The following is a 130,059-nucleotide window of genomic DNA, read 5'->3' as shown; positions in this document are numbered from 1 at the left end:
ACCCACACCGCAAGGCAATAAAAGTCTATGGGGACTTTATACTGATGCCGTACAGCATGATTCGACAGAAGTGATGTTTTCACTGCATCTCCAACAGATCTACATTACTGCTCAGTTCTGTGTCGACGTGCAGCAGATCAGCGTCAGACCCTGCTGAGCAACACTTTTCAGGGTCTGACCAAGCTTCTGCCTCGTGGTCACAGGCGAATCAGGAAATTAAATGGCTTGCTGGCCCGGGCCATGGCATCACAGCTATTTCCTTCTCCCTGGTGCAGGAGGGGAGCGATCTTCGCTACTCCAGTTTGGCATCCCGGAATGGTAAATCCCAAGCTGCCATTACTTTTCGAGGACAGCCATCCCAGCACTCCACAAGTTTGGGGTGTAAAACGCGGCTCGTTCACTTGACTACGCCGTGGACGAGCGGGTCCACATCACCATGGACTCGTGAAGTAGCCGATTTGGGATAGGCCGCTACCTGTCCTTTACAGCGCACTGGGTGACATTGGTGGAAGGGGGTAAGGACAAGAGCGCAGCAGCCCAGTTGGTGGTGCCACCACGCGGGATCAGGGGAGATGCAGCAGGCTTCTCTGATCCCATTGCCTCCACACCCCGCAAGCAAGCAAGCCTCAGCAGCAACAGCGCCAAGCCTCAACACTGCCAAGCGCTGCTGAAATTAGCCTGGGGATGGAAAAATTTACGGCCGCCAACATCCTGGCCGCCCTCAGGCTGCAGGAGCGGAGGTGGCTGACCCCCAGAGGCCTGGAAGTGGGGTATGTGGTGGCCGATAATGGGGCCAACCTGGGGGCCGCAGTACAGCAGGGAAACATCCAGCACATCCCCTGCTTGGCCCGTGTGCTTAATTTAGTGGTGCAGCGCTTCCTGTGCACCTACCGTGGGATGTGCATTCTGCTGGATGTTGCCCAAAACGTGGTGTGCCATTTCCGCCGCTCAGCCGCTGCCTCTGCAAAATAGGTTAACCTGCAGCAGAGCCTGGACCTGCCATCATACCGACTAATTATTGGTGTCCCAACTCGCTGGAACTTAACTCTGGCGATGTGTGTTGCAGCACAGGACAGCTCTTACCAAGTACATATGTAGTGAAGAGAACCAGAAACTCCAAGTAATCATCACCGCAGCTCAGTGGACACAGATGCAGCAAGTGTGCCTGGTCCTGACTCCCTTCCTGCAGGGAACCAAGATAGCGAGCCGGGGGCGTTCATCCGTTTGTGAGTGGGTGCCCTTGGTTTGCCTGCTGGACAGGGCAATGTCTGATCTAATGGAAGAGGGGGAGGCAGCCCTGAGGCAGCTGGATCAGGAGCAGGCAGCACAATCCACCTCACAGGAGGAGAAGGACTTAGAGATAGTGGAGGAGGAGGATTTGGAGGTCCCTAACCTGAATGCTGGGTGGGAGCAGCAGAGCGCCACTGCTATTGTACGGGGGGGGGGGGGGGGGGTGGACTAAGGTGGAGGACATGCCACAGGAAACTGAGGTGGTGGACACTCTGCAGGAAGAGGACGACGAGCATGTCCTCGGGGACGAAGATGTTGTTGCCAATGCCCACGTGTTCCACATGTTGCGCTGCCTTTGCAAGGACCCCCGGGTGATCCAGATGCGTGAAAGGGAGGGCATCTGGATCACCTTGATGCTGGACCTGCGTCTGAAGGGGTAGCTGGGGGAGTTTATGTCGCCATCCACTACTGAGCAACGCACAAGGGAGTTGCAGGAAGCCCTCATGTGCAGACTCTTGCAAGCATTCCCCCTGCCAACCCAGCAACACGTGCCTGCGGCCGCCACCAGCAGCGGCAGCAGCCAGCACCCCTAGGCCTGATGAGCCTAAGTAAGAGCCCGTATGCAGTGCAGCTGCCAAGAGCAGAGGTGCCAGCAGACACAGCATCCTCCTCCAAACAGCACCAGCAGCGACTGACCAGCATGGTGTCTAACTACATGGGGACATTCAGCGGGCTTGACACGGACAGCCCTGTGGACCCCATGGAGTACTGGGTCAAGAGACTGGACATCTAGAGGGAGCTTGCCCAGTACGCCCTGGAAGTCCTGTCCTGCCCCCCTTCCAGTGTCCTCTCCGAGAGATGCTTCAGTGCGTCCGGTGGCGTGGTCACTGAGAAGCGCTCTCGGCTGTCCGACAACAATGTGGACAAATTCACCTTCCTCAAAATTAACCAGGCTTGGGTGAAAGGTGAGTTCCTGGCCCCTGCTGTTGGCCACAGGCTGACATGAAGTGGCTTTTTTTAACAATACCTGCCTTTCCAAAGCAAGGTAGAACCTGCCTGGTACTCGTAATTAGCTATATTGCTATCGATGCAAGAAAAAAAAACATTTACAAAAACCTCTCTGGGTGTCCTCCAGTGGTACCACTAGGCAGAGCCGGATTAAGACCACGACCACACAGGGCCCCAGGCAGAGCAATAAATTTCGGGCCCCCCTCCTCAGCCACCCTGTTGAAAGGATGCCCCCCCCCCCCCCCCCCCAGTATAGGTTACCCAAACCAGGAGCCCTATAGCAGCGCGTAAGGAAAATTCAGGGCTACGGTGATCGCCGTACCTGAAAATATTCATTCAAAAATCGCTCTGAAAATCGCTTCACAAAATCGCACTCACAAATTGATAGCGATTGCTATTGCGATTTTGGCGTGTACTAGTCCAGAGAGCGAAGGAGTGGAGAGAAATTGAGAATAGCCTGAGATGGAGCAGAGATCTTATCTGTATTGCAGTCCCACATCACACACTTGTCTGTAATAGGACTCCTGTCCTTGCCAGTCTCTCACACAAGTCAGAAAGCACCCCTCTTGGAGTCTAGGGACTGTCAAAAACTTTTCAACTTGTTTAACACCTTATCCACACATGCAGTCATTATAACAATGGGGAGAGACCAGAGAGATTTTTGCCCACAGACCCCCCAGGCAAGCTCTGCATCATGCTGTGTATACAGTATTTACCAACTTGCCTGTCCTCTAATTGCACTTTTATCAGCTAGCCAAGTGTTTCACATTGCCTTACAACAACAAACCTGAATACACCAGAGCTGGACCAGCCCTAACTCACTGAATGAAAGGTGGGCGTGGGGGGGGGGGGGGGAAGGAGGTGGAAGATTGGCCCCCTACCCCCCTGTAATAGATACTTTGCTCCACTCTGCTCACATTATGCAAATTGCATCATTTTTGCTGCCAGGTAATGCCACAGCATGTCATTTTAGCTGCCAGGTAATGCCACAGCATGTCAAACTAACAAGATTCACCTCTGAGCATGGCTGTGGCCACACTCAGGTATAACTCGGGTGATAGAACTAAGGGTAAATGATGATGCTATTATGGAAGAAAAATTAACTACAGATGTACCTGTAGCCTTGGCCCTGGCTAGCAAGTAGCTCTGCAGTTTGTCCAGAGTTCTCCACTAATAAAAATGTTTTGAGATAGAGATCACACAAATAACATTAGCCTGTGTCTGACAGCTAAACTAAGGAGAGGGGGGGGGGGGGGGGGGTTGGCGGGGAGAAGATCCAGGAGGAAACACTGTCTGTATGTGTCTTATGGCCCATACTCACGGGCTACAATTGTCGCCGCAACATGCGACGCACTCGTGTTGCGGCCACAGGTCGCCCATGAGTATGAGGCGTTGCACAGGCGTGCACCCCCGAACCGTCGCTCGTCGCTGATGTCGCCAGGCGATTGAACCGGCCGCAACTTCGCCGCAGGTGTCGCTAGTCCGCGTGTGTATGCGGACTAGCGGCAGCAACCCCATAGCCGGCGCACTGAGTTTCCGGTGGGGAGGAGGAACGTCGGCGACAGCTTCCGTCACGCCACTAGTCCCTCTTCCGCAGTGTGTATGCGGAGGGACGTGGCGACGAGCTGTCGCCGAACTGTCGCGCACACACTCCCGTGTGCTAGCGACATGCAGTTTTGGTTGCCCGTGAGTATGCTAATCCTTTACGCTTGCGATAATACACCAGATTGGGCTCCCGGTGTCTTCCCGTTCCCCCGTTTTTCTATCCCTCCAGTATACGTGAGTATGGGCCATTATTTTCTGTGTTACAGAGAGCATTCCTGAAGACTTTGTTTTTAACAGAACATAAAGAGTTACATCAACAGGGGCAATAAATCTTTATTGGGGCTGCCGGGGCCCCTGACCTTACACTAGATCAAAGCAACTGCCTCTGTTGCTTGGTGGATAATCCGGCTCTGCCACCAGGTTCCATTGGTACTCACTATCACCTCTGCAATTGATTATAGTGTATTTCCCTGTTTAACCACCTCGCATCCAGACCTTTTTTCACACTTATGGACTAGAGCTGTTTTGACAGTTTAGCTATGTCCTTATTTAATCAGAAATAACTTTATCCCTACTTACGACACAGAAATGAAATACACTATATATTGTTTTTTCAAGACAAACTAGGCTTTCATTGTATACCATTTTTTTCCCTCAATTTTGTTTTCTTTGAATTTCAATGGGAAAACAAAAAAAAAAATAGAAAAAAAACATTTATTTCTCAGTTTTACCAATTACAGTTTAAAAATAAAAGGTGCTACTGTAGATAAGAAACACAAATTTTGTTTGGCTATTCTTACTGCTTATCACAAAACTTAGATTATGTTCCAGTCACAATTTATGGTGAAGATATTTGATTCTGAAATAATGCTACAGAGTGTGTTTTTCACTATGAAATGAGAAAATAAAAGTATTTTTAATAGTAAAAATCAATCTCATTAGCTCAGGAAACATATATTCCCGTTCACCAATTAGTGCTGCATCAGATAGTGCCAGAAATGTGCGCAGGAGCAAGCCCAATCCTGCACAGCACTGCTTCTGCTACAAGACGTATATCTACTGACTAGTGGCTTAGATGAAGTCACAGAGGACGTATATCTACTGACTTGTGGATAAAGTGGTTAAAACCAATTATTACCAATTCATAGCCCCATTTAAAGTGTTGATTTAACTTTAAAATCCATTTTCTCAAAAACTAAAAGTTCTTTTGGAATTTTTTTTGTTTAAGTTGTAGCCCTTTATCACCTTTATAATTCATGCAATTTGGGGGATTGTAGCATGTATGGGGGCTTTAATAATAGCTTAAAGAGAAACTCCAACCTAGAATTGAACTTTACCCCAATCAGTAGCTGATACCCCCTTTTACATGAGAAATATAATGATTTTCACAAACAGACCATCAGGGGGCGCTGTGTGACTGATTTTGTGCTGAAACCCCTCCCACAAGAAGCTCTGAGTACCGCGGTACTCTGGGCAAACTGCCACAATGTAACAATGTTCACAGACAGGGAAAAGCTGCTTACAGCTGTCACTAACAGCCAAAACAGCTAGGAGCAGCTACATAACCTGCCCACAGTAAAAATGTCACCATGTAATAAATGTCAGAATGCAAATCAGGGAGAGAAAAGATTTTACAATGAGCAAACACTGACTAAATCGATTATACATAATTATGGTAAAAAAATGAAGCACTTTTTTTACTACATTATTTTCACTGGAGTTCCTCTTTAAGCGCTATTCCGTGATCACGGCCGTGATTATTAGGCGTGATTGCCTCATTCACGGAAAGAAATCTGAGTCGAATTCGTTAGTCCGTCTCAAATCTGGAAATTAATCACGCCGTTTCCGGATTTTGTCTCAATCACGGCCGAGTAGCTGAATCCGTGATGGGGGGGTATCCGAGCATCACTGCTCCTTGCTCTTCTGCCACTTGATTTACTCGTCTAGATAGCCTCGTCCACTAGGTCTCCACTGACTATTTTGCATATATATCCATTGTGAACATAATTGTATTGCCAGGAAAGATCAGGTTCTGTCTGGTGAATTAGCTATCTATCAGACTGTATGCTACATCTACCTGCAGGGTGTATTGTAGTATTGTGTTAGGTAGGAGTTTGCGACGGTTTAAGGGCTGGGCTCTGGGTCAGTCATATGGGCATACAGTCTGAACTGTGGTTATTGACCAGACAAGCCTGACAATGAGAAGATATATATGATTATAATGGCTGTAGGTGTACACCAATCTTGTTCTTGACAACATGCTGATAACTATGTATGTTAATTCGAAAGCTGCAAACCTTATTCATTGACATGCAACCACTATCTGGGGAAACTGTGCGTTCTACAGCTTTATCTCCTTTGATAAATAAAAACAATTAAACGATAAGACAGATCATGGTTGGAACTTGAAAAGGGGAGTCACTTCCCTCTTAAAGTGAACCTTAAGCCAGAAAAAAAAAATGAGTTTTACTCACCTGGGTCTTCTACCAGCCCCCTGCAGCAGTCCTGTGCCCTCGCAGACACTCACTAATCCTCTGGTCCTCCGCTGCCAGCTAGTTTCGTTTTTTGCCGACAGGCCCGTCAGGACTGGCCACGCGTAGCTTTTTCCGCATTCCCGACTGCAATCAGCGCTATTGCAGGCTGAAACACGTACAAAAATACGCGTTGCCGCATATTTATGCGTTTGTAATGAGGCAACGTGTATTTTTGTACGCATTGCGACCCGCAATAGCGCTAATTGCAGTCGGGAATGCGGAAAAAGCTACGCGTGGCCAGTCCTGGCGGACCTGTCGGCAAAAACGAAACTAGCTGGCAGCGGGGGACCAGAGGATTAGTGAGTGGCTGCGAGGGCACAGGACTGCTGCAGGGGGCTGGTACAAGCCCCAGGTGAGTAAAACTCTTTTTTTTTTTCCTGGCTTAAGTGTCCCTTTAAGGCAGCTATACACTGGTTGATTGCCACCAGATCGACCAAGAGATAGATCCCTCTCTGATCGAATCTGATCACAGAGCGATCTATTAGCTGCCTACACTGCAGACAGATTTTGAATCGATTTCACTATGATATACAGTGGAGGAAATAATTATTTGACCCCTCACTGATTTTGTAAGTTTGTCCAATGACAAAGAAATGAAAAGGCTCAGAACAGTATCATTTCAATGGTAGGTTTATTTTAACAGTGGCAGATAGCACATCAAAAGGAACATCGAAAAAATAACCTTAAATAAAAGATAGCAACTGATTTGCATTTCATTGAGTGAAATAAGTTTTTGAACCCTCTAACAATAAAAGACTTAATACTTAGTGGAAAAACCCTTGTTTGCAAGCACAGAGGTCAAACGTTTCTTGTAATTGATGACCAAGTTTGCACACATTTTAGGAGGAATGTTGGTCCACTCCTCTTTGCAGATCATCTCTAAATCCCTAAGGTTTCGAGGCTGTCTCTGTGCAACTCTGAGCTTGAGCTCCCTCCATAGGTCTTCTATTGGATTAAGGTCCGGAGACTGACTAGGCCACTCCATGACCTTAATGTGCTTCTTCTTGAGCCACTCCTTTGTTGCCTTTGCTGTATGTTTTGGGTCATTGTCGTGCTGGAACACCCATCCACGACCCATTTTCAGTTTCCTGGCAGAGGGAAGGAGGTTGTCGTTCAGGATTTCACGATACATGGCTCCGTCCATTTTCCCGTTAATGCGATTAAGTTGTCCTGTGCCCTTAGCAGAAAAACACCCCTAAAACAAAATGTTTCCACCCCCATGCTTGACGGTGGGGACGGTGTTTTGGGGGTCATAGGCAGCATTTTTCTTCCTCCAAACACAGCGAGTTGAGTTAATGCCAAAGAGCTCTATTTTGGTCTCATCAGACCACAGCACCTTCTCCCAGTCACTCACAGAATCATTCAGGTGTTCATTGGCAAACTTAAGACGGGCCTGCACATGTGCCTTCTTGAGCAGGGGGACCTTGCGAGCCCTGCATGATTTTAATCCATTGCGGTGTAATGTGTTTCCAATGGTTTTCTTGGTGACTGTGGTCCCTGCTAATTTGAGGTCATTCACTAACTCCTCCTGTGTAGTTCTAGGATGCTTTTTCACCTTTCTCAGAACCATTGACACCCCACGAGGTGAGATCTTGCGTGGAGCCCCAGAGCGAGGTCGATTGATGGTCATTTTGTGCTCCTTCCATTTTCGAACAATCGCACCAACAGTTGTCACCTTCTCTCCCAGCTTCTTGCTAATGGTTTTGTAGCCCATTCCAGCCTTGTGCAGGTCTACAATTTTGTCTCTGACATCCTTGGACAGCTCTTTGGTCTTTCCCATGTTGGAGAGTTTGGAGTCTACTTGATTGATTGATTCTGTGGACAGGTGTGTTTTATACAGGTGACTAGTTAAGACAGGTGTCCTTAATGAGGGTGACTAATTGAGTAGAAGTGTCTAACCACTCTGTGGGAGCCAGAACTCTTAATGGTTGGTAGGGGTTCAAAAACTTATTTCACTCAATGAAATGCAAATCAGTTGCTATCTTTTATTTAAGGTTATTTTTTCAATTTTCCTTTTGATGTGCTATCTGCCACTGTTAAAATAAACCTACCATTGAAATGATACTGTTCTGAGACTTTTCATTTCTTTGTCATTGGACAAACTTACAAAATCAGTGAGGGGTCAAATAATTATTTCCTCCACTGTAGATTCTCAATCTGTGGACCTGCCGCTTCCGCCTCCCCCAGCATACATTACCTGATCCGTCCGGCGCGAGTCCCCCGGTCTCCGCTGTCTCTTCTCCGCTCTGGGCTCTGGCTTCACTTTAATTCTTGTCGGGGGAAGTTTAAACCGTAGAAAGCGCTCTATTTTTTAAACTTCCCCCGACAGGAAGTACAGTGAAGCCACCCGGAGCCCAACGCCGAGAAGGGACCGCGAGGATATGCGCCAGCCGGATCAAGCAATGTACCGGTCATCGGACATTCGAACACCGCCATCGACGCACTCCCGACCCGCCGGCGAAATTTTCCGCGCTGACAGATCGATGGGATCGATTGGTTTGGGATAGAAATCGGTCGATCGGTCAGCGTTTGCGTATTGAATTCACAGCAGATTCGATCACAGTGATGACTCTGCTCTCTATTGGCGGGAAATCGAGCAAGTGTATGGGCACCTTTACAGAGCACTCTGCTCATGCTACTCTGCATGGGAAGGAGAGGTCACACCTGGCTATCTATACTGAGGGGCTACATCTGGCTACCTATAATGGGGGTGGCTACTTTTGGCACTAGGGGGCCCACTGAGGGCATTGCCTCTTGCAACCTATACTAGAGGGCTACCTATTGTTATGGCTGCCTTTACTGGCAGGCCATCTGGTTACCTATACGGGGGGAGGGGGGGCTTTGGCTACCTATACTGAGGGGGGCTACCTATACTGATTGGCTACTTCTGGGTACCTTCACTGGGGGTCACATCTGGCTATCTATAATGGAGGGTATCTACACTGGGGGCACTACTTCTGGCTAGCTATACTGGGAAGGGGGGCTATGGGGGTTACCTATACTGGGGTGCCCCTCAGGCTACCTATACTGAGGTGGGTACTTCTGGTTATCTATTCTGGGCTACCTAATACTGTCTGACTAAACAACATTTTATACAAACATATAAAAAAGATTTCTTTTTTTTATTATTTTTATTGACAGCTTGGTTTATACTGAATATTCTATGACAATCACAAAAGCATTTTCCAGAGAGTTTTTAATCAGGATGATGCCATTTATTTATCTTCTGCAACCGTCTAAAGCAAATTGGCGGGCACAGAGTGGCTCCTCCAGGACCGCCTAACGCCAAATGGCGTCAGGTCCTGGAGGCGGGGATTAGCAGGGAATGCGTTCTCTACCGAGATACAGTGCCGGGATCCGTGATCAGCCTGCCAGCCACGATTGGAGCTAGCAGGCTGTTAAAAGAACAACAACAGCTATTTACATTTGTACAGCGCTGCCATCTAGTGCAGCGCTGTACAGGGGATAGCTCCAGAGCATGGACAAGGCCCTCCAGCACCCAAGGCTGAGACACCAAAGTGCACCCCTCCATCCCTCCCACCTCAGCTGTCACACACGGATTGCTATTAGACTAAGAGGGCCACAGGGCCCACAACCTCCCCAACACCTTAATATATAGTTATCTGGCTTGCAGTCACTGCTATGTATCCCATTTTCTTATTTATTTCTGCTTCATACACAATTAGGAATGACAGCTGAATGAATTCTGCGCCCCCTCCTACACTGCGCCCTGAGGCTGGAGCCTCTCCAGCCTATGCCTCGGCCCCGCCCTGGATAGCCCTGTCACTTAGCTATCCCTCTGCTCACAATTGAAACCCTCTCATAGGCTGATGCCTATGAGAGGGTAGTGTAAAGTACGGATTGCAGTCAGGGCCAATTTTGGGGGAGGAGGGGAGGGAGGGAGGGAGAAAAAAAATAACATTAAATTAATAAAAAAACTAATTGCAGCAGCAATTAGATACCACCAACAGAAATCTCTGTTGGTGAGAAGAAAAGGAGGTAAGATTCATTTGGGTGCTAAGTTGTATGGCCATGCAATACACTGTTAAAGCTGCACAGTGCTGAATAGTAAAAAATCACCTGGTCACTAGGGGGGGGGGGGGGGGGGGGTGCATTAGTAATACCTACTGACGACTCTTACATGCTTTGTCTGCCAAAACCAACATTTTCTGTATTTTATGCAATGAAGTTATTTGAGGCAGAGGCCCTAACATAATAAAAGATCCAGGATACCAAAAATTATCACGTTTATTACGGTTTTTTTTTTTTTATCATAATCATATTAGACATAGCAAGATTCACGAAAGATAAATTTTAAGTAAAATCTAATCAATTTATACGTTCATTTATTGATTTCAGGAAACATAGAAGCCAGTAGCGCTTTACAAAATACCAAAAGAAGTCAGAAAATAATAACTTGTAATTTAAAAGCTCAGACATATTAGTATGCATTTAAAAGTACCTTGTTTTATGTGAATTGTGCAAAAGTTTTAAAACGAAATTGCCATATTTGTCAAAAGAAAAAAAGGAAAATGCCTAATGCACTAAACCATCGTTCCTCATTTACCCCTCAATGATCTGCTGTCTGCTCACTCTTCCCTCTTCCTAGTCAATCTGAAGCCATGATAGGTTATCAGTCATGGGGAGGCGTGGCTTTAGCTAGCACATTCATTCTCACCTCTTCCTGTTTATGTTGTGGAACCTGAAGTGAGAAGAATATAGAGGCTGCCATATTTATTTAATTTTAAAACAATTCCAGCTGCCTGGCTGTCCTGCTGATTGATTTGGCTGCAGTAGTGTCTGAATCATACCAGAAAGAAGCATTCATTTTTGTCAGATTTGACACGAATGTCAGAAACACCTGATCTGTTGCATGCTTGTTCAGGGTCCATGGCTAAAAGTATTAGAGGCAGAAGATCTTCAGGACTACTAGGCAACTGGTATTATCTAAAAGGAAAAAAATTTGGCAGCCTCCATATACCTCTCACTCCGGGTTCCCTTTAACTGGGATTGTATCAGACTGACTGGATCTGAGCAGGCAGATCCATGTTCTTGTAGATAAGGAAGTTTCCATTTTATGTTGCCCAACAGTTATGTTTTCTGCAAGAAATTGTATATACTTAATTAATTTAAATCCAAATAAACCCAAATTTGAACAAAGCAAATTCTCAAAGCTGCCACTTTTGCTTGCCTGCAGCTGTGCACCTATCCATACAGTGTTCCTGCCTAGTCCTTTTTGCAAGTCTTACAGATGATTTCTGCCTTCTTTTGTGAACTACAAGTCCCACCTCCTCATGTACATACATGGGTTGTACTGCAATGCAGGGATGCTACGAAATGGAGCGAAGGATGCATTTTTCTTCTTACTTTAGATGTCACATGGTCAGAATTGACAGACCAGCCCACCGGACGATTCCGGAGAGGAGACGAAGCATGTTGTACTGCAGTGGCACTCCTATTTGTCCCATGATGAACCTATTGTATATAGCACTTTTCTATACACGGTTTAATTTTATTTTTATGCTGATTGAGAATAGAATTAATTTTATACAATTGTGAGTTTAGTTAGAAAGTGTTTCTGTTAAATGCTTACAAAAAATAAGCCTGAGCTGGAGGTTTGATGATTGAACACTGGCTTTGTAGAAAGATATGAGACCCCCATATAGAATGGGTATGATAGTCTTTTCTCATTCGCTAATAGCCTGTAGCATCACACCATAGCAGAGAAGCTGCAGTATTCATGGCGGTTTCTTTTTTCTGAAGTAATCAAATCACTTTTGCCAATGATTTATCCATAATGAACGTCAACTCCCAACACAAGGTAGTGCTGCAAAATAAAGAAGGCAAATCATTATTAACTACAGAAATTGTAACTTTCAAATACAAACAATGAAAAGTTGTGTAGTCATGTTACACTCATACACTATTTAACCCTATTTACACTAGTGAATAAACCAGGACAAAAGGGTGCCGCCATTCACGGCAATGATAAAAAACCACGATTAGTTGCAAATTTGATGAGCGTAGCTTTGGGGTGGTGGCGGTGGGGGGAGTTTAAGGGTTATGCACCACAGGGGGGTGGGGATGTTTAAGGCTCCTCCCCGGGGTGGTTAAGGGTTAATAGGCACCATGGGGGGGGGGGAGGCATCGGTAGAGGGAGGGTTCTGAGTGAGAGTAGAGTTAGGTTAGGTCTTTAGTAAAATATTGGTAACCATTACCGAGATTTTACTATAGTAGCAGAAACAGGGTGAGCCAATTCTCAGCTTCAGCCTGCGGCAAAGTGGCCCGTGCTGATAATGAATGGACTCCTGAATCAATACTAACTAAAATACAATTGTGTATTTCACTTATTGGTGAAAAAGTACACTATATTCCCCTGCATATGAATCCCTGTGACATTTGAATAGGAGTTTGTTGCTTGGTTGCTGCTGTCCACACAACTGTTGCATGCAGGGTTATTATTGTAGGATGTGCAGAAAGGGGTTAGACATTATTACATTATTATCAGATCTGCAAAGAACACAAGCATTAGAATTACATTTTTAAGAATTAAAATTTAAACTTTCTATATTAGCTCAATTATGTTTTTTTGCCTAATGTGCAATCAACGTCTGAAACTGACATATAGTTTATATTGAAAGATTATCAACTCACCTGATATAGCTTCAGTACCACATTTTCCAGAGTCACATTATGCAGCGTAGGTAAGGGGTAACCCTTACGCAGGAACTCTGGGAGGGAAAAAATGTTAAAAAAACGCAAAACATTAAGGTCTACCTATATAGTTACATAGTTACATAGTTATTTTGGTTGAAAAAAGACATACGTCCATCGAGTTCAACCAGTACAAAGTACAACTCCAGCCTGCTCCCTCACATATCCCTGTTGATCCAGAGGAAGGCGAAAAAACCCTTACAAGGCATGGTCCAATTAGCCCCAAAAGGGAAAAATTCCTTCCCGACTCCAGATGGCAATCAGATAAAGTCCCTGGATCAACATCATTAGGCATTACCTAGTAATTGTAGCCATGGATGTCTTTCAACGCAAGGAAAGCATCTAAGCCCCCTTTAAATGCAGGCATAGAGTTTGCCATAACGACTTCCTGTGGCAATGCATTCCACATCTTAATCACTCTTACTGTAAAGAACTCTTTCCTAAATAAATGGCTAAAACGTTTTTCCTCCATGTGCAGATCATGTCCTCTAGTCCTTTGAGAAGGCCTTGGGACAAAAAGCTCATTCGCCAAGCTATTATATTGCCCTCTGATGTATTTATACATGTTAATTAGATCTCCTCTAAGGCGTCTTTTCTCTATACTAAATAAACCCAGTTTATCTAACCTTTCTTGGTAAGCGAGACCTTTCATCCCGCGTATCAATTTTGTTGCTCGTCTCTGCACCTGCTCTAAAATTGCAATACTTTTTTGTAATGTGGTGCCCAGAACTGAATTCCATATTCCACATGTGGCCTTACTAGAGAGTTAAACAGGGGCAATATTATGCTAGCATCTCGAGTTTTTATTTCCCTTTTAATGCATCCCAAAATTTTGTTAGCTTTAGCTGCAGCAGCTTGGCATTGAGTACAATTATTTAACTTGTTGTCGATGAGTACTCCTAAGTCCTTCTCCAAGTTTGATGTCCCCAACTGTATCCCATTTATTTTGTATGGTGCTAGACCATTGGTACGACCAAAATGCATGACTTTACACCTATGTTTATTTGATCCTCCCTCACCCACACCGCGTGTGTTAGAATGAGGGCCGGTTTAACCACCGATGCGGCCCCGGGGCAAAGGTAAGCTGGGGCCTCCATCCCCCCAGAAACATTTTATCTAGTTGGCTGTCGCTGGAGCTGCTTGCCGCCCGTCTTCATTCAACTTCCTGTGTGACCCAGGGCATCACATCATGTGTAACATGCGCTGGGTTACACAGGAAGTTGAATGAAGACGGGCGGCAAACAGCTCCAGCACAGCAGCTGGGACAGCCAGGTAAAATACAAATGCTGCTATCGTGCTGGGGTCCCGCTAGCAGGTATATTGGTCTGACAAAACAGATCAATTAGGAGGGAGGTCAGGGTTTTGGCAGCAAGGGGGGGCCCGGCGGTGCAACCACACACAGTGATGATTGTTGAGGTGGATGTTGGAGACCCCATCAGTGCTCGGGGCCCTGGGACAATTGCCCCCCTTGCCATACTGCAAGTGCCAGCCCTGGTTAGAATCTACGCCACACTTGCAGCTCTCTATCTCTGATACGACATAGATTCTACGCCATCGGTTTTCTGCATTCCGGAGCCAATAATTTGCTCGCACGGCTGCTGATTTGGCTGTCATGTGACAGCTGAGCTTCTTACTTTTGCCGAGGAGCCATATTCATTGGCTCCTTACCAGGTGATCACTGTGAGCCAATCACAGTGATCAACATCGACAGAATGAAAAAAAAAGTCTCTTTTGAGCCTGTCAGTTCAAAATGAGTTAAGAAGGCGTACATCAAAAAAGGGCGTCGGGAAAAAAGGGCGCGTGGTGTAAACGATAAGCAGTATTATCGTTTATAGAAATATTGTGTAGAATTTCGTTTACAAATAGTGTTTTAAGAATTTATAAATCATTAAATAATGTGTATGAGATCAGCAATTCTTAAAATATTAATCTTCCCTGTTTCTAAACTGAAACTTATATTTACGTTTGTTAAAAACCCTCCCTGTACCTATCCCTGACCCCTAGACCCCCTGTTGGTGCCTAAACCTAAGACCCCCCCCCCCCCCCGTTGGTGCCTAAACCTAAGACCCCCCCTGTTGGTGCCTAAACCTAAGACCCCCCTGGTGGTGCCTAAACCTAAGACCCCCCTGTTGGTGCCTAAACCTAAGACCCCCCTGTTGGTGCCTAAACCTAAGACCCCCCTGGTAGTGCCTAAACCTAAGACCCCCCTGTTGGTGCCTAAACCTAAGACCCCCCTGTTGGTGCCTAAACCTAAGACCCCCCTGTTGGTGCCTAAACCTAAGACCCCCCTGGTGGTGCCTAAACCTAAGACCCTCCTGTTGGTGCCTAAACCTAAGACCACCCTGGTGGTGCCTAAACCTAAGACCCCCTGGTGGTGCCTAAACCTAAGACCCCCTATGGATAATAATGTTTTACAAACATTAATAAATAAAAAATTTAAATAAAAAAATGTAAATAATTTTTTTGGGTGGATAATAATGTTTTAGAAATGTTTTAGAAATAGTGATTTAGTATCTTTATAAACGTTATTCGTCACGGGCTCATTTTGTAAAGTTAAATCATCACAAGCACAGTTATAAAACCTTAAAAATCTCTGGGCGCTGTTTGTAAAACGTTAATAATCTCCGGCGCCTTTTTTTCCCTGTTCGGCGCCCATTAAACGATATTTATAATGGGAGTGAATGGGGCGCCCTTTTTGTCCACTTGTCTCATGCGCCCAAATCTCCTGCTTCCGTTAAAAAGCCCCTCTAAAACTCCCCATTATACACACATGGACCTCTGAAGTTCCAGCAATAATATAACTTTGAGGTTAAAGCGAAATGAAACCCAGCAATTCTTCTTTGCTCTAAAACATTATTTACAGCATATTATATACTACCAGCATTTTTTTTTTTTTTTTGCAAGAACAGCATTCAAAGGGTTAAGCACAGGACAGAAAAGCTCATTGCCGGGAAAGCTGGACGCATCCGAACTGGAGATAATGTTATCTTGTGTTTAATTCTGCTGGGAAAGGGGGTAGCATTCACACCACTCGTCCCTTTCCCTTGCACCAGAGTAGAGGGATGCTTGTTACAGCCAATGACACCCCTATCAATCCGCCCACTTTGTACTGCAGTCTAGCCCTAAGACAATTTCAAAAAATTTGTCAGTTATGGCAGAGAAAGCCCAGTAAAATTGACTACAGCTGAGGTAGACTGAAGACCAAGATAGAGACTATGAGGGCGGCAGGGGGTCAAGGCCGGTTTCCACTACTAAAGCGATGCGAATGCTGCTACCTAGCCACATCGCATCACTTCCGCCGCCGCCCGCGTCACTTCCGCATCTCCCGATGTGGAAGCCAATGGAGGAGATGGGACGCGGCTGCGGGTGGATGCACTCTTCCATTGCCATTTATGCAGGAGAACAGAGGCGCCAAAAGGATAAAAGGAAGCTAAATGAGCTTAAAAACTAAATTCTTGGTAAATAGAGGAGGTAGTGGTGGACTTACCTCCTCCAAGTAGACACACAACGACTGTAGTAAACACAGTCAATATATTTTATTTATGAACTTCAAATATGCAACGCGTTTCGCAGGTTTGATCCCGCTTCATCAGGCAATAACAACGGAGCAATAGCATGTGTGGTCAGTAGAAGAGCCAGGCACCTCTTACACTCTTAGGAACATATTGAGGAAATGGACAACCACAGGCTCAGTTGAAGATAAGGCTCGTGTGGCCGACCAAGAAAAATCTCGGATAAACAGAAGCGAGGAATGGATAGAACAGTCTGAGTCAACCCACAGACCAGCACCAAAGACCTACAACATCATCTTGCTGCAGATGGAGTCACTGTGCATCGTTCAACCATTTAGCGCACTTTACACAAGGAGATGCTGTATGAGAGAGAGATGCAGAGGAAGCCTTTTCTCCACCCACAGCACAAGCAGAGCCACTTGAGGTATTGGGACAAGCCAGCTTCATTTTGGAATAAGGTGCTGTGGACTGATGAAACTAAAATTTAGTTATTTGGGCATTATGCACGGAGGAAAAAAGACACAGCATTCCAAGAAAAAACACCTGCTACCTACAGTAAAATATGGTGGTGGTTCCATCATGCTGAGGGGCTGTGTGGCCAGTGCAGGGACTGGGAATCTTGTCAAAGTTGAGGGAAGCACGGATTCCACTCAGTATGAGCAGATTCTGGAGTCCAATGCCAAGGAATCAGTGACAAAGCTGAAGCTGCGCCGGGGCTGGATCTTTCAACAAGACAACAACCCTAAACACTGCTCAAAATCCACTAAAGCATTCATGCAGAGGAACAAGTACAACGTTCAGGAACAAGTACAACGTTCTGGAAGTCCCCAGACCTGAATATAATTGAAAATCTGTGATGTGAGTTAAAGAGCTGTCCATGCTCGGAAGGCATTAAACCTGAATGAATTAGAGTTGTTTTGTAAAGATGAATGGTCCAAGGTACCTTCAAGCAGAATCTAGACTCTCATTGGAACCTACAAAAAGCGTTTAGAGGCTGTAATTTCTGCCCCTCACCTCGGGCTCTCCTCTCAGCGCTCCCTCCTGCAATCATTGGTGGCAGCAACAGCGGCAACAGGCTGAACCCATTACCTCCTTCTCGCCGGAGGTCTTCTGATCTCTAAGAGCTTCATGTAACTTCCTGTTTAAACAGGGCGGAACCTCGGCCGTGCGCCAATGTGGAGGTTCGGCCCGCCTCTGGTGGGCGGATCCTGGTCACAGATGGCGTCTGGCGCTCTTGGAGCCGGGGCTGGATGTCGACTTTGCCTGTCGGCGTAGGGGTGAGTGAACGGTGCCCTCATTGGCCCCTTTCTTTTCTAATAGTCCTCTATCAGGTCTGCAGGTTATACTAGGCCTTGTGATTGGTCAGATAACCCTAATCTGTGATTGGTTGTTTCATTGGTGGATGGATATAAAAGTATGTAATGTATGTTAGTGTAACGGTTGGGTGTCGTAGCTCAGATGTCTGATTATGTGGTGATCTGCAGAATCACCAATAATGCAGACGCTATACCCAATTATGTGTGATCTGGAGAATCACCAATAATACCAGTATAGCAGACAAGGAGCAAAGTGTGTAGTGATTTGGTGCAACCGTAACTTTAATGGTACAATGAGACCTCACCAGAGGGGCTGGTGAGGTATAAACAGTACACTGTCCGTGCACTAACGTACAACCTCCAGCAAGCTGGAGGAACAATACTGAAGAGGCTGAATCTCTCGAGGAGCGAGTGATTCAGAATATGCTGCAGGCAAATGAACACCCGAGGGGCTGGTGAGTCAGACTGTACTGCAGCCTGCGAGACACAGTAATACTACAATGACAGGTTACCTAACGAGCAGGTAATTAAGGCTGAACTATGGCCTAGCAGAACTGCTTCACCAGCGGAGCTGGCGTAGTTAACACCTCACCAGTGGCGAGGGCCCACTGGTGAGTAGAATGGTCAGGCAGGCAAGGTTCGGCAACAGAGAGGTAAGTATCAGTACAGGATCGTGAGACAAGAGAGTAATCGGTAATCAGGCAGAGGTTCAGCAACAGGAAAGGTACGTATCGGTACAGAATCGTGAGACAAGAGAGTAATCGGTAATCAGGAAGAGGTTCAGCAACAGGTAGGCAGATAAGCGAAAGTACAGGATCGGAAAGCATATTAGACTGTCACTTGCTTGAGAAAGGGGACATACCCCGAAACGTTGCACTTTTGTGTGACAGCCTGTAACTATGATCATTCAATAAAAGAGCATATGAATTACATGGATGGTGCCGGCTTCATCTTCTACAAAGTATCTTATCCGTATGGTCAACGGATTGCCTGGGCACATCGCAACTTATACAGGACGGAGTGCCTCCTCTTCACTTTACTTCACATTATTATTTATATTGCATTTCTAATAAACAACGCTAACGTCATTTATTTGTTCGGCTACACCTATTATTCAGCAACACAAAACCGAACCTAGCTTCTGAAGAGTCGCTACAATTGTTGATAGCTAGATAAAATAGAATGTGTTTAACCATTTTATTTGCAGGTCTAGAATCAGCCAGTCAGTGGGTTCCTCTGTCCCATTTGAACAGAGGTGGTGGCAGTTATACCCTGAAATAGTGTGTAATTTGTATTACTGTAACTCACAAGTTCCCTTTTAGTCGGTCTGCTGCCGAAGTCCCAGCGGTTTCTGCGCACCGATTGCGACCACAGATTGCATGGTCTGTGTGCTGAAGCCAATTGGAAGGCATTGAGCGGTCCGGCCACCAGGGGGCTTGTGACAGCCCCTAATATAGATAGTCAGGTATAGTTGTCCCCAGTATAGGTCAGCCAGGCATAGGCGCCCCCAGTATAGGTAGCAAGGCATAGGTGCCCCCCAGTATAGGTAAGCCATGTAAAGTTGCCTCCAGTATAGGTAAGCCAGGTAAAGGTGCCCCAGTATAGGTTAGACAGGTATTGGTGCCCCCAGTTAAGGTAGCCAGCTATAGGTTCCCCTCTGAATAGGTTGTTAGCTATAGGTGCCCCCAGTATAGGTAGCCAAGTATAGTTGCCCCCAGTATAGGTAGCCAGCTATAGGTGCCCCCAGTATAGGTAGCCTGGAAGCAAACAACAGCAGAGAGGGGGGCCTAACTCCCCCACTCCCTCCCTCCCACACTCCCACCTCCAGAATTTAGTGCTGCAGCAGCATGCGGGCAGGCAGGCAACAATTCACATCTTCCTGGTGCCGGAGCTATGCGTGTCATGTGTCTACTGTCTCCAATGCCAATCACCGTACTTCCGCTAATCAGGAAGTACAGTGAGCGGCGTTGCAGACAGAGGACCTGTGGCACGCAGAACTCCGGTGCCAGAACCAGGAAGAGGTGAGTCATTGCCTGCCAACCCGCTGCTGCATCGCTAATTTCTGGAGTGTGGAGCGAGGAAGGGGTGTCCCAGGTTAGGGAAGAGGAAGTTGGGCCCGCCTCTCCACTGCTGTGTGCCCGCAAGCTCTACCTTCCTGCACTGCTTCCGCCTCCAAGTACTAGAGGGCACACCAGGGATTTTCCCGTCTTCCCGGTGGCCCAGTCCGAGCCTGGTGGCCAGGGAGGGGGGCACGATGCCGCCTGACGTCAGGATGCCCCCTGAGGAAGTGGCATCACCTGGCATCATGGGTGGCCCGGAGCTGGCTCTACTGGAAAATTGAAGTTGCCCAGAGGTCAACCTAAACTCACACTGAAGACAAACTAAGTTCAAACTGTGCTGGAATCCATGTTAAATTGATGTTGGTTCATACATTAGGCAGACATTTGATTTCAGTTTGCTTAATACCTATATCCTAAAAAAAAAGAACATACCATTGACTTTGGGAAGGACAGATGACGAGATGAATACATTCATTGCGGACTCCATCATAGTCACCTGCAATATAGTAAGTCGGATTATTGGTGCTTTCCAGCCTTATTTATTTGCCTAATCATGGTGTATGTCATATCAAAGCAACTTTTTTGCTTTTTTATACAAACACTGGGTAAAAGGGCTGGGCTTTGCATAAAGGCATATAGACCTGCAACAATAGACTCCAGATCATTACTGACATTTATGTGAACTCATGTTTGTAGCTCCAATGTAGTCTAATTTTTTTAAAAGACTCTTTAACTTTTTAATTACACAATAGTATAAAAATTCATACGGTAAGTCTACAGAGAGAAAAATATTTTACAAGAAAGTACATAGGAGCTACAATATGGTGATGCAGCATACAAAATAAAACAATAAACCAATAAAACATTCATACAGAACATATGCCTCCTGTGGATCTTGGATCTTTGTTAATATATCCCAAATAGCTTCCATCATAGAAAGGATATTTTGCTCAAATCAATGCATATTTACATATTAAACATCCTACCTTTATCTGTTCACTATGAGGCTAACCCCCTTCATCTTCCGCATATAGGCCACCAGTGTGGGTCAGTAATAGCTCAATATCCTTAGGCATGGTACTCCTATACAAGTGGCAGCATAATACAAATTATCCTTGCTTCAGCTTAACTGGTTTTCCATAGAAGAGGAAGTAAATTGAAGAAATGCAAAGGAGAAGAGAGAAAGAAGAAGAAGAAGAAAAAAGGAGGCACCTCAAGGAGCCACCTACTTATCTGTCATAAAGCATCCTCATATATCGTAGTCCTTTCTCATGCTAGTGTCTGACGCTAATTTGTCTGTCCCGCCAAAACATTAACATATTCCCATAATCCTTTAGACTCCATCCATCCTTCCCACGTCTTCATGTGTTGCTCTTCTTTATCATGTAATAAACTTGTAATTTCCTCCATCTGCTGGACATACCTTACCTCCTGAAACCATTCTGCAGTGGACAGGGCCTGTGTTATCTTCCAATGCCTTGTTAACAAAATTCTAGCTGCATTTATTAAATGCCTTATCAGGGACTTCCCATAGGCATTGATGCTCCAAGAGTTGGAGTTTAATAGATAAAAACTTGCTTTCTCTGGTAATTTTGTTTCAGTAGTTTCCTCTCTATATTTTTTAACTCCCATCCAGAACACCCTAATATTTTTATGTCCCCTCCTCCTCCAGACGCATACGTGTCATTGAGCCACCAGTGAGCTGGGTGAAGGGTAAGCTGAATGACGGTTCACCCTGCTGCTGTTCAAATCCCAGGTGATTTTAAATACTGATCCCCCTCCGAGTTATCGCAATTTATGTAATTTGTGGTCCCCAGGCCCACGCAGTATAACATCATGTCATATTCACGCTTCTGTGTCCCGGCTATGGTGTCCTCCTTGTCTTGTCTTTCCCACAATGCAACAAGGCTGACAGACAGAAACTGTAAGGACCTAGGTCCTGACATCATACTGTGGGAGGAGTTTTACCAAATAGACCCCTCCTCTCATGGGAAAGGAGGTATCAGCTACTGATTGGGATGAAGCTCTTCTTTGCAAAAACACTGGAGAAAAGTCAAAGTGATAGAATCCTACTATCTGATGATTAGAGCGGTGGTGCATTGCTGTTTTGAATTAGTTTACTTTGAGCTGCAATGTACTCACTGAAAAAGATCCAATATCGGAGTGTTCCAGCTCAATCTGTACCCTACAAACAAAAATACCAATAGTTACTTACAGTTTTATAAAGATAAATAAATCAAAGTACAGCTAACATGAGATGGATATGGAGGCTGCCATATTTATTTTCATTTAAACAATACCAGTTGCCTGCTGCAATGCTGAGCCTCTAATACTAATAGCAATAGACCCTGGACAAACATGCGGAGTCTGACTGGATTGGCTGCATACAGTTTTTTCAGATGTGTGATTGATTAAGACACTGCAGGCAAACAGATCAGCAGGACTGCCAGGCAACTGGCATCGTTTAAAGGGAAATACATCCGGCAGCTTCGATAGCCCTCTCAGTTCAGGTGTAATTTAGGCATTTATATAATGCTGAACTATTTACATCACTGATTGTTCCTCAAATGGTCTAAAAATCTAATGTTCACACCTCAATCTACAGTCAATTATTAAAATAAGGCAATATGTTTTTAGGAGAAAAGTAGAGCCACATAAAGATTCCAGGAGAACACAGGGAACACAGATAAATTCATGCATAGACTGTCCTGAAGGGATTTGAATCCTGGACACTAGAGCTGCAAGGAATATATGCTAACTCAAAGTGATCAATCTCTCTTGCACTCTCCCCAGAGTATTTATGAAGAAGCATATGGTCAGTTTGGTCATATGATTCATTTGTAAAGCCTTGTCCACACTTTACATTGCTGTTGCACTTGCTTGGCAGGAATTGGGACTTGATTCGTTGGGCGACAGTTCATGGCCAAAGCAGTAACAGGCTAGCTACCATGGAGGGGGTGTAGGGACTACACACGGCATGTGATGGAAAATCAACACCACTCAATAATCACAGAGATATCAGTTTATTAAATACATGAAAATAAAGTGCAGATATTGTGCAAAAGTTCATACCAAAATTCATATAGGTGAAAAAAAATATCAAATAAGTCAGACAATAGTGAGACAAAATGCCAATGAAAGTGATAATGCTTTATGCATCTAAATATTGTGCATAACTAGTCTGCCATCTATGAGTTACACTTGAACACAGTTTATTGGATATAAATAGTGTCAAAAGCAAGGAGTTCAAAATAACGTATTACCCTAGGATGAAGGTGTCACACTCAGTTTACTTATTTTGGATTATTGGATTATGTTACCTATCAAGTTTCAGGTTTCCCACGATCTGACTGGAATTTACGTAAACTTCTGCAAAGATGTCGGTTGTCTGTTAACGAGATGTATTGATATCAGTAAACATGGTTAAAAGTTCAGGGACCCTTTATATGAATGCATTTATAAAGGCTCTAACTTTATTGTATGTGATGTTTCATTGAAAATGTTTTAGAATTTGCAATAACAATGCAATAGTAATATAACTAGCACAGTAGCTACCATATTTTTGGCACATAAGACACAAAAAATGGGGAGAAAAAGTCCTTGCGTCTTATATGCCAAAATACAGGGAGTCCCGAGAATTACGAATGCCTGCCGATACAAACTGCCGACCTGCCGCCAAGTCGGGGAGTCCCTGCATTGTCCCCCCCTTGTGTCTCCAGCTACCCCCTGTGGCTCCCACGCGTACATCAAAAAGAGCGTCGGGAAAAAAGGGTGCGGGGTGTAAACGATAAGCAGTAATACGGTTTATAAAAATAGTGTTGTATTTCATTTACAAATAATGTTTTACAAATGTAGAAATCATTAAATCATTAAATAATGTGTATGAAATCGCCAATTGTGAAAACGTTGTGCAATGATTCCCTATGAGAGAATTCACATCTGAGCGTTTCCATTCCGATCCGCTCGCCAAAGCGCTGCCTGCACCATTTTCCGGGTGATTTGCTTCAATGGAAGGTATAGGGAAATCGCAAAAAAGTGTTTGAAAAAGCACTTTGTATAGTGATTTCTCCAGCGCTTTCATGAATAAATACATTGTATTTATTCATTTCCGGCTGAAAGTGTTCACTTCCTGACTGATGTCGGGAAGTGAAAAAAAACGAATTGCTCTGCAAAAGTGCTTAGAAATGTGCTTTACAAAAAAATCACAACACGCAGGTAAATGCTGGGAGGCGCTGAAAAATATTGCGCACAAAAACGCAAATAAATGGTGTCAGCTATTGCGATTTATGATGTGAACAAGGCCTAATACAGGGCATGACTGACCAGCTTGAGCAGGAAGAGAGGAGCCAGGGATGAGTTTGGCAGTATGGCATAGGCTTGGACCTCCAGCACCGGTGCCAGGCTCACATTCCCAGGGGCGATATTCAGAGATGGTGCAGAAGGCGATGTTAGCATCAGCTTCATCAGCATATTTGGGTACATTTTGTTCAACTGGAAACAAACAAGCATAAAAAACATTTTCGTTAGCAAAGCAAAGATTCCACCACCCATTACATGTACAAATGTGCATTGACAATTTTACTGTATAATATTTTACTACTAATCCATATTGTGAACTAATCAAGGAGACTTTTAGACACCTACCTTGTTCATTAAATGCTCCTGTAAAGTGGCACTTTCTTCGAGCAAAGGCTAGTTGGTGGGATGTAGTGTGATGTAACATCCATCAGTAATGATGGTAAACCCCTCTTGCTATAATTACAAAAAGGCCGACCTTACTAAAAAGCCCTTATCAGTTAATTGCACTACAGGAGACTGTAGGATTCTTTACATTCGGATTTAATTAAAAGCAGTGCTTGCGACAGCACCGGGGTCCTGGACTAGAGGGGCCCACTATGGGCCTTCCTTCATCCATCTTATTACGTGCTATGCTGGTAATGACCATTTCTATATGTGCATTGAATCCTTAACAAACTGTATCCTTACTATGATTACACCTCCCTGACACTGCAGTTGTCCTTGGTTGGTTTTAACACACTGCTTGTAAAACTCGCACCAGGGCCCCAAGCTCCTTAGTTAAGGTACCTATACAGTGGTTGATTTCGGCCAGCCCATCAATATATGTTTAGTTTCTGACATCAATATATGTTTAGGCTGCTCTAATCGGATTGGCTAGAAATTGATGCAGCAGGCAGCATGATCGATCGATTTATGACCGATTTTGATCGATTTGCTCGATCGGTCCAGACAGAAAATCTAGGTGGATCAGCTGCTGGTGGCCGATCGATGGCCCATAGCATTGCATTGGATCGAATAGTGCAGCAATGCATTTTGATGGATTTCCAATAGATTTCATACTGAAATCTATTGGAAATCTGTTCCTAGTGTGTGGCACACATCAGATTCAACCTGACAGGCATCTGAGAGGAATCTATGTGATGGTCGAATCTGCTGAAAATCTATAAGTGTATGGGTACCTTTATATCACTTTACTACTCAAAGAGTCAGAAGACCACCTGTGTGGACAAAGGATAAGTGGTGTGTCCATTATCCACACAAAATGTAGTTAACTTGCATAGTATTGCTTTGTATTATAGAAGGATATTTACATACTTGACATTCATTTAACCTGTAGCTGACCGCTTCACGCTGATGGGTGTGGCTGTGGCGGCAGCCCCAGGACCGCCTAACGCCATTCGGCGTAAGGTCCTGGGGCTCTGTTTTGCAGGAGATCGCGCACAGGCTGCGCGCGCATCTCCTGCTTGGTGGGGGGCGGAGCTCCGCCCCGCCTTCAGTCTCAGAGCGGCGATTGCCGCTCGGGAGACTGTTAGACGGCGAAATCACCGTCTAATGTGTAATTAGGTGGTGATTTCGCCGTCCAACAGTCTCCCGAGCGTCAACCGCCGCTCGGAGACTGAAGGCGGGGCGGAGCGATGTGATCTGCAGCAGCGCTGTACTGGGGACAGCCGTGTGACACGGCTGTCCCCTCCTGAGGCACAGAGGTGATCGGCGTTCATAGGCTGAAGCCTATGACAGCTGATCACGGGGTTTGGCTGGCGGGGGGAGGGAGGGAGGGGGGTTTACAATAGTGGGAAAAAAACAATTTTTTAATTAAAAAACTGACAAACAAACATAAACAAACAAACATCTGGGGGGCGATCAGACCCCACCAACAGAGAGCTCTGTTGGTGGGGAGAAAGGGGGGGGGGGATCACTTGTGTGCTGTGTCGTGTGGCCCTGCAGCTTGGCCTTAAAGCTGCAGTGGCCAATTTAATGAAAAATGGCCTGGTCTTTAGGGGGGTTTAACACTGCGGTCCTCAAGAGGTTAGAGACAATTTTGTAACAAGAGGGGAAATGTGGTGTTCATGCTTCTTGCCTGTAGTGGGCACTGTGATATTACTGTGATACTACATGATTACATGTGACCTATCTATACTGCTCTAGGATTGTTGATTCCTGTTCTTGCCTGTCAGTGTGTGTGCTCGATATACAAACCAAAGAATGGCTTTATGTTTACAGAGCTGCTGTAACTTTTAAATAAATCCAGTTCTAGTTTTTCTGCATCAGTGATTACTTAACACAACACACCTCTGTATATTTATTTATTTCTTTAATTATTTATAGTATGTATTGACAAATTAGACAAGACAAGAAAGTCACAAAACATTTTTGTGCTTTTCTCCTGGTGGACTTAAAGCAACAGAGCTGCAGCCACTAGAGAGTGCTTAGTAGGCATTAGCAGTTTTAGGGAGTCTTGCCCAAGGTTTCCTTATGTAATAAATGCTGGCTAACTAAATAGGAAGAGCCGAGATTGAAACCCTGGTCCCCTTTGTCGGACATAATCAATCGGGTGTGTGGCGATAAGGGCATGCAATATTGGGACGAGCGACAGAACCCCCAGTGTTGTCCCCCCTCCCCAGTTTTACACGCCTTGTGCGTGCATTTATACTTTACCTGTCACACACAGCGGTGCCCTTCCATCTTCCGCTTTCTTAATTTGCGCTCTCAAGCTGCTGGTGTATAGTACACGTGGCGAATATGTGGCATCATAATGCACCACATGCTTTTCACTGGCAGAGTGTGAGCCTCAAATGGAGGAAGCCAAAGATGGACGGGCTGTGGTGGGTGGACAGTGGACAAGTGAAATATAACTGTACGGGGCACATTTACACTGGGGGGGCAGAATCAGAATAGATCAGAGAGAAATATCTCATTTCTTCAATTCTTCCCATAATCGCTACATGTATGGGCGCCTTAACAATTCACAAAGATCAGCCAATCCTGTCTACTTTTTATATGCGGTGATTTACCTGTCCCCATCGCTGGCTATAGGCATACAAGCCATGCATTGGGTGATGATTTTGGGGCTGTCTGTTGTCCTCCTAGTCCTGACAAACACATGCAATACATTATAGCAAATTATTTTAAGTATACTAGACGATCTGTATTTACCTGTGGTATCATTATTCCAAAAGAAGACGTGTTCAGACGCACTGGAGAGCCCTTAGGAATCTATAGGCAGAGAAAACAACCAAAGTATTGCAATACAGTGAATACAGTGAAAATTGAAATATATTACAGTTGTGTTATTATTTCCTCTAATGCTGTGGGTAACATCTATATGGGAAATCTGCCAGCCCCTTTCCCAGAGGCCGTTAAACTGCGTGCATATCGTGCAGTGCAGTCTCCCAGCTGCTAGCCATGAATGTCTTCTGTCTGCAGTTACATGCAGCCTTAATGAGGGCTTGTGTATGCCTATCCATTTTTCACCTTTCATGGATGGGGCCTCAACTTATAGACTGCTTGGGGCCACCAAAATCTTAGCTGCACCCCTTAATTGATTGATTGGATTGGACAGTGTTGATGGTGCCAATCAACTACAAATGATCAATTTGTCAATCATTTCATAAATCTGTTCTGTGGATTGATTCCATTTGAAATAATTGGATTAGCTATAATTTGTATTTGATTTATGGGCTACATTGATGCTTACTGATCGTTTCCTTCTGATCACAAATTAATGGATTGGGAGGTTAATTGTTCTATAAAATTGCATTCTTAATGGGCACCTTAAGACTTTGGTGGGGCTATTTTTAAATTACATAGCACACACAATTCACATAACTCCTGATCTCACTCTTTCCTGCCCTGCTGCAGCTCCAATCCAAGTTTTTATTCTTCACCAAGGTCACTCTCATTGCGCTTGTACCCTGGGGTTTCTGATACTATCCAGCCATCAAACCCTCCCCTCTGATAGGTTGGAGCTGGGTCAAGGGCCAGCGGTGATGGTGAGTGAGCGCATGCCACAGACAGTGAGCTTCCCTTGTTCGCTGCCCCTTCATCCCCTGAGTCCCAGACACTTGCCAACCTGCTGCAGTTCACATGTTTGGCAGTTTGACTGCATGAGTGTGCCCAGCCAAGTGCTCGCCTCTTGCCTCCTGGTGCCCTAAGCCATGGTCTTTGCGGCCTTGCCAAAAATCCAGCCCTGGTTACTGAGGACAATTAAAGGGACACTAAAGGGTAATCTTGGCCACTGCTGCTGCTCTGCCAGAGGTTTGTTAAGACTAGAGGCATACAGGTCAAATACTCAATGTCAATTTTTTTTCACTCCACTTCTCACTTCCTGTTTCAGCTGAAGGTGGTCAGTGAAAAAGGAAGTGAAAGAAAGCCAATGGCAGAGACAGCAATGGTGAATAGGGATGGCCCTGCTTAGGAGAACTCATGGAGAAGCATGTGATTAGTTTGACCAGCTGATAGATTTGTAAGGTCCTGATTTGCAGTGATGACTAGGGATGCTCATTCGGATTCTGCGGAAATGAAATCGCGGAAATTTCCGCCGATTTTAACATTGATTTTCTCAAAAACTATAAGGTCTTTTTGAAAACTTTTTTCTTCTTGTTCACAGTCTTCTGTTTAATAAACCTTAAAAATTTGGTGTCTAGGACCTATGGGGGCTTTGCTATTAACCGCTTAAGTTGGCGGCTTTTAACTGTAATGTAAAATGCAGAAAATCCACATTATCTGATATGCAGTAATTTTAAGCCAATCAGAAGACTCAGAGTGAATAAACCAACCAAAGAATGGGGATTTAGGCAAACATTTCCGCATTCTCTGATTGGCTTATTCATTCTGAGTCTTCTGATTGGATTAAAATTACCGCGTATCGGATAATGTGAATTTTCTGCATTTTACATTACAGTCAAAATCCGCCGACTTTAGCGGTTAATAGCAAAGCCCCCATAGGTCCTAGACACACCACATTTGCAGGGTTTATTAAACAGAAAACTGTGAGCAAGATGAAAAAAAAGTTTTCAAAAAGACCTTATAGTTTTTGAGAAAATCGCTGTTAAAGTCGGCGACAATTTCCACGATATCTATGGAAATCGGAATGCAGAAATCGGTAGCGGAAAACGGAATTGGTAGCGAAATTGGTAATCGGCAATGGTGGAATGCGGATTTTCCACGGAATCGGAAATTGGCATTTCTGACCATCCCTAGTGATGATTTCCTGGTTTAACACATGATCAGGACCAGCAAATCAGAACCTTACAAATCTATCAGCTGATCAAACTGATCACATGCTTCTCCATAAGTTCTCCTAAGCAGGGCCATCTGTAATGGTGAAGTCATTTGCAGCAAGGTGGGAAAGAATTAGAACCTGTGTCTTTTTTGTTGTTGTGGGGCAATTTCAGTGTTTGCCATAGGCTCTATATTACTCAGATACGCCCCTGCTGCCCTGCCTATCAGTTTCTCTGCCCTGTACCTGTCACGTCAATTACCCTTGTGTCTGTCTACCAAGTCAACCCTGTCAGTACAGCCATGTCAGTAAAGCCCAGTCTGTTCCCTCCAGGATGTGCCTTCCATGCTTACCCTTCTAGTGCTTTGGTACTTATCCAGTGTCCCCTGACCAGTGCTCCGTTACTTATCCAGCTATTTCCCGCTCAGCCTTCTTTGTCCAGACTATACCATTCTGCCTGTCCCCTCCTGTCTGTCGCATACAGTTATCCTGTTTAGTACAGTTATCCTGTTTACTACTCTTTCCTTATTGGCAAGGTACCCATTCTGTTCTTCTCGTCTCTGGTGGGGTAGTCCTGTGGGTCCTGACCTGGCGAGCACCTGGCAGCACCTCACACCTCCCCCCAGATCTCCTCCCTTCAACTTTACTGTGCTCCCCAGAGCCAGTGCAGCATTTTTGTAGCATAGCAACTCACCTGTCCTGTTACGCTGCTTCATTATTTTGTGTGCTCTCATCTTCATCCTCTCCTCCATTAGCTCTATGTATGTTATTATGTAATGACAACTGATGGGTTGTGGAGAAGAGGCAGCTAGCAGGGTTGAAGAAGGAACAGGTGAGTTTTGCCGCAAAAATGGTGCAAGGGCCCCAGGGAGCCAGGGCCGGTGCTACCACAGAGGCAAAGGGGGCAACTGCCCCGTGGCCCCAACCTCTGCTGAGGCCCATGCAGCGCAAACCCTGCTACATTCTGCCTGCTCCCCGGGGGCCCTGCAAGTATAATAGCCATAATTACCTATTAGTCCCGGCGGGTGAGCGGACGGGCAGCAGCTGCACTTTGAGACACACTGCCTCCCTCCCACTCTATGACCCAGCGCGTCATGTGTAAACATGCGCCGGGTCATAGAGTGGAAGGGAGACAGCGTCTCAAAGTACAGCCGCTTCCTGTCCGCTCACCCGCCGAGACTAATAGGTAATTATGGCTATTATACTTGCAGGGCCCCCGGGGAGCACAGGGGTAATGGCGGGGGAGAGAGAAGCTTTGCGCTGGGGGGGGGGGCCAACTCTAGTTTGCCCCAGGGCCCCTTAAACCGGCACTGCAGGGAGCACATGTCAAGAAGAGATCTGGAGCAGCCAGACAGTGTGCAAGGGTCCTAGGTGAATTTCCCCTTTGCCTAACCCTATATGGTAGCACCAGCCCTGTGTGCAGCATGTCCTCATCTATTTCATACTTCCTGCATAAGCAGTGCCCACCCTCAAATTTTTATTAGCAATTGTCATTATTAGACAAATGATCATAGAATTTTCAGATGCAAAACAGTTCAGCTGTTTTCATCCCTCTATAACAAAAAAAGAACCACTCAATACAGTTGATCCTACAATATTTTTTAGCTGATTTTTTTTTTCTCTTACCATGTCATCGGTCACATTGAAGACAAGCATTCCAGATGATTGATAAGCAAAGCCAGCTGAATTAAATAAGAATTCAGAAACAGCAATGTAGATCATCCAGTTCTGGTCATCTGGGAGGGACATTGGCTGTGGTGAGAATGGTGGGGTGGAATTGTGATGGATTCCAAAAATTTCACCCTGTGGAAAAAAGTTGTAGATGGTGTTTTAGAAGTATGGGCATCTACGGATATCTTAATTTCATATGTTCTGTAAGGCAGACAAGGACAAAGGAACTGAGGCTGTCACCTTCATAGAATAAGTTTTGGGGATAACACTGCTGCCCAAACACCATTTTATGCTAAATTACACCCTATTTCAAAGTATAGGAGGGACATTGCTTATTTTTTAACAAAATCCCTCTGCTCCTCTTCCCTTATCGGTTGTCCCTCTTGCAGATTTTCTGTATAGGTGGGTATCTTTAAGCAAACCTGAACTCAGAACGTCCTCTTTCCTCTAAAAGATAAGCAACAGCATAATAACCTTTAAAGAGAAATGTTTTTGTTACAGCCGATAGAAATCCTGCAATAAATCTGCAGTGTGTCTACTTCCTGCTTTCATGGAAGCAGACAAAGGGTTAACATCCTGTGCTTACAAATTAGCTGCTCGGTTGAGGCTGCTGGGATTCCCGAGATTCCACAGATGAGAGATCAAATTACACTTGTGATTAGTCACAGATGAGGGAGAATGAGACAGGCTGGATCTCTCTATGTTTTCCTTCTGCCCTGTGCAAGAGTTCATGTCCACTTTAACAAAATCCTTTGATAAGTAGGCCTCTTTACCTTCATATCCATATCCACACTATCAGGTGACACAGCTGGAGGTGCTATCAGTGAGAAGTCAATAGCTACCACATCGTTTAGTTTGGCTGTAACTGCAAGACAAGAATAGTTTCCAATATTATAGTGTTACATAAATTACATTATATATGTATACAATCACATACTGTTTGAGGGTTTACTGAAGGTCACAGCTGACATTAAGGCTTCTTCATACCTAGCGAGAGTTTCCAAATTGAGCTTCAGTTATCAGTGCAATAAATGCAACCCGTGGGACTTTGAGGGTCATTTTACACTTGGTGCAATGCTATTTGCCTGAGTCAAAATGGCTGCCACATCGTATTGCACCTCATTATTACACACACTTTAGGATATGTGGTAGACTGTGTTGACAGGGAAATAAGTGGCAACCTGCCTTCAAAAAGTCTCACCCTTTAATCATGTTTATACTGCTGGATCGGAAGCTCTGCATCTCATTTGCACATGTGCGCCACACTACAAATGCTACAAAAATTAAACATTTGCAAGTTACCATTGACTATTATTGTTTCTGGTGCAATAACGCTCCGAAGCTTCTGAGATCTGTTATGTGCAGGTGTGTGTGCACGTTCCCTGGCATCAGCACAGGCACTTTATGCATGCTTGATGGCTAATGGCATTTAAACTCCCTGCTGACAGATGTCTTCATTAATCCAGCCAGCCACAAACCCCAACTCTTTCCATTAATACTGTGCAGCTATCAGTCCCAACTCTTCGGCAAACTCCAGAGTCATAACTGCAAAGTCATTCATTTCCTGGGTAGCGCTCTATTACTCTGGTGAAGACCAGGTGATCTCTTAGATTCCGCACACTGGGACGGATGCCAACTAAAAAGTGATCTGTAGGTAAGGGGTTGCTGAATGAATTTACCTGCCACAGCAGCAGCATCATACTCTTACTTTGTGCAGATACCGCAATGTACCGCACTTTCCTGGAACTAAAGAAAGACCTGAAGAAACTTGCACAACTGGACAGCGACATCTTTTTCTTGACTACATGCAAAAAGGAAAAACTTATACCTCAAGGACTAAGGATACAGAATCCCACCCTGCATACATACAATAGCAGGTTTGCAGAAGAAATCTGCAGGAGGAGCTCGGAGAGAATACGGAATAACCTTTTAAGAGTCTGCTATAACCGTAAGAGGATTACAAAGGATGAGATACAGAGCCTGAAACTGTCTCTGAATGATGACCCCACTGGATATACATGGGATAAACTACAAACCTTCTATGGGAAACTACAGAGATTCCTAATTAACAACAAAAAGAAAAAACTTCAGAGACTTAGAATTAAGAGTGGACGCCTGGATGCACAAGCAGCAGAAAAAGAGCAACCCACAGGTGTAATGAATCTTTCCTCTTATCAGGTTACTGAAGCTGAAATGTCAGTACTCTCCAAAGGCCTGTCATTCTGCCCTGCGAGACCCATAGACAGGATTGCACTCTGTGGAGATATGGAGGAATTTTTCAGAAAGCTGCGACTCAAGGAACACTACCATGATAAGGAAGCCTGTGATACAATGGATAATGGACCAAAACGCACCAGATCTAAAAAAGAAGAAAAAAAGATGGAGCCCCAAAGAAGGAGAAAACCCGGCCCTGGACAAATACATGACAGGATCCTGAGTAAAAGAAAGACACTGGCCCAGAACGTAACACCACAGGAGCAACAGGCCATCAGATCCCTTAAGGAGAATAAGGACATTATTATTAAACCAGCGGATAAAGGTGGTGCCATAGTCAGGGCCGGTCCTGGACTTTCTGCTGCCTGAGGCAAAGATCGTAAAGGCGCCCCCCCCCCCCCCCCCCCAATATTTCTACATAACATTACATCCCCCACACAACCGACCGTGTCCGTGAACGAAAGCCTGAGTGACGCAGCAAAGTGACTGACTGACTCACCGGGGATTGGGTCTCCCTCCGGGTCTGGCGGCGGCGAAGGGCGGGCATCCGCATTCCCAGCATGCATCCTGCACTGGCAGGGGACAGACGGCTGCGGTCTGCGGCGGGCATGCTCCATCTCGGATCTGAGGGATCTCGCGCTGGGCCAGTGAGCGGCGGCCGGCGGCAGCCAGCCAGCCTCATCATCATCGTCACGGTCACGTCGGCGGCGATCGCTGCTCAGTGACTGACCGTGACAATCAGCCGCAGCCAGGGCAGCAGAGCGGGCGGCAGCCGCCGCCATCAAATCAGCAGGCGTAGGCACTAGGCAGCGTCACCAGCGTGCAGCCTTGGAGGAGACAGGAGAGGCCGCAGAGCTCGGAGTCGTCGGACTCGGAGGCCGGCGGCAACAGTGCAGTTTCTAGGCTAAAATGCACCCAGGGCGAGGGTGTAAAAATTGCGCCCCCCCGGTATAGGTAGCCAGCTATAGGTCCCCCTCGAGTATAGGTGGCCAGGCATGGGTGAGCCAGTAAAGTTGCCCCCAGTATAGGTTAGCCAGGTAGTTGCCTCCAGTATAGGTAGCCAGTATAGTTGCCCCCAGTATGTTAGATAGGCAGGCACCCCCCCCCCCCCCGGTATAAGTTAGATAAGTAGGTGCCCCCAGTACAGGTCAGCTAGGTAGGTGCCTCCAATATAGGTAGCCAGTATAGTTGCCCCCAGCATAGGTTAGATAGGTAGGTACCCCCAGTATAGGTTAGTTAGGTAGGTGCCCCCAGTATAGGTAGCCAGTATAGTTGCCACCTGTATAGGCTAGCTAGGTAGGTAGGTAGGTGCCCCCAATACAGGTTAGATAAGTGCCCCCAGTATAGGTTAGATAGGTAGCTTCCCCCCAGTATAGGTTAGATTAGGTCGCTGCCCTTCAGTATAGGTTAGATTAGGTAGGTGCCCCCAGTACAGGTTAGATTAGGTAGGTGCCCCTAGTATAGATTAGATAGGTAGCTGCCCCCAGCATAGGTTAGACAGGTAGCTGCCCCCCAGCATAGGTTAGATAGGTAGCTGCCCCCCAGTATAGGTTAGATAGGTAGCTGCCCCCCAGTATAGGTTAGATTAGGTAAGTGCCCCCCAGTATAGGATAGATAGGTAGCTGCCCCCAGTACAGGTTAGATTAGGTAGGTGCCCCCCGTATAGGTTAGATAGGTAGCTGCCCCCCAGTATAGGTTAGATAGGTAGCTGCCCCCCAGTACAGGTTAGATTAGGTAGGTGCCCCCCAGTATAGGATAGATAGGTAGCTGCCCCCAGTACAGGTTAGATTAGGTAGGTGCCCCCCAGTATAGGATAGATAGGTAGCTGCCCCCAGTATAGGTTAGATAGGTAGCTGCCCCCCAGTGTAGGTTAGATAGGTAGCTGCCCCCCAGTATAGGTTAGATAGGTAGCTGCCCCCCAGTATAGGATAGATAGGTAGCTGCCCCCCAGCATAGGTTAGATAGGTAGCTGCCCCCCAGTATAGGTTAGATAGGTAGCTGCCCCCCAGTATAGGTTAGATAGGAAGCTGCCCCCCAGTATAGGATAGATAGGTAGCTGCCCCCAAAACAGGTTAGATTAGGTAGGTGCCCCCCCAGTATAGGATAGATAGGTAGCTTGCCCAGTATAGGTTAAGTAGGTAGGTGCCCCCTCATAATGGCGGAGGGGGGAGCCGGAGCCGCGGGGAGGGCAGCCCGACCTCTCCCTCTCCCCAAGCCGCTCTCCATACTCCCCCCTCGGACTGCAGGCAGCAGAGTTAGCGCGCAGGGAAGCGTTGCTGTACACAGCTGTTACTCACCTCCCTGGATCCGATCGCCGCTTCCGCCCTGCTGGTCTCCTCTCTGCAATGTAGCCGCTGATACATTACACACGCTGCGTCCTGTTTACACAGGAAGCAGCCACGTGTGTATCAGCGGCTAGGCAGAGAGGAGACCAGCAGGGCGGGAGCGGCGATCGGATCCAGGGAGGTGAGCAACAACTGTGTACAGCAGCGCTTCCCTGCGCGCTAACTCTGCTGCCTGCAGTCCGAGGGGGGAGCATGGAGGGCAGCCCGGGGAGAGGGAGGGAGAGGTCGGGCTGCCCTCACCGCGGCTCTGGCTCCCCCCGCTATCACATCTGGCTCCCCCCGCTATCACAGCCACTTCATCTGGTGCCGCCCCTCCACTTCTTGCCGCCTGAGGAACCCGCCTCATGGGCGGGCCGGCCCTGGCCATAGTCATAATGAACACCAGTGACTACATCCAGGAGGCACAAAGACAATTATCCAACACCGCTCACTATGCCAAATTACAGGGGGACCCCACAAAAGGCTACAGGATGGCACTTAAAAGGATGGTTAACAGATTGCCTGCAAACATCAGACTACATGTAAGGACCCTTATTCCTGAAGAGCCTAGAACAGCCTGCTTTTACATGCTTCCCAAGATCCACAAAGAGGGAAACCCAGGCAGGCCCATAATCTCAGGGAGCGGAACTCTTACAGAGAACATCTCAGGGTGGCTGGAAAACATCTTGGAACCTCTTGTCTGTAAAAGACCCAGCTACTTACAGGATACCACCCACCTCCTGAACAAACTGACATCCATCGGCCCAGTACCTGAGGGAACTATACTGGCCACGATGGACGTGGAGTCCCTGTACACAAACATTCCCCATGATGATGGTATTGCGGCCTGCCGTAAATACCTTCAGGGTCAGGGCATACCTGTAAAGCCTATTACTGGACCGATCAAATTCATTCTCACTCATAATTATTTCACTTTTGGACAGGACCTCTATTTACAGCAGATGGGCGTGGCAATGGGTTCGCGATTCGCTCCACAGTATGCAAATCTATTCATGGCCAAAATCGAAGAGGAATACCTCAATGCATGTGGCATAAAACCCTTGGCCTACTTCCGCTTCATTGATGATATTTTAATCATCTGGTCCGCAAGTGAGGATGATCTTCTCCAGTTCCACAGGAACTTCAATGCCTTCCATCCTACAATCAAATTGAAACTTACCTACTCTCACACAGAGATTAACTTTCTGGACACCACCATATACATCAGGGGTAACAACATACAAACCTCTGTGTATCGCAAACCTACAGACCGTCCCGCATACCTAAGATATGACAGTTTTCATCCCAAGCACATTAAGAACTCTATAATTTACAGCCAAGCTATAAGGTACAACCGAATTTGTTCTGACAGGAAGGACAGAGACAAGCACCTGGATCACCTTAAGAACACTTTCATTAAACAAGGTTACAGTCCTCCTATGGCTGAGGCCCAAATCAGGAAAGCCAGCAACATCCCCAGGACTGAACTCCTGAAATATAAGCAAAACCAGAAAGAGGAACGTGTCCCTTTGGTTGTCACCTACAACCCACACCTGGAAATCTTAAGGAGGATTGCTAAGGAACTTCATCCCATTTTACACAAGGATCACAGACTGAGAACGATATTCCCTAAACCTCCACTCTTGTCATATCGGCAACCACACAATCTAAAACAGATGATTGTCAGGAGCTCTTTGAATAGGCCTCAACAAAACGGAACATCACCCTGCCGACAAAAAATATGTGGGACCTGCAGACACATTTACTCCACTGACAGGGTAACGATACCAGGTTCACAACAGGAGTACAGAGTACAAGGTCAATTTTCCTGTGGGTCTACCAATCTGGTATATCTGATCATGTGTGCTAAATGCCCCAATGTTATGTACGTGTGAGAAACTGGACAAACACTGCGCAAACGTATGAATGGACACAGGCACACTATTAATGATACCAAATCTGGACTCCCAGTTGCTACACACTTTCGGTCCAACGGACACAGCATGGACTGCCCTGAAGGGCGGCTTCAAAACGTCAAATGACCGATTAATAGCAGAAACAAAATTTATAAATTGGTTCAAAGCTGTGCAGAAGGGTTTGAATAAGGACAACAACTTTCTATATTGGTATGAGATTGATGATATATGAACTGTCTCAGCCACTCTAGCTGAACTTGTGAACTAAGAATTTACGATACCTCTGGGTCAATCCTAACACCAGGTCTGTGAGCAGTGGAGTAAACAAAGATCCTTATCTTACCCCATTTAGATGGTCTGTTTGTATTAAGGCATCTTAATGACGTATTTATGCTTGAAAAAAATATCTGTTTTCCCTTTTGATGTTGCATGTATATAAGCTGTCTGTACCACCAGCTTGCAAACTAACAGGATGTAAACCTGACGAAGGCTGCAAGGCCGAAAGCTTGTTTATTCTTATTCATTTGTAGTTAGCCAATAAATGGTATCATCCTAATTTAAAACTTCTTGCTTTTACTGATGGCTAACACGGTACAATACCCTACTGCTATTACTTTGTGCAGCAACCTCTTTAGCTATTAGAATTTGTAAGGCTAATAAGTTAGGTATGAATAGTTTTGAAGGTTCACCAGATTACATATGGTTAGTGTTGAAGGAGCTGTAAAGGTTTAGTTAGCAATACTGTCATCTGGAAATACAGGACTTTCTCCTGTACTGGGCCTAGGGATTGTTTAGGATCAGTGAACATGCTCTGTGCTTGGAAAGCAGTTCAGTGGAGGTGAGGCAGAGGCAGCAGAGAAGATACAGTGCAGGAGTGGAGCAATAGGGAGATTGGTAAGTACATGCAGTCACAGTATTAGTGAAAGACACTGAGCTGTTTTACTAAAGTTTTACAAGGCTGAAGAGGCAACAAAGGAGGACAGTGAGGAGTTTGAATGATCCAACAACCTGGGCTGGAATTATGGTAAGTACAAAAGACACCAATGCCTATATGGGTTAGGCACTAGGAAAGGAGAGTTGGTGTCAGAATGGTTGCTGGGTAAGAGTATTGTATGATATCAGTAATTAGAGATGTCGCGAACCTCCGATTTTCGGTTCGCGAACCCCGTTCGTGAACCTTCGCGGAAGGTTCAGTTCGCGGAAAAGTTCGCGAACCGCAATAGACTTCAATAGGGATGCGAACTTTGAAAAATAGAAAAATTTATACTGGCCACAAAAGTGATGGAAAACATGTTTCAAGGGGTCTAACACCTGGAGGGGGGCATGGCGGAGTGGGATACATGCCCAAAGTCCCGGGGAAAAATCTGGATGTGACGCAAAGCAGCGTTTTAAGGGCAGAAATGACATTGAATGCTAAATTGCAGGCCTAAAGTGCTTTCAAACATCTTGCATCTGTATACATCAATCAGGGAGTGTAATTAGCGTTCTGCTTCACACTGACGCACTGTTATGATCATGTCTGCAGCGTTTATTGCTGGCTGCAGTGGTATTGTAACCCAAGCAGTTCTGATGTCATTACATGCATTTTCTTGCATAGTTTGGTTTGCACTTGAACTAGTTGCTGATTCCATCTGCAGTCACTCTGAAAGTAATGACAGTTTGACATGCTCTTGTGTAAACAAACATTGTCTGCTGCAGTTGAGGGGCAGTCCCTTTCCTGCAGGCTGCATATCATTGTCTGCCTTTTCCTGCTATCAGCCTGTGATTAATTACCATTCACTTGTGTGGGAATCTGCAGGTCTGCTCCCATTGGATGACCTCAGTATAAAGAACTGCTTCCTGCAATGTCTCATGGGCTACCATAGTCTCAGACTCTATCTGTTACTCTGCTCGTGCCCCACCTCGTTCCTGGTCCGTGTGGACTGCGCTGACTCCTGCGAAGGGGTCAGCGAGTCCTCCTAGTTCTGCTCTTGTTCTAGAAGTTGTTACTTGCTTGTCTTGTGTCATATATTGGTTCATCGCCAATATATACGCATACTTGCGCATTTTGTTATTTTCCTTGTATCCGTGTTACGTTGATATATCAGTGTTGCTGATATATACGTACACGAACTGTTTATTTCCTGTGTTCAGTTAGTCAGTTTTCCAGCACGTTTTGGTAGTTTGCGCGTATCGTGAACACCCGTGCTGAGCTAGTTATCCTGTTCCTGGTCCTGTTTGTGGATTGCGTTCATCTCTGCGAAGAGATAACGAATCCTTCTGAATCCTGTTCTGTTACTGTTTGTGGATTGCGTTCATCTCTGCGAAGAGATAGCGAATCCTTCTGAGTCCTGTTCCCTGTATTACTCCAGTCCTAGTCAGCGTTCCTGCTTATGTCATATATCGGTTCATTGCCGATATATACATATGTTAGTCAGACCTTACAAATAGTTTCATTGATAGCTGTAATTGTAATACGCTAGGAAAACATACTTATTGTATATTTATCTGTGTTACATTCATCTATCTCGATCCTGCTATTTCCTGTCTCTCCTGTCCTGTCTTTGTGAGGCACGCCATCGCCGCAACGCATTGGCTGCCTCATTCCAGTCTGTCTGGTTTTGGACGCTTGCTGTCGCTAAGTAATCGCTAGCTAGCAAGCGTTCATTCTGTCTACCTGTCCTGATCTCCTCAGTCCTGGTTTATGCGCTCAGCGCTACTTTGCGCTGAGACGTTATTACGAAAGTGTTTGTGGCTGTTCAGATCTGCACCGGCTCTGTGCACCACAATCTCCTATTGGAGTCAGTCCTCTCCTCCACTAAACTGGGGATATCCTGATCCCTTGTGCTGGTGTGTGTACCTCCTTCACGTCAGCTTATGTGTTGTATGCTGACTGTGGAGATTACACCCCCAAGCTTAACACGCACCAAACTTACTGTGTAACGCACCGCAAACAGCTGTTTGCGTAGTGACGGCCGTGCTGGACTGGTGCGCACCGTGGCCAGAGTGTAGGCCGTGGCGGTTTTCAAGCCCATATGGTCGCCGGGCTGTGGTAGCTCAATGATAGAACAACAGTGACTGCCCAGCTGATCAAATTTGGTCTGTCCAGAATGAAGCAATGACCTTATTATCTTCTTGTATGTAGGTAGGCATAGGTAGGTGTCCCAGTAGTTAGCTAGGCATAGGTAGGAGTCCCAGTATAGGTAGGTAGGCATAGGTAGGAGTCCCAGTATAGGTAGGTAGGCATAGGTATGTGTCCCAGTAGTTAGCTAGGCATAGGTAGGAGTCCCAGTATAGGTAGGTAGGAGTCCCAGTATAGGTAGGTAGGCATAGGTAGGTGCCTCAGTAGTTAGCTAGGCATAGGTAGAAGACCCAGTATAGGTAGGTAGGCATAGGTAGGTCCCCTAGTATAGGTAGGTAGGTGCCCCAGTAGTTAGGTAGGCATAGGTAGGTGTCCCAGTATAGATAGTTAGGCAGTGCTTGGCTGGCACAGTAATAACAATTACCAAGGTCCAGCTGCAACAGATAGGGCTGTATAATGTCAGTGAGCAACACACACACAAAAAACCACATCTGGAAAACATTATCTCTCAAAAGAGCTGTTGAGGGGTGCTATTTTAGCAATAACAATCAGCCAGGAGCAAGCCAAGACCAAGAGCCTAACTAATCTTTCCCTAGGAGAACAAGTCTGCAGCAGCTGTCCCTAGTCTGTCTCTAGCAGGCACACGAGTGAGTGTAATGGCCGGCAAACCTGCCTTATATAAGGGGGGGTGGGGCTCCAGGGCTTAGTGTAGCCTGAATGGCTACAATGTGCCTGCTGACTGTGATGCAGAGGGTCAAAGTTGACCCTCATAGTGCATTATGGGGTGAATCAAACTTCCGCAAAAGTTCGCTTGGTCCAGGCGAACACGAACCCCCAAAGTTTGCCTGGAACCGTTCGCCGGCGAACCGTTCTCTACATCTCTATCAGTAATGTGAATTACAGATATATTTGCTAGCATCACCACCCGGCGCCCAACTCATGCGCTGGTGCCATTACAGGTACTCGATGGATGCTGCATCCGGGCCAGGACAAGCCCCAGACACTGCTGCTGGAGTTTGAGGGAGGTAAGTTGCACCTACACCTAGCTATCTTTACTCAAGGTACATATTCCTGGCTACCTATGCTGAAGGCACATATTCCGGGCTACCTACGCTGAAAGCACATATTCCTGGCTACCTACGCTGAAAGCACATATTCCTGGCTACCTACGCTGAAGACACATATTCCTGTCTACCTATGCTGAAGGCACATATACCTGGCTACCTACCCTGAAGGCACATATACCTGGCTACCTACCCTGAAGGCACATATACCTGGCTTCACTGAAGGCACCTATACCTGGCCACCTATACTGAAGTCACCTATACCTAACTATCTATACTGAAGGTACCTACATGTTGGTAGATCTCCTGGACTCTGCAAATTTTAAAGTAGCTCGCGAGCCGAAAAAATGCGGGCACCCGTTTTAGATCAATCTGCAGCCACACAAATAGACTGAAAAACAGCTTTTTCCCATCTGCCATGAACTTGTTAAACTCTGAATCTTCTCTGAAATAATTAACACTGTGTACAACTTCTTTACATTTCTGGCATACGTGTATAATTCCCTTATTTCTACTTTTGTTACTATCATTATGTTCCGTATATGCCCCATGGGGCTGCCATGGAAAGTCAATTTGTTGTGTTACACAATGATAATAAAGTGCTTGAATCTTTAATCATGAGAGAAGAAAGCATTACTTTGAATAAAAAAATAAAATCCTGGAAAAATGCTTAAATATCAATGCCGAGTGCTGTAAAGACTCCTTTGTAGGTCAATGTTCGTCCATAAGCGTTCTGAGTCTTTTATTCCATTTCTCAACACTGAGGACAACAATCGACCTACCTGCCAGGTTCTGCAGAGCAGATTCCACCTGATTTTCCACTGCATTACAGATCTGAGGACAAATCTGTAAGGAGAAACATGTCAGCCAAACTAAAATCACTACAAATAAATTATACAAAATAAAAACAAATACTGGGGTACAAGAACAAATAGATTTTATATATTTGCATATTTATATATTGCATTTTAAGACATTAATAGGAAAGTACAGATAACAGATAAAACAAAACCTGATAAAAACAAAAACAAATTAGTAGTGTCTGCTTTTTTGTTTATGGGCCTGTATCTGGGAATAAAGACAATGGCACTTATTTCATTTACCTTTTCTCATAAGTCTTCTAATAGGTGATATTTTCAGATCTTATCAATAAAATGCCTTTAAAGCACACCTTAAATCGTTAGGGATACGGAGGCTGACATATGTATTTCCTTTCAAACAACACACATTGCTTGGCTGTCCTGTTGCTCCTCTGACTTCAATACTCTTATGCTGGGAATACACGTTTCGTTTTTGCCTTCGTTTTAACCTTCGATTCGTTCGCTAAACGAATCGAGTGTTGAAAACATATGTGAAAATAGTCATAATCTCATTATAGTTTCGATGAATAGACCCCAAAAACGAACGACTAGTGATCGAACATGTTTGATATTATCTCTCTTTATCCATCTAATCGAGCCATTGGTAGGCTTGATGGCTGTTCAGATCGATTATATATTTGTTTATGCCGTCCGTCCGTCCCTGTACTATGTTACGTGTCTTTGCAGCCTTCGATCATTGGAAAAACGAAACCATCAGAATCGAAAAAAAAAACGAAACCGTGGGTGGTGATATTAACCGTACGATCGATTATTTCGGGATCGAAAAGGACAAAAGGCACAATCGAAACGAAGGTTTAAACGAAGGCAAAAACGAAACGTGTATTCCCAGCATTAGCCATAGACCCTGATCAAGCATTCAGATCAGGTGCTCTGACTGAAGTCAAACTAATTTAGTCTAGATTAGCCACATGTTTTTTTCAGGTGTAGACAGACAGACATCCATTACTGCAGCTTTTGGCCTGGTTGTATGAGATCAGTCCGTAATATATTGGAAAGGCAAAGGCGTTGTGCTTCTCTTGTTTGTAAACAAAAGGACTTTCTTATTGTTTTGCCTATACTGAGGCTGAAGCTGTAAAATAAAAGCCCAACACAAGTCATATCACGTTCCAGATCTCCAAAGATCTCCAGTAGGTATATCATAAGTCCTCCAACAAGCGTTTTTTTTTTTTCAAAAACATTGTCTATGTTTACGTTGTACATCTGTATTCTATACAAATAAAAATTACCTGACTTTCCATAGTTTCTCTTAGAGATTCTGAAATTTCATCATCAAAGAGGTTGATAAGCCAGCTGGAAGTTGGAACATAAAGGCATTACATTGATGCAAAATGTCTATACAGTATTAGCAATACTTAAGGCCAGAGTTTTAGACAGGCAGAAAAGTTATATATTATTAATACCAATGGGAAGGGGGAGGTCTTTACTGGTATGTGCTTACAACTGCTAATGACTGGTGTACTGGTATGTGCTAATGACTGGTATATTGGTATGTGCAATCGACTGGCATAATGGTATGTGCTATCAACTGGCATACAGGTATGTGCTATCAACTGGCATACAGGTATGTGCTATCAACTGCTAATGACTGGCATACTGGTATGTGCTATCGACTGGCATACAGGTATGTGCTATCAACTGCTGAAGACTGGCATACTGGTATGTGCTATCGACTGGCATACAGGTATGTGCTATCAGCCAGCGCTGCGTAATATGTTGGCGCTTTATAAATACAATAAATAATAATAATATCAACTGGCATACTCGTATGTGCTAATGACGGCATACTGGTATGTGCTACAAATAGGCATACTGGTATGTGATAACTAATGGTATATTGGTATGTGATAACTAATGGCATACTGGTATGTGATAACTAATGGCATACTGATATGTGCTAATAACTGTCTTACTGGTATATGCTAACTAATGGTATGTGCTATTGATTGGCATACTGGTATGTGCTAGTGACTGCAGCAATGGAGACACATGAATATGTATTATTATTGTAGTGATAGAACTGATGTTACATGAATAGAGTATATGTAATCAGAGGTAACAAATATACACAGTTTTGTGAAGAAGAATGTATAGATGTTATTGGCTAACTTCTGTGAAAATACAATAAATAAAATATTTGATGATGACAATGTTTAACTCACTGAATTAGAGTTTCAGAAACCCCCAAAACATAATTTAAATAATAATAAATGTCATTACTGGATTCATCTTACTCTATGGTATCAGAAAAGTACACATCCATGTTCTCAATGTAGGCACTGCAGTCTGAGGGGAACACAGTTGGCCTTCCATCTTCATCACTTCCCAAGCTCAGGCCTACAGAAATGGATATTCCAGAGACAGTCAATACAAAATCGCCGCTGTCCGATCTGTATTTGGAAAAAGAATCATATATACTTTAATTCATACTCTATAGAGAAATGTATGCATTCCTATTACATATCTGATAACAGGGGTATTAAAAAAAGCATAATTTACAGCATAGTAACCAAACGCATCACAGTCCTGAAGTCATATGGGAGACAATGTCTTCAGAATTTTCGTCTGTGCTGAGAGGGTAGAAAAAATCAGGGGAAGACACCGGGAGCCCAATCTGGTGTAGTATCTCACGTGTGGTTACCTCAGTTAGTAGGAAATGATCAAATATACTCACAAAGCTGGGTTGCGTATAGGGCAACCAGTCTGGAACGCATGTGGGGAAGTACCGTCCCCACTCGGCCTTGTGAGGTACTCTCGATGGTCGCAGCTCCTTTGAAAAGAGTTACCACCTGCCAGGTGGTGGCCCCTAGTCCTTGGCGGAGGGGGTTATAAAGCAACACGGGGGGTAGGAGGCGCCCTAATGGGTACTGTTAGCACGACACTTCCGTCGAATACAGACAATTTGAGAGGTAGACCCAAGGTCAGATCAATCAAACAATAGGTGGTACAGGTATGTACCCCTAATACAGAGAGTATTAGTGTCAGTTTATGTGGTTATTTAGTAATATTAGCAGCAGATGGAACGGTTTTGAACCGTGAAACGCGTAGTCATTATTTGAGTGCTCCAATAAAGAATGTTTTTTACAACTACTATGGAATGACTGCTCATTAAGGTAGGATCGTTCCATCTGCTGCTAATATTACTAAATAACCACATAAACTGACACTAATACTCTCTGTATTAGGGGTACATACCTGTACCACCTATTGTTTGATTGATCTGACCTTGGGTCTACCTCTCAAATTGTCTGTATTCGACGGAAGTGTCGTGCTAACAGTACCCATTAGGGCGCCTCCTACCCCCCGTGTTGCCTTCAGAATTTTCACCTTATTGTATTATGCTAATATACCAAGCTCTACAAAAGTAGTCACCTCCCTATATTGTTTTACTAATCTCCAGATACCATCCCACTTGGAACCTTCGCTCTTCCCCGAAGACCCTCTAGCTTGGTCACCTCCTCTAACTCCCACAATCAGGACTTCTCATGAGCATCACCTCTCCTTTGGAACACTCTCCCACAGCCAGTCCATCATGCTCCAAAGCCAAGCCTGGAAACTTTTAAACCTGCTTTCAAAACACGCCTGTTAAAACAAGCCTATAATTTGCTATACAGTAGGTAGCATTAGAGGCTCACCTTCTCATCCACTAACCCCTATGTCTCCTTCCCTAAAGTCTACAGCCAACTACCCTCTATATCGTAAGTTCACAAGGGCAGCAAACTCCTCCTAGTTTTTCTTATTTTGCTAAAGTTTATCATATGAATACGGTACAATATTGGTGATGTCTCAAACCACACATCAACTATACTGTATATGTACTTGTATTGCTGGATATCCTGACTGTACAGAGTTTTCAACTTCTGTCATGTACCTATGCTCCCTAATATTTGTTTTATACTGTTAACAGCGCTACAGAAGATGTTGGCACTATATAAATAAAAAATTATAATAACCATCCCAGCATCCGTAGCTTCACCTGCCAAACATGTTTAGTGTTAAACCTCTAATATAATTCAAATCAAATGGCTAAAGGTGTGTACACACGCTGGATTCCCAGACCCACCCGCGAGGCGGTCGTTCTGCGGGCAGCTTGACTGTGTGTACAGTCTGCCGCGGATCTGTCAAAAACCAGCCTTATCAGCCTGCCGACAGACTGTACACACAGTCAAACTGTCAGAACGGCGACCCTGCGGGCGGGTCGTTTGCAGGAATCCGGCGTGTGTACGTGCCTTAACATGGCAAATTGGACCACTATCGCGAAAAATGTAAAATATGCAAATAGGAAATAAGTTTCTTCCAGAGTAAAATGAGCCATAAATTAGTTTTCTCCTGTGTTGCAGTCATTTACAGTATGTAGTAGAAATCTGACAGAACTGACAGGTTTTGGTTTTGGACTAATCCATCTCTTCATGGGGGTGTAATAGATAGCGGAGAGGCTGCCGCGGCGGTGAGCGGCATGGCGGCCATATCCAGGGCCCAGCCGGCGGCCTCCGCTGCGCAGTTACATGTTGGAGCTTTGCCTGGTCCTTCAGTTGCACATAGACTGAGGGCTACGCCAGACGACAGGACCATTATGCAAGTAGAAGGGGAGTCAGCTGATCAGCCGGTCAGCTGACTCCAGTAGTGCTCCGGATTGGCTGAGTGACTGGGGTGGCGCTGTGGAGCGCTCTGAGTATATATAGGACCTGCCTGTCAGTTGCTCTTTGTCTGCTGTTGCAAATGCTACGTGTTAGCACTCAGACCCTAGTCAGATCCGAAAGTGTGCTAGAACCAGCAGGAGCTGGGGATAGCTTAAAGTACTAAATTGAATTGTATTATTTGTTATGACCCTCTGCTAGCCTTGACTACTCTTCTGCCTCCTGATTCTGTGTCTATGCCTATCTGATCTTGTTGCCGACTCAGCTTATACCTCACTCTGATTCACTCTTCTGTCTTTGTACCGTATCTGTCCGTGTGTTGACGATCCTGCTTGTCTGACTCTTCTACCCTCACCAGTGAGATTAGTTCTGGTGAGGGATTCACAGTTTAGTAATCACCTGCTCCTCAGGTTGATAGCTGCAGTACAGTCTTAATCACCTGCTCCTTAGGTCGATAGCTGCAGTACAGTCTTAATCACCTGCTCCTCAGGTTGATAGCTGCAGTACAGTCTTAATCACCTGCTCCTCAGGTTGATAGCTGCAGTACAGTCTTTATGACCTGCTCCTCAGGTTGATAGTTGCAGTACAGTCTTAATCACCTAATCCTCAGTTTGATAGCTTCAGTACTATCTGAATCACTCGCTCCTCGGGTGATAAGGTACTTTCCGTTCTTCTGTGTATCACCCGCTCCTCGGGTGAACTGATCACTAGTTCATCTGTGTCTCCAGCCTGCTGGAGTACTGATTTCAGTCTTCTATAGCGATACCTCCCTCTACCAGCTCCTCTGGAATAGTGGGTATCTCTATCTATATTACTGTTGCACCAAACACTTATCTTACACCTGGTTGTCCTGTGTCTTGCTATACTTGCATTATTGGTGATTCTGCAGATCATCACATAATCAGGTATAACATCTGTATTATTGATGATACTGCAGATCACCAATAATCGGAAAATCTGTTCTTGCTGACACTGATCGTCACAGGGGGATTCTAAGCAAGGCTTTTATTTTTTATAAAGACATTCCCTCAAAATGATTTATACAGTGATGCTGGCCAGCCTCCCTGCTCACTGCACACTTTTTTGGCAGTTGGACAGAGCAACTGCCATTCACTAGGTGCTTTTGAAAATAAACAAAACCTTGAGAATCCCCCATGAGGAGATGGGCTATTCCAAAACCTGTCGATTCTGTAAGATGTATACTACCTATTGTAAGTGACAGCAACATAGGAGAAACGTAATAAACGTAATATATGGCTCATTTTAATCTGGAAGAAACATACTTCTTACTTGGATGTGTTTACGTGTATTTCAAATTTTACGATTTTCGCGATAGTGGTCCTTTAAACACATGCACAATCAGAAGTTTATGTGATGTGTTTCATGAAGTGTAAAGCATTAATAATTAATATTGTCATTTCTTACATAAATAAATACTCTGCCTCCCAATTCCCCTGTACTGTAATAGAAGCCTGATCAATGGAAAACTTCAGTCCGGCGTTTGGGACAAATGAGATCTGGGAGCTGTTTAAGTCAATGCCGGTAATTTCCATGCTGAAACAGAGTGCAAAAAGGGTCATGTTAATGCAGCCTACACATTTTTAAGGTGCTAGTGCAGTTACAGTCTGGCTTAGCATTTAATAATAGCTTGTTTTCCTACTTTTTATTACCCTTACAGTCATCATACTTGCTTTTATTACAAAGTAATTTAATCTGTAAAACAATCACAAGTTCCCTCTAGCTTCAGAGTACATCAATGCTGGAAGTTGTCATTACATAGGTGGTTTATATCATCAGGTTCATTCAATAAGCTTTTTAGTATGCTAAAGGAAATGCTGCTCCGAGTCATTGGCAGGTTGCTTTCAGTGGACCACGTAAGTGAGCTGTATAGTTTAAAACAAAAAACAAAACAAAACAAAAAAGTTTTTTAGCAAGAGAAAACTCAGTTTCCTCTGCTTACAGTCTCACTGAATCCTGCAAAGAAAAAACTCTCTGCTCTGTTTGCTCATTCTTTTTTATGGCATTTAGTGATCAAAAGGCTATTCGTAAAGCTGCTTGCAGTACATCAGAGTTACTGTTACATTTTGGAGCAGAGGGAAGTGCAGATTATGACCCCTTTTCAGTTTTACATTTTTAAAAGGTTTCTATTTGTGACAAAGTACAAGAAAAATGATAACCACAGTACAAACAATTGAGACCCGCTCAAGAACTGTCAGTATTTTAATATAAAATAGGTAAATATTTTTTCCTATAAGTGCATATCAAGTGCATATCATTTGGCAAAGGGGTCATTTTAACTTTGATTTTAGAATAGACCTTTGTGCGGTCATATCATTCACGTTATATTTTTTCCCCTTCTGCCAATTTGTTATAAGTTTGAATAAATTGGCTAGGTCTGTGGGAGTTTAACCACCCTGGCGTTCTGATTAAATCGCCAGGGTGGCTGCGGGAGGGTTTTTTTTAAATAAAAAAAAAACTATTTCATGCAGCCAACTGAAAGTTGGCTGCATGAAAGCCCACTAGAGGGCGCTCCGGAGGCGATCTTCCGATCGCCTCCGGCGCCCAGAATAAACAAGGAAGGCCGCAATGAGCGGCCTTCCTTGTTTCGCTTATATCGTCGCCATAGCGACGAGCGGAGTGACGTCATCGACGTCAGCCGACGTCCTGACGTCAGCCGCCTCCGATCCAGCCCTTAGCGCTGGCCGGAACTTTTTGTTCCGGCTACGCTGGGCTCAGGCGGCTAGGGGGGCCCTCTTTCGCCGCTGCTCGCGGCGAATCGCCGCAGAGCGGCGGCGATCAGGCAGCACACGCGGCTGGCAAAGTGCCGGCTGCGTGTGCTGCTTTTTATTTCGTTAAAATCGGCCCAGCAGGGCCTGAGCGGCAGCCGCTGGCGGTGTTGGACGAGCTGAGCTCGTCCAGACCGCTCAGCTGGTTAATGGGGATAAGTGGAAACAGAATGTCATATCGGTATAAAACCTTAATTTAAATGGGAACAATATAAACATATAAAATATATTAAAAAGACAGTCATTATGGCTCTTAATTCAGTGCAGTATTAGCCATTAAATCACATATACAAGTTTACAAGCGATATGGGATAAAATAAAGTTAAACTTCTTTGTGGCATGTACCACTACCCAAGTAAGCCACAAGGAATATTAAAACAGAATTTTGCAAGTATATTTTTTTGAGGCTCGACGCATTTCATGAAGATAAACTTCACTTCCTCAGGAGGTGTTCGGCCCTTGAGTGGGTGATTCGATATACTCCTTCAGACCTAAAAGTCAGTGTAGAACACATTTTCAATTGTAAAACTCCAAATAGAACAATAGGATGTGTACTAGGTAATCACTCTAATGGAATTTAATTTATTATATCATGGTTGGTTTCATTTCCAAAAGAGAAACCAAATGAAAAATAGTGGGAGTATCTGCAATTCTCCCACTGATTAAAAGCGGGATCAACTCACTACATGCGATATAAACAGATATTCATCCAAAGGGACATTTGGAATGACGTATCAACAATAAATATATCTTGATCTACTTAAAGAGATTCTGTAACAAATGTTTCAGCCTTAGTTCTTCTATCCTATAAGTTCCTATGCCTGTTCTAATCTGCTCTGGTTTACTGCAGTCTTTCCTAATTGCACTGTCTCTGTAATAAATCAATGTATCTTTCCTCTGTCGTGTCTGCCGGGCTAAGGCTTGATTGTGTGGAATGTGCAGGGCTGCTTGTGATTGGTAGAAGCGATACACACCCTCTGCAGGCCCCCTGCACACTATGAATGACTCACACACTCTGCTTAGCTGAGCCTATTACAAGCTGGTTAGTTTGTTTGTAAACACTGCCTAAAACTGTTAATTACAAGCCAGGATTGCAGCAGAGAGTGGCAGAAACAGCACAGAGGGGCACAGGAGAAAATAAGGAATAGAATGGTATGCTTTTTAGTGTAAGAATATTAGAGTACAGATTCTCTTTAAGTGGTATTGAAGGGCTGTTATGATAATGGTGTGGCAATTTCAACTATAGTTCTATTTTAAAGCACATGACCCAAAATAACCTGGCCAGAGAACCATATATTATAAACACTTACCTCTTGTGGATTCAGTCCTGCATCTTTGTTTTGTCCTTCGGTGTCCCATTTGTTGCTTTGCTTTCAAAAGGAATCCTTCATTTTGAAATTTGTGCCGACCCCTACATAACGTCCAGGTCAGTGCTCCATCACTCATGTGAGCAGCATCCACATACTGGGCATGCCTGATACAGTGAAGGGGGGGGGGGGTGAATGGGGCAAGGAAGATAAGGGAATAGCCTGCATTTTCCTGTTTGAAAATGTGACCCCTGTATCGACACCTGTGTCAGAACACAGCTGAATGTACTGGCAACTAGTTCTGTATTATGGAGAGCAGAGGGAAAAGGGCGATGATTACAGAATGCTAACAACAGTAGCATGGGGATGCCAGTATTCACATTATAGTAATAAAAGTTCTTTCCACACAAAATCTTTCCAGCCAAAGGAAAACGACCAAATCATTATTTACCATATGTTGTTTTTTTCACCTTGCCTCCCACGGATGACACAAGAACAAAGAATTTTATCTGACGTAAACAAAAACAGCAGAACAGTATTCTATTCACTGTTATGTTGAATCCAAAGAAGCAACAGATAATCTTACCCAGAGAAGTCATAGTCTACACTTCCCAGGAACAAATCATAGGACCCTGAGTATTCAGGAAAATTAATAGACATCAACTCTTGTTCCAGGGCTTCAGTTCCTATTTTGGAGGCTGTAATTGAAAAAAACCAAAACTCTTTATCTAATTGTATCTGCAGATATCATGCAGGAAAACAGTTAACAAAATAAAGAAATGTGATGTTCTGTATGTAATATCCATAATGTATCATAATCAGTGGTGCCACCTCACTTTGGAGGTGAACCTGCCTGCACTATAGTGTAAGCAGGGCAAACAGGAAGTGAAGATCGTCTTTAACTTTTAGTAGGACTGCAAATTACCTTTTTTTTCCGAGTCTAGGAGACTGCAATCTACAACACAATCAACTACTACTCACATGAAAAGAAGATACCAAGATTACTTTGCATACATATATAATAACATTCAGATGCCTAAAGGCGTGTACACACGCCTGATACCTGCAAACGACGGGTCGTCAGACCCGCCCGCTGGGCGGCCGTTCTACCGACAGTTTGGACAGTTTGCCAGTGTGTACATTCTGTCGACAGGCTGATAAGGCTGGTTTTGACTGGTGGATTGGTCAAAACCAGCCTTATCAGCCTGCCAACAGACTGTACACACTGGCAAACTGTCGGCAGAATGGCCATCCCACAGGCGTTCATTCCTCCAGCCACCTTCGGCCTAATCTTTACCACGCCATATTCCTCCACTTCCTGGATCCTGGATGTATGTGCAGTAAGACCCGGCTCCCAAAGTTACCGGGAGCCATAGCGGAGGATGCAGAAGGCGGAGGGTGGCGTCGATGGACAGATCAAGCTGAATGGAGCTAGAAGAAGCCCTCAGTATGTATAAAACTTTTGCTTTCATTCATCTCAGGCTTACTTTAAAAGCAAGGTCTGAGCAGCTTGAAAAAAAGTAATTTACTTACCCAGGGCTTCCTCCAGCCCCTAGCCACCACTATGTACCTCGCTGCAGCTCCGCACTCAGCCGCTGGCTCCTGGTCCCTTCCGCTGCAGAGGACAACTTTGCAAGGTCGTCCTCTTCTGTACCTGCGCGGTACACTCCACACCATGTGCAAGTGATTGACAGAGGCGCTCATACAGGCGCAGTAGTGGATGACCTCGCAAGGTCATCCTCTGCAGCGGAGGGTGTGATGAATGATACCGAAATCGATTCTGTATCGTTCAGGCACAGCAGAACAGAATGAAATTTTTGTGTTCTCTAAGGCCCGGTTCACATTAGCGGTGGCTATCCGGAATAGCCGTGCCGGAGCCGCACCGCATGCTGGCCGGACGAAACGGACGCACGGCATAGCAATGTAAGTCTATGCCAGGGTTCACATGTGTCCGTTTCGTCCGGACCGGAGCCGGACCGGATCCGGACTCCGGTGTCCGTTCCAACATGCGCTATTTTTTGGTCCGGCTCCTCCGGCAGCCGTATCCGGGGCGGAGCCGGACTGCACCATCCGGCCAATGGAAACCAATTAGAACCGGAGAGCGCACAACACACTGGCAAAAAATCCGGATGTTCTACCCCACTTCCTATGAGGATTGTTGCGGCGATATTGTATCGGGGACACATGGGCAACCATTTTGGAGTGGAGCAGCACGAGCTGGAGATGTTGGCAGCATGTTGGAGGTGGAGGTGAGTGCTAAACAGCGGAGGGCCTGATTCCACAGGTCCCCCTTCTGCTGACCTCCCAGACCCCAACATTTTTTTTTGTTTTTATACAGGTTGTTATCTCTTTAAGAATCCGGATCCGGACCGCAACCGTGTTCATACCGCACGGAAACCGTATGCAACCGGACCGGATCCGGACAGGAACCGTACGGTTCAGGTCCGATCCGGCTCCGGTGCGGTCCGGACATCCGGTGCGGTTTTTGCAAAACCGCAAGTGTGAACCGGGCCTAAAACAGATGCATTTCCCTCCCTTCCCAATGAAAGCAAAAACCCCTCACCCACTTCCCCCAGTGTCCTGATAGTACGGAGAGAAATTTCACACGTGGCTAGCCCTCCTGCTGAGACCAGTTGCTGGCACAGCATTCCCAAGGAAACCAGATCCAACCAGTAGAGATAAGGGATTCCCTCCAAATCTTACAATCAAACAAAGAGGACTTTAATGTATTTGTAATTCAAAATAGGCTTGTCACAGAAAGACAAAAAATACATTTTCTGATACCCATAAACCAGTTCTATCATCCACCAGAATTAAAATTTCCAACTGTCAGGGGTCAGTCGGGAAACTGCTTTATTCAGCATGCGCAGACCGAACGAGATAGAATAGGCATGTGCAGCCTCATTTGATACAGGGTCGCAGGCCGCTTATGAATATAGTCTCGGATTTGCGATACGCCAATCTGGGGCGGAGTCACACAGATGATTAATAAATGTTAAATTTTCTGCTCTGAGTTCTGGGGGCGGCAACCTTGCTGATTAGGAGGTAACCCCGCCTGAAACACACCTACTTTCCAGGTAAAGACAGCCCAAAACTCAGTTCCTATAAAAGATGGGGCAGGAACTAACCTGCCCAGTTCTCCAAATTCCATCGACCAGGACTGTCCATGCATGCGTTCAAGGAGGACCGAACGCATGCTGTGTTTCAAGGACTCTTAACATTAATGCCTACTTTAAACCGGACTCTGTTTCTTCATTCTCCAAATGGACTGCTCAGCCGTAACTAAAGTAAGAACTTTCTGATTTTATCCCTTTTATGTTTAAGCTTTGTGTGTGTATATGTTAATTAGTGTATCTAAATGTATGTAATGCATTTTTTGTTATTGGAGTTGTGGCGAGGGACATAGCGACAGCTAGTGGCTGGAGGAAGCCCCGGGTAAGTAAATGTTTTTGCTGCTCTGACCTTCCCTTTAAGTTAGCCAATCAATGGTATCATCCTGATTCAAAACTTCTTGAGCAATTATCTTCACTGAGTAGAAAATGTGGTTGCTCAGTTTCCACACCTGTACTAATCCAGAGACTGAGGAAGGAACAGAGGCGCCAGCAGAATAAAAACAGCTAAAATTCATAAAAAAATAGGAGAGGCAGCGGTGCCTGATGAAGCAGGGTCACGCCTGTGAAACACGTTGCAAATTTATGTGGAGTATATAAATAACATTTTCCAAGTTTAAACATCACTACGTTTATGGCGTGTCCTTAGGAGTAGGTAAGTCCACCACTGCCTCTCCTATTTTTTAAGAATTTTAGCTGTTTTTATTCTGCTGGCGCCTCTGTTCCTTACCTTGTTTAAGTCTACCCCAGGTGGATGGATGTTTACCCCACCTTCTTCTTCCAGTCTACAGAGAGTGACTTCTTAATCCTTACTGGGAACAGGTCTACCAATTCTTCCCATCTGCCTTTACAGTGGTTGCCTTAGTGGTAACCCTTGTTTGTGAGTATAACGATACTTACTCAACATATTACCTTCTTGTCACTCGTCTTTCTAATCCAGAGACTGGTAAGGAGCTTTGATCCTCCCATCTGTAGAACAATTGTACTTTGTAAGCACACATAAACAATGTAGGCAAGCTGAAAGAATGTGGAAGGAACAGGAAGAATCTATAAAGATTCCAGAGGAGAGGGAAAAAAAACATACAGACACTGCTGTAGTGTAGTAAGTATAAGAATGAGAATATATAAAACAACCAGGAGAGGTACATGGCAGTCACAATAAAGCGGTTGCAAAGAAAGTCTGTCTTTACTCTTTTACTCTTATCTATGGTAACTCTTGGGATATTGGTTGGGTCACTCTCCCACATTAACAAATCATTCTGAAAACCTATCTCAGTAGATCTCACTTGAACCCACACAGAGAGTAAAACTATAGTATGTGGGAGGAGTTATATAAAAGACTCAAAATAAGTCTTAGAAGGTAAGTAGGCTTACCTCAATGATGTACTAACCTCAGTGTGGTAGAAAGAAAAAAAAAAAACACCTATAGCTCTCCACTGACATCTTCTGTGTTTACGTTGTTGGCTGTGTCAGGGTTCCTGAGGTCAGTTAAACTGACCTGTTCATTGAAAAGATATGCTAAAGAGGAACTCCAGTGAAAATAATGTAGTAAAAAAAGTTCTTCATTTTTTACCATAATTATGTATAAATGATTTAGTCAGTGTTTGCTCATTGTAACATCTTTCCTCTCCCAGATTCACATTCTGACATTTATTACATGGTGACATTGTTACTGTGGGAAGATTATGTAGCTGTTTCTAGCTGTTCTGGCTGTTAGACAGCTGTAAACAGCCATTTCCTGTCTGTGAACATTGTTAAATTGTGGCAGTTTGCCCAGAGTACCACGGTACTCAGAGCTTCTTGTGGGAAGGGTTTCAGCACAAAATCAGTCATACAGCGCCCCCTGATGGTCTGTTTGTGAAAATCATCATATTTCTCATGTAAAAGGGGGTATCAGCTACTGATTGGGATAAAGTTCAATTCTAGGTTGGAGTTTCTCTTTAAGGTGCCCATTAACGGTACAATTTTTCACTAAATGCGATCTTTTGATGCGATTTGAATGATCGTAAGTAATCTGAAGGCAATTATCAATTGTTCACATTTTCTTCAAATTCGATCATATTTTCCAACTTTTGGATCAATTTTATCCTATAAAGCAATCAACCAAAGAATCGTTCACTATTAATTGCCTTCATAAATGGTGAATTTTCTATACAATTAGCTTCTAAAAATTGCATCGAAAGATCGCATTTGGTGAAAAAATTGTACCGTTAATGGGCACCTTTAGGTGTAGTCAGGGAGCATATTACATGCTTCTATACAGCAGTTTTTGTAACTTAAACTTCAAGGTCTAGTGAAAATAATTACATGTAGAAAGGTGATCTGGTTTTAGCTTAGTCACATTAAAAGCTGTTTTCCCCTTTTCTATGACTAGACTTACACTTTAAACAAAAATCCCTTCTTGTTTTCATATTGGGCTGGAGTCATGACTAGAGATGTCACAAATATCAAATGTTGGGTTCGCGAACGCGAACTTCCGCAAATGTTAGCGAACAGGCGAATCTGGCTAACCGCCATGGACTTCAATGGGCAGGCAAATTTTAAAACCTACAAACACTGTTTCTGGCCACAAAAGTGATAGAAAAGTTGTTTCAAGGGGTCTAACACCTGCAGGGCTTGGCCGAGGCAGAGGCAAGAGAGGCTCCAGCCTCAGGGCGCAGTGTAGGAGGGGGCGCATAACTCACTCAGCTATAATTCCCCAATTGTGTTTGAAACAGAGAGAAAAAAGAAAAGGGGATACATGGCAGTGACTGCAAGCCAGATAACTAGATATTAAGGTGTTGGAGGGATCGGGGCCCTGGGGCACCTCTTAGTCTAATAGCAATCAGTATGTGACGGCTGGGGTGGGAGGGATGGAGGGATGGGATGGATTTGTGTCTCAGCCTTGGGTGCTGCTGGAGCATCTTGTCCCAGCTCTGAACACCTGGACTGTGGCATGCCAGAGGGGAATCCCTGCCAAAGTCCCACCAAAAATTGCGGAGTTGACAAAAAGTCGGGTTTTAATCCCTAAAGGGCAGAAATTACATTATGCACAGTTCTAGGTGTCAGTGGGCTGTGGAGTGGCACACACAGAAAAATGCAATAGTACTATCAGAATACAGTGAAATAATAATGCACAAGAGTGGTACTGTGTCTGCAAGTTATTGTAGCAACAGCAGTAGTGTGCACACAGCTCTGAGTGTCAGTGGGCTGTGGAGTGTCACACATAGAGAAATGCAAAAGTACTATCAGAATACAGTGAAATAATAATGCACAGGAGTGGTACTGTGTCTGCAAGTTATTGTAGCAACAGCAGTAGTGTGCACACAGCTCTGAGTGTCAGTGGGCTGTGGAGTGTCACACATAGAGAAATGCAAAAGTACTATCAGAATACAGTGAAATAATAATGCACAGGAGTGATACTGTGTCTGCAAGTTATTGTAGCAACAGCAGTAGTGTGCACACAGCTCTAGGTGTCAGTGGGCTGTGAGGTGTCACACACAAAAAAAATCAACACAGGAGACCGATGTGCTAGCCCTCAAAAGGGCTGTTTGGGGTGCTTTCACAGCAAGTGAGGAACAAGAACATAGGCCTAGCTAATGTTTTCCCTACCTACCTGCAACAAGTTTGACCCTGCTCTGACAGTCAGCAGCCAGCAGAGAATTAATCCAATATGGCTACCGCAACTGCTTTTTGATATGGGGATTGAGGGTCCAGGAGGGGGTCTTAGCTGACTGGCTGGTATGTGTCTGCTGACTGTGAAGTAAGGGGTCAAAGTTTAGCTCAATAATGATGTGCAGGGGGCAGGTTGAACACACCAAATTTTTGTTGTCTGCTGCGTATGATGACTTACCCTGCTGCCGCTGAAATCCCTGGCGGTGGTAAATACTATTCCCCGCTGAGTCATCACAACTCAAAGGGAAGAGTAATTCAGGTTTCGGTGACCCCGAATTACCCTTACTCGCCCCGTGCTGAGCACCATGCACCGAAACAACCTGCTTCAATTTTGCAGCCCTTGCTAGTTTTTCTTACTTGTTAAAGAGACTCCGTAACAAAAATTGCATCCTGTTTTTTATCATCCTACAAGTTCCAAAAGCTATTCTAATGTGTTCTGGCTTACTGCAGCACGTTCTACTATCACCATCTCTGTAATAAATCAATGTATCTTTCCCCTGTCAGACTTGTCGGCCAGTGTCTGGAAGGCTGCCAAGTTCTTCAGTGTTGTGGTTCTGCTATGAACTCCCCCTTTCAGGCCCCTCTCTGCACACTGCCTGTGTGATATTTAGATTAGTGCAGCTTCTCTCTGCTCTCGTATCTTTTACAAGCTGGATAAAGTGTCCTCTGAGCTGGCTGGGCTTTCACATACTGAGGAAATTCAGACAAGGGCAACGTTGTTTGCAGGAAGAAAAGAGCAGCCTGAAACTTCAGTGCATGAGAGCAGAAGGGGGAAAGAAACACACAAATGATCTCTTGAGATTCAAAAGGAAGGGTGTATACAGCCTGCTTGTGTAAGGATGTATTTTCTATGTGTGGACATACTGTACATCAACCTACTTCCTGTTTTGGTGGCCATTTTGTTTGTTTATAAACAAACTTTTTAAAACTGTTTTTAACCACATTTAATGTGGCGGGGAGCTGCGAAATTGTGACAGAGGGTAATAGATGTCGTCCCCTAAAGCACTGGTATGTTTACTTTTGTGCGATTTTAACAATACAGATTCTCTTTAATCAATGTAGACAAACAACAGAAATTCGATGCTGAAATATAAATGGCGCATAAAAGCAGGACACCCAAAATTTTGAACGGGCAGGGGGCGGGGTCAGATACACACTTTTAAATAGTTGTGGGTGGAGCTAAGTTTTGTGCATTATCAGTATTTTTTGTACTTATACGGCACTGACATCTCCTGCAGCACTTTACAGAGTATTATATAGTCATGTCCGTGACTGTCCTCAGAGGGACTCACAATCTAACCCTACCACAGTCATACTCTATTGACCTACTATACTATTGTTATTATGTATTTATATAGCACTGATATCTTCTGCAGCATATTAAAGAGCACATAGTCATGTTACTGACTGTCCTCAGAAGGACTCACAATCTAATCCTGCCATAGTCATACTAAAGTCCTACCATATTATTATGTATTTACCGTATATAGCACTGATATCTTCTGCAGCACTTTACTCTCTTTAGAGGAGCTCACAAACTAGAAACCTGTGGCTTGATTCACTAAAGCAGCGCAGCTTAGTTTGAGCAGTGCAAGTTAAAATCCTCAGCGCACGATATGGGCTGTGTAGCGTGCACTTCTAACTTAGGCGCTCTCCCTTGTATTTAGTGGCCGCTCCTTTACTCCCGCCCTGAGCCCTCTCGTGTCTTGTAGCTGTTTAGGACATGATCCCCGCACTTTGCTGCAGTGATTTTGTATGCCCTTAGCTGCTGCATTTCATGCCTTGTAAGACGTAGTCCATTAACATGATTTAATCTTCCAGATGGGCAGGGGAGCCTCTAGGCATAGGCAGTACAGCAGTACAGGCCATTGCCTGGAGTGCCATTGGTCCTGGGGGCGCCATGTTGCTGGATTCAGCCACGCCCCATGGACAAAGCCACGCCCCCTAACTAAGCCCCACCCCCACTGATGTTTTATTACTTGCTTCTGCTGCATCTGCTTAGCGTAAGTTGCAGGCAGCTGCCACTGTGTCCCTCTGTGCCTTGTACATCCTCCCCCCCCCCCCCCTTTGTACCTCCTTCTGTCCCTTTTGTGCCTCCTTCTGTCTCCTTGTGCCTCCTTCAGTCCCTTGTGCCATGTCTGACCCTCTGTTTGTCCTTCTGTCTCCCTCTGTGCCTCCTTCTGTTTCCATGTGCCTCCTTCAGTCCCCATGTGCCACCTCTGGCTCCTTCTGTCCTCCTGTGCCTCCATATGTCCCCTTTTGCCTTTCTTTGCCTCCTGTGCTGCCTCTGCCCCCCTGTTCCTCCTTCAGTCCCACTCTGCCTCCTTCTGTCCTCATGTGCCTCCTTCGGTCTCCCTTTGTGCCTCATTCTGTCTTCATGTGCCTCTTCAGTCTCCATGTGCCTCCTTCTGTGCCCCTTTGTGCCTTCTTCTGTCTCCCTGTGGCTCTGTCTGTCCCCCTCTTCCGCCTTCTGTGCCTCCTTATACCCCCCTCTGCCTTCTTCTGTCACCCTTTTGTGCCTCTTTCTGTCTCCATTTGTGCATCCTTCTGTTCCCCTTTGTGCCTTCTTCTTTTTGCCCCCCTTGTGCTTTTTTTCTGTCCCCCATCATTCCTCCTTCTGCCCCCTTTGTGTCTCCTTCTGTCCTCTGTGTGCCTCCAAACGCCCAACAAAGACTCTTCTTCCTCCGCCAGCTGAGAAAGTTCGGCATGACTCAAGAAATTCTTACCAGCTTCTACTCCGCCACCATTGAGTCGCTCCTCTGCTCTTCCATCGCCACGTGGGATGGAGGTGCCACAGGCTTTCTTGCCTGGAGTGACAAAATGGCTAGAGACACCCCTGCAGATGGGAGATGAAGTCATATTATGGACTACATCTCCTAGCATGCATTATTGCGGCAGATGGTTGGGGGTGCATAATATCACCACAGCTGCTTTATTTGTACTGCGGTGCTGTGGAACACAGAGTAGTAAGATTGAGGCACCTGCATATACCTGGGATTGGGGGGGGGGGCTATAGATCATCCCTTGTATATCAGTAAAGGCTCATGTTGCCCCCTCCAAAAAAAACACACACCATATGCAAACCTCCATTAGGGAGAGATTTGTTTCAAATAACGGTGCTCAGGTCTCTTTTAAGGTCTAGGAGAGTGCCTGTGTTTGTAGAATGGGGAGGGAGAACACTACATTGTGTGACTAGAGAATAGGATGCATGACGTCCATTTGAAAAGGGCGCCTGGAAAAAAGAGCACCTGATGTAGACAAAACAGTGTCAGATACCTACGGCTAAAAAAGTTGCCCTTTGTAGCCTATGAATCCAATTAGTCTACAAAAGGGCGCCCGGATGTAACCCATATTCGGAAATCGGCTACAAAATGTGCCAAATATAAAATATAACAAAATTTAGCTACAAGAGGCACCTGGCATAGCCTATAAATATAAATCGGCTACAAAGGGCACCCGGGTGTAGCCCATATTCCTAAATCGGCTACAAAATGTGTCAATACAGACAATAACAAAATTTAGGTACAAGAGGCACCCGGTGTAGCCTATGGAAAAACGGCTACAAAGGGATGCCCTGGTGTAGCCTATATTCCTAAAACAGCTACAAAATAGTTTAATTTACACTATAACACAATTTGTCTACAAGAGGCACCCAGTGTAACCTATACATCCTGGCTGCATTCTGGCGCCCAGGTATAGCCCATGCTCCAAAATCTGCTTCAAAAAGCACCTGGTGTAGCCCATGCTCCTATTCGGCTACAAAATGGCACCCCAGTGTAGACCATATTCCAAATTCGGCTACAAAGAGCTCCTGGTGTAGCCCATAATCTCCAATTCTGAAAACTTCAGGTTTGCTCAACAAAAGTTGGCAGGTGTAGCCCAAAATGCAAATTCTACTACAAAAGGCACTCGGTGTAGTCTATGGGTCCAATTTGGCTACAATAGGGCGTCCAGATGTAGCCCATATTCCTAAATTGCTTCAAAAAGTTACTAATGTAGACTAGAAAGAAATTTGGAAACGCGTGTAGCCCATATGTCCTAATCTGCTACACAATGGTGCGCAAGTATAGCCCATACTCCTAAATCTGCATGTTTCTGATATAGCACATTTCTTCTATTTGGCTACAAAAGGGCATTCCAATGTAGAATATATTCCAAAATTGGCTACAAATAACACATGGTGTGGACGAAAAGCTAGTTTTAGTTTATAAAAATGATGCTGTTATAGGCAAAATTTGTTGGGCTATAAAAGGGTGCTAGAAGCCTAGAAAAGTGATATAGCCTAGAAAAGTGATATAGCCAAGAAGAGTGATTACTTGACCTAACTTCTCCCTACTCTCACACAGAACTCTCCTCTGGTGGTGCCTAACTCTAACTCCTCCCTTGACGGTGCCTAACCCTAAGACCCCCCTGGTGGTGCCTAACCTTAAGCCCCCCCCCCTCCCGATGATTACTATGACCTAACTTCTCCCTACTCTCACACAAAACCCTCCCCTGTTGGTGCCTAACACTAACCGCCCCTGGTGGTGCCTAACCCAAGGACTCCCCTGATGGTACCTAACCCTAAGACCCCCCTGGCGGTGCCTAACCCTAAGACCCCCCCTGGTGATTACTAAAACCTAACTTCTCCCTACTTTCACACAGAAACCTCCCCTGATGATGCCTCACCCTAAGACTCCCCCCCTCGCTGGTGATGCCTACTCTGAACCCCCCCCCCCCCCCCCTGCACCCCCAAATCAAAAATCTTGCCTATAAAAGGGCACCCTTTTGTAGCAGAATCAAAAATCTAGCCGAAAATCTTGTAGCTGGACCAAAATATGGGCTACAAAGGGGCGCCCTTTTGTAGCAGAATCAAAACCTTGTAGCCGAAAACCTTGTAGCTGAATCAAAAATATGGGCTACAAAGGGATACCCTTCTGTAGCAGAATCAAAAACTTTGTAGCCAAAAACCTTGTAGTCAAGTCAAAAATATGAGGCTACTTTTGTAGCCGAATTAAAAACCTTGTAGCTGAAATGAAAACTCGGGCGCCCTTTTCACCACCTTGCAGCCGAGAATTGCAGAAATAACATTGAATTAAGTCTATGGATGGAGGTGCCCTTTTAATACAGGTGGCTCAGGCGTCCTTTTCAACTGATTCCGATGCAGGCAGCTTACCAGCATCTATAGCATATAGACTTGAAAACAGCTGCCTGCTTGAAGGAGGGAGACACTTCAGAGCAATGAACTTTTTATTTACCTTCAGTTCAGCAAACAAGCAATACAAAGTAGAAAAAAAGTGCATTGCTCTGATATCAAATCACCTCTGTTAAGCTCAACACACACCATACAATCTTGGTTGTACAGATTTACCAAATCTATGTAGTATAAGGGCCAACAGATTGAAAATACCTTGAATGATTGATTGGATAAGCTCTTATACTACATGAAAGTGGTAAGATTGAACAACCAAGATTGTATGGTGTGTGTTGAGCCTAACTCTGTGTGTTTCTTCCCCCAGTTGGCAGCCTGATAATGTTACATTATAGTGTCCATGGTTACCCTGCTGCCTATGGGAGAACGGACAATAAAGAAGATGGATGAAGCAGCACAGTGTTCCCTGACTGACTGACCCACCTTGTCCTGACTGACTTGCTCGCGGCTGCTGCAGTGCTCCCTCCCTACCTGCGTGGTTCTGGCAGGGCCATTGCCTGGGCATGGTGAGTGCATGGCTGAGTGCTTTGGGCCAAATGTGTATTTTAAACGGACGCCTATTAAAAAATACGGACAAAGACGGACAATGACCTTTTGGGATCACTTGAACGGACTGCCCGTCCAAATACTGTACGTACGCTTGGCAACCATGGGCTATTCCAGCCATATGAATTCCAGTGCTAGGTCTGTTTGGCTACACCTGACTACGCATTTGGCTGTGTGACTGTGATCACAGCCTTGATCTTCTTGGTGTTAAATCTTTCTGGCATGGTGCACTTCTCCCTGGCTAAATCTTTAGTCTTTTGGAAGTGAGTAATGTCAAAGGGTTTACTATTAGGGTTCTTTTTTTAAGTTGGGGTAGCATTGACACTGGGGCTCCAATGTTTGAGCAGCAGGGGTGTAGCAATAGCCATAGCAGCCATAGCAACTGCTATGGGGCCCTGAAGCATAGGAGGCCCAGGTGGTAATTAATGTATCACCATTAACTTTTTTTGTCTTCCTCCACCCTCAAGCTTTATCTCACTGCCCATGAACTATGTACAGTGTTGATTGCATGAGAATGTAAATTCCCCAATTAACAAATATTTATAAAGTAGGGGCAGGTCGCACAAGTAGTGATGAGCAGGAATTCTGGCCATGCGTAAATTCGAATGTACACATCATAATGTAAAATTTCCAGGGAATAGCGTAATCAAATTCGTAGTTAATTGTTCCCATTCGTAATTACGCATGAATTTACGCATAATTTACGTGTAATTTCAGGCCGACTTTGGAGGTGAAAAGAAAACCCCCATACATGCCATTGCTACCAAAATTTCTACATATTTTAAGAAGAATAGTAGGTACAAGTTACAAAAATAATTGTTCAAAAAGACCTTGTAGTTTTTGAGAAAATAGATTTTAAAAATACAAATAAAAATGGTTTTTAAACTGTCATTTTTCTGGGTTTAAAAACCATTTTTCTTTGCATTTTTAAAATCGATTTTCTCAAAAGCTGCAAGGTCTTTTTGAAAAAAAATGTTTTTGACTTGTACCCACTATTAACATATGTTGAAATTTTGGTAGAAATAGGATGTATGGGGCTTTGCTATTTACCACCAAAGTCGAATTACACAGGAATTATGCGTAAATTCATGCATAATTACGAATGAATATAAAAAGTCAATTGAATTACGAATATGTAATTACGTGTATGCATAATTACACAATACACAATATCAGCATTACATCTGCTAGGAAATATGGTGAGAGTTCAAACCAAAAATACACAGTACAGAGCTTTCAGCACGAAACATACTGGGGGGAGGGGAATTACTTGATAAAGACATAGATTTGTCTATACAGGTGTATTCTTGGCCTGTTAACGTTACGTAAGGGTAGATAGAAAAGAAGAATGTAGGATCTGCCTCATCTACATGTTCATAAAATGATTGAGAATGAATAGAGTTGTAGATAAAATGGGGCTATAGGCAAAAGTTATCATGGTCATCATGGACCCCTACTCCAATACAGCAGTATTAGGTGCTGCCAGAACTCCCCTCAAGTCAGTGGCATTAGGTAGCATTAGGTGTCATCCGTACCCCCCCCCCCCCCCAAATCAGCAGTATTATGTGCTGGCAGAAAACACCCCTTCCCCCTCTAATCGGCAGTATTAGGTGCCACCTACGTGTGTCCCGTTGCCCCCCCCCCCCCCCCCCCCCCGCCACAGACACACAAAAATTCAGCATTATTAGGTGCCATTTACATCCCACCGCTTCCCTTCCCCAAAAATCAGCAGTACTATGTGCTGTCTGTCAAGAACCGCAAGGGCCGATCCTTGATTGGGTCAATTGCTCAGATTCAGATACTTGGTCTCGCTGTCACTTTGCGCATAGATGCCCATATGTGGATTCGCAATCTATGAACCGACTAGCTGAGAGGAGCGTTTTGACTCCAAAGGATTCACCACACATATACAATTCAAATGCTTGCCACCACATGCGAGTCGATGCACAACTAACTATTTTAACAAACTGAGAACACAGTAACTTAACCCTTAGCAGTATGCAGGCATCGGCGCCGGATCTGTCTATCTGTGCCCGATTCAAGCCTACGGGTTGTAAATACGAAATACTATAAAACACAAGGTAACGCTTTTGGAGGAGTAAGTACGATTGTGTATGTTCAGGAACAGGTCATAAACGCTAAAACTATTTTTTAAATGTTTTAATAACAAAAATGCATTACACACATTTACATACACTAATTAACATATAAACACAAAGCTTAAAGTGGACCCAAATTAAAAATACAAGATTTCAGAAATAAAATCTATGTTCTAACTTATAATAATAAATAGCAGTCTTTTTTTCAGCTGCATGATGACAAATATAAAATATTTTACATTTATTGGAAGAACCCCTTCCTTTCATATTGCCGGGACAGAATCCGGCAGACTGGTGGAGGAGATAAAAAACAAAAACAAAACACAGGCTGCTACTGATGATGTCACAGGGGAGGTAATCTCAGCTTGTGTGAAATTTCACATAGACAACGCCCCTGTGAGGGAAGGTAGCTGATGACAAACACACTCATGAACTAAAACCTCCTACTAAGCTCAGAAGTAATGGCTGCCACTTGTATAACCCTAGTTATGAAAAGAGAAGGGTGAAAAGCATACACTGAAATGCTCATAGGCTTGAAGGAGTGTTTATTAATCGTTGTATGTGTCAGAGTGGTGCAACTAAATATTTTGAATTAAAAAAATGTTTGGTTTGGGTCCGCTTTAAAATAAAAGGGGATAACGGTAAAAAGTTTACTTTACTGAATGCAGTCTGTGTGGAATAGAAACAAATAAAGTCCAGTTCAAATGCAGGCATTATATGGCATGTGCCCGGTCCTCCTAGGAACGCATGCATTGAGAAAGCTTTTGGTCGGTGGAATTTGGAGAACTGGGAGGGGTCGATACTGCCCGGACTTTTATACCATCTGTGTTTTGGGGCTGGCTTACCTGAAAAGTAGGTGTGTTTACCTCCTGCGGAGCATGATAGACAGAGTTTTTGTACAAGCATAGAATGACACAATTTACCAATAACCTGCGCCATTTCTGTCCGGATTGGGACACAGCAAATCCGAGGGCAGATTTGTAACCGGCGGCCAATGTTTGATCAAATGACACCAAACAGCAGTAAGGTAACGCGTGCTCAGCGAACGCCGAATAACTCTGTTTCCATAGCCACTAGACTGCTATCAATTGGAGGCGCTATTAAGCTGATTTTTAGGAACCGGAAAATATATTTGTCTTTTGTCTGCGATAAACACATCTTGGATTATTATTAAAGGAAGTCTTCTATTGTCTATCCACAGTTTTGTGGAGGGAAAATATGAGAGTTTTGAGAGGGAAATAAAAGGGACTGATCGCTATCTGCTTATTCTGCTACAAGGCCAGCATTTGGTCCTCACACCTACATGTGAATAGCTAGTAAGGAAGTGGGTGAGGGGTCTGCTCGAAAAAAAAATGACATCTGCTGTACATTTAAAACAGAACTGACATTCTGCTCTGCTTTGCAGAACGATACGGAATCGATAATTGTCTCGACTTCTGTATCATTCAAGACTGTCCACAACCCACGCCTCCCCCCAAAATCAGCAGTATGAGGCACCGTTCATTCTTTAGGATCGTTTATGCTGTGTGTGCTGGTGGCCACAGATTTAGGTTAGTTGCTCACTGGCGTGATGGGGGTTAAGGTCAGTGCAGTTTCTAGGCTAAAATGCACCCAGGGCGAGGTTGTAAAAATTGCGCCCCCCCCCCAAGCAAGGTATGGGCGCCCGCAATATAGGTTAGCCACGTCTAGTTGCACTCAGTATAGGCCCCCCCAGTATTTATAGGTAGCCAAGAATAGGTAATCCAGTATAGGTAGCCAGCTATAGGCCCCCAGTATAGGTAGCCAGGCATAGGTGAGCCAGTATAGTTGCCCCCGGTATAGGTTAGCCAGGTCTAGTTGCACTCAGTATAGGTCACCCCAGTATAGGTAGCCAAGAATAGGTCATCCAGTATAGGTAGCCAGCTATAGGTCCCCCCAGTATAGGTTAGATAGGCAGGCGCCCCCGGTATAAGTTAGATATGTAGGTGCCCCACTACAGGTTAGCTAGGTGGGTGCCTCTGATATAGTTAGCCAGAATAGTTGCCCACAGCATAGGTTAGATAGGTAGATGTCCCCAGTGAAGGATAGTTAGGTAGGTGCCTGCAATATAGGTAGCCAGTATAGTTGCCACCTGTATAGGCTAGCTAGGTAGTTAGGTGCCCCCAATACAGGTTAGATAACTAAGTGCCCCCAGTATAGGTTTGATAGGTAGGTGCCCTACAGTATAGGTTAGATAGGTAGGTGCCCCCAGTATAGGTTAGATAGGTAGGTGCCCCCCAGTATAGGTTAGATAGGTGCCCCCCCAGTATAGGTTAGATAAGGTAGGTTCCCCCCACTATAGGTTAGATAGTTAGCTGCCCCCCAGTATAGGTTAGATAGGTAGGTGCCCCCCAGTATAGGTTAGATTAGGTAGGTGCCCCCCAGTATAGGTTAGATTAGGTAGGTGCCCCCCAGTATAGGTTAGATTAGGTTGCTGCCCCCCAGTATAAGTTAGATAGGTAGGTGCCCCCCAGAATAGGTTAGATAGGTAGGTGCCCCCCAGTATAGGTTAGATTAGGTAGGTGCCCCCCAGTATAGGTTAGATAGGTAGGTGCCCCCCAGTATAGGTTAGATAGGTGCCCCCCCAGTATAGGTTAGATAAGGTAGGTTTCCCCCACTATAGGTTAGATAGTTAGCTGCCCCCCAGTATAGGTTAGATAGGTAGGTGCCCCCCAGAATAGGTTAGATAGGTAGGTGCCCCCCAGTATAGGTTAGATTAGGTAGGTGCCCCCCAGTATAGGTTAGATAGGTAGGTGCCCCCCAGTATAGGTTAATTAGGTAGGTGCCCCCCAGTATAGGTTAGATAGGTAGGTGCTCCCCAGTATAGGTTAGATAGGTAGGTGCCCCCCAGTATAGGTTAGATTAGGTAGGTGCCCCCAGTTTAGGTTAGATAGGCAGATTCCCCCAGTATAGGTTAGGTAGGTCCACCCCCCCATAATGGAGGATGGAGCCGGAGCCGCGGGGAGGGCAGCCCTCCCTCTCCCTCCCTCTCCCTGGGCCGCCCTCCGTGCTCCCCCCTCAGACGCAGAGTAATTACGCAGACGGAAGCGCTGTGCATAACTACTCACCTTTCTGCGTTCCACTCGCAGCTGATCGCCTCTCGTCATAGACAGTGATACACACGCTGCTTCCGGCTAAACAGGAAGCAGCGTGTGTATCACTGTCTATGACGAGAGGAGATCAGCTGCGAGTGGAACGCAGGAAGGTGAGTAGTTATGCACAGGTCGCTCATGTGTATAACGCGCGCGCCCCGAACCGCGGCCCGTCGGAGCCGTCGCCAGGCGATTGACATGTTCAATCGCCGGGTACAGCTGTCGCCGCGACTTCGCCGGAACTGTCGCTAGTCCCGCGTGAGTACGCGGGCTAGCGACAGGAGACCTACGTGAGTGAATGGAGCATCCGGCCGGGGATGCTCCATTCACAAACAGCTTCCTCCGTGTCTCTGCCTTTCTGGCGAGACGTGTGGACAGCTGTCGCTCCCCGTTCGCGTGCGCGCATGCAACGGGGGACAATTGTCCCCAGTGAGTATGTAGCTTCACAGAAAACCAACAGACGAGGGTGCTGCCAGCTACAGCTTATTACACTGACTCTGATTGCCCTCTGATGGAGCAGAACTGGCTCCATCAGAGGGCAATTGGGGAGGGGTTGAGAGGCAGGGGGCAGAGAAGCGCTATACACAAGACCCTGCTGCACACTGAATAGGGGCTTTCTACAAATATTTGTCTACAAAACTTTGTATGATTCCTTATCAGTGGCTGAGCAGATGCAGTCATTAGAACAATTGTGCAGAGAGCACCATGCCCTTAGTTGTCAGTCTCTTGGGACTTCTCACACCGGCTGCATCCCTTGCAGGGTCTATTGTTACGCTCCCGGGCACAGGTGTCCTGGCAGCCTAGACTTCGCCCTCCATGAACCTACAAACCCCCGCCAAACCGCACAGCAAGTGTGCTGGCTGGACCAGCTGTCACTTCTCCCTTTACTTCCCTTGCCCATCATAGCTACAGGTGCCCCTTAGTATTAGGTAGCCAAAGGTACCCTCAGTATTAGGAAGGTAGAGATGCCCCCAACTTAAGGGAGATCTTGTCAGTGGAATGCAGAAAGTTGGATGAGTAACCTCTCATTTACGCTCTGCTCTGGACTCTACATAGAGAAGGAGGGAAGGAGGCACTTGGGGAGGGGAGTGAGCCACCTTTCCATCATGAGGCGCCTGTAGGCACTTACCTACAGTGTCTTATGGTAAATCTGGCCCTGGCACCCATTGAGGGACGTTAAGGGTGGGTGCCCACCGGAGGGGTTAAGGGGGTGGTTGGGGGGTGGTCGGTGTTAAGGGTTCTGTGTGAGAGTAGGGATAGGTTATGTCATAGTGAAATATAGGCAACTATTAACAATATATTTACTATATGAATTAAGTAGCTACTACCGGCTATTTCCTGCACCCTCTAAACCGTTTTTTTCAGTGAACTCTGTGGCCAAATCAGCTTGCACTGCTTGTAAATGTATGTGTCTTGGTAACCACAAGTGTGATGGGGAAAACAGTGGCATTATGTCAGCACTTGTTAACCTTCTGCCGTCTGCGTCACGCCAACGGGCGTGGCCGCGGCGGCAGCCCCAGGACCGCCTAACGCTGATTGGCGTAAAGTCCTGGGGCTCTATTTTGCAGGAGATCTGCTGCTTGGGGGGCGGAGCTCCGCCCCACCTTCAGTCTACGAGCGGCTATTGCCGCTCAGGAGACTGTTCGACGGCATGATCGCCGTCTATTTACATGGTGCAGCGCTGCGATCAGCCCCTGGGTGACAAGAGAGCGATCGGCTCTCGTAGGCAGAAGCCTATGACAGCTGATCGCCGTAATTGGCTGGCTGTTAGGAGGGAGGGAGGGAGGGTATTTAAAAAAAAATAAACATGGGGGAGCGATCAGACCCCACCAACAGAGAGCTCTGTTGGTGGGGAGAAAAGGGGGGGGGGAATCACTTGTGTGCTGTGTTGTGTGGCCCTGCAGCTTAGCCTTAAAGAGACACTGAAGCAAAAAAAAAATTATGATATTATGATTTGTATGTGTAGTACAGCTAAGAAAAAAAACATTAAGATCAGATATATCAGTCTAATTGTTTCCAGTACAGGAAGAGGTAAGAAACTCCAGTTGTTATCTCTATGCAAAAAAGCCATTAAGCTCTACGACTTTCAAAGTCGTGGAGAGGGCTGTCTTCTGACTTTTATTACAGTTCCTGAACTATTTACTTTTTCTCTGCCAGAGGAGAGGTCATTAGTTCACAGACAGCTCTGAAAGAATCATCTTGAATGCTGAGTGTTGTGTAATCTGCACATATTATAGAATGATGCAATGTTAGAAAAAAACACTATATACCTGAAAATAAAAATATGAGAATACTTTCTTTGCTGCTAATCTTCCAGTAATTATTCATAGTACACAACCAATTCACTACATCATATTTTTTTTTTCCGCTTCAGTGTCTCTTTAAAGCTGCAGTGGCTAATTTTACTAAAAATGGCTTGGTCACTAGGGGGGTTTAGCCCTGCAGTCCTCAAGTGGTTAAGGAAGGACTGTCCATTATTTGGGGGGGGGGGGGGGGGAGGGGGTACACTGTCAAAGTCTCAGATCTGATTTGTAGTTATGTCCCTGCTTAGCTTACATTATTTTGCAGTTCAAAATGAAAGGAATTGTTTCAGGAATCACAGTCAACTGAAGTACATCCTTGGAACAGCTGGCACTAGTTTCTGACTATTATTATTGATTTATAAAGCGCCAACATATTTCGTGACGATGGGAAACTATGGCTTGTAATACAAGTGTGGTTTCAGTTCTGCAAAAAATGTCACGCGAATGAGGTTGGCAGTGGACATCCGTGGCTGGTTTTCCTGTACCAGCTACACATTTCTGGGTAACACGACTGTATATTAGGATGTTGTGGCAGATGGTTTTCTAGTTTTACTTTTTCTTACAAAAATAACATACATGTGTGCACATCTTAGTTGTTCCTCTTTTAGATGGAAAGTTCTTCTAATGGAGTCAAATCCCAGAATCCATTCTTTCCCCAATATATGTGGGGTAGTCAACCCTATTTCCTCTCACTGAGGTGTGGATGAGTCCCTTGTCAATAACACTGGTAAAGAATTTTCTGACTAAAATGTTAAAGCACACCTGCATAGAGAGAGAGATATCTTTATTTCCTTCTCAATACCAGCTGCCTGGCTATCCTGCTGATCTCTTTAGCTGCAGCAGTGACTGAATCACACACCTGAAACAAACGTGTGGCTAATCCAGTCAGATCACCTGACCTGCATGCTTGTTCAGGTAACACAGCTAAGGGTCTGTACACACTGCTGCGCTTTTAAAATCGCATGCGATTTTTGAATCGCAAGCCTTCATGAGAATAGGAAAAGCGCATTGCACCAGTGTGTACAGATCTCCACGATTTTCATTATTTTTCAAAAGACCTTGCGATTAAAAAGCGCAGCGCAAGCGCAGCAGTGTGTACAGGCCCTAAAAGGCAGAGTATCAGCGGGACTGCTAGACAACTGGTATTGTTTCAGGCTAGGTGCACACATAGCATAGCATTAAGATCTGGCGTTTTCTGCAGATGCGTTTGCGTTCGTGTGATGCGTTTTTATTGTTTTTTGTGCGTTCGCAGTTTTGATGCATTTTGCGTACGGTTCGCTGTATGCTTTTTTACATTTAAATATATGCAAAATATTAGGAAGACAACAGGAAGCGGAAAAACATCAGAAATCTATGTTTTTTTAATTAAAAACGCAAGAAAAAAAAACGCATGCAAAACGCAATTACCATAGACTTTTATTATGTGCATTTTGGCAGCCGGCCTGCATATTATGCAACACTGCAAGCGATTGCGGAACGCTTACTGTAAATACGTATTTAAAACGCGTGTGCGTCTTTTATATGCATTTTTTTTTCCTGCGGCCCATAGACTAACATTGCTGCATAAAACGCAGCGTTTCCCACTCCGCAAGCGTTTCTGCCATGTGTGCACCCAGCCTCAAAGAAAAGAAATATGGCAGCCTCCATATCACTCTCAGTTTGGTTGTGCTTTAACTTTGGGTTTTGAAAAAATATAAAATTGTATTTCTTTTTATGTTCCCAGTGGTGTCTCTGACCTTACTTCTTTCCTAAGTTGTAGTGACAACAGCATGCTCATTTCTATTGCAAACAACTTGGAAATATGAATGATAAAATATAATTTTACATGTAACTTTTTCTCTGCATGGTAAAAATAAGTCAGTTTAAAGAAAAAAAATCCGTAAGAAAAATAGCAATTTTTTTTTTTGCAAAATGAACTTTGTGAAATTTGCTTGATCACTCCTTTTCTGGAAATGACAGTATTAGCTGAGCTCATGTTATTGAATAAAAGGAGAAAAAAAAATTGGCAAAGGAGTAAGTATATAGGTTGTCCAGTTTTCACACTTTTGTCCCTCTTTTGCCGGTGACTTGCCTTGCACAGGCTTCCATGTGGTCCTGGGTGGTGTTCTGCATTGGATCCCACAGATATCCATTGTAACACGCTGAGGTTGGCGTGTTTTTTTCTTTTTTTTTTTGCGCTTGCCCGGTACGAGCTCGGATCCCCAGCTGTGTGTGTAAAATATGCGCTCCCCAATTTATAACATTGCCTACTACTACTTTTTCCAAAGCCCACCATCCTGCCACTCAACCACTATACACATGAATGAACCTCTATCCCAGATGCCATAAGCCCGCCCCTTGTCCCCACAGATAGATTAACACATCATACTACTGAAGCACACCATTATGGGGTAGATTCATAAAGCATTGCCACATCCAGTAATGCAGAAAACAACTGACTTTACCGAGCACTTAGGAAAATGTCAATTCATAAAAGCTGTTACCGCATGAAAAGCTGAAATCACAGAGCAGTGAGGTAAATTACCGACTTGTGCAGTATTTACCTCAACAAATGTCAGTAAATGTCAATTCATAAAGATTAGAACAGGCGGTAATGGCATGTAACAATACCGCCTGCTTTGAAGTGGTGATAAGAGAGGAACATCTATGGGACTGTGCTGGATACTCACAAGCAGAAGCAGTGAGATCTCCCTCCTGGCAGCAGCAGAGCGATTGGCTTACTCTGAGTACCTTAGGCAGTGTGTGGCTGTTTAATCTCTTGGGTTCCTGTTTTTAAGATGTGTAGAAGCTGGAGGTTAACATCACAAAGCCTGGCATGTGTAAAGTTTCTTGAAGTCCTTATAATGGTGGCCACTAATGATCCAATCTTTTTCATTCAATCTTACCATTTCTATGTAATATAAGGGAACTGCCTAAATTATCCATTCAATATATTCACTCAATTTACCCTTATACTACATATATTAGGTACAATTGGATGAAAAAGAATGGATCATTAGTGACCAACTTAAGCTGTGGCAATTAATTAGATGGTTAAGAATGACTAAGGCCCAGTGCACACCAAACCCGCTAGCAGATCCGCAATACGCTAGCGGTTTTGGGAGCTGATTTCAGAGCGATTCTAGGTATGTTTAGAGAGGTTTTCTAAACATGCCTAGCGGTTTTGGGTGCGTTTTTGTGTAGCAGATTACACATATTGTTACAGTAAAAGCTGTTACTGAACAGCTTCTGTAACAAAAATGCCTGGCAAACCGCTCTGAAGTAGCGTTTTTCAGAGCGGTTTGCGTTTTTCCTATACTTTACATTGAGGACGAAACGCTTCCGAAAAAACGCGCAGCAGGAGGCGCGTTTGCGGCTTGGCAAAAACCTCAAACCGCGGTGTGCACCATCCCATTGCAATACATTAGCCAAGCGTTTTTCCATGCGGATGCGGCCGGCGGATCGCTCCAAAAACCGCTCGGTGTGCACTAGGCCTTATAGACAGATTCAGAGCATATTCAGGGCAAGCAGAGGCAGTATAACAAAGCATGCACATCTAAAGGGAGTGTAGTGGGGGTGTCTCAGCACCTTGCAGGAAAAAAAATATAGGAGACAAATACGGGAGCCCAATAGTGTAGTATATTAGTATGCAATTGAAAAAAGGAATTTCAATAAATTACTACTCACAAAAGGAGGTTGCAAGGGCAACCAACCGTAGGAAGCAGGTGGAGACCATAAACCCGACTCCACTCGGGGTAGTCCCAGCCGGGACCTGGATGTGGTTGCTCTCCTTGAAAAAGTAGGGACAGGTGTCCACTGTGGGGCACCCACAGGTGGTCTGTCACCACCCCTCAAACACAGATTGTTTGGGGGTATAGCTATGCACAATTGAAGGTAAAGAGGCGCCCTGGTTGAAATAAAAGCATCTAAAAACAGCTTAAAATCGAGGAAATAATATGAGGTGGCTTACTTCAATAACGAAATCCTTGTATATGACAAAAGATTTTTATTTAGCACAGGCAACGCGTTTCGCGGGTCCAAGCCCGCTTCATCAGGCCAATAAAAGTGCCAAATGAACAAGTCGATATGGCAAAGGGAGAGGCAGGGGCACACACACACACACGGACATGGACCGCAGAGACACGGGTTTTATTAGGTAGGATGCTGTCTCTGCACGGAGAATAGCAATGTAACAACTCAGGCAGCTGCTCTTCTGATGTTCCCGACAGTTTACTTCGGTAAATCACAGCACTTCTATCGCAGCTGTGAAAATTTGTATGAATTAAAACACAAGTCTTAAATACCAAGTTTGGTATTTTCCCGACCAGATTTTTTTTACCGCACAGCCTTTTATGAATTGACCCCTATGTGTTTTGCCCAGTGACATGCAGTTGAGACACATAATGACACTATCTGCACGCTGACCACAGGACTCTCAACTTGTTTGTTCTGAAGCACCCGGCAAAACTCCACCAAGCTACTAGCCACAGCTACCGACGGAGAAAGCACAAGACACTCATTCCAGAGAGGAGAGATCCTTGCAATCAATGCCTTACATGTTTTTGTATCTAGTAAGTGCAAATTTTAGCCTTCACGAATGTTAAATAAAAAGTTAACACATGATAATGCCTTTCTCCTTCTAGTTTTCAAGTTTCCCACAGCTGACCCACAGAATTAGAGCAGAACTCATGGATTCCTATCCTATTGATTGTACTGTATAGTGCTACTGTGCAGGTTTTCTTCAGTATTTGTACAGCCTCCATATTCCTTTTCCTTTAAATGTGCTTTAAACTGGGGTAGGAGACCGTCTATGAGCAGTTTACATGGGTTTCCTTTAGGCACTCTGGCCTCCACCAAATCATACAGATAAGTTAATTGGCTTCCCCAAAAATTATCCTAAAGCTGCCCATACATCAGACAATGTATGGGCAGATCAACCAAGAGACAGATCTCTCTCTGATCGAAATCTGATTGGAGAGAGATCTGTTGCCTGCCCATATACCACAGGTCGATTCCCAATCAATCTCATGCTGAAATCTATCCGGAATCGGCATTGTGATGCCGCATCCACTGCCTCGCCAGCCCGACGCTGTCTTCCCCAATGGTCAATGTGCCCCCCCAGTGCCTAGTGAAGTATACATTGCCTGTCCCTGTCCGCCACTGGCTTTGGGTTCCTATGTCCATACATGCGCCCCATGTGGTTGCTGGAGTAATGTGTGTGTATGTGTAACATCACCCTCATGTGTACGCCGGCAACCACATGTGGCACGTGTATGGACAGTGCCCGGAGTCTGCGGCGGACGTGGAAAAGTAATGTATAGTGCACTGGGCACTAGGGAGGCACATTGACCATTAGGGGGGACATCATTGAGTGTTTTGTTGCATTTGTCGGTCATCCCGATATCGATCATTTTTACACCGCGCATCTGACTGACCACGACGGACAGACATTTTGCAGCATGTCCTACCGATTCATGCGACCAATTTGGACCCGTTGGCTGGGCATGCACTTGGCAGCACCGTTTTTCATCCGATTCAATTATACTAATCAAATCAGATGGTCGATCGGCTGCCAAGTCGCTTGATGTATAGCCACCTTTAAAATATCATGCAAGGAAGGGTTTTAAAGGGAAAAGCAAGTGCTGAGGGGAGTGATCAATTTACATACAATCATTAACCCTCTGCACTCAAGACATTCACAGCAATTCGGAACACCAGCAGCAATAAAATCAACTAGGTTGCAAATTGTATTTAGGGGCGTAACAATATACCCTGCAAGGGATGCAGCCACAGGGGGGCCCAGAAGCTGCAGGGGGCCCCATGGAGAGACCTTTCTTTTACTTGTTCTGAGAGACTGACAACTAAGGGCACAGAGAGAGAGCTCTCTGCACAATTGTTCTAATGATTGCATCAGCTCAGCCACTGAAAAGGTTTCATACCAAATTTGGGATACAAAGATTTGTAGACAGTCCCTATTCAGTGTGCAGCAGAGCAGGGGCGTAACTAGGCCCCACCGAACCCCCCTGAAGAATTTCAGAGTGGACCCCTCCCCTGGGGCCCGCTCGTGGCCGTTTTGTGAGGGCTGGAGGGGTGGCAGCATGAGGGGAAAGCCTTGGCCACTGTCGGCGGGGAGAGGGGAAGTTCCCCCCCTTTCCCTCACCTCGGGGCTCTCCCCTCTGCGCTCCCCTCCAGCTAGTTACAGTGTGTGGGCTGCGGGCAGCGGCGGGCAGATACATACCTTCTTCCATGCATTCCATCGCAGACTTCTCGCTCTAGCGGCTGACGTCACTTCCGGAAGTGACGTCAGCCGCTAGAGCAAGAAGTCTGCGATGGAACGCACGGAAGAAGGTATGTATTTGCCCGCCGCTGCCTGCTGCCCACACTCTGTAACTAGCTGGAGGGGAGTGCAGAGGGGAGAGCCCTGAGGTGAGGGAGAGGGGGGGAACTTCCCCTCTCCCCACCGACTGTGGCCAAGGCTTTCCCCTCATGCTGCCACCCCTCCAGCCCCCACAAAACGGCCACGAGCGCCCCCCCCCCCCCCCCCCCCCCGTGGGTGCAGGGGCTGCAGGGCCTATTGTTACGCCACTGCAGCAGGGTCTTGTGTATAGCGCAGCTCTACCCCTAACCGCAGCCTCTCTGCCCCCTCCCCAAGTAAGTGTATACTGTAGTGATGCTGGAGAAGTATGCAGAGCAAGTTCTGCTCCATCAGAGATGGACAGAGTGAGTGTAATAAACTGAGGCTCGGAGCACCCTCATCTGTCAGTTTTCTGTATGCATTTTCTGTACACCATGTGTTTCTGTATGTGTGAAAAGATTTATGAAAAAAATGCATGCAGTGCTTCACTGTTGTCAGTTTTTATCTGCATGGGGAAAACAATTTCAAGTGTGCACTAGCCAATTGAATAACATTGGTTCTCAGTTTACCTGTGCAGAAAGCGAGGGGGCGGAGGGGGTCCCATCCAGAGTTTTGCTGCGGAAAATGTCAGTGGTTTAACAGTTCCTTTGTGGAAAAGGTGTGTATAATACAGTATATATATATATATATATATATATATATATATATATATATATTATATATATATATAAAAAACACTGATTGTTTGGGCCCTATATGTTTATGTGAGATGGAACATGTTGCCTACCGTGAAACTTGTTGCCTACCGTGCATGAATAAACAGTACTTTTTCCATTAAATAATGGTTTGTCCTGAGAAGGTAATAAATTACTCCTGTCAAATACACATCTACTAGTATCATTTCATCAAGGGCACTTCCACCAGTATTGTTTAGTATAGTCCATACCCCATAGGGGTTTTTTAGTCATGAAGATATTTAGGCCTCACAACTACACCAGGAGAACGACCAACCAGCCTCTGCACCAACAGACCCGGGGCACTGAATGGGATGGTTATATTCCCACAGGCTCAGACGGTGGTTACAAATTTTGCAAAACACCCGTGTAGTGCACCTCCAACTTGAAGCCAAGCTCTCCAGAAACAACATCCTTGATCCTCTTCAATTTGGCTTCAGGAAATATAACAGCTGTGAAACAGCCCTCACCCAGATTTGCAATGATCTGCTCATGGCAAGAGACAGAGGCCAACATCTCAACGGCTTTTGACACAGTTGATCATGAAATCTTGCTTAACAGGCTACAAGAGTACTACGGCATAGATGGCATTGTTTTTCAGTGGTTCAACTCCTTCCTGGCTGGCAGAACACAAAGGGAAGCCTTAGGGCCCTTCCTCTCCAACCTTGTACTACTAAAATATAGTGTACCCCAGGGCACAATATTATCCCTTTTACTTTTCACCATATACATGCTGCCACTTGGGGAAATCATACAAAAACATGGCCTGACATATCATTGCTATGCTGATGACACCAAGCTATATTTATCGTTCAAACCTGGCCTCACAGACCCTACTCCACAAATAAACACATGCTTATCTAAGCTTCAGAAGTGGATGAATAATAACTGGCTAAAGCTAAATGCTGACAAAACTGAGGTTCAACGCTCGAGGGCAAAGCAGCCCCAGTCTCAACCAGCACCACTAAGGATAGGAAGCTCACACCTGAACAACTCAGACAATGGTCTCAATTCACTAAGCTTATCTCCTGTCTTTAATAATGTTTCTAGAGTTATCACCATGGTGATAAGGCATGTAGTATTCAGGAAACATTTTACCTCAGGCAAACCTAAAGTTAACTCTTCTGTCTTTAAGTTAACTCTTCAATCCTTAAAATAACTCCAGAATTCTAGGCAGGCTTTTAATTAACTGTGTGTGAAAATAACTACAGAGGAGGTAACTTAACTACAGAGGAGGTAACTTAACTACAGAGGAGGTAACTTAAGGAATGAAGAGATAAGATTACTCTCTCACTTCGTGGTGGCAAGTTATCTCTTGTCTTATTATCTCCAGTATGATCTTAGTGAATTGAGGCCAATGTGTGCAGCCTGGGCGTAATGATTAATGGGAAATTAGGCTTCAGGAATCAAATCTCAGCTGTTGTGAAACATTCCTTCTTTCACCTAAGGAATATTGCAAGAACTAAACACCGCATTCTATCAGAGAATCTTCCAACCCTAATTCATGCCTTCATCACATCAAGGCTGGACTACTGCAATGTTCTTTATACAGGCCTTCCAAACAAAGACCTATGTCACCTGCAATTTAGTGCAGAATGCATCCGCAAGCCTGTTAACGAGCCAACTCCACCATTGCCACATAACACCAACTCTTTGCTCACTCCACTGGCTACTAAAATAATTGAGAATTTTGTTTAAGATTGGCTTACTGACATTCAAATTCTTGCACAATCTGGGCCCTGGATACCTGAAGGACTTGTTGCAACTGCATCACACCACCCACAATCTTAAATCAAAAGGATGTAACACCTTGGTCCCGCCTAGAGTCCACCTCAAAACCTTTGGAGACAAAGACTTCTGTCATGCTGTCCCTACACTTTGGAACTCCCTGCCACACTCAATCAGGACAGTTCCATCCCTGGAAGCATTTTAGTCCAAACTGAAAACCTACCTCTTCTGACATGTTTGAACTCCTGACTATCTCCTCTGAAACACAGTCCAGCCTGCAGTCCTGTATTGATCTGAGACACAACTATGGGCTTTGAGTTCTATGGGAGAAAAGCACTTTACAAATGTTATTGTATTGTATTATTGTATTGTGAGTATAACACTTATACATGTGTGCTTACAACCCTTTGTGTAACGATACTGCACTATTGGGCCGGATCAGTGAATAATGGCGCACAGCGCCTATGCATAAAAATGGCGCCGCATTAAAAAGATACGCTTATCGCTATTTATCGTTAGTACTGCATAATAATGGCGCACAGGGAAAAAAAACAAAAACGGCACACACTAACGTTATTTAACAATAGTGGCACACACTAACGTTATTTATCAATATCCATTTGCCAAACAGCAGACGTTATTGCCCAAAGTAACGTTATTTATCAATAGCGCCCTACATAAGCCAAACTGCAGACGTTATTTAACTGCAGAACAGTGAATGGATTTAATGTAACACTGTCAAGATTAGGGTTAGGCACCACTGGGGGGGGGGGGGTCTTAGGGTTAGGCACCATCAGGGGGTCTTAGGGTTAGGCACCACCAGGGGGGTCTTAGGGTTAGGCACCTCCAGGGGGGTGGTTAGTGTTAGGCACCACCAGGGGGGTGGTAAGGATTAGGCACCACCAGGGGGGTGGTTAGGGTTAGGCCCCACCAGGGGATTCTTAGGGTTAGGCACCAACCGGGGGGGGGGGGGGGTCTTAGGGTTAGGCACCACCAGGGGGGTCTTAGGGTTAGGCACCACCAGGGGGGTTTAGGGGTTAGGGATAGGTACAGAGAGGGTTCTGTGTGTTAACGGTAAATAACAATAAGACTTGAACGTTAAATAACAATAAGGCTTTAACGTTAAATAGCGATAAGCGGCAAACTGATTAGCGGCAACACCATGCGCCATTATTCTCAGACTTGGACGTTACAGGTAACCATCAAGGATCTAAACTTTTTCTAAGATCCTTTAAAGAGACTCTGAAGCGAGAATAAATCTCGCTTCAGAGCTCATAAATAGCAGGGGCACGTGTGCCCCTGCTAAAACGCCGCTATCCCGCGGCTAAACGGGGGTCCCTTCACCCCCAACCCACCCCCCGCAAAAGTGTGTCGTGAAAAAGTCGCTGGCTGTCTCTTCCTGGAGGCAGGGCTAACGGCTGCAGCCCTGCCTCCAGTCGCGTCTGTCAGCGGCGCATCGCCGCCTCTCCCCCGCCCCTCTCAGTGAAGGAAGACTGAGAGGGGCGGGGGAGAGGCGGAGATACGCGCTGACAGACGCGCGTGGGGCAGGGCTGCGGCGGTTAGCCCTGCCCCAACCAGGAAGCGCTCCCCCGGTGTATCGAGGGGGATTTGGGGGTGAAGGGACCCCCGTTAAGCCGCGCTATAGCGGCGTTTTAGCAGGGGCACACATGCCCCTGCTATTTATGAGGTCTGAAGCGAGATTTATTCTCGCTTCAGACTCTCTTTAAAGCCAATGGGTTCCGGATTAAAAAATAAAAAGTCAGATACTCACCTAAGGAGAGAGAAGGCTCGGTCCTAATGAGCCTTCCCTCTCCTCTCCCGGTGCCCTCGGTGCTGCGCTGGCTCCCCCGTTCGCCTCCGCCGCCGCAGGGACTTCGGAGGTCTTCGGGAGCACTCGGGCTTCCGAAGACGGGCCGCTCCATACTACGTACGCGCGAGTGCGTCATAGAGGGCGCTCGCGCATGCGTAGTATGGAGCGGCCGCGTCATCGGGAGCCCGAGTGCTTCCAAAGGCTTCCGAAAGCTCCCGAAGGCATGCGGAAGTGGCAGTATTTGACCGAACTGGTCGAATACTGCCACGGGGGACCGGGCACCGGGAGAGGAGGGGGAAGGCTCATTAGGACCGAGCCTTCCCTCTCCTTAGGTGAGTATCTGACTTTTTCTTTCTTAATTCGGTAAACATTCACTTTAAGTAATAGATGAAATAATTACATACCATAGTCCAGTCCTTTCTGTGTGATTCTCACTACAGCTCCAGGGTTCACAGCATCTGCTCCTCCAAACACCATCAAGCAGCACAACAATGTCACTGCACTGTGTAACAGCATCGTGGCTGACTGTGATGGTGCCAAAATCACACTCTAATATATATCATAATGTAAGCCACAAAGAAAGTGAAACCTGAAATTCAGAGGAAGAAGATAAGAGGAACTGGACTTTCATGAGCCTGTTCTTATGATGTGCTTTATGCTGTATAGAAGTTCCATGTTGTGATACCCACAAGATTTCTTTTAAAATTATTTAAAACCAAGGTCCAAACACAAATGTCTTCCCAGTCCTCTATGCAGTTGGATGCATATTTTGCTTTTATTCCTTGCAAGTTCTCTGATTAGCTTATGTACCATAAATCACTTTTCTATTTTCACAGTAATAAGTTGTAGTGTGGCATAACAGACGGTTTGTAATGGGGCTTGCTGCACTGCAATGTACCTCCTATGGATCAGGGCAGGATCATCCACAAGGCAACCTAGGCAGGTGCCTGGGTCCTAAAGGGTGTGAAGAAGCCTGGCAGCTGCCTTCGGACCCCTTTACCACCTTAGGTTATTAAACTATGGGTGGAGCAAAAATTACTATCTTGCCTTGGGCCCCATTTCTCTTTCAGGGCTTTTTCACACTAGAGGAGTTTTTAGCATTATGGTAAATCCGGCCCTGGTTGTTGGACAATAAAAAAACCTTTTCTGCTACATATCCTTACATTTATTAAAGTGATTTGAATTGGTGTAGTGGAACACCATTAAAGGATACGTCAAGGCAACCTAAAAAAATAAAAATCCACTTACCTAGAGCTTCCTCCAGCCCCTGGCAGCCATCCTGTGCCCTCGCCGCAGCTCCGCTGGCTCCCGGTGTCCTCCACTGCAGAAGCCGACCTCCTCATCAGGACTGTACTGAGCAGGCGCATAACTACTCAGTCCTGATGACGTCAGCCAGACCACGTAGACTGCGGGTGGAGCACAGAAGAAGCCGACCCAGAAGCTGACCTGGCGAGATCGGCTTCTGCAGTGGAGGACACCGGGAGCCACCAGAGCTGCGGCGAGAGCACTGGACGGCTGCTAGGGGCTGGAGGAAGCCCCAGGTAAGTGAATTTTTATTTTTCAGGTTGCCTGGACGTATCCTTCAAGGATATATTCAATGTTTACTCCCAATTATTGTAATTCAAATTTATATTCCCTGCCACCTGTAATCTGAAACATTGTGTCATCCATCAGTTTATTATGTGACTAATTAATATGGTTAAGGCTGGGAACAGACTGCAGAAAACGTTTTCGCCTGCAATGTTAGTCAATGGGCCGCATCAAAAAACATCTAAAAAATGCATATGCGTTTTATAATATGCATTTTTAAAAAGGCTGTTTTTTTTTTATATTTTTCAAAAACGCACATATTGAAAGTCAATGATGATGTGATGTAATGCGTTTTGTATGCGTTTTTATATGCGTTTTTTGATGTTTTTCCGCTTCCTGTTGTCTTCCTAGTGATTTGCATAAAAAGCAGTAGAAAAACGCATGGAAAACTCATGCATTTTGTATATGTGAACCGAAAGCGCGTAAAAAAGCATGTGCGGAAACAAAAACCCAAAATACAAACGCATAGAAATGCATGGAAAACGCAATACAAATGCATATGCTTATAAAACGTGACATTTCCCGCACTGCTAAGTGTACACCCAGCCTCAATAGTAAACCTTGGAGTATTTTACATTGTGGATAGCACTCTTAATTACCATTATTTAACAGATCAAAAGGAGTATTGTTTCATCCTTTTAAATTTTCACGACTGATCTCCTGTAACTTTTTACAAGCAGTCAGTGATATCTACTTGCCCTACCAGCTTAGACACGTTGACAACTGGTTGTTATGGCAACCTTGGTTTAGTAGCCGGTAAGACATCACCTCTAAGATCCCAGCTAGGGGAGCGCAAGTCTTATGTGAGGGTTGGAGGCTGAGGACCGGGCTCACAATGAAGGGGTTCCTTCTCATTTTGTTTTTTCTGAGTGTAATTAGCATATTTCCAACCAGGCTCGAAGCTAAACAAAACCAAGGGCTTAAACAGGTTGCCCAAGGTAAGTGCAGTGTTTGCTTCTCTTTCCACCTTTCATAGAAAATCTCCAGCCAGAGGTGGACATAGGCGTGTGCATGTCCTCTAGGGCCCAGGCAGCAGCACCACAGTCAGGGCTGAATTATCCTCAAGGCTTTTGTCAGTGTATTTCTCTCTGTAACACCACCCCCTCCCATGTGGCCACTTCTTCTTCATTGTATCACTCTCACCTTGAGTCACTACCCACCTTGTAGCTATATCTCCCTCTTTCACTAACAGACCCACTTCCCCTTCCCAAAGTTGTCTCTTCCTCTTCCCCTCTCAGTATCCTCCATGTGGCTGTCTTAGGGCCCGTTTCAATTTGCGAATGGGAGCTGGTGCAGCTACACGTCACTTCTGCTCCAATTCGTGTCACTTCCACATCTCCCAACATGGAAATGTATTAGAGGAGATGGTGGGCGGATGCGGCTGTGCGAGATTCTCCTTGATTTGAGCGTAATATCAATTGAATTGATCTGTTTTTATTATGATCGAATTGGAGTATCGATCGTCTGAAGAATTGTATTTGTTAATAGCCACTTAAGACATCTCTAGGCACAGCTGGAATTTGTGAAAACTGTTTGGTAAAAGATAAATTTCATCACCTGGGTCATATTGGATCATACAGTATTAGGAGCTGCTCAAAGGTAAGCAAATAAGTAGTTGTGTGATTAGAGTATCTATGTGCTTTGAATAGTGGTAATCACTAACACACCATTCATGGAACTGAAGGTAACACTGATAAATAAAACTTAACTTCTATAATAATGAAATGAAAGAAACCGAGAGCCCAATATAGTGTAGTAAGTCTAAAACAACTGAGAAATTATAAATGTGATATATACTATATATACTCACAAACGTGGGTTACCACTTAGGCAACCACTGTATAGGCAGGTGAGGAGATTAGACCTGTCCTCACTCAGGATTAAGATGTCACTCTCTGTAGATAGGAAAGAAGGCGGTAGGTCACCCCTCCACCAGGGGTGGACACAGTAACATAGAAAATGAACAGAGGCGCAAGCAGAATAAAAATGGATAAAAGTTTTCAAAATAGCTGGAAGGTAGTGGTGGACTTACCTCCGGAAAGCAGACACGAAAGACTGTCTGAATTTATACAAACACATTTATTAAAGGTACCCCAAATGATGCAACGCGTTTCACAGGCACAGCCCGCTCCTCTGTTAGAGGCGCTATACGTGTTATTGCCGAAATTCTGTTTTGTTCCCACTTAATTGCCTGATGGAGGCCTGCGAAATGTGTTGCATCCTTTGGGGTACCTTTAATAAATGTGTTTGTATAAATTCAGACAGTCTTTCGTGTCTGCTTTCCGGAGGTAAGTCCACCACTACCTCCCAGCTATTTTTAAAACTTTTATCCATTTTTACTCTGCTGGCGCCTCTGTTCATTCTCTACGTTCTATAATAATGAAATAAATAAAATAACATCTCCAGGCTGGCATTTTAAAGGCCGCGGCCGTCTTTATTGCTAAAATAATAAAAAAGGTTGAGGTCCATTAATAACTTTATTAACAAACATAAACTTTATTGATCAAAAAATATATAACACCAACATTATATGATCCACCAATACAGTTCGAACCACACAGACTTGAAACAACTTTCAGTAGGACCCTAACATGAAGCTCATCCACACCTGTATGGCGTGACCTCAAACAATAAAGACTTGACCACGACGGTACCTTCTGAAAGAAAAGGGAGTGGTGGGCGGGAGCTCATCCAGACCGCTCAGGTAGAAAAGGCAGAGATACTGCCGACGTACCTTTCTTTTATACACACAAGGTGCTTCTCATTGGCTGTTGCAACATAGTCTACCCCCAGCAACACCTGGCAAAAATTCACCTGCTACTACTGCTGTCCAATCATAATCCTCCAGCTAGACACCACCTTTATGCAGTATACCCTCAGTGAATCAGCTCCTCAGCTACCTCACAGAGGGAAAATTAAACAGGCTACCACAAGTTAACCCAGGTTACCACAGTCCCATGTAGGGCCTATTATTATTCATTGCGACCCTTTTCATTCTCCTCTGCTTACACCTCTCACACAGTGACTGTCCTTGGGAAGCCAGGTTTGGTGGTCTGTCTCCTGCAATTATTTTACTTAAAGTGTACCTGAGATGAGGGGTGGGGGTAAATCATTTTAACTTACCTGGGGCTTCTTTCAGCCCCCTGCAGTCTGGCAGCTCCTTGTCCAGACCCCTCCTCACTCCCGCAGATAGGCCCAGTAAAGTCCCTGACTGAGCCAGTTGGGAGCTACTGCATACATGCGCCTCCTTGGTCACACTTCCGTGGCCAGGAGCATTTTTACAAACCTCAACTAACTGCGCAGGCGCAAAATGTTCCCGGCTACTGGAGGGCTATCGAGAAGGTAAGCAGCCAGGGGCACACATGCCCAGTGGTCAAGCGATCTGAAGGGATCCATTCCGAATAAACTGTTGTGAACGGATACTATTGCTTTGCATAGTATCTGTTCTGTTTCTGCTAAACAGACTGTTTTTATTCACCTCAGAGGGAAGCACGGTGGCGTAGTGTATAGCACCCTTGCCATGCAGCACTAAGTCCCTGATTCAAATCCCAGCCAGGGCACTATCTGCACAGAGTTTGCATGTACTCCATGTCTGTGTGGGTTTCCTATGGGCACTTTGGTTTCTTCCCACTTTCCAAAAACATACAGATAAGTTAATTGGCCTTCCCCTAAATTGGCCATATACTATGATACATACATAGACATATGACTATGGTAGGGATTAGATTGTCAGCCACTTTGAGGAACAGCTAAGTGACAAGACAATATACTTTGTACAGTGCTGCGGAAGATGTTGGTGCTATATAAATACTGAATAATAATGCAGTAATAATAATATATACTGTAGTAAAACCATATAAAAAAATCTTCTTTATCCTAGAAATAAAGAAATCCATAACAGAAAGAGGACATGAACTATGGGAATGGCTGAGAACCCTTTTCAGCAGTATTCCAAGAGGAGTAATGTACTCCATACCAGTATTATGGCTGCTGCTCCTTGTCTTATGCTGCTGCACGTAAGTATTATTTTAGTAATGTACTTTTGGGGTATTGATTTTTATCCACAGCATGGAAAGATCAGAGTGAACCTATATTCTTTGTTGCCGTCTTTTTTGGCAAGTAGTTACTGACAATTAAGTAATTAAAGACAATTACTGTCGCTGAAGGCTGGGAGCGCACATAACATAGCGTGAAAGGCTGCGTTTTATGTCATGTTTTAAGTTAATGTATGCTTTTTTGCTGCGTTTTTACTGTGTTTTTGGTGCGTTTTGTTAGCGCTTTTAAAGCGTTTTGCGTGCGTTTTAATGCATTTGTGGTTCGTATATACAAAATGCATATGCGTTTTGTATGCGTTTTTCGCTTGCGTTTTATGAAAATCACTAAGAAGACAACAGGAAGTGGAAATACATCATAAAACAATTTTTTGTTGAAAAAAAAAGCATAGAAAAATGCATGAAAAACGCATACCATTGCATTTCCATTCACTTTCATTATGTGCGTTTTTGATGCTCTATGAATATTATGCAACAAAACCAGTGTTTTTAAAAACGCAGGTTTGAAAACGCATAGAAAACGCATATGCGTTTTTTATATGCGTTTTTTCCTGTGGCCCATAGACTTCCATTAGCGGCAAAAACGCAGCCTTTTTCGCAATGCTAGCGTTTCTGCTATGTGTGCACCTAGCCTCAGGGATAAGGACTTGATCAGCGACAGTTTGGGGCTAAGTGCTGTACCGACCTGTTGCACGTTACGGAGGGGAATAATTTTGTTAGCCAAGATCATCTGGCACACTGGCTGTTTCGGCAAAACATGGTAGGTTCTTGACAGAGAGAGCCAGCAGGGGCCATCTCTGCTGAGTATAAACCAGTGTCGAGAGCTGAGTCAAGGAGGTCCTCCAGCACCCAAAGCTGAGACACCAAAGTGTGCCCCTCCAGCCCTCCTACCCCAGCGTCTCACATTGATTGCTATTAGACTAAGAGGTGCCCCAGGCCCCCCAACACCTTAATCTCTAGTTATCTAGCTTGCGGTCACTGCCATGTATCCCCTTTTCTTATTTCTCTCTGCTTCAAACACAATAGGGGAATGATATCTGAGTGAGTTGTGCGCCCCTCCTCCACTGCTCCCTGATGCTAGAGCCTCTCTTGCCTCTGCCTTGGCCCGGCCCTGCCAGTGTCTGTCTACAACCTGAGATCTAAAGTCATACTATTTGTCAAAACAATAATAGTTGATTTAGGCAATACCACTAATAGCTAACTGTAAATAGTTTTCTTGCAAACTTTTTGTGTGCAGTTCTGATCCACTTCTGCATCGTGGCTGAAGAAGAGTACCCGAAGCCACACACTAAAAAAAAGTTAGTTCAGAGGCTTCTCCAAACCTTTCTGCACCCTTCCATTTCTGCGCTTGGGACCCTGTTTAAAATATTCAACATCAAAGTATATCTAGAGGGTTCCCAGTGCTGGGATACCCAAAGCCCATCGACAAAGGCTTGTCGATGGAGCACGGCCACACTGTGCCTGCGCAGATGCAGCCTCCCCCCCCCCCAAGTCTGAGCAGCAGCTCTGCATGCGCAAGCTGTCTTGTGCCTGTGCAGTGCGCCATGCTCTCATACATGAACGAGCGCAGTGTTCCGAAGCCTCTGGAGGTTCTACTGAAGTATGTGCACTTTTCCTTTTGTAATCTCACGGGTTTACTTTAATGTAGAATATTGCTCATGGACGAGTTCCCCTATGTGTACCAGCATGGCCGCATTACATAGGTGCAAAGTACGGCCTGCTCAGTAGCACTGAGTAGCTTGTGCACGGCTTTTTCCTATGTGCATGAATAGCTCTGTGCTAATGTGCAGGTGAAAACCCTACTGGTGCCTGTGCAATGTTGCTGCGCTCTCACACAGAGGGGAGCACTGGTGCTAAGAAGAAGAGGGTCCCAGCCGGCAACGGAGGGGTCATGGAGGATCGGCAAAGCCTCCGGAACATTTCTCTACAGTGGTAAGTTTCTAACTTTTTTTTTTTATTGGCTTCAGGCTTACTTTCAAGTTTTGCAAGCCCAGAAAAAAACTGTTAACAGTTAGAGGAATTTTCACATTTCAGCGCTCCTCCCTTTCATTCCCCAATAATTTTATCACTACTTATCACAACGAAATTAGCTATACCTTGTTTTTTCCGCCACCAATTAGGCTTTGGGTGGTACAATATGCTAAGAATTATTTTATTCTAAATGCATTATAATGGGAATAATAAGAAAAAAATGGGGGAAAAAATTATTATTTCTCAGTTTTCAGCCATTATAATTTTAAAATAATTCATAATAATCTGATAATAATCCGATAATTTTCTCCTGTTGGACTCAAAGCGCTCAAGTGCTGCAGCCACTGGGATGCGCTCAAGAGGCCACCCAGCAGTGTTAGGGAGTCTTTCCTTGAACTCCTTACTGAATAGGTACTGACCCTATTCCAACCCTGGTCTCCCATGTCAAAGGCAGTGCCTTAAACCAGTACACTATCCAGCCACTGCTGCCAATTCATGCTACCATAATTAAAATCCACACATTTTATTTGGCCATTTGTCCCAGTTATTGCAACGTTAAAATTATATCCCTAGTATAATGTATGGTGAGAATATTTTATTTAGAAATAAAGGTGCATTTTTTCAGTTTTCCATCCATTACTAATTTTAACGCATAATTTAATAATAATATGCCCTCTTGACATACATATTAAAAAATTGTTATTCCCTAAAGTCAGTAGGTGTAATTTTATTATTTGGCCACAAGATGTCCCCGCTGAGCACTTTCTATTAGCGTACAATAAGTACGCTATAGAAAGCAATGTGTTGCTATGTTGTAACTAGGGAAGTGACACATCAATGGATGCTTGCGATCACGGTGGCCTGCGGGGAGATTAATGAATGGGAACTTTGTTCCCATTCATTAATCTAACAATCGGCAGCGGAAAGCAGTGGAAATCGGCGCGGTAGGAAGCGCGGCGGCTCTATTTCAGAATGTTTTTGAACTAAAACAGTGTTCATTCTCAGTGGACATGTACGGATTGACTCAGGGGACTTTTGTCCCCTGCAGCCAATCCTCCCCTGTTCCTGGCAACATCACGATCGCTCCTGATCGCCCGCACAGCACCCTAAACTGCAGGACGTGACTATGCATCCCTGCGGCTGTATCAGCTATTGCTGAGTACGTGAAACTCACGTCCCAGCAGCAGAAATGATTTAAGGATATCCAAGGCGAATAAGATTATAAGAACAGAGGGAGCAGGCATGTACAGGGAGCAGTCCTCATGCCCACGGCTCCCCCCCCCCCCCCCCCCCCGTTCACCTCTGTTCACCATGTTCTCTCTTAAAAGCCAGCAGAAGCTGCTTCCGGGTCATCCGTGTCGGAAGCAGTGCGCAAGTGTTAAGCCCAGAGAGCATGTCATTGATCAAGCTCTGCACATTCACTATGATTCGAGTCACTTGAGGGTTAGGGGTCATTGATCAGCATGGCCGGATTTCTGGCAAGGCCGCATAGGCCATGGCCTAGGGCACCAGATAAACAAGGGGCAGCCTGAAGACAGTGGGCATTATTTGCAAGTGTCCAAACAAATGAAAGTGGTCAGGATAACTGCACTATTAGTACCAGCTGGCATCTGCCTGTGCTGTGCTACAGGCAGCTGCAGTCCGTTAACCAAACGTTTGTGAACAGTGTGTGACTAGCAAAAAGCCAGACCTTGTCCAATGACATAGCAGCAGCTGCAGGCAGTTACAGAAGGCCGGTTCTCACGTACTTGGTGTGGGGGATGAAAGGACCAGGGGCAGCACCAGCAAATAGGACAGAATACAGAAGGCAGCATCTCACAGTACCCATTTCTTAATTATTGATTGGCCAGCGCTGTTACCCTGGAGACAGCAGTGGGTACAGGACTCACTTTTACGTATGGCTGACCCCACCCAATGTCCAATTGTGAGCCACTTTTGACTGTGTGTGTGGTGGATGGCTCCCAGCACGCCCATCACCTGTAGATCGCTTGATTGACCAGTTCCCCCGTGTGACATGATTGATTCACTTCACGTTGCCATGGAGACCTCGGCACTAGCCGCAATAGTGGACACCATCGGCCCAAAAATGTTTGGGTGTGTGTGGAGAGAGGTGGTAGGATACGGTTTCGGTTGGGGTGGCTGGTAATAGTCGGCCTTGGGCGGTAAGAAGTACAAATCCGGCCCTGTTGATCAGAGTCCACTTCACACATGCTTCATTATCGTCTGAGGCGATCATTATCAGCCACCTCAGCTGACTTTCACAGCACCTGTGTACAAGGCTTTAGCTTGCCATGTAAGGACTCTATCCCTCCCTGACTGTATTTATTCAGATAGGTATCAATCAGGGTCAAAACAAAAATCCAGGGTGCCCAGCCAGGGCCGGATTTGTACTTTTTACCGCCCAAGGCCACTGTCTCCAGCCGCCCCCCTCCAATATAGGTAGCCTGATAACCCCCACCCCAGTATAGGTAGCCAGATGACCCCTCCCCCTTTCCCTCCTGTATAGGTAGACAGATGACTCCCTTAATCCCTCCTTTTCCCACTCCCCCCCTTTCAGTATAGGTAGCCAGCTCGCCTTCACACTGCAGCAGCCATCAGTTTTGCTCATTTATCTGCTCATCTCCAGTGCAGAAGCTTCCTCTTCCTTTCTGTCTCTAATGCTGTTAGTCTACAGGCGACAGCCACAGTGCAAACGTGCACAGAAAGCAAGGTGGCTGCAGCACAGGCGGCTAGCAGCAGAGTACCGCAGTGAGGCACTCGCCTGATTTCCCTGCATTGCAGCATTTGCAAATGTTTCACCTGTTTAGCCTGCTGCTTTGGTGCCCTTGCTCCTGTGGTGCCCTAGGCCATGGCCTATGTGGCCTTGGCCTAAATCCGGCCCTGTGCCCAGCTGTGAAATTGTCATGGCGTCCTCCCTGCAGTACCTGATCTTTCGATGCACACATTTTACCCTCACACTATTTCATAGTAGCGCAGGGGGCAATTTAATATTTGTACCGGTTTCAACACTATAGGGCTCCTCCATGCATCACAGCTGCACACTCTCTGCTGCCATTTGCTGTATCCCAATCATGTGACTTGCATTTGTCATTTGATCAGGCGCTAGCGAATGGCAGCAGAGAGTGTGCAGCTGTGATGAATGAAGGAGATCTACAGTACTGGAGCAGGTAGATATTACACCCCTCCTTGTACTACTCTGAATGTGAGTGAGGAGAGGGAGGAAGAGCCAGCCCCATTGCACCAGCCCCCTGCAATCGGGGGCTATTGTTGAGCCCAGTGGCAGACAAAGCCATCAGTGGGTCCCTGTGCAAAATAAATACAGGGGGCCCCATGTGGGCGGTCATGGTCATAGAAGATTATGAGTGGATCCAAATAGGGCTGATCGGCTCCCAATCTAATTCCTACTATTGTCATAGTCGAATGTCTTACCATATTATTATTGTTATATATTTATATAATACTGAGATCTTCTTCAGCGCTTTACAGAGTAGATAGTCATGTCACTGACTCAGAGGAGCTCACAAGCTAATCCCAACCATAGTATTAGCCTAATGTCCTACCATATTATTGGTATGTATTTATATAATACTGAGATCTTCGGCACTTTACAGAGTACAGTTGTGTCACTGGCTGCCGCCACAGGGAGGTAAAGACAGCTGCATGTAGAGGTATGACAAACAGCCACTTTGAGGGGAGTGACACAGGGAGAGTAAGACAGCAACAGGGGGGGGGGGGGATACTGAGATGGGAAGAGACTACCACGGGAAGTACACAGTGGGTAGTGACACAGGGTGAGAGTGATACAAGGAAGGACACATGGGGCAGCACGGTGGCGTAGTGGTTAGCGCTAGAAATAAACAGAGAAAAACCTAGAGGATAATCCAGCTCTGTGGTGCAGCTGCAAGGGTCCTAGAAAACATGGGGCCACTATGCGGCTGCACAGCTTGCACGGGCCTATGTCCACCTCTGGCTGAGCCAATGGGATCAATCAGTTTGGCATATCAGGTCTTAAACGACCCATGTACAGCTAGCATAATTCAGCAGCAAAGCTTGTCTTAAAATCAATATAGTAATTGAAGTACATATTATGCTTAATTAATAGCCATAAAAAATGGTTTTTGATACAGAATCTGCATTGATGATAGAAACCAACCCCAGCGTTACCACTGATGGGCCCCCGGAGAGAGACTCAGGCAAGTAGAAACTACATTTAGGTTAAAGATGCCCATACACTGTGATCATAAATGAAGGCCAGGGATCTGAATATTGGACAGTGGAGTTGGGCTAAAGCTAAGTACACACTGAAAGATAATCGTGTGAAATGACCAATGAATGATCTTTCCACGCACGATTCATCTTTCAAGATAAACAAGTGACGTGATGCGAACAACATGTGGCAAGACCTATGGGTGATACGGATTGTTAAAAGATGGTGGGGTGCCATAGACTACATAGACACACTGTTTACTAACCGTTCGGAGCTCTGAACACACTGCTGACTATGAACAATTATCTAAAGTCCAAAGGAATAAATGACTGGGTGTACACCTGGTATTTAGCAATATATGCAAATTTATTAATGTACCATAGCCTAAAATGACACAACGTTTCAGCCTGTGGGCCTTTGTCAAGTGCACTTGATAAAGGCCCAAAAGCTGAAATGTTGTGTGATTTCAGGTGACAGTACATTAATAAATTTGCATTTATTGCTAAATTCCAAGTGGAGACCCAGTCATTTATTTCTTTGGACTTCTGCAGCTGTGCACCTTTGGCGGATCTGGGTGTGGACTAGTTGACTCCCTGGTGAACCAATTCAGCAGTGTGAGCAGTGGGACCACTGAACAATTATCTGCCCATGTGATCCATCATGATAGTCGAATCAATAAACTAGCGTAGCACTCAACAGTCATTGCAAATTTGTCTCTATAATCCAATTTGTATACACCGCACAGTCTCTTTATCCCAGCTCTGATATCCACAGTTTAACCACCCTGGCGTTCTATTAAGATCGCCAGGGTGGCTGCGCAGCAGTATTTTTTGTTTTTTTTTTAAAATCATGTAGCTAGCCTAGCGCTAGCTACATGATTCCCACCTCCCTGCCGAATCCCTCCCACCCTTCCGATCGCCGCCGGGTTGATTGCCCATCAGGAAATCCCGTTCTGAACGGGATTTCCTTTAGGGCTTTCCCCGTCGCCATGGCAACAAACGGAATTACGTCATTGACGTCAGAGGGAGTCCCGATCCACCCTATAGCGCAGCCAGGCTGCGCAAGGGGTCTGCGGGGGGGGTCTTCTTTCACAGCGGGTGGTGGCCCATCGCGGCGAGCGGCGGCGATCGCATAAGACACGCAGCTAGCAAAGTGCTAGCTGCATGTATAAAAAAAAAATTGTGAAAATCTTCCCACCAGGGCCTGAGAAGTCCACTGCGGCGGTAATGGACGAGCTGAGCTTGTCATTACCGCTAAGGTGGTTAATGCTAGGTACACACGAAATAATTTTCTGTCAGATTTCCCTGCCAGATCGATTTTTTCCAGCATGTCCGATCTGAATTTCAAACGTTTTTTTCCGATGATTTTCCGATCTATTTCCATAGAAGTGAACAGAAATCGATTAGAAAAAAATATCTGGAAATCTATCAAAATTCAGACCGGACATGCTGGAAAACAAAATCGATCTGGCAGGTAAATCTGCCAAAAATTTGTATCGTGTGTACCTAACTAGAGTTGGGCCGAACCTCCGATTTTAGGTTCGCGAACCTGGTTCGCGAACTTCCGCGGAAGGTTCGGTTCGCGTTAAAGTTCGCGAACCGCAATAGACTTCAATGGGGATGCGAACTTTGAAAAAAAAAATAATTATGCTGGCCACAAAAGTGATGGAAAAGATGTTTCAAGGGGTCTAACACCTGGAGGGGGGCATGGCGGAGTGGGATACATGCCAAAAGTCCCCGGGAAAAATCTGGATTTGACGCAAAGCAGCGTTTTAAGGGCAGAAATCACATTGAATGCTAAATGACAGGCCTAAAGTGCTTTCAAACATCTTGCATGTGTATACATCAATCAGGTAGTGTAATTAAGGTACTGCTTCACACTGACACACCAAACTCACCGTGTAACGCACCGCAAACAGCTGTTTGTGTAGTGACGGCCGTGCTGGACTGGTGCGCACCATGGCGAGATTGCAGGTTTTGGTGGCTTTACAGCCCATATGGTCGCCTGGCTGATGTAGCTGAATGACAGAACAGTAACTGTCCAGCTGATCAAATTTGGTCTGACCACAATGAGGCAACGACCTTATTATCGTGGGTGTGCCCCCCGAGACACTCATCTAGGTATGCAGTGGCGGGTCCACTGAACACAACAGGTATGCAGTGGCGGGTTCACTGAACAGGTATACAGTGGCGGGTCCACTGAACAGAACAGGTATGCAGTGGCGGGTTCACTAAACAGAACAAGTATGCAGTGGTGGATTCACAGAACAGGTATGCAGTGGTGGGTTCACAGCACAGGTATGCAGTGGTGGGTTCAATGAACAGGTATACAGTGGCGGGTCCACTGAACAGAACAGGTATGCAGTGGTGGGTTCACAGCACAGGTATACAGTGGCGGGTCCACTGAACAGAACAGGTATACAGTGGCGGGTTCACTGAACAGAACAGGTATGCAGTGGCGGGTTCACTGAACAGGTATGCAGTGGTGGGTTCACAGAACAGGTATGCAGTGGTGGGTTCACAGCACAGGTATGCAGTGGTGGGTTCAATGAACAGGTATACAGTGGCGGGTCCACTGAACAGAACAGGTATGCAGTGGTGGGTTCACAGCACAGGTATGCAGTGGTGGGTTCACAGCACAGGTATGCAGTGGTGGGTTCACAGCACAGGTATGCAGTGGTGGGTTCACAGCACAGGTATGCAGTGGTGGGTTCACAGCACAGGTATGCAGTGGTGGGTTCACAGCACAGGTATGCAGTGGTGGGTTCACAGCACAGGTATGCAGTGGTGGGTTCACAGCACAGGTATGCAGCCAGACAGGAACAAGTTAAGCCTAACTAATCTTTCCCTGAGAGACAGTCTGCAGCAGCTCGCCCTACTCTCACTAACGCAGGCAGCACACGAGTGACCGTAATGGCCGCCGCTGCCTGCCTTATATAAGGGGGGGTGGGGCTCCAGGGGCTAGTGTAGCCTAATTGGCTACACTGGGCCTGCTGACTGTGATGTAGAGGGTCAAAGTTGACCCTCCATGTGCATTATGGGGCGAACCGAACTTCCGCAAAGGTTCGCCTGCGGGACGCGAACGCGAACCACGGAAGTTCGCATGGAACCGTTCGCAGGCGAACCGTTCGGCCCAACTCTATACCTAACATAAGAAGCACAGCTGAATAGATTGTTTCATCAGAAAAATATATAAACAGATTGCGCTCGCCGCATTCCCAGGGTGACCTGTTACGGACCAGCACATGTGCATATGGCTACGCCAATCAGATGGGACCAGGTTCCTGTAGGCTCTCCTCAGACATACATGTAAAAGCAAACAAACAACAGATAGTGGAATACTGTTTCCATCAGCAAATCCAGCAGTCCACCACCAGTGAGATCCTGGAAACTTCCCCTCACCACACTGTTTCACCTTTCAACGGCAAGCAACCAATGCTCCTTACCAGATATGTTAGCTGACCCAGTACAGTCCGGCAAACTCACTTGTATGTAACCCCTTCCTAGGGAGTTCCTGGCATCTCCAGCTGCTCATCTTGCCATATACCTTAAACTCAGAGAGGTATCCAGATAGGGTAATACTGTTTCATTGTAAAAAAAGAAAACTTAAAAGAAGTGCACTCACAATTTGTAGTTTAAAATGCGCATGACATAGTTTACACGTGTCCTCTACGTCTCCACTGCCGCTCAAGCCCCGCCCAACTCGTTTCGTCTTAATGACTCATCAGGGGCCTGGCTAGTGCAGCATGGAGACGCTTTTTATGCCAATTACAAGCAATCATGTGATGCGTATGCTTCAGCGCCGCCCATAGATTTCAAACCCATCAATTAATTCATCCGCGGATGCAACACTGTTTGCAAAAATATATAAACAATCTGTTTTTCTGATGAAATGATCTATTCAGCTGTGCTTCTTAAACTGTGGATATCAGAGCTGGGATAAAGAGACTGTGCAGTGTATATAAGTTGGAAGCCCTAATTGCATGGGACTGTGAATTTTATAGAAACTCATTTGCACTGACTGAGTGAAGTGACATGATGAGAGACGTGTATGTACAGTGCTATGATTAAGGACTCTGGTCCGAAACATGTCAGCTAAGAGGTTTTTTGTCTGTACTGAGGATATGTCCTAAATAAAGCAATTGGTGAAGACATCGTTGCGGATCTCCTTCTATCCTATGTACAGTGCCTAGCACACAAATAACTATACTGTGTTCCTTTTTTTCTTTTTCTGCCTGAAAGAGTTAAATATCAGGTATGTAAATGGCTGACTCAGTCCTGACTCAGACAGGAAGTGACTACAGTGTGGGGGAAGGCAGAAGCCTTCCTACTGTTATATATGTAAAAATTGAGGGTAATGTGGAAATGTGGAGATAAGAGATAAACATTGAGCAGTTAGGCGGGGTTCACACTGTACCAGATGAAAAAAAACGGATCAGTTTTCTGTTTATGCCTAGTACACACCATACAATTTTCTCTGTTAGATTTTTTGCATTAGATTATTTTCTGTAGAGACTGGTCATTATCTCTGGTGCATTGTCTTCTGGTTATCTCCTGCTGTGCATGCTGGGAGCTGTGGTGCCTCAATGGGGGACATGCAGGGAGGGAGCTGTGGTGCCTTAATGGCAATATACTAGGAGCTGTGCTGTACCAATATAGCGACATCCTGGAAACTGCGTTCCAGCACTGAGAGAAGAGTGACATCAGCGCTTGAACATGGGGAGCAGATGAGTGAGCCCGCTACAGCTGACTTTTTAGCAACAACTGGGAGGGCCCAGGCCTGATGATGTGTGAGGGGCTCCAAAATTTCTAATGGCGGCCCTGAATACAGCGGTCCCATCATCTGTCTCCAGCAATGCAGCAGTCCCATCATCTGTCCCCAGCAATGTAGCAGTCCCATCATCTGTCTCCAGCAATGCAGCAATCCCATCATCTGTCCCCAGCAATGCAGCAGTCCCATCATCTGTCCCCAGCAATGCAGCAGTCCCATCATCTGTCCCTAGCAATGCAGCAGTCCCATCATCTGTCTCCAGCAATGCAGCAGTCCCATCATATGTCTCCAGCAATGCAGCAGTCCCATCATCTGTCCCCAGCAATGCAGCAGTCCCATCATCTGTCCCCAGCAATGCAGCAGTCCCATCATCTGTCCCCAGCAATGCAGCAGTCCCATCATCTGTCTCCAGCAATGCAGCAGTCCCATCATCTGTCCCCAGCAATGCAGCAGTCCCATCATCTGTCCCCAGCAATGCAGCAGTCCCATCATCTGTCTCCAGCAATGCAGCAATCCCATCATCTGTCCCCAGCAATGCAGCAGTCCCATCATCTGTCCCCAGCAATGCAGCAATCCCATCATCTGTCTCCAGCAATGCAGCAGTCCCATCATCTGTCTCCAGCAATGCAGCAGTCCCATCATCTGTCCCCAGCAATGCAGCAGTCCCATCATCTGTCTCCAGCAATGCAGCAGTCCCATCATCTGTCTCCAGCAATGCAGCAGTCCCATCATCTGTCCCCAGCAATGCAGCAGTCCCATCATCTGTCTCCAGCAACGCAGCAGTCCCATCATCTGTCTCCAGTAACGCAGCAGTCCCATCATCTGTCTCCAGCAACGCAGCAGTCCCATCATCTGTCTCCAGCAACGCAGCAGTCCCATCATCTGTCTCCAGCAACACAGCAGTCCCATCATCTCTCCTCTGCAACCCTACAATGCTGTCAATGCACTTTTTTCTTCTTAAAGTATTAGATTACGCATATTACATATAGTTGAAAGGTTTTAAGGCTCTTATCAGTAATAATAAAAATGACACCACTAATTCTCTGGTAACTGTATCGCTACAATCAAATGCATACCTTCCAATTTCTTGAGATCGGAAAGAGGGACACTTAAGCCACACCCCTGCCACACCGCTAACCATACCCCAGGCACACTCCTACTCATGCATACTATAAAGATTTCATAAGAAAAATGTTTTTATAATTCAAATCCTGGTTCATTTTCCTTCATATTAACATTTCAAAATAAGAAATATGTCCATTTAAAAGATGGGAATAAAGTTTAGAGTTGATTAAACACGTTTTTCTTAGGACAATACATATATTTACATATATCTGTACATGAGTCCTGAAAGAGGGACACATGAGGGAGAAAGAGGGACAGAGAGACAGGGTCCCCAAAGAGGGACTGTCCCTCATAAAAATGGACAGTTGGGAGATATGCAAATGTATGGGGAGCATACAAAGTTCGACTCTACACCGATATAGGAGTCAGATAAGTCACCGTGGAACTTGTGCAATGATACCTTATGTCCCCAGAAAAAGCACAAATGTCCACATGGTTAAAGTCTCCTGCTGCCCAGTGGTATGGATGGCCTTCTAATTCAAACTGTGCAGAGGTAACTCTTTCCTCTCATCATATGAATAGAGCTCTGCTGTCCACACTACAAGTTATTTGCAATGTCACTGAATGGAGCTGCAGCAGCCACATCAGACTGTGTATATAAGCACGTGTCAGTATGGTATTCTATGATGCCCCATGCTTTGGCATGTAACTCCATAGCAGTTGCCCTGTGGTGGGAGCCAAATGCATCTTTCCTGCCTATTTGAGGATAACTTGTGGAGTACGTAAGTAACTTTGTTTAAGCCCTTACGGGGAATATACTGTAGTTACCACTGCACTGTTGCACTGTGGGGAGTCCATCCTCATAGCCATACACTGCCATCAGACAGAATCCCTGCCTCCTCTCTACCTCCTAGATTATTTGGGTAAACAGGATATGACGGCATTTTGCATGCAATTTTTTTTTGCTTACACTGATCATTACATAAATGCAAACACGCAGTGTGTTTGTGTAAAAATGGCATCCTGCTAGTGGAAGCACTCCACCGCCATTCACATTATAATGTCAGCTCATGGAAATCTGACAAACTGACACTTAGGGTCCATTCACACTTGAGCGTTTTGCCCGGGATTTCGGCAAAACGCTCAAATGCTAGCGCTTTTCAAAGTGCTAGGGTAATAAGAGTCTATGGGCCCATTCTCATTCTCTAAAACCGCTAAACGCAAACGCGTAGCCTGCACCATTTTCAGGCGATTTCCCGGTGATCGCGTTTTAGTGCTTTAGAAGCGCAAAACACGATCGCTAAAAAATCACCAGGTGTGAATGGTGAATTTTTGGCGTTAATCGCCAAAAAACGCCAGAGCAAAACGCTAGCAAAATCGCTAGCGTTTAGCGATCAGCAAGTGTGAATGGGGCCTTAGGCAGGACCCTCACTAGTGTTTGCAAATCACTCTCAAAATGCTCATAACAATTTTGCAACGTAACAGTGGAGTGATTTAGAGGAAAGCGATTTTGAGCCTTGCTTTCCCCTATTAAAATGCTACGAAAATGCCTCATGTAGGGCAAATTGAGATTTTGTTAAATCGCAAATGCTCATGTGGGCTCACCTCCATTAACTTTCATTAGCCTAGCTAGCATTTTGGAATCGCTGGTAATTCCCAAACCTGGCTAAAAATGCTCTAGTGGGCTATACTGTATATCCCTTAGGCCTTTTCCATGTGAAGGCTGAACTGTGCATTTTCCAGTCAGTTCAGTATCTGGTGTGTGGGCAAACAAGCTCTTTCTGGCTACAATATAATGCAGCAAATGGCAGCATATGTAACCACTTGTCAGTGTTTGATGTACAGTGCTGCGATGTACATATATGTTCCACCGAGTCACTGAAAAGAGGTTTCCCGCGAGGATGAAAATGGAAGTACAGAGACTACAGGAGGCACACAGACAGGACAGGTGAGTATGCTCCTCCGCAAAAAAAACCCCAAAACACTCTGCAGGGGCCCGGGGAACTACTATAATTTTTTTTTTTGCGGCGGGAGCCTAGACCTGGGGCACCGGTCAACTGACTCTGGGGCCCCAGTGGGCAACCTACTTCTATGTGGGTAAGGGAAGGGAGGCAGGCAGATTTCTAGCTAACACAGCATTAATTTGCCATGAGCAGGGGGTGATGGGCGCAAGGTGGGGGGGAAGGGGGGTGCTAGTCAAGTCATCCCCATGTCATTTTTACCCAGGGCCCTATTTTGCCTAAGATCGGACCGATGGCATCCCAGTCATAAAGAAGCGCATTTCAATTGGGCATGTGAACAGTCCAAACCATGAATGACCAGCCAAAGGTAAGTAAGTAAGTAGCTGGATAGTGTACTGGTTAAAGGACAACGGACCTGAGAGAGATAAGGAGGCTGGCATATTTATTTCCTGTTAAACAATACCAGTTGCCTGGCAGCCCAGCTGATCTTTCATGCATCAGAAGTGTCTGGTCTGAATCTCCCACCTGAAACAAGCATGTGGAAAACACAGTCAAACGTACTGTAAATCTGATATGCATGCTTGTTCAGGATCTATGACTAAAACTATTAGAGGTAGAGGATCAGTAGGACAACCAGGCAATGTGCATTATTTAAAAGGAAATACATTTGGCAGCCTCTTTAGGTCGGTTGTCCTTTTAGGACTCCACTTCTGACATAGGAGACCAGTGTCCAAATCCTGGCTGAAACAAGTACCTATTCAGTAAGGAGTCCTTGGGCAAAACTCTTGAACACTACAGAGTGACCCATTGGGTGCACCCTTAGAGGCTGCAGCTTACAAGGGTTTTGATTCTAAAAGTAGAAATCACTACACAATGTTCATGTCGATCTTCTTTCCTTCAGGCCCGAGCACTTTTACATTTGTGATGTGTGTGTGTTCGTGTATATGTGTTTGTGTGTGGCGATTGGGTGCTTAGGATCATGAGGATTCACCTGCCCGGGTAGTACAATACTTAAACCATGCAGAAGAAAGAACAAGAGGGACCCTAGAAGTAATGAGCAGCAGGGCTTCTGCTCTGACTGTATCCCAAGTGTGTATAATTTAAGGCTACTTTAACACTATATATTGCGCATCCTGAAAAATAGGATCGCAAAGATCATGTAAAGTTGCAACATAGTCTACCTGCAATGTGGCACGTAGAGCACAGCATACATGCAACATACGGTCACACACTGTGTGCTCCACAATAGTCCATCGAAAATCACTGCAGCGAGACCAACAGTGCAAAAAAGCTGCATTGAAATATAATTGCATCACTTTAATGACTTCGAAAAAAAATATATATATATATATATAATTGCATTTTGTAGTGATTAGTGGCGCAACTGATGTAGTGTGAAAGGAGCCTTAATTAGTTCAAGTATCCATTAAAGATATATAGACTACATCTCAATAGGTGTGCAAAATAAAGGCACCTATTTGGCAAAGAATAAAAATATTTGTCACACATATAACGATAGACCAAATAACCTTTATTTGGGGACTGTTTTATACAGTTATAAAATTTATTATTACAGTACTACAAATAAAGACTGTTCATATTTATATATTATTTTATTACAAATGCTGTTCAATTTGTGCATAGCATCAATAGCAGCTAGGTGTGATAGGCTGGCTCCAGGCTGTCACTCTGACTGCCATCGCACACCAGGCTAAGCACAGACCTGAGATCTCCAGAAGTGCCATGCCCTGTACTGATTCAGATATAGTAGTTTGAACAGCATTATAGAGGCTGTCCACATCTGTGTGTGCGGCCATTTTCTTGTAGACCAGAAATTTAGTATTTTACCATCAGCCGCATAATTCAATAGGAACTGTGGCCGCACAGTCTCCTACTGCGCATGCGGGGCAGCGCAAACCCAAAGGCAGCGTAATCAGACACAACACGGGATCGACTGACTTGCAGTGCTTACTGCTTTCTGTATTGTCTGCTTCCTGGAAATCGGATTGTAAAGCTCAGATCACTTCCTGATAGCAGTGGCATCACATCCGGGTCCTGGACATAGTGTGTGTAAGTGATGTGTATGGATACAGCACACACCGGGTACAATATAACATAGCAACAAGCAAGCCAAGTGCTGTCTGTATGTAGGGTTCAGCTCATTCGTTGCTGTTGTGTTCTGTTTTGTTATGCCGATTCCTTCTGTGTGACTGAGGGTGAGATCCATGCACGATAAGCTTTTCTTGTGTTTTGTGATAGCTGCAGAACTTGAAGGGTGGTTGGGCTTTGAATGGGAATAACATCTGTGATGTACACCTTCGTGTTTTTATTATGAAATGTATAAAGTGCTTGCAGTTTGTGAGGTGCTATACAGAATACACAGGACAATTCATATTAATAGTCATCCCGAGGTGGCAAAATAAATTAGTTTGTATGTGTTTCTATGGTTGTGTTCACACATAAAAGGTGTACATTTCCAGTCCAGTCCTGTCAGTTTTGTACAGTTCCAATCCAGTAAGGTAATAATGATAGAAACCTATATGCACCTTCCGCCCATTGCTTTGTTGTGTTTATTGGCAGTGGATCACATCCATAACAAAGAACAATTCACATCATGGTCAACATCAAATACTGCCCTTTGTGGCAGCCGTGGTGGAGGAGATGGGTGGCGGGTAGTAACGGGGGACAAGTGACGGCCGTTTTGTGTCAAACTGACACTTGGTCACGCTGCGTTCCACCCAGGTGTGGAGCTACTTCTACCCAGAGTGCCGCACTACTACTTTTTCTTAAATACAGAAAAAATGATAGAAAACTGACAGGACTGGAAAGTGCAGATTTATGTGTGAACCAAACCTAACACTAGATTTTGGATTTAGCTGTTGGCAGAACCCTACGTTGCAACTTTGTGTAACTCAGCAAAGTAAAAATCTGTCGGCCTCTCCATCTGGGCTGTATTTAGTGTTTGTGCTTGCCTAGGCACTTCAGACCTGTGACACCCAACCATCCCAAGACACTGCTGTAAGGTCTGTGCAGAAAAACGTGTTTTACAGAATGTGCATTTCTGCGCTTGATTTTTTTAAAGTTGCTTTTGTATGTGTTTGTAATAATTTTCCTATTTAACAAGAGAGGAAAAAAATACATTAGTAGATCTGATTTTACAAAAATGCATGCCTTTGTGGCTCCATAGAAAAGAAAAACAAACCCACAAAATAATTGTGTGATTTTAAAACGCATGTAAAATCACATTTCGAATTGCACAACAATGTGATTTTTGTGCAGCCCATAGACCTACATTATATGTGATTTTTTGCATGCGTTTTCCGCTATGCAGCAAACTGTTATGTAATTCTAATAAGTGTGCTCCCTGCCTTTGGGCATAACCACCTCTGTTGCCTTGGAAGGATTGAGCCCACTACTAACCCCTTTACTCCGCCACATGTGAACAGCTGTAGAGGCTAGACTAGGATACAGCCAGGAGGGTGTGTGGCTGATTTGAAGTGAGGTGGGCAATCCCACGAGGAGGGTGTGTGGCTGGTCTGCAGTGAGGTGGCCATAGCCATTATGAGGGTGTGTGGCTGGTTTGAAGTGAGGTGGGCAATCCCACCAGGAGGGTGTGTGGCTGGTCTGCAGTGAGGTGGGCATAGCCACTATGAGGGTGTGTGGCTGGTTTGAAGTGAGGTGGGCAATCCCACCAGGAGAGTGTGTGGCTGGTCTGCAGTGAGGTGGGCATAGCCACTATGAGGGTGTGTGGCTGGTCTGAAGGAGGGGCATAGCCAGTGCAGGAGGGTGTGTGGCTGGTATGAAGGGAACCAGGAACATAGCCAGTGCAGGAGGATGTATGACTGGCCAGAAGGAGGCAAGAGGCATAGCTCATGCAGGAGGATGAGTTCTGGTCTTAAGGAGGCCAGGAGCATAGGTAGTGCAGGAGGATGTGTGGCTGGTCGGAAGGCAGCGAGAAGCATAGCAAGTGTACAGGTGTGTGGTTGGTCTGTTGGAGGGAAGTGAAATAGCCAGTGCAGAAAAGAGTGTTGCTGGTCTGAAGGAGGTAAGGAGCATAGCCTGTGCAGGAGGGGATGTGACTGGTCTGATGGAGGGGAGTGAAATAGCCAGTGCAGAAAAGTGTGTTGCTGGTCAGAAAAAGGCAAGGAGCATAGCCAGTGCAGGAGATTGTGTGGCTGGTCTGAAGAGGGCAATGAGCATAGCTAGTGTAGGAAAGTGTGTGGCTGGTCTTAAGTGGGTGAGGAGCATAACCAGTGCAGCAGGCGAACACGCTGAAACCAGCGCAGGAGATTTGGGCGCAGCTGGCACCACCATAGGCCGTAATAGGAAATACAGCTATAGCAGGCACAGGGAGTAACTTCAGCGCTGTCAGAAGACGGAGCTGAAGTTACTTTTAAAACCTAATCATTGGTCTTCCAGCAATTGCTGGAAAACAAATTATTTCATTCCCCATTATCCATGGCAGCTTGGAGGGGCAATAGTATTTAATACGACCAGGACTTGTGCTGCAGCAGGATCAGCCATATACCGGCTGAATCCTGCACCCAAGTCTCCAGCGCCGTTATCTCTCGTACGCGCAGCAGGGTAGGTTGCGGAGGGGGCGAGGAGCATAGCTAGTGCAGGAGGGTTTGTGGCTCAAATTTTACCGCTTTATTTGCATACCCCAGATAGTTGGATTATATCCTCTGGGGCACATTGTACCTCCAGATCAGAATAAAGTATCCTAATCGTGGCCCTTTATGGAGCATGAGCCCTGGTCATTCCCTTACAGTTATATTTTTTTCCTGTTACCCTCATGTGATTTGTCTACCTGTTAAAATTTTCTAGAAACTTCAATAAATACTTTGAAACATAAATTTTACCGTTTTTTATGTGAATGAAGCCTTCTTCAGCTAAATGTTCTGTTTTAAAATTTGATCACTTGCCCAAAAGCAGCAGAGCTGAGAGTCAGTTTCAGTCAGAGCAAAAGCTGATTGGCTAGTCTTATTCAGTACTAATAGAGTGACTGGATGCTTGTCTCCTAATATTTGAGTCTCATCTACTGACAGTAAAAAGGATCAAGACTGTGGAAAACTGTATACTTACCTGAGTAGTTTTCCTTTCCTAGTGTTTGTCCATGTCAGTATACTACTGGGCAAAGCCCCGCCTCCCTTTGCCCTAATAGGACAATAAATTTATAAAAACTCTCCCACACCCCCTGCCATCATGTTATTAGCACGAGCCGACAGCATAGGGTGGGGCCGTATACTGACATGGACAAACACTAGGAAAGGAAAACTACTCAGGTAAGTATACAGTTTTCCACATTCCCTAGTGTTTGCCATGTCAGTATACTACTGGGCAATAACTAGACAAAACAAGGGTGGGTATGCTGCACACAAATTTAATATAAGTTAACCCATATTATAAACAAACATTATACTGCATCATCCACAGCAGAGGAAATAATTCTCTTTCCAAACTGAATAGTTGAGAGGGCAGCCAGCTCTACACAATAATGTCTCAAAAAGGTGTGATCTGTCGACCAATTAGCTGCCTTACATACTGTCATCAATGGCACTTTATTCAGTGCTGCCCATGAAGAAGATATACTTCTTGTTGAGTGGGCATTAATGTCCTGCGGGGGCTCCAAGCCACTTGACTTATAGGCCGCCTGAATCAATTTAACAATCCAACAAGCCAACGTTCTTGTGGATGCCATTTTGCCTTTCCTATATCCCGAAGGGACAATGAACAGTCTATCTGAGTCTCTTATACTCTCAGTTGCCTGAAGATATGCTTTAATTGTAGACGGAATATCTAACGAATGAGGCTTAGATGGATCCTCCTGTGATTTAAATGATGGAAGAGTCCATTCCTGATTTAGATGAAGTGAAGATGTACATTTTGGAAGAAAGGATTGCACTGGGTATAACACCACTCTATCTTGATAAAACTCCAAATATGGCTCCTTATGAGACAAAGCTTGCAACTCAGAGATTCTCCTACCTGATGTAATTGCTATCAAAAAAAACGTTTTCCATGAAAGGTCCTGCAGTGTAACTGTTTCCTTTTTAAATTGCTCAGATGATAAAAATTCTAGGACTAGAGGTAGATCCCATTTAGGAAATCTTGGTTTAAACGGAGGTCTTAGCTTTATCGCTGCTTTAAAGAACTGCTTCACCAATGGATAAGATGACCAAGATATTCCTGAAAAAGATGAAATAGCTGACACATGCCTACGTAACGTTGAGTAGGATAATTTAAGATCTAGTCCCCTCTGTAAGAATGCCAAAAGATTACAAGGTTTTATACTAGATGGTGAGAAACCCTGAACTTTTGCAAATTCACCAAAAGCTTTCCAGACTCTATTGTAAGACATGACTGTTGTAGGTTGCTTAGCCCTAAGTAATGTCTCCACTACTTCTATAGAACATCCCGAGTTCAACAGCCTAGCCCTTTCAAAATCCAGGCCATCAGGTGTAATTGCCCCAGATTGCCATGTTTCATGGCCCCCTGGGATAGCAGATCCTCCACCAATGGGAGTGGAATCGGCTTCTCTTGGGCCATCTGTAGAAGAAGGGGGAACCATGGTCTTGCTGGCCAGTGTGGAAGGATCGCTATCACCACAGTTTTGTGAAAACTCAGTTTCTGCAGGAACTTGAATATGAGTGGAGTCGGTGGGAATGCATACGCTGTTCTGAACCACCATCGTTGCGTCAATGCATCCACTGCCAATGCTTGGTGATCCGGAAATCTCGAAAAGTATAGTGGTGTCTTGTTGTACTTCCGAGATGCAAATAAGTCCACTTGGGGCATCCCCCATTTGCTCACTAGCTGGTAAAATATTTTTCGGATTCAAAGACCACTCGTTGTTGTCCAGGCAATGTCGTGAAAGGAAATCTGCCTGCTGATTCTGTGGACCTGGAATATACACAGCTGAGATCTCCGTGAAATATTTCTGTGCCAAGTTTATTATCGGGGAAACTTCTTTCATTAACGATTTGCTGTGCGTACCCCCCTGCTTTCTCACATAGGAAACTGCCGACACATTGTCCATCCTGAGCAATACCGACTGATCCTTCAGTGATGGAAGAAAATATTGGATAGCCCGATGGGCTGCCCTGAGTTCCAGCACTTTCGAGACTATTTGCTGATTCGCCACCTTCCAGACACCTTGGGCTGACTGCCCTTCTAATACCGCTCCCCAGCCTATTATGCTGGCATCTGTGGTAATCACCTTCCACTGTGGAGGGAAAAGGTTTCGAGGTTTGGTCAAGTTGTGGCTGTTCATCCACCACCTCAGGGAATCCTTCACTGTTTCTGGAATGTATATCCTTTGCTTCAAGTCTCGCTTGTCCCATTGATTGAGAAAATTCAGCTGTAAAGTCCTCAAGTGCCAATGAGCCCATGGCACCATCTGGATAGTTGACGACATCAGACCTAATATTCTCTGACACTCTGTTGCTTGTACGAAGTCTTTTAGCACGAATTGTCGAATTATATTCTGAATTTTCATTACTTTTTCTTGTGGCAATGAAATTGTCTGTTGGACTGTATCTATTATTGCTCCCAGAAACAACATCCTTTGCGTAGGAATCAAAAGACTTTTCTCGTGATTCAGAATCCATCCGAACTTCTCCAACGTCTCTATCAGTATCGACTGATGCTGCAGTAATAAGTGTCTCGACGCGGCCAGGAGAATGATATCGTCCAGATAATGCAGAACGCGTATTCCCTGAAGGCGTACTATTGAAATCACGGCTAGAAGTACCTTGGAAAACGTCCGCGGCGAAGTGGCGAGGCCGAAAGGAAGACAAACAAATTGCAGATGGAACTGACCCACCGCAAACCGAAGAAACTTTTGGTACTTCTGCCGTACCGGAACGTGAAAATACGCGTCCTTTAAATCTATGGACGACATCCAATCTCCTGGCCGCATCGACATTATGATAGAGGACAGGGTTTCCATCTTGAATCTTGGAATGTGAATAAACTTTTTAATTTCTTTAAATCTAAAACTGGTCTCAGATCTCCTGACTTCTTCTTTATCAGAAAGATTGGAGAGTAGAAGCCTGTACCTTCTTCTGAAGGCGGAACTGGACAAACCGCCTTCTGACATATTAGTTTGGACACATAATCCTCTAAGATCCTCCTTTTGTCTCTTGATTTTGGAACTTTTGTTACCACCAAACTGTCCTTTGGTGTACCACCTTTGAAAGTCCATTCGTGACCCAGTGAAACCGTCGATTTCACCCAGGCATTGTCTATAGTTCCCGTCCAGATGTCCCTGAATTGCTGTAGTCTGGCCCCCACCGGAACAACTTGGACGGGCCTCGTTTCAAAAAGACGTATTCGCTGCTGATGCTGCACTAGGCCCTTTAGATCTGTTTGCTCTCTGGAAACTCTGATTTGGCCGCCAGTTTCTTCTGAACTCCTTTCCAGGTCTATACGATTTGGCTTCAGAAAATTTATTATATACTTGCTTCCTGTACTGAGGGAATCTTCCTCCAGTTTGTTTCCTGAATTTACGATCCTGTGGCAAGAGACCAGACTTACCGCCAGTAACCCGTGAGATGGCTGCGTCCATTTTTGGCCCAAATAAGTTTTTTCCATCAAATGGGATCTTTGACCAGGATTGCTTTGAAGTTGGGTCTGCCGCCCATGGTTTTAGCCACAAACATCTTCTAGCCATAATTGAATATAGCATGGACCGGCTTGAGGTTCTAACCAGGTCAATACTTGCCGCCCCTACAAAATCTGCCGTTAGTGACAACTCCTGAAAGGCAAATGACAGTTCTTCTACCGTTTCCTTCCTCTTTATTGCCTTCTGCAAATCTTCAACCCATACCTTCAATGCCTTCGCTACTGAAGTCAATGTTATAGCGATTCTGGCTGATTCTCCTGATGACAAGTAACACCTCTTAAGGTCCTGGTCTATCTGGCGGTCTAATACATCTCTAAACAGAGTAGAATCTTCCATTGGCAACGTAACATTTCTCACTATTTTCATTAGAGAGGCATCAACCAGTGGGCTCGACTGCACCAGATTTTCACTCTCCTCAGCAAGGGGATACAACTTCTGAAACCTGTTCTTCAAAGAAGGCTTTTTCACCGTCTTTTCCCATTCATGCAAAATAAGCTCCCTAATCTCTTCCATGAGAGGGAAAACTATTTTTTCTTTACTCAACTGTTTGTAATATCTCTTTCTTTTATTTTTTGGCGAAGAAACTTCTTCTTCCCATTCAATTGCCTGTTTGACTCGTGTGACAAATGGCGGAACTAATGAAAAGTCAAACCCTAGACCCTCATCATCAGAGTCTGAACTTGAATCTGACAGTTCCGATTCTGGGGAGGATGCACGTGCTGGCTCGGGTTGGGGTGACTTATTAGTCACTGCGATTTCCGAGACTGCATCTTTCACCACTTGTTTGATCAGAGATGAGACATCTCTTCCTTCTCTCGCAATATCTGCATAACATAAGTCACACACTTTTTTATCGGGCAGGGAAGGCCTTCCACATATCCAGCAACTATCCACTGGAGGACCTGTTGGAACTTGAGCCTGCGCACCAGAAGGTCCTGCGCGGACCTCTAGTACGGATTTGTCATCTTGTCCTGAGGATGGCTACTCTTCAACTTTTCTTTTGAACTACTTCTATGCGTTGATTCAACTTGCTCTTTAGAAACATGCTTTTGTGATTTTGATCTCTCTCTTGACTCGTCTCGTCGAGAGCTCCCTCGAGACTTGGAGTCTTCCTTATTCCTGCCAAAAAAAATGACGATAAAAAATCGTCAATATTTTGATCGAGAGAATTCAGCTCACAAAAAAAAATTAATACTTACCACCCTTACCTATTAGTTCTCGAACTAGATTCGAGCTTATGGTACTCTCCACTATGTTTTCCCATTGCAGCGGCTGAAAGAAAATAACGAACTATGAGGACTGCTCTTGTATGCCCCTCTCAAATTATAAACAATAGGATAATGTCTATGTGCACATTTATAACGTAAGAAGAATCTACTACTTCAGATAGTGTACCATTGATAATATCCATATCCATATACATATATATATATATATATATATATATATATATATATATATATATATATATATATATATATATATATATATATATATATATATATATATATATATATATATATATATATATATATATATATATATATATACATACACAATAAACACACACTCATCTATATCCAAATCCAAGACCTGTAATAGCAATCTCCATGCTAACCGCTATACAAGCCTAAATACATAAATATTTATCCTACATACCTGCGACCAAAAATACAACCAATACACATACCCCTTATGCATCTTAAAGAGGAACTCCAGTGAAAATAATTTAATATAAAAAGGTGCTTAATTTTTACAATAATTATGTATACATGATTTAGTCAGAGTTTGCTCATTGTAAAATCTTTCCTCTCCCAGATTCACATTCTGACATGTATTACATGGTGACATTGTTACTGTGGGCAGATTATGTAGCTGTTCTGGCTTTAACAGACAGCTATAAACAGCCATTTCCTGTGTGTGTCATTGTTACATTGTGGCAGTTTGCCCAGAGTACCTTACGGTACCAGAGCCTCTTGTGGGAGGGGTTTCAGCACAAAATCAGTCATACAGCGCCCCCTGATGGTCTGTTTGTGAAAATCATTATATTTTTCATGTAAAAGTGGGTATCAGCTACTGATTGGGATAAAGTTCAATTCTTGGTCGGAGTTTCTCTTTAAGGCTTGCTGCCCCTTATGAGGAACAGCCGAAATAAAGATACTCCACAAAAGAACCACATCAGCTGCATACTGCAGCCTATTGTATCAAACAAACTATACCACAGTAATCCTTCATCCATGTACTGCCATACAGACATGGACACTCTGCTGAATAGGTAACAATAGAACCAGCATCCTACCTGTCCTGTGCACCGACACGATCCTGGGGTAGCCAGAGCTCCAGTCACCACCTCCGCAGCAGCCACTGTGGAGAGAACGCTATTGCCCCGTTTAAATCTCCCCAAAGCGGAAGTTCTACGCCGGGAGACCATCCACCCATAACAAAAATGGCCGCCGGCTCCCTTCCGCCAGACCTCTGCTAATACAGAGGAAGTCTCGCGCGTGCGCGCGAGAACTCAGCCGCACTTCCCAGCATTACCCGGAAGGAGGAATGACTACACGCTGCCCCATTCTGTGGACCTGGAGCTGGCCGAATCAAACATATCAGCCCTAAAAGCTGCAGGGAAGCCACGATACCCTTTAGGTATCCAAAGTGGTCGCAGGAACTTAGATTACATGCCCCGGAGAGTACCAGAGGGGGCTCCTTGTCTTATTGGAGCCTTTAGCTACCGAAGAGCAAGGACTACAGCAGAGAGCCACACTGCTGGACCCGCCAAGCGGAGGTAAGGGAAACAAAAAACCTGCTGGAGGCGAGGACAAAAAAAGGAATGATGGCAGGGGGTGTGGGAGAGTTTTTATAAATGTATTGTCCTATTAGGGCAAAGGGAGGCGGGGCTTTGCCCAGTAGTATACTGACATGGCAAACACTAGGGAATGTAGTATGTCGTAGGTTTACTGTATGTATTGTAGACCGTTCTTTAGTTTGATGAAGGATAAGACAGGTTTACTTTCTGGCACCAATAACTCAGTTGGGTTTACACCCTTTTGTTTTAACCATTCTGATCTCTTAGCAGGTTGGTGATCATACAGGATGCCTGAGCCTTTGGATCTCTCCCCCCCAGACATACCGGAGCCCAGCTTCCTGGAGATCTTGCTTCGCTATGGACTCTTCTGTGGGGCCATCTTTCAGCTCATCTGCATTCTGGCTATTATATTCCCTGGGAGCAAATCACACGATGTGGTGAGAGATCTGTAAACTAACTGCACTGCACACAAACCTAATACGGCCACAGAGTAGCTAACCTGCAGGACCACACCAAAGGCAAATCATTCCATGCAGTCAGAAGAGAACAGAGTTGATGGTTGTATGTGAATTGTGAATAGTGATGTTAGCGACGAGTATGTAGATACTCATCGCAATTTTAAATTAGCACTGCCTGCGGCACAGTGGGGTATTTTACCTATGCCGCCTATAGCTGATGCTTCCACTTGCGGTCCACATAACTTCACTACTTCCTCCTTCAAACCCAGAAGCAGGCAGCTATGAATTATAGTAGCAGTGTGGGAATGAGAAATCTGAATTTCAGCATAGCTGTTACTGTCATGGTCCCTTGTTTCTTGCTAATGGACTGATTTAGCTTATTACAAGTGTGAAATAATGTTATATTTGTGCTACCATCATGACCACTCAGATATACAGTAGAGCTATTGGAGAGCTATTGTTTAAAAACTGTACACTTTCAAAGTGGGATGAAACTCCTTGTTAACTGGAAAAAAAAATCCTCCAATGAGAAATTTCTTGTTTTTAATGCTCAATGACAGATTTAGTAGACATGTGATATGAAAAATAGAAAATAATATTTCTGCTGCTTTCCACCTTTATGGTTTCTCTGTGATGCCAAAAGTGACAGCAGCAAACATCACCTAGATTGCTTTTCAACCTGGGGTACTTTGCTGTTGGCCAGGTGGTACACTCTAAGTTTGCCTGCCTCTTGTCCTGGTCCCGTCCTGCTACCACAAGGTTCGGCTACCCCTTGCTCGCTCCTCGCTGTGCTGCCCTGCGGCATACTTCAGACCAGTGGTGAGGAGACACCCAGGCAAATGGTGCACAGTGACTGTGGCTATACTTCAAATACAGGAAGTGACATCACTACTCACTTCCTGTATTTGAAGTATACGTGTCATCACTGTGCACTGTGTGCCTGGCTATCTCTTCACTGTGGCCAGCAGCACAGCGAGGAGAGAGCAAGGGGGAACCAAACTTTGTGGTGAGTCACTGCTTAGCTGTCTGGTGGTGGGGGAGGCTACCTATATTTAAACAGGGGAGGGAGGAACTGGAAAGGCTACCTGTATTGACAATCTACTTACAGATTGCCAGTAATTGCAATCTGTAGGCTAGCAATTTGATTTTAATCCTTTTCCCCACCAATACCTCCTGCTATTCCCCTCCCATATGCTCCCCCTTTTCTTAGTGTACCTGTAAGGAAAAAGTGCCCTTGGGAGGGGGAAGTTCTGGATCCTAAAGAGTCTTCTCCCTTCCTCCTCAGTAGAAGGGATCTAGCGCTGGGACCCCCCTGAAGATCTCCTTGTCGGAGTGAGCGCATGCGCATTAGCGGCTCTCCGGTCTGGCTCAGGTGGAAACAGCCGAGCCTGATCGGGTCAGATCTACTGCGCATTGGTGGTACTTGAAATTTTTCAAGCAATAACAATGGTGTAATTAGTGGTAAGATTTGAAAGCCCTAATCTAGACAACAGGCTTACATCACTGTGTAAACTATGATAATAGTGTCTTTATCTTTTTCGAAATAGGAAGCTTTCTGTTATTTGCATGCTGAGATAAGCTTATTACTGTAGCTAATAGATAAAAAAAAAACTTCCCACTATGCCGCTGGCAGTGCACAGTTCCTGCAACTAGACAAAGGCATTCAGACCAGGTTAAAAAAAAAAATGGGGGACAAATAGGGACCTATTTTAGAAAAAAAAATGGGGGGGGGGGGGGGGTTGCATACATAATTTTGGGGCACTGATTTTTTTTTTTTTAAATGGAAATTATATTTAATGTTTGGATGTTACAACCCCCTTTTGTACACATTCTCAAAACAATGCACCCATAAGGATTGGGACTTGATCCCTCAGTCAACAGTTCGGGGCCAAGTACATGTGATGTGTTCTGTAGCTATGGAGGGGAGGAGGGATGACAGGCTGGTGCATGATGGAGCGGCTTCCAGTGGGAGGGGAAAGGAGGAGAACAGTAACCCGCCCTGTGCTTGGACAAGATGATCGGGCATTCCAGCTCTCTAGGGGATGCATTAGAGTGTACCAGAGCTGAGAAAAAAAAGTTTTATAAATACCTGGGGCTTCCTCCAGCCCCATGCACACGGACCGCTCCCACGCCGCCATCCTCCGTCTTCTCCCTCTTCAACCGGGTCCCGTAACTTCAGCCAGTCGCGGCCAGTCTGCGCAAAAGAAGTGCACCCTCTACTTATCTCTGCAGCAGCCGCCAGAGAGATACGTAGAGGGTGCACTTCTTTTGCACAGATTGGCCGAAACTGGCTAAGGTTATGGGACCCGGTACCGAAAAGCGATCCGTGCGCATGGGGCTGGAGAAATCCCCAGGTATGTATAAAACTTTTTTTTATCAGCTCTGTTTTCCTTTAAGGTTGCTATACTCATGCTAGATTTCCACACTCACTTGTGTATGTGTCTTTATAGTCAGTGTCCAAGGCCTTTTCTAATAATGGGTACCTCTACCGCTCATAAGAGATCACTTCTGTTAAAACTGTTGGAAAGAAAGTTTCTTCCTTAGACCATAACAGCCAATGAGCTTTAAAATGGGCATCTACCTTCAACATCTAGAAACCTTCACAAAACCATATGTAATGAAGGGTATGCAGGGTAGGGGATGCATCAATGCAAATGAGGGAGGAGTGAAACCTCTCCCTTTGCTCTCTGAAGTACACTGCCAAAATTCAAAGGAGCACAACATTCCAAAACGGATAAGCAGCTATTCTTTTCTTACTGCACTCGACTTGGCTTTATATGCTGTTTGAAAGCTGTGACGCTTAGGTGGGTAAAAGTGAGCTTTCTCCACGCATAATTCTGCACAAAATGTCAGCTATTGCAGAACAGTGGCACACACGTGACTTCCCATACGATGCTGAATCTGCCAACCAGCAGGACAAAAATTGCTGATTATTTTATGAAAAGATTTTCTTCTGTAAAGCCCTTATTCGTCCACCCAGTTATGGCATCGTCTGTAAAGGTGAATACAAGCCACCCGTTTCTCACACAATTTTCATATCTGATGAAGCTGTTTCAGAGAAAGTCACGTGACCCAGGGATCTCTCAGCAGAGTGGGAGTATCTTCTTTATCTCCTGACTACCCTCACCTGCTTCTGCTGTGGGCAAATGATCAGCTGTGTGTTCACAGGGAAAGACTGGCTGATACCCTCTGACAGCTCCTCCCCCAACTATTTTTTGTGGGTGATGAGCATAGTTTTGACTACTTATATGATCTGCTGAAGAATATTCTGTAACTGATGTGTATAAAAATGCATGAATATTGCTTGCAGCTCAGTTGAGCTGAGAACCCTATGTGCAAACTGAGTTAATGAATCTCCCTGTCCTTCCTTGCCCGGTCTATCAAATTCTGAATATAACATGTTATCTACTACCTTACTAGACCTTCACATTGTTTGCTATGCTTATTAGACATATGAAAACAGCTATTAGTAACTCGCACATTCACACTCACTATACATACTAGGTGTTCTGACTGCACTTGGTGCATCATTGTAGCAGTTGAGAGACTCGGTCACCGCTAAAGCCAGAAGACCAGCATGACACTCAAACTATAAAGATGGCTACCTCTATACTACAGGTTCCCTTTAAGTGCTTCATAGTGGTCTTAACCTTCAGTTCTTTTTAACCCTCCTCCAGGAACCTGAGACTGCAGAGGTGAAAAGCACAGAGGTACTGAGAAAACCAAAACCTGCCCCAGTGACCACTAGTAAAAAGCAGAAGAAGGAGACCAAGAAGAAGAGGTGAGGTGAGCCACACTCCCAGCAGTCATTCCTGAGGGCTTCACCTGGACTCGTCGCACTTCCAGTTTTCTGGCCTTTCACAACCCTACAATTTCTGTTGCATGCTACACGACTCTACTTTGGAATTTGCACAAGGAAAAAAAAATAAACTCCACTTTCGCGATTCAGTTATGACTTCCAGTGCCCTCTTATGAAGAATGCATGTTTCCTTCAACCAACAGATTGAACAGATCCAGTCAGAAATAGATATGATCAATTGTCCTAAGAACATTTCTACTGTAGGTGAAATAGCAGAGAAGCTCAGTTTGTACATCTGTTCTATTTCTACCTCTCTATTTCGCTGATAATGGTCATGTGATCAACCTGAAGTACCCAGGCAAACAGATCGACCATGACTTTTCTAGGAGAATTGGTCATCTCTAGTCAGGAATAGGCATTGACCTAAATGTCCAATCTGAAATTGATCTGCCAGTGACATTGTACCTCCCTAGAATGATTGCTTTGTCCCGTTGTTTTACTGGATTGTTATTCCACACTTCAGTTCAGTGTCAAAATTGGGAGACCATAGCCGCAGCACTGGTGGTAGTGCTGTGTAGCTTGCACTGGTAACTTGCGCGCGGTCCTTTTTTAATTAAAGGAAGCTCTTTTAACCCCGCCCTGAGGACATGATCACTTTGATCGGCTCAATAGGCTTCCTGTCACTTGACAGATTAAAGGACTTCCGATGCGAAATTAAAAATCTATGTTTTACTCACCTGAGGCTTCTTCCAGCCATGAGCAGCAGTCTCAGTCCCTCGCCGCAGCCCCAGTCCTCTTTGGTGTCTCGCTCGCTGCCGGCAATGATGGCAACCCGCCAGCAGGGTCGACTCTTCTGTGCTGTCATCTGGAGCGTACTGCGCCTGCGCAGTAGTTATGCGCTGGCGCAGTACGCGCCAGGTGACATTGACTCAGAAGAGCCGACCCTGCTGGCGGGTTGCCATCATTGCGGGTGGCCAGCAGGGACACCGAAGAGGACCGGGGCTGGGGTGAGGGACTGAGACTGCTGCTTGGGGCTGGAGGAAGCCCCAGGTGAGTAAACATGTATTTTTTCCTCTGAACGATAATTATCTACATACCTTTACGTTGTCTGTGTGAAGTCCCATTCCTCAGATATACCCACTTCCTGTCTGTAGACAACAAGTGCAAAGACAGTAAGTGGAAAAATCTGTGAATTCACAAAAACAATGTATAGGTCAAGGGAAGAATATACAAATTACTTTTAATTTACAAAGTAGACATCTAGTTCTAGTACAATTTAATACTGGAGCATTAAAACAATTTCAGAATAAACATTTGAATTATATGCTGTACTAGTAGACCTAAGCCCATTTCAAAACGGGCTCTAGGTCTGTGTTGAAACCCCGCCTCCCTCCCCTCCTCTTCCTTCCCTCTCATCCCTCCCGACCACCGCACAGTCACCACACATGCCGCCCGCCCCTTCTGGCCCGTACTCCCTCAGCTCTCCTCAGTCTCTGCGTCCCTCCCTGCACATGCGCAGTAGCGCAAAACACGACACACAAACACACACACACACATACACACCGGAAGTGCAGGGATGGGACACAGAGACAAAGGGGTTTTATTATAGAGGATAAGCTGTTGGTGACTAGATAAATTGCATACTGTAACTGCAGCTATTTGCCATGCATCTTGCTAACTGCCATATATTTGAGATCCACATTTTGCATTTGCTTAGATTGCCATAACATTTCTAAATTCCTTGAGAGTCTCCTTTATGAACAAAAATCTTTAGGTACCAGACATGTCCGATAGTATATGTTTATGTTGCTCAGCAAGTCATAGAAGCTATATGTTTTGCAGTATCCAATTAGCTACACTTTTACTCTGAGGTGTTGCAGTTGTTGGGCTTCCCCGTCCTTGTTTTACACAGTCACTACATTGTCTGCCCATAGTGCACATACAGGGCAAGGGGAATCAATACTGTTTAACTACTGGTGTTTCTACAATGATAGATTTGTGCTGTTAGTTGAAAAATAAACACTAATGTTGATATGAACTGTAATAATTACTGTATAAATGCCTTTCAAAACTGTTAATGCAAGCGCAGGACTCTAGCAGAGAGATGACCACCAGAGGGAGCTCTTAGCCAACACAAAGGCCTGTGTTTATAATAGGTAGAAGCTTGTTACTCAAAGAGGAACTTAATCCTGCAAAAAAAAAAAAAATCAGTTTTACTCGCTGGGGCTTCTACTAGCCCCCTGCAGCCGTCCTGTGCCCTCACAGTCGCTCACGAATCCTCCTGTCCCCCGCCCCCAGCTTCTTTTGTTTCACCAACAGGCCTGGCCACACAGTCTCCTTTGCGCCTGCAAAGGACGGTATTGTGGACGGGAACGCAAAGAAAGAAATGCGTGGCCAGGCATGCGCAAGCGCAGTGAGCTTGTCGGCCGAAAATGCAAGTGGCTGGCGGCGGGGGGCTGGTAGAAGCCCAGGTGAGTAAAACTGATTTTTTTTTTCTTTTTTCCCAGGCTTAAGGATGCCTTTAAAGTACAACTGTAATGAGAGGGATATGGAGGCTGCCATATTTATTTCCTTTTAAACGGTACCAGTTGCTTGCCTATCCTATTGATCCTGAACAAGCATATGTAGATAGATGTTTCTGACATTATTGTCACATCTGACAAGATTAGTTGCATGCTTGTTTCTGGTGCTATTCAAACACTACCGCAGCTAAATAGATCAGCAGGTCGGCCAGGCAACTGGCATTGTTTAAAAAGGAAATACATATGGCAGCCTCCATATTCTTCACACTACATTTGTCCTATAAAGAGCAAGTGTAGAGAAATTACATTTTATTCAATTAATATGTACAACTGATGTATACTTTTCCATTATGTTCAAAACAGGTTTCAAAGTGTATTCATTTCTCTCTTCATATTCTGTCATGTTTTCCTTTTTGTTGGTTCTGTAGTTTCTGACAGGTCTGCAGGGCAGTTCATTTTAGCACAGATGACTCTATGCAGCTGTAGTTTTGCTTATAAAGGGTTTTCCCTCTGAGGCTGTGGAAGCAACCTTGGTGCAAGTTCAATGGCTTCCACTGCTCCCATGTGGGCACCTAAGGTAGCAGGTTGTACTTTTCAGATTACTACTGTGACCTTGCAGAAGCATAGCACATCAAAGGATCTCACAGTACTCAAACAGATGTAGTTACAAGCAGCTTTGTGTGGCTGTTCTTAATGATCTGTACAACACATGCTGGTACGTGTGTAGTATAGAGCTCTCCGGCCACACAGAGCTGTCCTCGGCTAAGTCTGTCCAAGTGATATTTATTTCCTGCGTTTCAAGTGTTAAAGTAGTGCTGTTGTCTATGCAAATGGTCCAGCCAAACACAACCTGCTGTCCTGAAAATTAAGTAGAAGGCAAAAACACTTTTATCTGGCTGAAGAAACACTGCTGATTACATTTCAGTGTTGAAGAGTTCAATGGGTGGTTACCTCTGTTTGTTTTGCAGCTGAATTAAGATGATTTTACATGAGACTGTCATGGCTGAATTTTATAACCCAGTCTTAAAAATGAAGCCTATAATCTGAATATAAAAATATGAGATTATGTTTTCTATGCTACTCATGTTTTTTTCGTAACACTATATTTTATTCAAGATAATAATAAGTGTACAAGACATAGAATGCAGTTGGGACTATAGAACCCAATAGGTGTATACAGTACAGATATAACTTTTAACAAAATCTTCAGTCTGAAGTGTCAGACTCAGAAAATATCTCTGCAAGAATGTTCTGGGGTTAAGGAAGGACCAGGGAAGTTGGAGTCCATGTTATGGGTGGAGTACAAGAACAGAGATAGGAGATGAGTGGAGGTATCCTTGGGTTCATATAAACACATTTGCTGGGAGCAGCCGAAAGGCGTGTGTAAGGTTCTATAGAGGGTGTGTGGGAAAAGCTGAGGAGGGCTTCCTGTTCGAGAAAGAAAATTCTGAATATTGACATTGAATTGGAGAGGAGGAAGAGGAGGGGAGAGAAGAAAAAAAAAGGGGGGGGGGGCAAAGGGAGGAAGGTGGGGGGATGGGAGGGGAGAGGACAGAGGGATAGTGGGGCTATGCTACTCATGTTTTATTAACCACTAGTACTAAACATACAATGAAGTATCTTATATAGGTTTATATATAAAAGGGAAAGTCAGGAGACCGTACAACCACAGATAACAAAGCAACAGTACATACACAGAATTTCTTACAGCCGACGTCCGCTCTGTACGCAGATTTTCCACCTTCCTAGAAAAGATTATCTGATATTGATAGTAAAGTTATTTCTCCATGCAGATAAGTGTCCACAGAGTCCCACGGCTTTACAAATGTAGCATTCTCCTCAAGGCTTGTCAACAGGCTTGTGTATTTACAGTACATGGAAAACGATAATAAGACATTAACTCACTCCTTTTATGATTACTGAATGTTATTGTCGGTGTACACATAGTCAGAAGTGAACATAAGGTGGTGAAAAAAAAAGTTGGATACTTACTTAGGTAGAGAGCAGCCTCTGGATAGTCCTGAGGCTTCCCATGTCCTCCTCGCCCCCACCGTTGCTGCACTTAGACCCTTTATGCATATCTGACAAAAGCATGTACGAGTGCCGCCGTATTGCGCCCTCTGTTGGTGTCCACAAGCAGCTACTGTGCAGGCACATATGGCCAAGCTTGTGCGTGGCTGCAAACTAAAAGAGGGTCACAGCCAGCGGCAGTAGTATCTAGAAGGATGTGGGAAGCCTCTGGGAGAGGCTTCCCTCTTTTTGGTAAGTATTTGACTTTTGTTTTCTTCGTTACCTTGGGTTTTTCTTTTAAAGAGGCACCCTAACAACATATGGTAAAATGTAATACATTATTCAGGATACCCACTTTTACTTTAATTCTCCTGGCTTCAACATCAGAAACACTTTCTATATATATTGCTGTAAATTGTTAGGTAACCCCCATCCTCCCAGTAATGCTTAGCCTAGGCTATTTAGTTTTGCAGCTTTCTGTCCCAGAGCATTCTGGGATTCTGCTCACTTCAGAAAACACAAGCATTCTGCAGAGATACACCTGCCAGCAGTAAAGTCTACCACCTGTGATAAATTTAAGAATGTAAATCAGGGTGAGGAAAGATTTTACAACATTGATTAAATAATTTATGAATGATCATTGTAAAATTTACTCAATTTTAATTGTGATATTCGCTACAATTCCTCTTTACACTGTTTATGAAAACTGGCATGCTGTTATGTGTCTTTTTATGATATTGTTACACTAGTATTTTTTCTCTTGTTTTTATAAACCATTTTTGACAAATAAATGAAGTGCTCCACATGTTTTTGCCTTCTGTTTTTGTTTGGGTGGATTTTGCTCGGGAGCCTGTGGGTATAAAGGTCACAACAGAGTTCTTGGAGGATTGTTGGAGACTGCTGGACGTGTAGTGTGACCAGCGCATAGGAAGAGTGGGGAAAGGTCAGGCATTTGGCAGCCTAAGAAGGGCCTTGTGACAGATTGCAATACTTGGCTAAGCTCTAGAAAACTTTAATCATGAAGAGGATTTTGGATGGCTCTCAGTTAAATGTATAGTTTCTTGGGGAAAATATGCAGTGTTAATTAAAAAGACACTTGTCTTTTTAAACTACACCAAATGCTTGGCTGTCCTGATGATATTTCTGGCTTCAGCAGTGTCTGAATCGCACTCCTGAACAAGCATGCAGCTTTAGTCAGGACCTGATCTGATCTTTAGTCAGACCTGATCTGCATACTTGTGTCTGTCAGTGGCTTAAAGGGAACCAGAGACGAAGCACCCTTGTGTATTTTACCATGTATATCAGTAAGAACATTAGAGAAAACACTTACCATGCTCTCTGTTTCACCCTCACTGCTAAAAGTGTCTGTTAGCAGCAGTCACAAGAATCCCAGACTGAGCAATTAAATCTGGCTTTGCTGGGAATGATTATTGCTGAGTCATTATAGCAAAGCCACAAGGGGGCAGGCTTGGGCTTGAAATAACACCACAGAAGACAGACTTAGCTATAATCTTTCTGTAGCAACGCTAGACGGAGCAGCCTGACTTCTCAGTCGGGGATTCTTATCAGAGGTGGTAACAGTCAGATTACACAGAGAACAATGAAACAAAGGGCAGATTAGGTGTTTACTGTCATGTTCCCACTGATTTATAAGGTAAAATACAAGAGGGTGCTTCATCTCTGGTTCTCTTTAACGTAAACATGAGGGGAAAAAGAGTTACCAGATGTATTTACTGTACCCTGATGTATAGGCTTTCTTGACACCCCCAGGCTCCTTATTGTGTCTGGCCTTCCTTCCGTCTTGCAGCTGTAGATTTGGGATGTCTAGGGTGCAAGTACCACCCATCTTCATGTGCTCCCATGCGGCACTGTGTAGCAGCTATTGCCGTTGATTTTCCTCAGCATGCATAGATCTGTATTTTGAACTGAGCATGCCTAGGACGCTGTGCACAGCTGTGTGCGTCCACAGTGCATGGGGGCCCAGGGAGTTGACTGTGCAGTCGCTGGACTCCGACTGGACCCACTCAGAGCTATGCATGGGGCCTACAGCAGCAAGATGGAGGGGAGGTCAAATGCAGTAAGAAGCATGGAGTGGTTAGGAAAACCTTTACATCAAGGTAAGTACCGGTAGACAGTGCTGCCCATAATTCATACCACTGGCAAATTTTGACTTGGTTACTTTTCTTCAACCAGCAAGTAATTTTTTGATGGGAAATAACATAGGTGTCTCCCAAAAGATAAGACAATGTACAAGAGGAATTATTGTGGGGAAAAGAATTCTCAGCTTTTATTTACATTTGATCAAAAAATGTCCAGTCCAAAATTATTCATACCGTTCTCAATAATCAATAGAAAAGCCTTTATTAGCTATTGTAGCAATCAAACGCTTCCTATAATTGCAGACCAGCTTTTTGCATGTCTCCACGGGTATTTTTGCACATTCATCTTTAGCAATGAGCTCCAAATCTTTCAGGTTGGAGGGTCTTCTTGCCATCATTCTGATCTTTAGCTGCCTTCACGGATTCTCAATTGGATTCAAGTCAGGAGCCTGACTGGGCCACTCCAAAACGTTAATGTTGTTGTCTGCTAACCATTTATTCACTAATTTTGCTGTGTGTTTTGGGTCATTGTAATGCTGAAATGTCCGTTGGTGGCCAAGACCACGTTTCTCTGCACACTACCTGATGTCACTGAGAGTCCTCATATATTACACTTTTGTATTCCTTAATGGTGCTGTTTACTGTGATTGGTTCCCTGGTCCATTGGCTGAAAAAACAACCCCAAAGCATTAGGCTCCTACCACCATGTTTGACAGTGGGGATGGTTTTCTTTGGGTTGAAGGCTTCTCCTTTTTTACGCCAAATGAAGGAAACATAATTGTGACCAAACAATTCAATTTTGGTTTCACAGGAAACCAGAAGTCTTCGTCTTTGTCCAGATAAGCATTTGCAAAGACCAAGCGAGCTTTTGTGTGCCTTATCTGGAGAAGTGGTGTCCGTTGGATTGTCTGCCTTGAGATATTGCCACCAGCAGAGCCCAGATTCACCAGGATGACTTTGGTGGTGACCCTTGGATTCTTTATCACCTCTCTCACTATCCTCCTGGCCAGCACAGGTGTCACTTTTGGCTTCCGACCACTTCCTCTAAGATTTTCCACAGTGCAGAACATCTTGTATTTTTAATAATACTTTGCACTGTAGCCACTGGAACTGGAAAACATTTAGAAATGGCCTTGTAGCCCTTTCCTGACTTGACAGCCACAATGCACAGCAGCAGGTCCTCACTGAGCTCCTTTGTCTTAGCCATGACTGTCCACAAACCAACTGCAGAGAGCTGCTGTTTTTCACCTGTTGAATTGATTACAACAGCTGTTCCCAATTAATCAGGGTAATTAGGATGCTTTAGAACAGCTTGGACTATTTGGAATGGTATAGAACTTTCATGTTGTGGATCGGAAGGAAGGCCAGGCCATTGGCATTGCTTAAAAGATAATATGGCAGTCTCCGTATCCCTCTCACTCCAGGGACACTTTAAAAATACTCGCAAAGGCGTGCCCATTTAGGTACAGAGGGACTGGAGTATTTTTATTATTATTGGTTTATAAAGCGCACAAATATTATATGAAAGGTTCATGCCCATGAAATCCTCATGACTCCCCTTCTGTGCTTAGACACACGTCTGCTAGTTATGATGACAGCGTAACATAAAACTATCAACAAATCTTTACTAACTGATTTTATCACTGGGATGGGAAGGGAGAGAAGTCTACCCACAGGTAGCCATATATGTAATGCACATTAGCCATATACCCCGGGTGGCACTAGTCACGCAATGGGCGGTACTTTGTAGGTGTAAGTACTGTTAAAAAGTCGTGGCACAGCAATACTAGCAGAGCTACACGAATCAGGTCCCATATCATGTGCCATTCCTCAAATGTCTTTTGCTTCACCTGATAATGAAATTCATGCTACTGTGCTTTTCTTTCAAATCATTTTATGACTCATTTCCTGTTTATTTATCTTGCTTAATATGGAAATAAACTCCAACTACCTTCAATGACCTAATGATGTAATCGTCAAACCATGTCCAACGCATAGCTACAAATCTGATGAGCTGTCCCTAATGAAAGAGGATCTGTCAGCCATACTATCTCAGAAAAAAAATAAAACACACATATATACAGTATATATAAGTAGATAAATACTTGCTCTGCTCTACGTAACATATGTATTGCCCTGTCAACATTCCTTTGTACAGCAGATGTACCAAATAAGAGCCAGGGAAACTGGGGAATGATGTTTTATGGAGAAGAAAAGTTAGAGTGATTTTTAACTTTTGGATTGCCTGGTTAGCATCCTTATTACTTACTAAACAACCATGTAGGATGCGCCCGTAAAAAGCTCAGCAAAACCTTTTTGTGAAGTTTAGGTAAGAGTAACTCGTCTTACCTCGTAAGTAGACTTGTAAACAGGTTTCTCAAAAAATGGTTAACAATTTAATAAGCACTTCGGACAACGCCTTTCGTGACAACAAGTCACTTCTTCACGTCAAATAGAGTGCCAAAATGTCGTGCAAACAGAGCGTGGGCGCTTTTTTGTGTTTAACTAGCCTGATCCTTATTATTGTTTACCAGATTAAAATACAGAATTGATTTTTTATTTTATGCCTGACAGTTATATAAGTGAAATTATTTTCGTGGTCCTATAACTGTTTTCTCCTTCAAATCTACTTCCTACTCATTCTATTTCCTACCCTAAACATTCTCAACGAACAGCTCTAGCTGCTGGTACCTCTCTCACCTCTGTAAGCTTTATTAAATAGGATTTATATAAAGATAGAAGGGGAAACCAAGAGCCCAATATAGTGGAGTATTTTCGTACCTCACAAAGTACAGTATGTTGTAAATAACAAAGTACGGTAGTTATAATCACAAACACAGGTTACGCCTCAGGCAACCACTGTGTAGGCGGGTGGAGAGATTGTAACCTGACCCCACTCAGATTAAGAAGTCACTCTCTGTAGTAAGGAAAGGGGTAACACCCTTCCACCAAGGGTGGACTAGACAATGTAGAGATACTCAAACAGAGGCACCAATATAGAGTAAAAACCTCTAAACACCATTTTAAAAGCGGCAGGTAGTGGTGGACTTGCCTCCCTCGTAGACAAACGGACATAAATCCGTTATTTTTGGTTCAAAAAAATAACATTTATTAGATGCTCCACTTTGTAACGCCTTTCGCAGGTACAGTCCTTCTTCACCATGCAATTTATGGAGAGAAAACTATTAGGGTCTGGACCGTGGCCAAGCGCCTTCACAGACACTTTTTACTCTATATTGGCGCCTCTAATTAAATAGGATGATTGTTTTGAGTGGCACATACAGCTATGATCATTGTACAGACACACTGTTTGGCTGCCACCAAGCTATAGTGCTCTATTCAGAGGGGACAGGGCAGACCTGTGAGAGGCGCCAATTTGCAGGAACTTCAACCCCGGTTAATCCATTTAGAAATCCATGCTGGAGAACTGCAGAAGAGAAGACCTGCGACACAGCTGTACTCATTTAACATTTTTACTCTATTTGCTTGTTTACAATTTTGGATTGTCTAGTCAGATATTAGTTTACTTGTGTGAATTTACTTATGCTATTGTTCACTCTGTTGTTATGGTTTTACTCATTATCTTTCAAAATATCTGTACTGTTGTTATGAATATATACAGCTGGTTTGAATATATATCTTGACTTCCTTTGATTAACACTCATCAATCTCAGCTGTTTACTGAGAATGCACTAAAGGTGGGCATACATCAGGCGATTGATCGACCATCCGATTCGATTATTTTATTTGAATCGGATGAAAATCTGTGCCGCCAAGCACATGCCTAACTAACAAAAGTGACCAATTTCGGCCACGAAATTGGTCACATAGTCAATTGCGCATGCTGCAAGATGTTGCTTGATCTGGTGTGCGGCAGGATTGGTGTGAAATTTTGCGACCATCGACAATCGCGATGAGACCACCAGTGCTGTGCCCCATGCATGTAATAAATTACCTTTCCACCGCCTCCACTTGTCCCCACAGGCTCTGGGGGCATTCAACTGTGCATACACGCACGCCCCACGTGGTTTACTAGTAAAGGGCGCGTGTATGACGTCAGACATCATACACGCAGCCACGTTACTAGTCAACCATGTGGTGCGTGTGTATGGCGAGTGGATTGTGCGCGGAGGCGGCGGAAAGGTAATGTAGACATAGCACCTGAATTTCGAGGGGACAGAGGGCGATTCCCAAGAGATTTCTTTCACAAGGTTTTATTGCAAAAGATAATATCATCATAACAGTACAGATATTTTGAAAGATGAGTAAAACCATAACAGAGCGAACAATAGCAAATTCACACAAGTAAACTAATATCTGAATAGACAATCCAAAATTGTAAACAAGCAAATAGAGTAAAATTATAACACAACCTCCTTAGTTATTCGTCTTTAATAGGTCAACAGCTATGACATAAGCTTATCCCTCAGATAAGAATACAATCAAAAAATAAAACCTCTCTGTATCATGTAGAACCTAGGTTCTCAAAGTGTGATACGCGTACCCCAGGGGGTACTTCTGATGGTTGCAGGGGACCTGCAAAAATGACAAAATTAGAGTTTTAGAAAATGATAAATCTTGTTTAAAAAAAACACCAAATTAGTGTTTTAGCTAATTAAAAGCAATAGTAAATGCTTGTAAATTGTTTAGAAGCCATTATCATGTACTACAATTAAATATATATTTGTCAAGGGGTACTTGTGACAATGTTCGCTATGCTAGGGGGTACTTGGTAAGTACAGGGTTTTAAAAGGGGTACATACCAATGAAAGGTTGAGAACAACTGATGTAGAACATTATATACTGTATAGTCCATTAATCTCTCTTCTATCCTTGTCATTACTAGACTGGAAGGGACTGTAGGTGGTTTCCACTGCCGAGCTATAGCCCAAAGAATTGCACAGATGAAAACATAATAAATTCTCCTTAACTTTTTAGGAACTTTTAGGTTGGGGGCCAATAATAATGCATGTTTAGCTTCCAGGCTAATCTGAATAGAGGCTAATGTTGAGAGAGTTTGTTGTAAGGTATTTCAAATGGGACAAATAACGGTACAACCCCAAAAAATGTGGGATAAAGAGCCTTCTTCTTGACACCCTCTGAAACATAATGAGGAAGCAAACGGAAAGAGTTCATGTAATTTAAGAGGAGACCTATACCGTCTAGTAAATCATTTCAGAGAAAAAAACAATTTCCATAAAATTATCATAAGAGAACAGAGGCACCAGCAGGATAAAAGGAAATAAAAGTTTTACAATTTGCTGGGAGGCAGTGGTGGACTTACCTTCAGAAAGCAAACTCAAAATACTGTCTGAATTAAACAAATAAATGTATTATTGGTACCCCAAAAGATGCAACGCGTTTCGCAGGCACAGCCCGCTTCATCAGGCAATAAGATAGGTGACAAACAGTAGCTCGTCAGTAGCACGAGGCGCTATTCGTGCTACTGATGAGCTACTGTTTTGCTAAAGCTTGCGATTTTGACGTATTTACCTGTAGGCCTAATAGGGTGCCAAAATGTTCAAGAAGGGCTAATAAAATAGGCAATGAGGTGAGCAGTTGTGAAAAAAAAGTAATACATTGTCAGCATATAAGATTGTTTTATATTACTTCATCTGCTTAATATATCATATGATGTTAGGGTTAATTTGTATTGCAATAGAAAGAGGCTCAATAGCTATTGAGAATAGTAAAGGTGAGAGGGGGCACCCCAAGTTCCCCTAGTAATGGGCATGGGTGTAGAAAGTAGCCCTGGGAGTTTTATTCTAGCTTTTGGGGCATAATATAAGGCATGAATTCCTTAAATAAAGGGGCCCATAATTCCCATTTTAAAGTGAACATCCAGACTAAAAATCGACTCAGCAGCACTGAAAAGGCTTGGTGTTTCTTTAACGGTTTAACATCATCAGAACTTTGTTTCTCTTATGCAAGCCTCATTTTTAGCTGCACATAAGAAAACTGCCCGGGCATTTTTCCCCTGATGCTGTGCAAAGCATGATGGAATTTCTGATGTTGTTCTCATTCTGCTGTTTTGGTGCAATTTTTTTTTCTTACATTTTGAATTTGACATTTGAAGCCTAGCGCATGCAGCTGGGAGGGGTGATCAGGACAGTGGGAACTGTGTCTTATGCTCCCTGTCACTTCCTTTCAACCAAAAAGATGGCTGCCCCCATGACAAAGATGGCAGCCCCCATGAATCACAAACCTTTGCCT

General features: G+C 44.7%; 2 protein-coding genes across 10 annotated transcripts; one reads left to right on the top strand and one right to left on the bottom strand.

The window, feature by feature from the left end:
• Positions 1 to 10,661: 10,661 nt before the first annotated feature.
• LOC137542303 (bactericidal permeability-increasing protein-like) lies at positions 10,662 to 82,427 on the bottom strand. Of its 2 annotated transcripts, none has more exons than XM_068264123.1 (15): positions 82,318 to 82,427; positions 51,881 to 51,992; positions 48,627 to 48,755; positions 44,799 to 44,954; positions 43,794 to 43,857; positions 42,469 to 42,532; positions 31,881 to 31,972; positions 31,063 to 31,239; positions 27,372 to 27,431; positions 24,243 to 24,410; positions 23,240 to 23,307; positions 22,062 to 22,104; positions 20,352 to 20,415; positions 12,972 to 13,048; positions 10,662 to 12,144 (listed from the first exon to the last, which is right to left on the bottom strand). In XM_068264123.1, the coding sequence occupies exons 1-15, from the start codon at positions 82,388 to 82,390 to the stop codon at positions 12,106 to 12,108; spliced, it is 1,386 nt and encodes a 461-aa protein (XP_068120224.1). In that variant the 5' UTR covers positions 82,391 to 82,427; the 3' UTR covers positions 10,662 to 12,105. The 2 variants fall into 2 exon arrangements, with proteins under 2 accessions (XP_068120224.1, XP_068120225.1); XM_068264124.1 differs by lacking the exon at positions 82,318 to 82,427 and adding an exon at positions 55,305 to 55,375.
• Positions 82,428 to 84,270: 1,843 nt separating this feature from the next.
• On the top strand, positions 84,271 to 117,364 carry MANBAL (mannosidase beta like). Of its 8 annotated transcripts, none has more exons than XM_068264256.1 (5): positions 84,271 to 84,441; positions 87,384 to 87,519; positions 93,654 to 93,719; positions 113,229 to 113,395; positions 117,094 to 117,364. In XM_068264256.1, the coding sequence occupies exons 4-5, from the start codon at positions 113,246 to 113,248 to the stop codon at positions 117,199 to 117,201; spliced, it is 258 nt and encodes an 85-aa protein (XP_068120357.1). In that variant the 5' UTR covers positions 84,271 to 84,441; positions 87,384 to 87,519; positions 93,654 to 93,719; positions 113,229 to 113,245; the 3' UTR covers positions 117,202 to 117,364. The 8 variants fall into 8 exon arrangements, with proteins under 8 accessions (XP_068120357.1, XP_068120359.1, XP_068120362.1 ...); XM_068264258.1 differs by having other exon boundaries at positions 113,226 to 113,395; XM_068264261.1 differs by lacking the exons at positions 84,271 to 84,441; positions 87,384 to 87,519; positions 93,654 to 93,719 and adding an exon at positions 103,455 to 103,597 and having other exon boundaries at positions 113,226 to 113,395.
• Positions 117,365 to 130,059: the final 12,695 nt, after the last annotated feature.

The sequence above is a fragment of the Hyperolius riggenbachi genome, chromosome 12, assembly GCF_040937935.1.
Source record: "Hyperolius riggenbachi isolate aHypRig1 chromosome 12, aHypRig1.pri, whole genome shotgun sequence".
Classification (NCBI taxonomy): domain Eukaryota; kingdom Metazoa; phylum Chordata; class Amphibia; order Anura; family Hyperoliidae; genus Hyperolius; species Hyperolius riggenbachi.
The sequence above is the reverse complement of the archived record's forward strand: the minus strand, read 5'-3'. Positions and strand labels throughout refer to the sequence as shown.

Bases quoted from the DNA above. Each gene is read 5' to 3' on its own strand.
- MANBAL (XM_068264256.1), top strand. From the start codon at position 113,246: ATGCCTGAGCCTTTGGATCTCTCCCCCCCAGACATACCGGAGCCCAGC. The intron at 113,396-117,093 runs GTGAGAGATCTG...ACCCTCCTCCAG, and splicing joins GGAGCAAATCACACGATGTG to GAACCTGAGACTGCAGAGGT.
- LOC137542303 (XM_068264123.1), bottom strand. From the start codon at position 82,390: ATGGTGTTTGGAGGAGCAGATGCTGTGAACCCTGGAGCTGTAGTGAGA. The intron at 51,993-82,317 runs GTATGTAATTAT...TTTCAATTACAG, and splicing joins ACAGAAAGGACTGGACTATG to CCTCCAAAATAGGAACTGAA. The intron at 22,105-23,239 runs GTAACATAATCC...TTTTGTTTGTAG, and splicing joins GGAAACCTGAAACTTGATAG to GGTACAGATTGAGCTGGAAC.